Source organism: Haliotis rufescens, unplaced genomic scaffold (assembly GCF_023055435.1).
Source record: "Haliotis rufescens isolate VD_foot unplaced genomic scaffold, xgHalRufe1.0.p SCAF_1, whole genome shotgun sequence".
Lineage (NCBI taxonomy): Eukaryota > Metazoa > Mollusca > Gastropoda > Lepetellida > Haliotidae > Haliotis > Haliotis rufescens.
The window spans coordinates 50,182,375-50,305,267 of record NW_025963779.1 but is presented as its reverse complement, the minus strand read 5'-3'; the positions used below and the strand labels follow the sequence as shown (position 1 = coordinate 50,305,267).

Genomic DNA, 122,893 nt, shown 5'->3' with positions numbered 1-122,893 from the left:
AGCGTAAAACACCACCATTGTCAAGTCGGTATCTAATTCAGCTGATCATGACAGCCTTCTTAATTGATGACATTCACTGCCAATCACATACTTTGGGTGGTTAAAGCGTTCGCTCGTCACGCCGAAGACCCGGGTTCGATTCCCGACATGGGTACAGTGTGTGAAGCCCATTTCTGGTGTCCTCAGCTCCAACTTATGGCGTCCACAAGGAATCTGTTTCGGCAGATATTCGAGACGCGCTGACGTTTTAACTATATATATATATATATATATATATATATATATATATATATATATATTATAAAATTATGTATATCGACTTTATTTGAAATATATTTACTAAAAATATACCTGTGCGGTTTGTTTTGAAGAGTGTGTGTGTGTGTGTGTGTGTGTGTGTGTGTGTGTGTGTGTGTGTGTGTGTGTGTGTGTGTGTGTGTGTGTGTGTGTGTGTGTATATATATAAGCGCAACCTTGTGGCCTTATGTGACATGACAATGAACAGTTATCAATGCCTTTGTACAACAAGTGACTATCGATATATATATATATATATATATATATATATATATATATATATATATATATATATATATAAACTGAACCAAATTAAAAACTTCACAATCCTAAATTTTTTACATTTTGACCAGTTATCATTGTGGGCCCTTATTGTGTATTTAAACAGTAATGGCCACGTATCGTCTTCAGATAACACCCGTTTTTGTGCAGGTGAATCGATCAAAATCATGTGCACAGCACTATAGTGGCAAAAGTGGTTTTTCACGTGCAGCTGGTCACGTGGCCATAATACCGCACGTGTTTTCAGCCATACTTGTTAGCAGTCATTAACAAAAAAAAGAAAAACACAAGAAACAAAAGTCTTTACGGCCATTTGTCATGCAACGCCTTTCAAATGTGCAACGTGAACGTGCCATCGGCATGTTGCAGATGGGAACGTCCGTAGCTGAAGTCGCAAGGACGATGAGTTGTAGTCGACGGACTGTTTATGATTTACAGATTTACATGATCTACAGCAAACGGGTACCACCGCTGATCGCCCCCGGCCAGGTCGACCACGTGTGACGTCACATGCAGAGGATCGTCAAATTGTCTTACGTCACCTCCGTAACCGATTTTTGACGGCTACATCAACCAGAAATGAACTGTTTAGGGGTAGACTGAGTGCGCAAACTGTTCGAAACCGTCTGAGAACTGCTCACCTTCAAGCACGACGGCCATACTGCGGGCCGATTCTGACTCAATTACACAGACGTCAACGTCAATTGTGGGCACAGCGACACTTACGATGGACCTGTGAGGAATTGGAATCAAGTCGTCTTCAGTGATGTATCCCGATTTAATCTTCGATTTGCTGATGGTAGGGCGAGGGTGTGGAGGCGCCGTCATGAACGTTACGCCCAGTGTTGTGTACAGGAAGTTGACAGATTTCGAGGGGGAACTGTCATGGTGTGGGGTGCTTTCTGTGGCAATGCACGTTCCAGGCTTCTTGTCATCCGTGGCAACCTCAACACTGCTGCTTACCGCGACCAGGTACTGGCTCCAGAAATTCTGCCTGTTATGGCAGCACATGGACCCGGTTTGATCTTCCAACACGACAATGCCAGACCCCACACTGCAATTTTGACAAGGAATTTCCTTCAGAATGCGGGAGTCAACGTCTTGGACTGGCCGTCAAGGTCTCCCGACCTCAATCCCATCGAACACGTCTGGGATGCTCTTGGCAGAAGTCTGCACACTCTCCAGAACCAACCACAGAATTTGCAAGATCTTGGCACCATTTTGCAGCAACAATCATGTGTTCACAAGAATCACAAGGTCCATGTGGAGGAGTTGTGTGGCAGTTGTCAACGCACATGGGGGCCATACACGCTACTGAACTTGTGTGCCATCAGATTCTCATGCTTGAGACTTATGATTTAAACTGTTGATGTTATTCCCGAATACCGTAGGTGCTTGGAGAACAAATTCTGGTTACCACCGTTAATTAAAATCCTTCTTTGGACATTAATTATTAAAAATTACCTTCTCTGATACATTTGTCCGTTGTATATCATATATGGGATTACTTTTAAAGATGTGAAGTTTTTAATTTGACTCAGTACATATACTTCATCTTCGAACAATAACTGTAATGACAAAGTGTAGATATACTTCATCTTCCAGCAATACCTGTATGACCCAGTGTAGATATACTTCATCTTCCAACAATACTTGTATGACCCAGTGTAGATATACTTCATCTTCAAACAATACCTGTATGACCCAGTGTAGATATACTTCATCTTCCAGCAATACCTGTATGACCAAGTGTAGATTTACTTCATCTTCCAACAATACCTGTATGACCCAGTGTAGATATACTTCATCTTCCAACAATACCTGTATGACCCAGTGTAGATATACTTCATCTTCCAGCAATACCTGTATGACCCAGTGTAGATATACTTCATCTTCGAGCAATACCTGTATGACCAAGTGTAGATTTACTTTATCTTCCAGCAATACCTGTGAGTTGAGGTGAAATTGGGTGTAACGCCGTGTCCAATATTATTGCACTTATATAGCCCATGCACGTGTATGTGTGTGTGTGGCTGCTTGTACTAGTCCGGACTGATGCCGATTCATAGTGCTAGCTAGAGATACCATGCCGCAGTTTAACATGAATACCCAACTCAGACACAGTATACTGACTCCGAGCCGACCAGTCCTTGTTTAAGCCCCTTAATGCCGAGCGCCAGACAGGGTAACAACAAGTACAATCTTTTAACGTCTTTTTGTATGACGCGGCCGGGGATCGAACCCCGGACCTTCCGCTCTCCGGGCGGACGCTCTACCACAAGACCACCGAGGCGGTCAGCAATACCTGTATGACCAAGTGTAGATATACTTCATCTTCTAGCAATACCTGTATGACCCATTGTAGATATATTTCATCTTCCTAGCAATATCTGTATGACCCAGTGTTTATATACTTCATCTCCCAGCAATACCTGTATGACCCAGTGTACATATACTTCATCTTCCAACAATAACTGTAATGACCAAGTGTAGATATACTTCATCTTCCAACAATACCTGTATGACCCAGTATACATATACTTAATCTTCCAGCAATACCTGTATGGCCCAGTGTAGATATACTTAATCTTCCAGCAATACCTGTATGGCCCAGTGTAGATTTACTTCATCTTCCAGCAATACCTGTATGACCCAGTGTAGATATACTTCATCTTCCAGCAATACCTGTATGGCCCAGTGTAGATATACTTCATCTTCCAGCAATACCTGTATGACCCATTGTAGATATACTTCATCTTCCAGCAATACCTGTATGACCCAGTATACATATACTTAATCTTCCAGCAATACCTGTATGGCCCAGTGTAGATATACTTCATCTTCCAGCAATACCTGTATGACCCAGTGTAGATATACTTCATCTTCCAGCAATACCTGTATGACCCAGTGTAGATTTACTTCATCTTCCAACAATACTTGTATGACCCAGTGTAGATATACTTCATCTTCCAGCAATACCTGTATGACCCATTGTAGATATATTTCATCTTCCAGCAATATCTGTATGACCCAGTGTTTATATACTTCATCTCCCAGCAATACCTGTATGGCCCAGTGTAGATATACTTCATCTTCCAGCAATACCTGTATGACCCATTGTAGATATATTTCATCTTCCAGCAATATCTGTATGACCCAGTGTTTATATACTTCATCTCCCAGCAATACCTGTGTGGCCCAGTGTACATATACTTCATCTTCCAACAATAACTGTGATGACCAAGTGTACATAAACCTCATCTTCCAGATATAACCGTCATCACTCGTTTACGAATAATTAGTGTTATTTAATTATGATATGTGTTTTGTAATATGGACGATATGTTTTTGTAATATACTGAACCGTAAAAGAAACGTCACCATAGATACATATCTGAGACACCTCATTTGTCCAAACACTGTAAACATACTTTCAGACATATTAAAAAGATGAAACTTGGCAAAACATATCACCAAGGTTGGAATTAAAGTGTCAAACGTTCCTAAAGTGACACAAAATACCAGACTCTGAGAAAGTGGCATCACAAGTCAGTATCTAGTGTGTCCGCCATGTGCATTGAAAACTGCCCTATAACGTCGATACATGGAATGGATGAGGCGGTTGATGAAGGCCACAGGCACTATAGCCAACACTCTGAGGAACGTCTGACGCAGTTCAGCTGCAGTTGTCGGCCTTGGTCGGACGTCATTCAGCCGCCTTAGAATCTCGTTCCACAGGTGCACATTGGGACTTAAATCGGGACTGAGGGCAGGCCAATGCATCGTTTTGATGCCATTCTGATGGAGGAAGTCTCTTGATGCAGGATGGGAACGGGCGTTATCATGCTGAAACTCGTGGTTGCGGCGACGTGCCAAATGAGGTATGGCGTGTGGTCTCCAGAGCTGCTGTGACACCATTGCCTCTCCCTGGACCGATGTTCAAGAAGACCATAGGGCCGACCCTCTGTGCAAGACCAATTCCACCCAGGACCATGATGCTGGGACCACCCCACGAGTCTCTCTCAACAACACAAGCATGCGAATAGCGTTCCCCACGGCGTCGCCAGACTTTTTTCGTCGACGCACGGTATCGCTGGTGTGTCCCCGTGGTCTGTCGAGCAGTTTCCGCAACAGAACAAAGCGATCTTGAAGATGCTGTCGCACAATCTAACGATCCTGACGTCGAATGGTGACCCATGGTCTTCCACTACACGGTCTGGTACCGTTGCTGGAGCCTAAGCATGGTCCTTACGTGGACTTGAAAAGCATTGGCTACTTGCCGGGCGGTTTGTCCTGCTTGCAAACGTCCAAGGGCTTTGTGTCGCTGATTTCTTGTCAATCTTGGCATGTGGTAGCAATTCAATAACGAATGAATGTTATCCGATCTGGGTGGATTTTTAGAGGGCAAGAAATGGGGGAACGCATTTGCATTTAAATTTGCACGGAACTCACGTGCATCGGGTTACCATGGCCGTTGCCGTGATGCGTTTGGTGATCGATTTTATTGTCATCTGCATTGTTTTTTTATCATCAAATTTCATTTTTCCGGACAAGGTAATGTTAAATTTCAGAAACTTTGACAAAAATTACCCAGACAACTTTTCATGCAATGTTACTTGGGGTGACGTTTATTTTGCGGTTCAGTATATTTAAACAGAGCCTTTGACCCAAATCGATATTCTTAAGAGGGGCAAATAAAGATAGAGTGAAAGCATTTTCTGAACAGGACGAGCTCTCAGAGTTACGCTGCACAAATACACGTGTCCTTTCGACCTATATCTCGCCTTTTTTCTCCATTTTCGACCCTTTTTTAGAGATTTTATTTACATTGCATTACCTAGATAATTATCCTACCAAGGGTTTGCATCAACAATATCAACAAATTAATAAGAAATCAAAGTCGTTAAAACTCATACGGAATAGAAGAAAGTGGGGGAAAAGTTCAAAATTATGCAGATGTACGTTGTGTACCACTTGAACTCATGAGTAGAAGTATAGTGTTGACAACAGATCCCGTTGAATCGAGAATACGAACCCCAAATCATAGGTTTCAGCCCGCCTGCCTTTGGGAAGCATTTCTGCACAATGAATAGCGGAGCCAAAGATGACTGGGACACCCAACTTTTAAAAAAAATACACATCATGCATTATTGAAAGAGAACAACAAATAGTTCAATTAAAAGTCGTAAGAAATCATAATAGATGACATTGTACAAAAGACCTTTAGGGTGCATTGCTTCGGCTCATTGAAAACATGTTGTCGCCTATATTTTGGACATCTGTATTCGATGGTAAGTTATTAATGCTTTGTAAGTTAAACTGATTATCTTTGCCTTAAATACGTGGTATAAATTGATTATTTGTGTCACTATGTACACGTACATGTAGAAGTGTTTTTTTTCCTTTTCGAAATAGAAATAATTGTCTGACATGTGTAAACTGGTATAAAAGAATCGGTCTCAGGGAAACACGTGTTTTGAGACAATATCGCATCACACAGCCCACAGCCGACAGCCAACATCAACAAAGAGATTTTCTTTGCAGATCATCTGTTATTCTAATGTATTGTGGTTGTCATCGCCGATTCCGTGGAGTAATTCATGAATTCAGTAAATACCAGGGAGCAGATCTAGGTCTTCTGGACACGCGAGGCTGTTTTCCCAATGAAATGTAGGTTGACAGAAACAGTTATTCCAGCTGACCTTTGTTCACCCATATTGACAGGATGATTTCTACAACGGCTGATCATGTTCTTGTATACGAGTTCAACATAGATGTCACTCGTGACTACTGGTGTTTTAATCAAAGCGGCGTATTCATTCAGTCTTATGTCTTTAGCTCTTTAGAAATGCATTCCTACTTGATACTTTTATTTGTTATTTCCAAGACAACGTGTAACTGGCATAACGACCTAATCAGCACTGTGCGACAAGAAAGAATCAAAAGACTAATTAAATTAAAACACACAATATTACAAATAATCTTGAGTGACTCATTATTCTTGGGTAACAGCAAACAGAAATCTTCTTATCACGTATGAAAACCCCCATGCCTCGCCATGTTACTGTTCAATACTTGTACATGTATGGTCAGTATGCGACTACGCCTGGGTACTTCATAAAAGAACACGTGAAGATCCCGGTTAGAATAGATATTCAGCAACCCATGCTTGTCACAAGAGGCGACTAACGTGATCGGGTGGTCAGGCTCGCTGACTTGGTTGATGCATGTTATCGTTTCCCAATTACGTGGATCGATGCTCATGATATCAATCACTGGATTGTCTGGTCCAGACCCGATTATTTACAGACCGCCGTCATATAGCTGAGTGTGGTGTTAAACAAAAAACAAACAAAACTTCATATACATTTTGAATTATTGCGAGACGTGTTTCTATATGTATGATTTCAGTCGATTATTATTGCATACTTTCAAATATGATAGGTAAGCTGTCCATCGATAGAATTTCTATATTAAATGGATTGTCTGATGCAGACTCGGGGGCACGGGGCCCAGTCGTGTGAGGGGCTGCGATTCGCTGTGCAGAGTTGCGTCCCTTTGGCACGCCAGAAACCTATGATTGTGGGGTCGAATCCCGGTTCGCCCCTATTATGTTTCTAGGTTTATCAGCACCATACCCGTGCGCCTGACTTTCACCAAAGTGATAAACGTCTGAGACCTGCCTCACTTCGGGCTTTCCTCAAAAATTAAGCTGACACGCCGTGATATAACTGGAATATTGTTAAAAGCGGCGTTAAACCCGACCAACTCACTGATACAGACTCAATTGTTTTACAGCCCGCATTGGTATGACAGGAGTATTGCTGGTTTCGATTATATTCTTATGGAATTAGTGTGACTGACAGGTAGAGAAGGACACGCTTACCCTTTTTGCAAACACCCGGTGTCAAAACTGTTATCCATCCATTCATATGTAGTTCATCACTATTTTGTCTTTAAAGCCCGACGCGTTGACGATTTTTTATTTGATAGGAGATGTTTCAATTGCTATAATTAGAACCGATTCATGAAACTGAAGATATAATGAAACCATGCAGAAGAAATTGTTCCAACTGTATAATCTTTAACATGAATGTCTGAAAATCACAAATCAACATTTATGATAAATAACCGGATTGTCGCTATCAAAATGACTATGTGCATGCTGTTAGATGCGTAGGCACGTATAGGTTGTTTACCAGATGCGTTGCACTTTCATGTGAAGTCCGGAAACTAAGGTATGTATTAATTGTTATTATCATGTGACAGCTCGACGTTGTTGACTGGCAAAACCAGAAATAGTATTCATGCTAACTACAGCGTTTTAGATTTAAGTGTGAGGAGGCGGGAGAGATCGTAGATGCTTACCACTAGAGGAAAGAAACAAATTATGATATTAAAGGCTTTTCCGATGCAATTCTCTGTTTTAAGCCTATTTCAGTCACAAAAATCCACCACGTAATCAAGTGTTATATATAAAGTTCTATTGTCACGTGTGATACACTCTCATGATTCGCGTACTCGTTAGTTGCATCGTCTTCCAGGGTCAGTTGGGCGATGGGGTGGCCTGTTCGATTCCCCACAGGGATACAATGTATGAAGCCCATTTCTGGTGTCCCCCCGCCGTAATATTAGCGCTTTTAAACCATACTCATTCACTCCAGGGTCAGCAAGATCATCCATAGAAAAATAACTCAAGTTGTTCCTGGATGTCATGGTAATAGGGATGAGAATATTATCCATACAAGTATAGGACATAATTTCAACTGCTTAGTCAACTGCATAGAAACAATGTACAAACCTATCGATCGTAAATGACAGTGTAAGTGTATGACTTCAGTTTATTGGTCGTCATTTGATTCATCATTTGGGGAAGCTGTTCCCAACATAGCAGGAAGAGAATAACTAATACTGTTAATGCAAAGGACATTCAAGTAAAGTTAGTTTTGTTTCTGATATGTAAAATGCTGCACTTCCTCATTAATAACATATATGTGAAATCTGGGCACCAACTGTGTTGTCCTCAATTCTTTATGCACGTGAATCGGAGATTTAATCGCGAATTGGGAAAATCAAAACAAGGACATTTTGACAAGAAATTTAACTTATACTTCAGGTATATCGATGATCTGGTATCTTTCAATAATGGTCAAAAAGCCATATCCACGCCACTGATTTTCCCACCCAAACTAAAAAAAGACCAATGACAACGCCTCGTCTGTTTCACATTTAATCTATGTATGGAAATGTCAAGTGACAAGAAAGTCTCCATAATATTGTATACAAATGGGATGACTTCAACTTTACAAAAGTCAGCTGAGTGATTGAGTACATGTTTACCTCTATCCGACCAGTAACATGGCTGTAGATACCGGAATGGAGTTCACACATGGTGGATTCGCATCCGGACCTTCGTAGTGACAAACCACGATCATACTCCACCGCCTCCTTATGATAAATGACAGCATCAAGCATCAAGGACAGTGAGATATACAACAGAAACACAGACGACGTTTGTGATGATTCCAATGTTGCGATGAAATCAGCCGCCAAAGTGATCTCAGCCCTACGGCTAACGTAACACTTACACTTTATGTTAAATAGACAAAGGGCAACCATAGCTCAACGGTCTCTTTGTACGATATTAACATTTTGTAAAGTACACTCATGACCATACAAAGTGGTTTGCTTTGATTTGACAAATCTTGGTACAAAATTGCAAACAAACAGCTGAATGGATTATATAGATTGACTAGATTTCAAAATTTGCTGTGTTCCTTGGTATTTTTTTAAATGTTACAAAGATAAACAGCTTCAGAAACATATCGTCTGTTCCTTTTGAAAACCCATTAAAAGCTTTGCATTCAATCACAGACCATTGTTAGTTTAAACACAACGGTAAATGGAAGTCTAGTATCATTGCATCTATGCTATGAATTGAAATGAGACATGAATATCGATTTTTCAATATGTTCCGAGTACTTTGTTGATCAAACATGTCACATAGATACATTACTATTGATATTTGAATTCGGAGTGCATCAGGGTGTCCTTGTGATATCTTTACTGTTATTATCCTAATAGTTGATTGACACAGTCTCTTCCTTAAGACAGTACATGCATTAGCATTCGGAAATGGAGACTCCAGTCTTTCGTTGTAGTTTTTTTAGACAGAGCACAAATAATGATAATAATAATAATAATAATAATAATAATAATAATAATAATAATAATAATAATAATTGATTTGTAAAGCGCCTAATATCCATCGACAGTTGCTCACTGGCGCTGTGACAAGGCTAAAAAGTAATGTCTATGTACATATGCCAACAATCAGGAGATCTATTGAAAAGCTGAGGTGAAGAAGTTGGTTTTGAGGAGAGACTTAAACGTTTCCTTAGAAGCAGAGTTTCTCAGATTCAAAGGCAAAGAAGTCCATAACTGTGGACTGCAAAAGGAGAAGGCACGGTCAGACATAGCAGAAGTAGACAGAGGCTGATACCGTGATTAGTGTGCAATGTTTAACATAATATACCGGCTGAACACATTGGTAACAAATTAGTTTGGACAATGCGCGTCAAAGAAAATGGCACACCTGAAACATGGCATGAATGGGCGCCACCACCGAACTGATTTGTTTGATCTTCTTAAACACATAACATTGTCCAGGGGGAAGTGGATTGCATGTAGGAAGTAATGTAGTCCAACTGCTCCAACAGTTGGTAGACTTTGTTGCAATGGAGTTCTGACTATTATCTTTAGTGTATAAATCCATAGCCCCAGCCATTCCTCACTTCTCGATGCCTATTAATGTCCGTTTATTTATAACCTTTTGTGTGTAGCGCAAACGTATATTCCTATATGTGTATGTGTAAGATAGATACGCGATAAATCGCAAAGAACGATGAAGAACGAAGTGTGGTTTATTTCACGATAAAACATTGTTCTATCATGTCGTCATTTCTGGAGATTCGAACATGCGCTCGCACCTTGAAGACGTTGTATATTAGACGGCGTTATATTTTTGAGAGGGGTGTGTCTAGTGAGTTCCTCATAGATGTAGCTGGGTACCGCAGATAAACGCGATGGTCGCATGATCGCATCCGAAAGTGGTGGCGATATCAAAATCGGTATTGGGAGAAACGGTACAGATAATCGACACGAGGATTGTGAGAACATGCAGGAAATACCCATTGAGTATCAAATGGACTTGTTCGACATTGCCGAGGTCGGATTCCATTCAGGGGCTCATCATTATAGCTATTGTATAAAGCACTTGATATAAAAAATAAACGACGAGGGGTACCTGTTTCGTACCAAAGAAACACTGCAGGGAGTATTATTAAACCAAACGACTGCCATTCTTCGTTTATTTCATCATGTTTATATCTCATATAAGAGTGAGTGAGTGAGTTGGGTTTAACGCCGCTTTTAACAGTATTCCAGTTATATCACGGCTTGTCAGCTTAATTTTGGAGGAAAGCCCGAAGTGAGGCAGGTCTCAGACGTTTATCACTTTGGTGAAAGTCAAGCGCACGGGTATGGTGCTGACAAACCTAGAAACATTATTGGGGCGAACCGGGATTCGAACCAATATTTAGGGGTTTCTGGCGTGTCCAAGGGACGCAACTCTGCACGGCGAATCGCGGCCCTTTAGACGACTGGGCCACCCGTGTCCCCTCTGATATAAGAAATAAACGACTCGTGGTCGTTGTATATGGTACAATAATATATTGCATGGAGAATACACCATTAGGGGCACAGTCCCGAGTGGTTTATTTTACCTGCAGTGTTTTGTTGTACGATAATCGTTTGTTTCTTAAATCCAGGGCTACATATTGCTCAGTGATGTAGCCCTGGATTTAATTAATTAGAATAGGTCTTCGGCAACCCATGCTTGCAGTGAAAGGCGACTATCCTTGTTGTAAAAGGCGACAAACGGGATCGGGCGGTCGGGCTCGCTGACTTGGTTGATGCATGTCATCGATCCCAATTACGTGGGTCGATGCTCATGATGTCAATCACTGGATTGTCTGGTCCAGACACGATTATTTACAGATACCTTATATAGCTGGAACATTGCTAACCGACAATGTCTGTAATATACAAGGGTCATTTTGAGGTGCTGTCAACGTTTTGTTACTTTTTAATCAATATATTAATGTTTTGATCACTTGTATCTATGGATACGTTTAGTAAATGCTAGGTTTCATTGTTGATCAAACAGAATGACCTGTTTGATGGTAGGGCCGTGCTTCTAATTATTAACGAATGCTATCATAAAAGGCAATGCTCGTAGGAAACAGAAGGTCATTTTCACACAACGGGCTTTATATATACCGTCAAAACCGCGTTGAGTTGTTTCTACCTTGTGTGTTGATGCCGCTTCTATGACAGCCGAGAGACAATGGTTATCGAACAGTTCAGCGGCAGTTGAACAGCACTTTGAAGTGGTTTTAACGCCTATCCTCAGAGAATAAAGCCAATTCGTTTACCGTACATCAAGTAAATATGCTTCAGCGGATGTTCTTACAAGCAACAATAGAGTCTTCCAGTCTTCGTTTCTTAACAATAAAGTCAATAAATTTTTAATGCGGTGCTGAAAATACGTATTTACAGTGCTATGTCATATGTCTATACATACATATTCACAACACAGACAGTGGAGCGGAGTTCCGTTTCAAGATGGCGAACGTAACAGAGGTGTATGGGAATGACAGTTTCATTTCAAATGTGACAGAATCGACTCCACCTCAGTCCAATTCACCTTGGGACGATGCTACATGGATTCTCACCAGTGCTTTTATCATATTTACTATGCAGTCTGGTAAGTGCTTTTTCGCTTTTAGCTACATACAAACTTTTAATCACAACTGATCAGTTTCACTGAATTAGCATACAGAGAGATGACTAAAAGTTAGATATATGCTACTTTTGTTAGCAGTCAAATGAACGTAATTTGGTGCTGAACGAGAAGGCGTTGCTTGACATAACGAATCATGCTCAAAATAAGCGCCATATCTGTAAAACATGAATCTGGTCGTCATCATTAAATCAGTAGTAGCTGATATTACCAAAACAAGATTTCTTTGTACTTCGCTAATTTATACAGCATTTGGAAAATAACAAAACAATCCGTGTTCCAAGTTTCTCAAGAACAACCGCTGTCAAATACTAAACGATACGTATATGGTCTTGTCACGGAAATACGTATGGCAGGCATATGAATTCACACTGTCACATCGTCTGATTCACCGCTGTAAAAATACCCTACACAATTCTTATTTCGTGGATTTCCGATTAATCTAAGGTGACTTATAAATATGATGTATTGATTGCTAATATTTATGCCAATATCGCAGAAATGTATGCTCCATGTATCGACGTGGCGATGCAAAATCGATTGGTTCACTGTTATCGTTTACGTTGATGAATGAATGTATTTATGCATTGTTGCCTTATAATATGATGTCATGATAATTCAGTAATGTGAGTAGAATGCATATACATGCATAATGTAGAAATGGCATAATCTTCTTTAGATATTTCGTGATACTATTATATGAATGATTTTTACATAACATGAACGGTGTGGTTTGTCTCTTTCTGTTGCCTGATGGCTAAGTCACACGCGAATAAGGTCGTACGTGTCGAGCCCCGGATAAATCGAACTATTTCTCTGATCCCAAATTCGACTGCATTGGATTTAAGGCATTCATTTTGAAAGGACAGCCGAGTGAAACAAAATATAGGTATGGTACTTGGTTGGCATATTAGATCAGGTCATTTAAACACTCGTGATTGCAATATGCCAACTAGATTCTTTATGAACTTCATATTCGATATTTCGTTATTGTCATAACAAGGAAGAATCCATTCTTAATTACCCCGAGACACGGCAGGTTAAAAACACTACAATTTGCTGAACAGACTTTCTCCCCCTAGTTGTGTCAGAATCAGCCGACCATTAGTGAGGATGCCAGATTTGAACTGATCAACCACCATTACCATACCCATGCTCGCAGGTTTCACCTATATGGTCAACGTTTACGAGATGCGCCCCTTTTGGTTTGTTGATTGATTGGTTGTTTAATGCCGCACTCAGCAATATTCGAGCTTTTTGACGGCGGTCTGTAAATAATCGAATCTGGAACAGACAATCAAGTGATTAATATCATGAGCATCGATCCATGCAATCAGGATCGAAGACATGCATCATCAACCAAGTCAGCGAGCCTGACCAGTCGCCTTTTGGACTTCCTTTCTTAAAATAAGCTGATACTTTTAACTGCAAGTAAAATTTGAATAATTGACAATGCTTTTACAATGTTTCGGGAAATAAGATATCAAAGGGGATAAATAAATTGTCTTTCTGTGTCAGTGTAGCCTGTACCTGAGAAAAAAGTCACATTTCTGTTACACGTAAATTATTGTTGTAATCTGAGCCCATTATCGTCTCGTTGCGTTGCTATAGTCTTCAATATATAATTATAATAGTATGTTCATACATAGGTATATATACGTGTCGAACATTTGAAATAGCTCTGAAAGAAATTGTCATATATCCTGAAATAAAACAAATCGCCACAGGGATTATTTCAGAAGCGGTAGCCATTCTGAATGCATTTTAAAACAAAACAACGTCGGTGGTGTGGTTGGAAACCTTTTTGTTTTCGAACATTTACGAACTCAATACCGATGTCGAACTAATTAATGCAGGGTTTTAAAATGATTCACTTGATTAACCTTAATTTGGGTAGTATAGCTGAACATATAATTTGTTGAAACACATTTTTATTTTAGCATTCTGTGTCTGGAGTGATGAAGATGAACTATTCAGTTATGGCCTGATGAGACTCGTACGTGGTACGAGTTGAAAGCGCTAGCCTATTAAAACTGTGTTCAATCTTACTCCACTTACTCCACTTCAATCTTACTCCACTCCAGCTCTTCAGTGTAACTGACAATGACATAGTATAGCTGAACATATAATTTGTTGAAACGCATTTTTATTTTAGCATTCTGTGTCTGGAGTGATGAAGATGAAATATATTTGCATGAATATATATATATATATATATATATATATATATATATATATATATATATATATATATATATATATATATATATATATATATGTAAAATAAAATAATGGTCCACGTTAGTCCATCATCTTCTTTATATCAGTTTCAGACATAGTACTTTCGCTGTCAGCTCTTCAGTGTAACTGACAATGACATATAATATGACGGCATACTTATGATGACGTCATAAATTACAACGTTGACGTCACAATGTATTTACACACTCCAGCGAAACAATGTAGGTTCATGATCCAAATGTACCTTATATAGCGGGAAAACTAAAAAGTTGCCGCTTCCACATGCATCTAAATGTTCACTGAATGGAATCGTGCGGTTGTGTGGCTGCTTTATTTGTGAACGGTGAAGATTCATTCTTCTTTTTAATTTAAGTTCTGTCTTTCCGATATACTTTTCAATGCATCCACTACAAACAATCAAGTAAATAACATTTCTACTATCACAAGTCATATTTTGTTTAACAGTAATTTAGTGTCCTTGTAATTTGGACCGAACAGCCTTCAATTATATTGCTGCAAGATAGGCAACGTCTGTCACCGCACTTAGAAACCTGTGGAGTGATGATAACAGAATCAAATTTAGAATTTGTCCAAAAGAAATTAAGATTTTTGGGTTGTCTTTGGCTGTTGATAATTTTGTATTTGCTCAATATCTTCTCCATTTTAATATTTTGATTAAAAAAAGGCAGGTATCGTTGAACCATGGATAATGTTTTTTCATGATTAGGGTTGAAGGTAGATACTAGAGATAAAGTATTCCCCATATTGTTTTCTTCACTATTGTGATAGTAGAAATGTTATTTCATTGATTGTTATGGCCTGATGGGACTTGTACGTGGTACGAGTTGAAACGCTAGCCAATTAAAACTGTGTTCAATCTTACTCCACTTATTAAATTATTACTATATTGCCCCTGACAGTTAGAACTTTACTGTGCTTTATATATATATATATATATATATAGAGAGAGAGAGAGAGAGAGAGAGAGAGAGAGAAAGAGAGAGAGAGAGAGAGAAAGAGAGAGAGATTAAAACAGTTATTGATCAGCTGTATTTGCATCATCCATAATAAATATGTTTGATCAACTGATCAATTTTGCAGAATGACGTCAACATAACATACATATAGTGTTTGTAAATATGCTAAGGGAATTGTGTAAATAGATACTATCGCGTATGTTTACATTTTAAAACTAAAAGCGATTTGTGAGCACCAATGTATTACCCAACATGGAAGGGTTTTTTACCACTACAGTACAGCATATCTTAAGAGCTGCTGGCACACGCTGTACAGCATACTCATGAATTTTGTTTCAATACAAATTCAATGGGGAAACAGTTGGAGCAAGCGGCTGATCGGCACATGGAGTAAGGCAACGATTATTTATAGTGTTGGCATGAAGAGTTAAACGATTTACACTTACCGTTTTACACTATGTGGTTTGTTCTCGTGAATTCAGTGACAGACAGCTCAATTATTATGTCAGCTAAATTACAATAAATTTGTTCCTGTCTGATAACAAAACATTTGTGGATGTGCACCCATGTCTCCATGCTAGCTTCTCACATATTACGTCGGGGACAAGGGCATAATGCACGAAATGAAGGTCTGTGTGTATCCTGGCCAGTGTAAAGTGTTGGGGTGTTAAGTGTAGTTTTCTATTTATGTTTATGGTGTTTGTAAGCTTTCTTTGTATAACGTCGCATTGAGCATTGTTCCGGCTATATGACGTTGACCTGTAAATAATCAAGTCCAGATCAGACAAAGCAATTACTGTTATCGGAGGAGGATGGCACGCGGTCAATCAGAGCACCTAACCTGATCTAGCTGCACCAAACGACAAGCATAGTTTGCTGGGGACCTATTCTAGCCAAGGATCCCCATGGGGGCAGCTGTTATAAGTATGATTGGATGCTTCTCATGAAATGGACCCCAAGCGATTAATGAGTTCTGCCGTTAGTCAAAGGTGCACACATGCGAACGAATGACCGTAGAGGATACTGGACATTGGATGACCACAAACTCAGAGCCAGAGCTTCATCAAGCATCTCGAGTAACCGGTCGATCGCCGTCGTTCATGATGGTATTTTTACGTAATTTACTCGACAGAGAAACATTCAGTCAATCATAAGATAGAAAATGTTTCAGACTTCGTATATATCACCAATTTGAGTAATGTTGTCATATTAAAAGAGTTGTTTCGGATAATATTTAACTGTAAATTCAATCTTATCGTGCTCTAAAGGATAACAATCCCATACTCAGGATTATATTCATTGGCCAATTCAGCTGAAGTTAATTAATTTAACAGAAAGTTCAAATAGAGATATTTGCAACGTACACCACAAGATTTCAGTAGGACAGAGGAGGCTATATATGGAGGCCAAACATCCCCAGCACATGCAACGCACTTATCCATTGCTTACTTTTTTCATAGGTTTCACGGCTAGAAAAAAAATTTTGCCGTGGTCCTACCGGTCCCCAAACTACCTACAGTAGCCATGTTAAAGATACAAGAAGCTAAATCTCTTAACGTTTCGCCGTTGTGTCCTAGAATTCTCCAAACCACCTACAATTGTCACGTCAAAGATGTATGGTGTCAAGTCTCTGAACGTTTTGTCGTTAGTCCTAGAATTCTCCGAATCACCTACATGTACGTACAATTGCCATGTTAAGGATGCGAGGTACTGAGACAACATTTAGTAGTTGCCCTAGCGTCTCCGGTCCTACTACAATTGTCTCGTTAACGATTCAATGTGATGTATCTCTTTCTTGAATCTCAGTTCGGCAGCGATATCCCACATATGTCGCCATTACAACACGGCTGCGTAGTTTTTTTTACGCCTATGCCATGATAAACTAGCGTGATTTCAGCGATTTTACGCCACACCTGGAAACAATGCTTAACAATGGCATGTGTTTTTTTTTATGTATACACAACAATGAACTGCATCTATTTGGCTTTAATCACTTATCATGAAAACATCGTTATCGCTGTGAAGGTTTTAAAACTTATTAAAAATAAGATACGTGTTATCGATGTATCAGTCAGTCAGTGCGTATACCACGTTCGTAAATAGATTGTGCCTTTCTTATAAACACTAGGCTACAATAACACACCATGGTCGCCTGAACCACAATACTGATTTATTAATGGTCTGGTAAATCGTCAAACAATGCATGTAACCGCAAGGTATTCCCAGCTTAAATCGTGAAGAAAGCACCTGACTACATTGTATCCATCCATCTAAATAATGTAGCTATCAGGATAAGGTCTCTAGATTTAAATGTTGTGGCATAGGGAGTGATTATAGATATAGTAGGAAAACAATTTTGTATGGGATTAAACTCCTGTACAGGAGTCTGTTTATTAAGCAGTCAAGCAGTTTTCTAATAGAGGTAATGTAAAATTTAACCGATATAAACAATATATGGAGAAAGAAAGAGATGTAAAATATATCAAATGCCTGCAGTAAGGTACACATGCTTACCCATTTCGAGAACACCTGGGCCCACTTGCACAAAGCGATCATAGCGCTAAGATGATCATAACTCCCATGCTTTAACATAGGCTTACAATAGTCGCAGCGCTAAGATCGCTTTGTGCAAGTGGGACCTGGTGTTATCACTATTTTACAGTGATTCATTCAAAATATCTTCACAGCTATGTTGCCTCTTTGTGCCAAGTCGAATCTGATTTGGCGGATTGTCGAGAATGGTTGTTCTCTCGCGGTGACTTTTTATATTTTACAGCGGGATTAGCTGTAAAGGAAACAAACTTTATGATTGTCTGTGTCGTGTTCATGTTCACACCTGTATATATTTGATACGTTTCAGTTATTTTACATACACATGCCATGTTTGAACATATTTACACAGAAATTACCAGACACCGGTCAAGTCGCTAAAATAGTTCGTGATAGAGAACCTTCAGGGCAGCTGTGCAATATGCATTTGTCACTTGGATTTGGATTTGTGACACATGATACTGGAGAAAACATCAAATTGCAATTATTTCAGAACTCCTAGTTAGGTTGTGGCATTTGCGAAAGTTTATTGAGAAAAAGTGAATTTTGCCGTTGCTATATAACTTTGAATGGGTTCATTTTAGGGAGCTTGTACTTTTAACCAAGCATACATTTGACACCTCGTTTTGATATATGAACAATTCAGTGACAACCTTTCGCTAATGTTAAAAATGTTTTAGCATATATATATATATATATATATATATATATATATATATATATATATGTACATGCTTACAAACGAACTGTAGAGGAATCATGAATATGCCTCTTTGTGACGTGTGCAATCTGTGGGGCTGGATATATACGCTGACCGTTTCACGAACACCTGTAATTTGATAGTGCTTCATAAACACGTGATACTGTCGGAATCGTGCAATGGGCTGCTTTTAGCAGAGATTTGTTACGATAGTGGAAAAGGCTCTGTCGCTTTTGATTGTAATGTAGTCTGTGGCAGACGAGTGGATCAGGGCAGTACCTTACTCCAAAGGCCCAGGTTCGCTTCCTGACACTGGTTACAATTTAACGCCCATTAGTCATGTCCCCCGCCATGATATACAGGTAACATTCATAAAATCTGCGTAAACCTTAATCAGTCATTGCTGTGCGTTGGACTGGATTGAACTGGTTTTTCTAATTGAAATATATTATAATATCAACTGAGTTGTATTGTAGGTTTTGGGTTGTTGGAGAGCGGAATGGCGAGCAGGAAGAACGAAGTTAACATCATGTTGAAGAATGTTGTGGACGTTGTGTTTGGTGGGATCACCTACTGGTCCATCGGGTACGGCTTGACGTTTGGTGATGATGCAGGGGCAAACGGTTTCACTGGTGTTGGTTACTTCTTTCTCAATCCAGGTGAGCTAATCCCAACAATATAACATAGTTGACACATAAAACGTACAATCTACTCAATCCGTCATCATTTTAACGTTTAAGTCTTTATTGTTAGCTTAAAAGCTCGCTGTTGAGACGTACAGCATCTTGTAAAAGCCAAAATTTAGTTACAGTAAGTACTTACTTTCCTTATTGCTACACACCTTCCTCGATGTGTTCACCGAGATGACAGAATGGTTTTATAATACTGATTTTGTCCTGTATTTGTCATAAATTGTTTGACAGGCATTACTCAGAAGTTGACGGATGACAAGGTAGACACAATTTTATGGATAACAACTTCTTTAATACTTCTTTAATCGACGTTTCGATATAGATCCTTATGCCGTTGTCAAGCAATACTGAATGGGGACATAGTACAGAATATATATAGTAGGTGCAGGATTAACAGTAGATGATTAACAGTAATAACAATTGCATATATGAGTGGGATAATATAGGTAAGTGTTGACAACAAGGGGATAATACCGTCACAACACGATGGACAGAGAACACATGGGTGGAAGCCAATGGGACATGAAGCCATTCGCCTACTATGAACTCATCAAGCAATAATTACTTTTCCTGTTTAATTGGCTTCATGTCCCATTGGCTTCCACATCTGTTCATTGTTCTTCATTCTTTTTTTTTACAGACGGAGAACATATTGGTACCATATACTCCAAATTTGTGTTTCAAGCCTCCTTTGCGACAACAGCAACAACCATCGTATCAGGTTTGTTGTTAAACGCTGCACTCAGCAATATTCCATCTACATCATGGCGGTCGGTCTGGCTCTAATCTGGACCTGCATCCTCCACGTCACTGACGCTGACCACACGGTCTCGTGAGTCGCCTCTTACGACAAGCATGGGTTGCTGAAAACTAATTCTAACCCGGATTGGCGTCCAATTTGGTCGCCTCTTACGACCAGCAGTGGGGTGCGGGGTACACATTCTACCCCGGGTTCCCAATTGGTCGTATCAGGTTATTAGAGATATCTACAAGTTTATATCATTGTAACTGCCATGAAATACAATATTTATAATCTGTGGGTTCTGCATGATTGAGCGTCAAACAATGTAATTGCCAATGCTTAAAATGCTCAATTCTACATGTTAGATTTTGATAGCAACAGACTTAATCTTTAACTTGAAACAAGAATTACATGTAATAATTTGATTACAGGCATCCTTCATTATAATTAGACATGCCATATAATATTATCATTTGCGCCATATTATCAGGTGCGATGGCTGAACGGACCAAACTTATGGCGTACATCGTGTTCTCTCTCTTCAACACGTTCGTGTACTCTTTTCCTGCACACTGGGTGTGGGCTGATGAGGGCTGGTTGAAGAAGCTCTACGTGGTCGATGTTGCTGGAGTAGGACCGGTCCACCTTGTTGGGGGAGTTACCGCCCTCATTGCAGCGGTTATGTTGAAACCCAGAAGAGGTCGATTTGTGAAGGAAAGTAGAATCTACCAGCACATACCATCTTCCAACCCTGTAAATACTCTCTTGGGACTTTTCATGCTTTGGTGGGTATTTGTTCTATATATGTGTCCCTGTTCGATAGTAGATTTCAAAGAAAATATCATTACCAATTATTATTTATGTCATACGTATAAACTGTTGAAAGAAAATGTTAATTAAATGTATTTTATCAAATCGATAACATTATGATAATCATAATTTCTTATTATTGTTCAAAATATTTTTAACCGCCCTTCAATTTTCAGGTGGGGCTGGCTAGGTTTCAACTGTGGAAGCACATTTGGAATAAGCGGAGGCAAATGGAAACTTGCTACAAGGTACGACAACTTTGAATGACAATAACACCGCCACATCTGTATCTTTACAAAATACGTTGCAAAATAGTAATATATTTTATAATAACATTTCTGATTATATTCTTGGAGAGTTAAGGTTATTGTAAGTATAATAGTAATGCAACACATCAATCTGACATCCTGATTTGTTTGTCGTTTAACGGCGAACTCAGCAATATTCTAGTTATATGACGATTGTCTGTAAATGATCGAGTCTGGACCAGACAAGCAGTTATTGACATCATGAGCATCGATATATGCGATTGACATGCATCAACCGGGAGCCCGAGCCTGACCTGGCACATATAATTGACACTCGCTAAACTTGAATATTATGCATTCAACAAAACTATTTAAATTTATTTTCAAGTATGTTTTATTTTATAGAACTTGCCCAATGGGCATACCAACTGGGACACATATCATTATTATGTAGTGTTAAGTTTTGATTGAAAGGTCTAACAATAATAGAATTACATATCACCACCTTTGATGAAGAAATAGTGAATAATGGTGCCGATGGACTTGTTGTCAAAAACTTATCAATTCATAATTAACATTATGACTGTGATTTGTCCAGCAATTATTTATAGGAAATGAAAAAAGTCGTTTTCAGATAATAATTGGCATAAAATTAGTTAAATATCTCGGACAATTTCATTATTTTTTAAAGATTTTACTCTTTATCTATGTTTCCAAATGGAGCTAAATTAGTTTTACCAGTTTTTTCCGTCATTTGTTTCTAGGAAAATACCAGGTTCTTCGACATTAACAAAAACTATCTGGATCTGCAAACTACTGCTAGCGAAACGTACATGAATATATCAAACTACTGTGGATTATTAACAAAAATGAGAATTCCTAGGCTGAATAGGGAACACTATCCATTTCTTAATTATTGTCAGGTGTTGAGAGTGTGTGTTCAAGAACTCGACGTAGAGATCGTTGCTGATGCTATCAACTACATGAAAGGATTTTGCTAGTACAGAGATAGTTAGAGGCCGCCGTTATACACTACAGCTGTAATATAGTGGATTGCAACGGAAAATAACATTCCCTCACTCTAAGAGCTACTTGTAATTTTCTATGTGATTGCAATACATTGTATGTTTTATATTTAAAGAGCGGCAGCAACAACAATTCTCTCCTCGTGTGGCGGTGGAATAACAGCCTTTATAATCAGGTAAAATACACATTTTTCACTTTCAATTCAACATAAATATTTTGTAGCAACATTTTTATATTACAAAATTCACATTTATATTACTTTATTTTAACGTATGAAATATTTGTCCTGTCAGTTATTCTGTTGTTGCTACTGTATATTTCAGCTATGTGTTCCACAAGAGAAAATACATCATTCCCCTAATTGTAAATGGAATTCTTGGCTCTCTCGTATCCGTCAGCGGTATGTATTAATTAATAAAACCTCCATATTAAATTTTATATCACCATGTTACTGTATATATGTACGTTTGGCCGTCCATGTTCCCATCACGTGGATGCATTATGCAGGAATATGTGCAGTGCATGTGCGCTAGAATTTCACAACTTCGCCGACGACATAAGACATACATACACAAAATATAGTTTTTATACAAAACGACTATAAATTCACATTAAGTTTAGTCACCAAGCGTTTTATTTTCGGGAAACTCTCATTAGAGACAATATTTTTTCGGGTATCCACTTATCGCATAAAAGCATTGCTTTCCTGTGGGGCAAACCACTTTACTCCATCCTTTGCACAAGATAATAAGAACTTGTTTTTATCCTTCAGCTTTCTTTGTAATCTGAAAACGATGGATAACTTTTCAATTATCCGCGCCGATCAAGGAAAGTGGTTTTGCATTTAAGTATAAGTGATAAGAATTAATCATGTATATATTGATTCTAAAGTTTACGAAAAACAAACCATTTCCCAATTAACATATGTACATTACTTCGCTACCTCACGAAGATATATAATGTTGTCCTAATTCAGCAATCTGCGCAGTGACAACGACATGGGCAGCCGTAATAATAGGGTCTGTTGGCGCTATTATCGCCGCCTTGAGTGACTTCCTGTTGTTCAAGCTGAAGATTGATGATCCAGTCGGAGCCAGCTCTGTCCACCTCTTTTGTTCTATTTGGGGTCTTCTTTGTTGTGGTATCTTTGCCCAGAAAGATCAGATTCAAGGGGAGTTCAATTTCAACCATGGCCTACTTTGGGTAAGTGGTAAAACGTACGTCTTAACCGTCGACACTTACAAATCTGCATCGTCATAATTTAAAATAAACATGCCTTTAATATTATGCCCGCCACATAACGGCTTGGGGTCACCGAAAGTGGGCTTCTCTTGTTGTAATCATGTGGAGTATCGAACCCGGACCTTCGACGTGATGAACAAAAGCTTTTAACCACTGGTTTGTCCTGCCGCCACTAACAAAATGATGAATGATGCATGATACCACTGCTGCTTATTACTGCAGGCGTATTACTGTAGGCTTGTTACACGCCACACGCGTGTCAAGCGTAGGCAAATATAAATTCAACGAGTAGATAGCCAAATTCTGCTACGTATCCTGTTTAACTGTGTAACATACATGTTTAAAGGAATGCCTATGAGATGCTGACTACCCTGTCAATATGTGCAGAGCGCAACTTTATATTTGATCTCCATCATATAAAGAATACTTAAGCTCTCGTTTAGTACCAATTTTATGAAATGAATGCAAATTTCTGGTGTCTGACCAGATACCAGAACTATTCACGAGTTTCATAAAATTGGTAATGACAGGGGAGCGAATTGTGTACAGTAAACTACGGTTATAACGAACTCATAGGGACTACTAATTTTAGTTCATATAAGCATATATACAGCATAACTACAGCAAATAGTCTAGACTAAAAAGTTCGTTATATCCGTCAGTTCGTTGTAAGCGTGTTCGTTATAACCGTAGTTTACTGTATTTTTATTTAACACTTTCCATTGAAAAGGTTTTTTTTTCACTGTCGCGTGTAAATAGGCAAACAGCATAATCAAATCGAGTTTAACAGAATAATAACACGTCACATTTCCAAATTCTGGAAACCCATTTGTCCAGAAAGTCTACGCGTGTCGGACAAGGATATTTACAAAATTCAAAATGCTGTTTTCATGGGTATATACTAAGGAAAAAAAACTGAGAAAACGTGTTTCGAAAACTCAAAATTTTAAGTTAATTATGTCGCCCGAGAATATTTTCCTTTGCTCAAAACTCATGTTTTTGTTTTGCAAAAACATAAAGGTGTGTCAACAAGTATTATCACACATAATTCAACTAATTCTAACTTAAGTCAACAATTTTTTATAGCGTTATTAAAATATCTCGAAAACAGTTTGGCCGTCGCTTTGGTATTAAACACTGTCACCCGTGTAATATCAGCTTGTTGCAACTTATTGTTATTAAACAGTGGTATTTTCAACGGACTAGTAATAAATAACGATATGTACTATGTGATGACATGATGTTATTATATTTATTCTAACATGAACGCATTTAATGTTTGATATCAGAGTTAACTTTATTATTAATACACACTTACAGTTTATATATACCATTCATCTCTGCCATGACGAGTTGATGATTGGTCAATGCCCAATGCTATCATTGTTCCAGGGTGGAGGATGGTACCTTCTCGGAGTGCAGACTCTGTCTGTCGTAACGATCATCTTGTGGTCAGCAGTGATGTCCGTCATCATCCTCAAGGCCATCGATCTGACTATCGGTCTCAGAGTCTCAACAGAGGAAGAGATTGTTGGTGCCGACTTCTTTGAGCACAACATCATGCCCCCTGATGGGGTAATGCCAATTCTTGCAAAGCACTTCAAGACCAAGCGGTCTTCGAACAAGAATAAGGACGAGAGCAATGACGAACAAGTCGTTGCTGATGAGAAATTATGCTTCTGTTTCATTAAGAAAAAGACCATTGTAGCAATACGACGAAAGAGAGGCACTCGTGATAAGGATGAGGACGAGACGAAAGATGATGACATTCATACGGAGAAGAAAGCGTTGGATATCTTAAGGAAACACGTAAAGAAGGGAGGGAAAGAAGAAGAAGAAGAAGATGTTATCAGTGAAATCACACAAAGTGACACTGCAGCTGGTATGCAATTTACCAACTTTGGTTTTATCAAAGATGAGGAGGAGAAGAAATGTGATGAAACGGACCCAGTTGACGATATAAAAGGTGATTGACAAGGTTTTTTTGGGTGTTTTTACTTTTAACCAAGTGTGCATATCACCATATGGGGCAATATTGTCGGTTGGTGCCCGTTAGTTATAACTTTGTGCTGCCTTTCGTAACACGCCTTAGATGCAACAATAATGCCAAGTGAGTCAGTGCGTTTGGTTTAATGCTTCTTTGAATAGGATTTCAGTTATATCACGTGTGTGTGTGTGTGGCTTCTGTCGGAGCAAAGCCCGAAGGGATACACGTCGAAGGACATCTACACGTTTTCGCAAACCGCAAATCAAGTAAACGACAACCCTCTCTTCTGCAACTGTCGAGGAACACTTACTGCACCTCATGCCTTAACTTCAACAGTGTTTGTTCTGATTGTGTGCAGTATTTCTGATTATAATTTTTCAATTTGACGTTTACACGAGATACGGCTTTTCCATTGGACGAGAGGTTGGTCACAGGACCGCGAAATTGATGTTCATAAGTGTATGAACGACACAATTTGACGTTCAAACGTTTTTCACGAGAGCGTGCTCTTGAAATGACGACGAATAGCACGAATACGTACAGAAGAGTTCATTCTGATCATTTTTACTATACATTGAGAAACGTCAAGGTTTGACTGCACGATCGTTCACGAATATCCTCGCAACGACCCATCCTAGTGAACAAAACGAAGAAATACACAATCCAAACTATGTTAGTATCGCCTCGATCCGTCTCTAGGCTGGCAGTGACTGTCTACAGCTATCTATGACTTTACCTTAGCGTCTGTTTGACTCATCATTAATCACTTTTAAATGATCGGTCAATTGATCAATGTTGACTAAAACATGTAACCGCCATGGGTTCATTAGCAACTTCCGAAATCTCTCCCGTCACGTTTATCGTGTCGGCCATTTTGACGTCTTGTACTTAATGTAAATGTATTAAGACGCGCTCAGTCATTGTGATTGATATACTGAAGTAGTTCTTAACAGACCTTTCTCATCTGATGGTGATATCATTTGAATACATGTGTTGCGTAAGACGTTTCTGAAGAGCAAGTTGTGCCTCCATACGCTCATTTCACCACTATTATGAGGAACTATTTTATCCCGCGATATAGCTGGTTGTTGTATGGCTGTCAGTGTAAACATAAAGTCACACGTACTAAATAAAATTGTGTATAGATCTTGGCCTACATCCTTTGAGGTAAGACATTGTGATAGCAAGCTCCGACGTTCATACAGTTTATTCCTCACTCTATGAAGGTTCATATTCCAATGAACTCACACAAAGTGATCATGAAAGTCAATTATTAAGTATAATGTCACGGGGTTATTGTGGTTTGTACGGTAACTGAATTATTTGCTGCTGACTATACATGGAATATTTATTAACTGAGGCCGTGATAATGCTTCCCTTTTTGCTCCGTGGATCACCGCCGCTTCTCATCCCATGGCATTCATAAATCATTTATAGCTGGACGTACATTATTAAGACTACGTGGTTTTCATTCTGGAGATTATAATAGATATTTACCTTTACTGGCAAACCCTTTGGTGCAATGATCGGTTACAACAGCTTTATCATACCACTCTAAGCTCCGTAATATTAAACCTCTAGATTCATGATTATTTATTGTACATATTTCATATTTCGGAATTTTGTGTTTTAAAGTGTTATTAAGTTTTATGTTCACAGGTTAATACATCAATGAGCTATTTTTGTCATTTGTTTTGTGAAAGATGTTTACAATGTCGGCGAATTAATTCTTTGATTCTAAGAATCGCTTCACAGTCTCAGTTTCAATGTAAACTATTTGCATGATATGCATAGCATACCTTTATGTAATTGTTATCGACGAAATAAAACTTTCCGTCAGATGATGCGTGAATTATTTGACAACATGTCAATAAGCATCCATGTACATTGTATGATACATCGTATAAGACATTTTCAAAGCAATACATCAGCAATGTACCGCTGACCATCAGTCTTTGAAATAATATAACGAGAGCGGAAGGTCGGTGGTTCGAACCCCTGACCGAATCATAAAAAAAGACATAAACATGTGGTACTTGTTGTTATGCTTCCTAGCGCTTGGCATTCAGGTCATACCATAACGACTGAGTCAGTCTACTGTGGCTGAGTTGGGTAGTTATGTTAAACTGCTTCAGTGGACTAGCACTAAAGAACCGGCATAAGTGCGGACTTGTACACGCAGTTATCTTTGTATGGCAACATTTTAATGACATGTAAACTGGCTGGTTATGCAAGTGAGGAAGGTCGTTGTCAAGTTAAGTGACATCATTGACATAAATGCCACTGTTTCATTGGTTATTGATTAATAAGTCCTCGGAGTATGATATCTTTACATATAGAACAATACTAGTTCCACCAATCATGAATAAATGAGAACCTCCACTCAGTACATGTGAACGGTGTGGGCCTAAAGGATGACTTGGTTCCATGTTGCAGATACGGTTAACGTGGAACTGGCATCCGAATACTTTGTTATTCAGAATACTTGCTGTCCAGGGGACATGGATGGCCTTGTTGGGTGGTAGGGTAGCATAGTGGTTAAAGTGTTAAAGGCTCGGGTTCGATTTCCAACATGGGTACAATATGTGAAGCCCATTTCTGGTGTTCACCCCGCCGTGATATTGTTAAAAAAATGTCTAAAAGCGGGGTAAAACCATACTCACTCACGGATGGCCTTGTCATCACCGGTGCCACGCTTCACTGATTCACTGAGTTGCGTCCCTTTGTCGTGCATGAAACTTATAATCATGGGTTCCAATCCCACATTCGCCCTGCTTATGTTTCTACGCTTGCCAGCATCGTATCCATGCATGCTTATTGGTTTCACCAAAGTGGTATACGTCTGCACCACTTCGGGTTATCCTCCCACACCAAGCAGACACGCCGTAATATTACTGACCAAACCATTCAAAGGTAACATTGGTTATTTCTTATTAATCGCAGTTAGTACAAATGCCAATATTATTTTATTCGTAACGATCTGCAATGAGTTATTCCTTGCGTCATGACACAGTATTACAAGGAGAATATTACATTATTATAACCTGCTTCAGTGCTTAAGTGACAAAATCGAAGTTGATAATTACCAAGATCCTGCTACACGACAATACGGTCTGCTTTTTCAAAAGGACAATGACATGGGGCAATGGTGGTACTGAATAGAAGCACCCAATCACAACATTCCGTAAGTGTGTTGTTACACAATAATGTACATTCTGACAATGAATATTGTGTTTGTAAATAGCATTTTAAGTTTCTTGTTAAAGCAAAGAATCCATCTGACATATACGTGTATTCAAAGGCGTATCTTCCATAAATATAATCCATATTAACTGAGCAAATTCCTATTGGGCTCCTTTCACTCTTTCAACGGTATTCAGCTGCAGATTTTTACATTGAAGGCAACCCGCATTAATGGAGGTCAAACCGAGAATCATAATCTGAGCGAATATTGTCATCGATCCCACGATTTTAGGATTCTGGTCAGCTTAACTTTGTACGCTCACAGATGACTCGTTTCTTTTGATGTTATACAATACAATTTTATGATAATAGCATACGTGAGCGTGCGAGGATGACAGCTCCAGTAAATTCGCAAACTGATTTAGAATCCAAAGGCAAATATATACTCCAAATTGGGTCATGTTTTGGTTTTGTCATATTTGTTATTTTTAGAAGTATACATACTTAAAAGTCATCTCTGTTTCTTGACGAGTTAGGGTTGTCGTTTTGGCAAAGGGTAGATCCCCATTTTCTTTTTGAAAAAAATTACTGTATAAAATTAAACTGTAAAGAAAATTTTAAAATATCAAACTCCACTCATTAGTTTGTACCCATCCGTTTATCGCCATATGGATCGGACAGGTTAATTCCCCAAGGATATTTATCACGGAGACATGTATTGATGTAGCTACTCATTAATTCAAAGGATTTTGTTTGTCAATCCAAGTTTGCACTAACATATGTATACAGCGTCTACTAATAGCAGCAAAGGTGTATGCCGACTGTTGTGACCATATGGCCGTCCATCGAAGATCCATGTGGAAAGTAATACAATAAGCAGATAGAGATTGTCCACATGGACGTCATTTACTGTTGCTATATTACCAAACAACGTTCAAACAACGGTCGGGTATCGATTGGAAGAGATACAATGATGGTTGAAATGGATCTTTGTTGTCATGGATTGCCAAAGCATCTTCAGGCTGCAGTGAACGCATCATCTGATCTGCCTTTTGAATTGGTTCTCGGGTTGATAATGCAACCACCTTTTGACTACTGTTAGGAAGGGATGTATATGACAAAGATAGCGAAACCCCTCGACATTTTTTATGTCTAAACACTATTGGAACGTTAAACATTTAGTCCTAGGAACAACGTGGGTATACTAAGAAACAGCTTTAAATGTAATTATTATTCTGTGAACAACAAAATCAAATGTAAAAGAATTATTTATAAAAGAAGTATCTGGTCTCCTGTTATTTTCGTAGAATATTCATGGAAAATCAATCTAGATCGTTTCTGTAACAATAATGACGAACCAAACTGTATATGCGATCTTTCGTAACAGCTTCCTTATCTCGTCATGAACATGATCAGCTACCTTATGTTTTGGCTTGTTAGGAAAAAAAACTGCTATTAGGAAACCAGATTACAATGTATGTTGTGTTTATAAATAATTCGTTAACAATTGATTTCGTCATACACAGAATAATAATTACATTTAAAACTGTTTCAAGGTGCATATCCCTGTTGACTCAGTGTTTTAAAGATCCAAAAATGTTCAGACATGAAATATGTCGAGGGGATTTCGCTATCATTGTCCCTAACAGTATTAAATATGGTGGTTGCATTATCAAGCTGATAAGTCATTGTTACAAAAGAAATGTTCAAAAGACAGATTTGTTGATGCTTTCACAACAGCATAAAGATGCTGAAACAATCCATGACAACAAAGATCCATTTCATCCAGCATTGCGTCTCTTTCAATCGATACCCGGGCATTGTTTGAATCGTGTCGGTAAGCTGCTAAGATAGCAACAGTACGGATTGTGTACATGGCGGCTAGCAATTACGTTATACTGTTAACATCATTTCATACAAAATGAGGATAATACACAAATTGTAAACATGTCCCGGCCATAGTGATTAAACTGAAATTTACCCTTTCTAGTTCAATGTCACACATATTAAGCAAATAAGAGTGAGTGAGTTGGGACTAATGCCGCTTTGAACAGTGTGTAAGTCATTAAACTGTGACACCAAAAGGAAAGATGTTTGAAATCTAGTATTAATATATTTGGATAAATGTCAGTGATGCATCCTTCAGCTGTATCTAAAATTATTGTTACAAAATATACTGAAATCACGTTTCGCAATTAAATCTTCATGTATGTCTAATTTAGCAAATGTTTTAATGAGTGTTCATGCTGTATCTACGTTCCCTGACTTGACATGTCTAAACACTACGTGTGAATACAAACAACCTCAGATGAAATGTCCTTAGATGAAATGTACATGTATTGTGAGATTTAACGTGTTTTTCATCCAAACACGGATCCATTAAATTCGATTTATATAGAAATGTTTATTGACAAGAGGGTTTCAAAGCTGTTGATATAAATATTCCATTCGAAAGTAATGGGCAAGACACCTCATTTTAAGTTAAAACTTTGCCACAATGTAATGACACATTTCGCAACATAGCTACTTGTATGAACAGGAAACACACACAAACAAGAGGGTATGTTGTGGATCGAGTATAATCGGTTATAATTCATGATTGCAACACTGTTCTTGGCACTACAATATATTTAATATAGTCGTTGTTCGAAATGTATATAGGGGAGATTTCGAGAATAACTTTGGAATCCGAGTGTAGTTACTTTGTTAGTCTCGGCTTTGGCGAGGGACTTTCAACATCATGTCAAGAGGTACATATAAACTGTTATTCCGAGTTAGAGTAACGGAGAAAAACTGAGTTTAAAATCAGTGGATGCCTCAGCACGGTGAATCTGTTCTTGGTAACACCGTCACATGAAACCGACTGTGAAATCTTGAACAATGGTTGACGCCATCTTCAATTATTTACGACAATGTGTTGTTATGGCATCACGTTGCTATAGGCCGTTTGCAAACAATGAACCCAATGGAACAATTTGCTTGAATAAGCCAATCCGTATGAAGCAGAAATTGTCATGCCCAGTGAGACTTACTGAAATTGATTACATCGATTTCCTTGGGACCTACATGTAGATATCTTGCAAATCATTTTCCTGCATGATAAATGGCTTTCTGTCTGTCAACACCAACGCCTGAGAAGTACCCGTCTCGATTATCCCTCGAAAAAGATTTCATTGGGCGTAAACGGCAAGATAGCGGTGAAAATTATATATTAAACTTATCACTGAAAATCAGTGATGACACCATGTGTTTGCAAAAAGGATAAGCATATCCTGCCACATCGGCAGCACTCGCGTCATTTGCATGAAAAGATAAGTGCATGTTTGTTGCCTGACTCCGCACAGCAGTGCTCCTGTCATGCGACGGCGGCCTCTTAGCAAGCCAGACAATCAAGCAATGAACCAGAACCCAGCGACGCGACAGCCCTCCCACTGACTCTACAGAAACTAAAATGTTATGTTAATTTTGAATTAAGTGAAACAAGCGCAGAGAACCTGCTGCTTACAAGTAAAAATAAACGTTTAAGAAATATTGTGGTTTTACAGCATTTTGAGGGGGCAGTTTTAATGTCTCGGCACAAACATATTTTTTTTGTTTAACTCAGCATGATTGATAAATGCTACTGAGCTTATGATGCAACATGGGAACTTCAGCAGAAACATCCACCCACTTCAGGTAAATATAAAACGAGAATCAACGGTTTCAATTATCCACCGAAAAAGAATCCAATGTGCCCAGAAGGCCAAACAGCGGTGAAACTTATATGAACGAATCAATGAAAGTCAATTGCACCAGGTGTTCGCGAAAAGAGCAAGCATGTCTACCCTACCTGTAGGAACCGCCCCTCACACAAGCCGCATAGAAAAGTAAGTGTCAGTTTGTTTTCTGTCACCGCACAGCAAAAATCCTGTCAAGGACGGCGGACAATCACGTGATGGACAAGAAACCCAGTCACGCGATTGCGCATTTACTGATTTTGTTGAACTAAAATCGATATGTCAATTTTGAATTTCGTCTGCTGTGTACTGTGTGCAGAGATTCTGCTGCATAGAGACACACCTACCAAAATATCAGTATTGCCCCAGCATTGATCGGCATGTACCACTGTGAAAATTTAATGATGCATTCAATCTACACTGTGCATTCACAGAATACATATACAGCCGCAAACGAAACGTCACCCCAAGTAACATTGCATGAACAGTTGTCATTTAAATATCTTGGTAATCTTTGTCCAAGTTTATAAAATTTAACATTACCTTGTCCGGTATATTTGATGATAAATGACAAAGCAGATGACAATAAAACCGACACCAAGCCCTTGGACGATTGCAAGCTGGACAAACTGCCCGGCAAGTAGCCCATGCATTTCAGGTCCACGTAAGGACCAAATACAGGCTCCAGCAACGGTACCAGACCACCAACACAACAGATGACCGACCATGTAGTGGAAGACCAAGGGTCACCATCCGACGTCAGGATCGTCAGTATCGTCAGATTGTGCGACAGCATCTTCAAGATCGCTTTGTTACTGCTGCGGAATCTGCTCGACAGACCATGGGGACAGACCAGCCACACCTTAGTGCGGACACCGTGACGTCGACGACTGACGAGCAGACACCTCCACTGTCACAGGCCACACCGAAGACCAACTCTGACACCACGTCATCGCCGGGACCGTCTTCAGTAGGCAACACAGCACCAGCATTGGCCCCAACACCAGTGGAGAAGAGTCCTCTTCTCAGACGAGAGCCGTTACTGTATCTCAACAGCGAATGGCAGAGAGAAAGAGTCTGGCGACGCCGTGGGGAACGTTATTCGGATGCTTGTGTTGTTGAGAGAGACTCGTGGGTTGGTCCGAGCATCATAGTGTGGAGTGGAATTAGTCTTGGACAGAGGGTCGGCCCTGTTGTCATCCAGAACATCGGTCCAGGGAGAGGCAATGGTGTCACAGAAGCTTGGGACATTGATCAAGTCTTGAGACCCCACGCATTGCCTCTGTTGGCACGTCGGCGCTACCACGAGTTTCAGCATGATAACGCCCGTGCCAACCCTGCGAGAGCAACAAGAGACTTCCTCCAGCATAATGGCATCAGAACGAGGCTAAATCCCATTGAGCACCTGTTGGACGAGATCCAAAGACGGCTGAATGACGTCCGACCAAGGCCGACAACTGCAGCTGAACTGATCTCTATTGACTATTATTTCTGCTTATCATACAGTTGTGATTTATTTGATTTCTTTCATTGTTTGTGTACGAACTAGCGATGCGGCGTCTGCAATGATTGGAGCGTCTACGGACTGATGGCATGCTGGCAACTGGCAGAAGTCAGCGTGTACTAGCCAATACGTCAATGATTTACGGTCTCTGAATAGCAGATTATGGAACTGGTACCTACAAACCCAAAATGTTGATGAACGACCTCCCAGGTCAACGACAACAGTAGAGGATCGATTAATCTGAAACCAGGTCCTACGAAATCGAGCTCAAACGGCGAATCAAATTGCTGCAAACAGTAATCGGGTTTCTGGAGTTCGAGTTACGGGTCAGACGGTCACTTGTTGTGCCGCCCCTTACAAAATCGTCAAATGGTCAACAGACGTCAATGGTGTACACAACGTCGAAACTGGGGTAATCGTTGCTGGTCAGGTGATGAGTGCCGATTCACTTTGCACTTCCTTGATAGGCGTCATGCCAATGTCATGCCAATGTCAACCTGAGACCTCCTGACAGATTTGGCGTTGGATCGGAGTGACAGAATCCCACTGCTTATTGTGCAAGGAAGGGTCAAGAGGCTGTACCGTCGGGACACATACTAACACACTTTGTTTTCCCGTTTCCAAAGCGTGTGGGTCGACATTGTGAGGTGAGGTGAGGTGTGTGTGTGTGTGTGTGTGTGTGTGTGTGTGTGTGTGTGTGTGTGTGTGTGTGTGTGTGTGTGTGTGTGTGTGTGTGTGTGTGTGTGTGTGTGTGTGTGTGGCTGCTTGTACTAGTCCGGACTGATGACGATTTAGAGTGCTAGCTCACTGAGATACCATGCCGCAGTACCATCTTTTAACGTCTTTTGGAATAACGCGGCCGGGGATCGAACCCCAGACATTCCGCTCTCCTGGCGGACGCTCTACCACTAGACCACGGAGGCGATCCCGGGTCGACGTTGTGTCTTTCAGGTCGGCATCGTTGACGATGATATCATCTACTACAATACTTAAAGACCGGCTGTAATGTGTACCCAATTTGTTTTTTTATTATCACACAACTATTACTAGAAAAAAATATATCTTCCAATTTTGGACATTTTAAGTTATTTCGAGAATCCCATACTTTTTTTAAAGAGTATATTTATTTATGCAAAGACTATTGTATGTAAAAACATTCCTATCACTTCCATTTTATTGTTCGGGTGCAGAATTACTTCAAGAGTTTTATAAGCGACTAATGACGTAACTACCTTTACGACTAATGGTGTACCCATTACCTGTTTCAATCTGCTACTTGCATATGTGAGTATAAATATGTCAGTGACAGTGATGCATAAATGAATATACATATGTATTTGTATACACGACTAACATCGTCATTCCTATCATGGAATCATTTAAAGTATAAAAATATACAAAAAGACATTATGCTCCAGAAGGAACACATGCTAACCGATAAACTCTATGATCTACACCAACAGCGATCGTGGGATGTAATTTGCCTCAGATTAGTGGCATGGCACCGACACAGCATGCTTTGTGTAGCTCGTGCTGATCACCGACTGGCGATCGATCTATCCTCAGCCACTCAGGTAAGAGACATTTGCTCCCTTTAGCTTGGGTTATTCGCTCGGAGGCGTCAATCCGTGCATGTGTTGGCTCTATCAAAATAATGGACACAGGATTCTTCATTGAAGTGGTTTACAACTTGAAGTCAACTATTTTTTATCTTGCCGCTGTTGTAAAGTTTGGGATTACCTTTAATCAGAACAGGTGTGTTAGACATAAGGATCAGTGATGATTTGTGATGAAGTATAAGGATGTAGCTCCTCTGGACAAAACATGTTGACCATCTGTGAATTGAGTATGGATTTATACAGTTTATTGTTATAACAATTATGCGTTTTCAAGTGACATTTCAACACTTTTTTCAATTTAGACAAAGTGTTCGCGTGTTATCCAAGACAGATATAGAAATATTCTTGTTCATATAAAATATATGAATTTGTGGCCTCCGACAGACTGTGACGTTTCTAGTCCAAGTTACAACTGGTGCAACATGGCGACAAATACCAGCTCGCTAGAAATTACGACTATGTCACCATTTCCCGACAACACGTCGTCGATGACCACAGTCCAATCTTCAACAAAGGCTGCAGATGTCCAGAACGCGCCAACTTGGGACGATGCTACATGGATTCTAACAAGTTCCTTCATCATATTTACCATGCAGTCAGGTAGGGTCATTTCGTTACTGCTACGGTATGGGTAAATTGTTTGAAATAGCAATGGATTCACTTCAAAGATACAAGTAGATCTGCATTGTTTGGACTTAACTGTTTGCATGAATTACAAATCTCGCTGCTACTGTAAATTACTTATTCATATGTATAAAACAGATATAGCCTGATACGCTTAAATTTTGTAAATAAAAAGAAATCAATTCAGATGAAATTGTTCGTATCTTACATGTAAGTGTTGTAACATAACATAACATAATTTGTAGGGATATACATTGTATATTGATACGTGTAAGCACTGCTAATATATGATCAGCCAGTCAAGTCAAACATTCAAATTGTCAAAGTATTGATACGGATATTGTTTTGTTTTTATTCTGTCAACTATGAATCTGTGGTTCCTTGAATCGACTGTGTGATCGATATTCCCCAATGGAATTTTCCCCAGCCTTTTCAACGTGCAGGAACTGCACTCATATATAATGGAGAATGTCTTTAGTTCCATGAGGACTTATTCACAGGAACCTATACACAGATAAGTAATGAAGTATTCTGAACATTTGGAAATTATTCGATGCTGATTGGTCGATCAGAGGTTGTCAAATCACAATAAAACTCCACCTGATTGAAACAGCCGATTTTACGGCCGCATCACCGCCGAAGTTAATATTCATAGAATAGTACTTTTTTTAGTCATTGCTGGAAGACATATGTAAATAATTATATCTACAAGAATAGGTTACAAAATTCAAAGTTGTGGTTACTACAATATGCAAAGGATCTGTGGCAATACATTTCGTGCAGAAAACACAATAGAAATCTATAAAGAATATGCTTGAAATTTGGCTCTTTTCTATATACGACTGTGACGTCATATTTTTTGCCTCACAGTTAGATATATGACGTCGTAATGATGACGTGCGGTGTAGAACGAAAGCTTTGCAGAGCTTGATTCGTTTTCTGTAAGGGTGACCACCTCCTGTTAGCCTACCAAGTTGCCGTGCTTATATGCTTTCGATAATTGTCATATGTTCGAGCGAAGTATTATGATGAAACAAACTGCTTGAGCATATACAGCGCCAATTTTTGTTTAAAGGTTGTGTCACGGAGCTGTGCTCCAGGGACCAGGGTGCAAGTAAACAAGAATAAACTAATAATAAGTAACGTGGTAATAGGTTCATAGGTTTATTACTATCAGTTATTGTATCAAAAGAAATATAAATAACCAAAAGCCCAATTTACACTGACAATGATCACTGATTACTAATATTTAAATCAGAGCAAATACACAAGCTGATTATCAGACAGACAGATAGAACTTACTTTTCACTCTGGCCGTGAACCATGACCTACGAGGCTTACAATACATGTAAATAGTGTGTATATACCAGATAGTGGACAGGGTAGACACTGAGTACAATAGTTACAGAAATACAGTGATATTGAAATTACTTGGAGGACTTAAATTGTTTTATTTTACTCTTGCAAAATCTATTGAGATTCTAGATATACAAACTTTTTGGCTCAAGAAAAGAGGTGGAATTTCAGAATATTCGGGATGATGTGTGAAGTATGCTGGCAAATGTCTGATGTTTTCGTGGCTGAAAAAAAGTACAGACCTATATATAGTGGAATTCATCTCCAATATCCCTTTGATTACAGAGTGGACAGCTTCTTTCATACAATGGTACAAGTACAATAGAAGCATTCTACATTTTACATCCATATATTAAGGTATTCCTCAAATGATATATGATATATATATGATATATCTTATAAGATGAGATTTTTGATGAGTTTGTAATTGTATTGTTTCAGACCTGTAAACATTTGTCTTTCAATCGAATCCGCATTGTGACAGCCAAACATCACCAGATACCAGATCTTCTAGTATTTATTTTACATAAGTAACCCATTTATTTTTACAGATAGCAGAATTCACATCATGTAGTGATAATTGAAACACTATATGTGACAACTTCGCAGATTTGGATTGCACTAATGTTTACCAATAACAAAGCACACTTAATTCAACATATACAGATAACGGGAAAGTTTCCCCATGTAACATAGTAAGTGGTGTGCAGTTTTTAACTTTCAACATTTTTGAGAAGCGTGACTGCAGATTTTCGAGTATTGCACTGTTGCCCGTGCTCCATATGTCCTAGCCGTGAAGTAATATTGGTTTACCATACATTCAAATTATAAAAAAAAATTGGCATTGGAATGATAAATTAAGTAAACGACTTTGTTTCAGTACAAAAAACATAGCTTTGTAGCTTTATCAGCAAGTTGTTTCTTACATGTGACGAATTTGTTATTTTTCGATAGTATTATTCCTAGATACTTATATTCGAATTCGTTAGTATTTTCAACACCTGAATTATTTATAGTGAAGACAAATCTTTTATCTATTTTGGATTTACAGAACACTTCAAAGTTATCCAATGTGTTTTGCAGTTCTCTAGAAATAGTGTCTAAAATGACAGTATCGTTGCATACAACAGAACAACAGAATACATTTAAAAGCACACATATATCATTTGGGAGCAAATTAATTGAAATGCCATTACTATTATGATCTTTAAGGTATTGTTCTAAATCATTTATAACAAGTGAGAATAGTACAGGTGACAGGTTTTCACCTTGTTGCACCCCAATTGAGCATGGGAAGAGCTCAGAGTAGTTACTTTTACATAAGATGCGATATTTCTATCCATATTATAAATAACATTGAAACACTTTCCCGACATATTACAGGACAATCGTCGAACGCTTTGCAAAAGTCAATAAAGGCACAAAGTAGTTGTTTCTTCTTTGCTCTTAACAATTCAATAAGGCCGTAAAAGGTAAATATATTGTCTGCAGTTGAGAAATCCTGTTTGTGTTTCACTAAGACCTGGTTTGTTTCGATGAAGTTAGTAAGTTTGTTATTGATTACTGAGGTAAATAATTTTCCGAAAAAGCTAAGTAAAGTAAAAGGGCAATCGTTTACTGGTTGGGAAAGGTCTCCTTTCTTGTACATAGGTATCATGATACCGACAAGCCGGATTCAGGGCAAATGCCACGATTAAAAACAGTAATGAATAATTTATATACACATAGGTTTTTCTAAGGAATGCCCAATGTATTCATTAATTATGCCATCAAGTCCAGGTGATTTGTTACTTTTTAGTTGTTTTACGCAATGTACTATTTCTTCTTGTGTTATTGGACTATTAAAGTAAAAGTTTTCATCCATAATCTTAATAAAAGAAACTCAGGCCCACTAGTGATCATATTTTTCGTAATTTTTCAGATTGCTAATAAAGGCGAATAAGTCTTCCAGTGTCGGCACTTTGCCTGGTTTCGCTCTCTCAACCCCGTACTTCAGAATCTTCCAAAACGATTATATGTTATTAACCCTTAAAGAACTTCGCTGCTTTTCGATTTTGAAATTTTGCAAATTTCAATATTTAAACATACATTTCTTATACGATTTGCTAGCGTTCTTTGCTAGCTGCAAATTATCTGCTGTATTTCTTATTGCAAAAATATGTTTAGCCCGAAAACATTTCCCTCTCAGTATTTTGCAAACATTATCAAACTATGATTTTTTTTTTGGCTTTTAGTCTTGATCTTTGAAGAGTATTTGACATAAGTACGTATACCAAACGTCGGTTCAGCTGTCTTTTCTCAATTGTAAGTTTCTTCATTATAGGTTCAATGTCTGTTGATGAGAAGGCGGCCATCGAATCCAATTCTTCGATTAGTCTCATTACTGGTATTATCTAAAGTCTTCCTATCTAAGGTCTTGATCCATTTCCGGATATGTTTCACATGAAAGTATCCGCCGAGTGAACATTCATTGTAAATTCACAAAGCGAACCATGGATAAAACTCTAATACCTCAAAGTTACTAATATGGGCACAAAATAACAGTTGCAAAACTGTAGTCTACTAGGCTAACGTTCTCACAAGTTACATTATCAACAAACTTATATCCTCCCCAAAGCGACCGTTCAAAATATACATATTGGTTGATTTACAAAAGTCAAGTAGTGTATAACCGTGAGCATTTACCTGGCCACAATCTCAAGAAAATCTTTGGTTGGGTGGTTGGGTATATTATATAGTTCACCAAAGCAACTGTATAACAGTAATAAAATAAGTGAAGCTAAAACAACACTTTGACAAGGTACGGACAAGATGCATAGACCGGTTAACACTCTAATGAGAGAATATCCTCGGCTGGGTTAAATAGCGGGAAATAAACGCAGGGAGCTTATTCCTACAACAAGTCTCTTGGACAATAAATTAGACGGAAATCGCCTGAATATCAAACTAGTTTAACAGACAAAAGACTTTAACTGGACAAGGAAATTTTAAACTTCACGAAGGTACTTGATCTACGGAGTATCTAGACTCACAATCATTAAACAGGGTACTGGACCGAAAGAGTTACTTGATTCCAAATAGTTAAACAGGTACTTGGCCTACACAAGACAATCGCGGGAAGGTTAGTTATCCACGGATTTCCAGATACACTTATGAAAACTGATACGTGTATCTCAATAAAACCAGAGATAGACAGTACTAGATTAACACTGCCCTGTAATTACTTACGAACAAAACCTCAGTTTCGAATGACCACTGCAGTAGACAATGGCGGTCAAGACACATGATTTTATCAAAGGTTTTATACGTGTGCGCAGACGTCAGAGAAAACAACATTTTCTGGTCAGACGTGGGGATAAAATAGCCTTGAGATTTTAGCCAAGTGTGTTTTTCAACATAGGAAAAACACGAAAAGCAAACTAACTGCTAAACCAAGACCGAAGATGTAAATACCAAAATATAGCGCTGAACAGAAGCGGTACCACTACAGATATAATCAGATATGTACGATTACTGAGGTGGCAAAAATGACCATAAATACATAAGAAGTATCTACAAGTACTAGATGATCCCGCTCATGTGTAAAAAGTAACAAAAAAACATTTCCAACACATGAATAAGGTATCAAACATATATGAAATAACATATATCAAATTAATACATGATAAATGTGTGCAATTAGTTGGCTGGAAAATAAAATTTACGGGTTTACTAATTCTCTAACAAGGAATGCAAAGCCACTGGATAAACGACGGCTGCCGGAGAGCTGTTGTTGATGATTCCGCAATTCAAAACACTAGACTCAAACCATGCTGTTTCACTTAATATATTTGCTAACACCAAAGAAAAAGACCCTTATTTAGTCAGATAAACATACTGTGTTTTCAATGTACAGCACCTGTAGATTTTAACCGCGCTTAGCGTTACATTAGGAACCTTACGCTTCGGTTCCAATTGACGTCATATAAAATATGAAACCTCTGTGCGGGAATAAACCTCAATTTCACTTCAAGGGTCGCATCCTTTCGCATGGTTTTCCAAAAGACAAGTTTCTTTTGTAAGCAAGAATTAGGTTGTGTTTAGGTTTCTTTGGTCTGGTTTTACATCAAATTGGTTTTTAAAAGACATTATGTGGGTGAAGTCAAAAGTCTGAAATGCACACTATTTATAGTCGTTCATTCACAACCCAGACATGCTAAGTACGATGCTATTGACAGTCAAACATTACGAAACGGAAAAGAACAGAGGATTTCTTGAATGTTACAAATGGGTTCTCACATTCACATCCGAAGGGTAGGCGTGTAACGGAGGTGGTTTTGAGTCGGCGAGTATGTGTATGCGCGCGTGCGTGCGTGCGTGTGTGTGCTTGTCTTAGTCCGAACTTATATCGGTGTCATAGTGCTAGCCCACTAGAAAACCATGCCGCAGTTCTACATGGATACACAACTCAGATACATTACACAGACTCCTAGCCGGCAAGTCCATTGATTTGTCGCTTTAAAACCGAGTGGGTTTGACGCCCCAAAGAGGTCGACTCGCCGACCTTCCTTCCTCGGGCCTTACGCTCTATCCACTAGACCACGGAGGCCATTTTAAGTATGATTTCAAGTGGAGATGACATGTACCATAGGGACCAGGAGTGGCCCAGGCATTTAAAGAGCTTCGCTTCTCTTTGTAGAGTTGAGTCCTTCAGGTGTGCCGGAAAACGCAGGTTCGAATCCTAGATTCGCCATCATTCTGCTGCTAGGTTTGTCAGCACCATACCCGTACTCTTGGATTTCATCAAAGTGGTGAACGTCGACTACCTGTTTCCCTTCGGACTTTCCTCCCAAATCAAACTAACACGCCTAGATATAAATGACATATTATCAAGCGGCGTTAGATCTAACTCACTGATTCTATTTACATGTTTTGTATACTGTCACAAACGTGTTCTACCAAAAACAGCCAGCGGGCTTACTTCCGTACTCATATCATTTCCACATCCTACTGCATGCCGAACGGAATAGAAAATTTTAATGCAATCTGTGATCGATTTATATTTATAAAAAAATGACGGTATTAATTAAAATGTTGTATACGATCAATTTATATTTACAAAAAATAACAGTATTAAAAATGCACTCATTGATCAATATATACTTCAAAGTAGTTTACTGACGTCATAAGGTGTTGTTATGCGTCAAGCTGCATGTGATTTTGACATCTTTGCTTCACGAACGGGTGCTTCATATCCATAGCTCAAGGAAGATCGGTAACTTAAGGATAATCATGTGCACATTTAAAATTTGCCACATCCACACACTAAAGCATACTGAAAGCACTCTATTGTGACCCAATGCATCAATGTGCACTCGAATGTCATAATTAGCTCCCTGGGGCATATGCACGAATTGGGCCTGACATTGATTTACTTACAGTTGCAGACAACATCCTACACTAATATGGCTCTTGCCTGATAAGGCAATGTGAAGTAATTGGGATGCATGCACTAAAATATTAGTTGTGTCAATTTAAACAACGTTTGACCACTTTGTGTTGTTTCAGGGTTTGGGCTCTTGGAGAGTGGATTTGCCGGATGTAAAAATGAAGTCAACGTCATGGCCAAAAACGTCGCGGATGTTATTTTTGGCGGAATATCCTACTGGATGTTTGGCTATGGATTAAGTTTTGGAACTGACCCAGGAACTAACGCATTTTGTGGAGTTGGGCGTTTCTTTCTAAATCCAGGTACAGTAGTATGCAATTGATCCGCATCCGTACAAAACGTCTTTCAGGGTCAGAAACATGGAGGCTACTTATCCTTATGCGTACATTGCTGTCGTGATATGACCTCCTGTCTATTTGACTGCTCGTCAAGGGTGATAAGAGGGTGTTCAAAGATGCTTCACTGAAAGATCAAAGATACTTTTCGTTACGTCATAATGGACTGATGTCATAACGCTGTTCACATTACCTACCCCATCAACTAACGTATCGTTGGTAATATCATTTTTTATTACTGACGGAATCAAGATGGCGCATCCACATCATTATCAGTCGGTGAAATAGTTTATCTAAACTTGTGGAATAATTGAATATTGTTCCGTGGGAAGACATACAGCAAGATGTCAAGCATCTTTCATACCGCGGGGTTTTCCCCCTGTGTTTGTGCCAAAGCAGCCATAACATTTTCCGTGGCGGGCGTTGGTGCCCTTGGCCTAGAAATTATGGCTGTTTCTGGACACAGGCATGAGCAATGCTTGAAGAGTTTCGCAACCACATGTACACCCGTTGCTCGATGTAGGGCATTTAGCAACATACTGCAGTCGAACGAAACGAACGCAGTTGCTTTTCTTCCACCATGTTCGTCCCACGGCCACGCCATATCACTCCCCAAGCCACTGGTACACGTCGGTTACGGTGTCGTGTAGTGTAACCAACTCCGTAAGTACAGTATACCATGGCTTGCAGTTTCAATCTCCTTGCATTAGCGGTGGAACAAAGTTGCAATTTTTGCGACAAAAAACAAAATAATCACAAAAACCAGCAAAACCGAACGTCGGCTTAAAAGCTTGTTTACAAGTCTTAGCTCGGCGCCGTAATGCACTTGTGGAATGTTTCAAGTCACGTGATTGAACTGAAGCACATTGTTATAAAAGCGTAAATATAAATCCTGTATGGGGTTACGAATAAGCACACACAGAACGGATAATAAAATGTGACTCAGTTAAATCACAAACTACCAATTTTCAAAACGTACTTTGTCTCTTTACGCCGGGGTACAGTCAATCAGGTGGAACAGCCCGTCAGTTTTCAATTGAAGGCACCGCTTATTTGATAATTCGTTTTAAACCCACCTTTAATAAAACACGAGGTTTTGCTGTACCCCATGTGTAGTACCCGTGAAGACCCGGGTTAGAAAAGGTCTTTAGCAACCCATGCTTGTCGTATGAGGAGACTATGCTTGTCGTAAGAGGAGACAAGGCTTGTCGTTAGATGCGACTAACGGGATCGGGTGGATCAGGCACGCTGACTTGGTTGATGCATGTCATCGTATCCCAGTTGCGTAAAATTCAATGCTCATGATATCAATCACTGGATTGTCTGGTCCAGACTCGATTATTTACAGACCGCCGTTACATAGCTGGAATATTGTGGAGTGCGGCGTTAAACAACAAACAAACAAAACCCATTTGTTGTGTATTAAAGTATAGTTTTGCCCATACCAATTTTATTCTGACAGTGCTGTGACATGAGCTAGTCAGATTGCGTTTAAAATTAAATCATGTCTAACCCTATTATGCTGTCATTCCTTCTACCTTTGTGTAGCAAGTGCGTGTTTGCGCTGTTCCTCCTACCCTTGTGCCCCCCTCTGTTCAATACACATCACAACATGATAGTTTCTTAAACAACTTTTTCAAGTGATGAGGAAAAAAACAATAAACAGCAGATATTGTTGGGTACAGGATATTCATTGCCGTTGACATTAAATAGAGTATTTCCGATTTTGAATTATTTTGCAATTTATCGTTCTCATTTGGAGCCAAACGTACTGTAGTTTTATCTAAATAGTTCCCTATCCTGCGATTCGAACCCAAATACGGTTGGCATTTCGCTACTGATTCGAGCTCGCTACCAATTCCGAGGCCTCACGCATAGAAAGAAAACAAATAGAAATTACAATTTAGAAAATAAAATACAATATCTTCATAAAAATTAAATGTGCAATCGAATCTTAATTATTTCAATTTCTATTTATAATTTTCCATGACGCCCTCTACATATTCTGGGTCGTACCATGGATGGACCTCTGTGACAAAACCACAAGCATTGCGAAGACGGTAATAAAATGATCGAGCCACTCCATCATGTTGCCTAAGATACTGTGTTTGTGCCAAAGCTGGGCATCCACTGACAATGTGTTGGACAGTCTCATTAAATTCATTGCATAATCTACATTTCATACTTACATTTTGATGCAAAATCACACATTGACGGTTTCGAGTGGGAAGAGACTGGTCCTGAGAAGCAAACAGAATACCTTATGTGTCACTTTTCAGGCCACCCGACTTCATCCAAGGGAAGGACTCTGCATGGTTGCTGAACTTCTCAACACACTGCACATATACTCGATGCAGTGGTCGTTCAGATAGCCTCTCCTTGAAACACTGAGTCTGGGCCGAGTTGATATGGCACTTCGCTTGGTTGACACCCATGTGTGTACCGTCCAGCAGTACAAAACCATCAACAAAATCACCATTGACATTGAGATTATGTCCCACATCCTTGGCTCGTTTAACAAAACTGTGGAATGCCTTGTTTTCATCATAATTCTTGACATGCTTCACAAGATGAACAGACAACAAAATGTGTACAAAATTGCACAATACAATCTATCATGAAGAGCCTCCACGTTAATCAAACCACACCCTCCCAGTATAGTTGGTAAATATGATAAGAGACTGAGGGAAAAACGAGGGTGGTGGGATCTATTGTCTGACATGATTCTTCGTCTGAGGATGTCAAAACCCTGAATTTCTTGTTTCGTCAATTCAACCACACACAAAAAATACGAAAGGACGGGTACAGCATAAGTATTTATGGCTTTGACTTCAGCTCTGACTTCAGCTCTGATTTTCTTAAGCCTACATTTGTATTCTGCCCGAAGTTTGTCCTTGATATGGGCATTCTGGAGTTTGTCCCTAATCTGCATCCCTAAGTATAGGTCTGACCTTCCACGAGATGGTCAAAAACTCCTTCCCCAGGTAAACAGGATTATTATTATTATTGTTATTGTTGTTGTTGTTGCATGTATTGTTATTGTATTTATAGATGACTCTGTAATGGGCGAGGAGTACTCTCGGTTCGTATTTCAAGCTTCATTTGCTACAACAGCTACAACAATTGTTTCAGGTAAGTGAGAAAATGTTTTTACTTGAATTAAAAATAAACGTCTAAAACCTGCAACATTTCGGGCTTTCCTCCCACATCAAGTTGACACGCCGTGATATAACTGGAATACTGTTCGAAGGGGCGTTCAAACCCAACTCACTCACTCACTGTTTCAGGAGCTATGGCGGAAAGAACCAAATTTACAGCGTACATTATATTTTCCTTTTTCAACACATTTGTGTATTGCTTCCCGGCGCATTGGATGTGGGCGGAGACAGGATTCCTGAAGAATTTAGACGTCGTCGATGTAGCTGGGGACGGGCCTGTTCATGTGGTGGGTGGCACCACGGCCCTAGTGGCGGCTATCATGATCAAACCCAGGGTGGACAGATTCACAAGCCAGAACAACCATCGCATGGGGAACCCAACAAATGCTTTATTAGGAACATTCATGTTATGGTAGGTATATATGTTCGATCTATGCTCTGAGATGAAGCATACAATCTTGTTGAAAACAAAGTTGTGCTGTCTCGAAATTTTTCGAGCTTTTGGACAATCATAATATCAAGTAGGATATAAAGGATAATATATAGTATATGCGTCTACTCATTAACATGAAAAAAATATGTTCATATGCAAACGGAATTACACGCGAGGATTCTGTGTGAGAATATGTCCCCGCGTAGCTCACCATGCTTCTAAGAGGAGACTAAAGAGGAACAAGTGTCACCATGTATGAATTGACTGGTTGTGTTCATCGTGGTTCGACGACTTGGATCTTTACTCGCGCTGTCATCGGATTGCCAGATTCAGACAACAGACCGTCGGGGCTATTGTATGGCTGCGATTCTGCTGATTCTGCTAAATAACTTTACACGCCTTTTGCTAAGCGCAAACGATAGTTTGTGTTCGCCGTGGAAACCCTACTTTCATAATTGTTTAACGCCTAATGAATTATTATTTTCAGGTGGGGATGGCTTGCGTTTAACTGTGGGAGCACATATGGCATAAGTGATGGCAAATGGAAAATCGCTGCCAGGTAACTAACACACAGTTTTAAAGAACAATGTATTCACCTTCCTGTAATCTTTAACTTTATATTACGTGTGTCTTTTTCTTGGTGTTTTGCCAACAAAACATAAAAAACAAGGACTGGTCGTCTCGAAGTGAGTATTATGTATATGAATGGTTATTAATGGTAAACTGCGGTATGGTAACTCACTTGGCAGGCACTATAAAACCGGCATGAATCCAGAACAATACAAGCAGCAACACACTTGCACACACTGCACTATTAAAGTCCAATAATGTTGAACGACGTTAAACCCCAAATCATTTTCAAAATCATTTCACATAACTCCACGTTCACAAATAATTTACCAATAAGATCTTTTTTTTCAGGAGTGCTGCCACTACCCTAATGTCTGCCTCGGGTGGTGGTATAACGGCATTCGTCGCCAGGTAAATTAGTATTTTGTTAGTCTTTGTTAGAGCTATCAGTGCCATAACGACAGTCAATCTTTTGTCTCACAACATGGTATGGTATTCATGACTCCTGGTGAATCTTTATCCAGAATGAATTTCCGAGCTGACTAATAAGTCTAAAACGTGAATCAATAGTTCCACAGCAATCCACCTTTATCGGTTATCTATAGAAGCGTAAACAATATCCTTCTATAATGTTTACTACTGCTCAAATCATTCTATAAAATGTTAAGAAAGGTAATGATTGTTCAGCAACATATTGTTTATAGCAAACAGAAATTCCAACGATTCCAATACAAATGATTCACAAGTGCATGAGAGCAAATTCATTTCTTTCATAATTGAGGCAGTTTCTGTTGGAGAAATATTTGTATAAATTGTCCAAACAATTATTTTCAGTTATATTGTCAACAAGAGGATTTTTGAAATCGGCTACATTGTGAATGGAGTGTTGGGTGCCTTGGTCTCAATAACGGGTGAGTTTTTATTATAACGATTTGTATTCTAGTTTCCTAAAGACGAGCCTTTATTAATTTAATAACGATTCATGTATCCAATTTATGCCTTTTTTTAAGAATATTTACGAAGATATTTCGAAATGTTTAGATTTATTCAATACGGAATTTAATGGCCGACCCACGAGATGTACGTCGTATAGATTAACCATTCATGTGACGCAAGATTTTAAAACTTTAATGAACACGTGAATGTTCAACATTTTCAGACAAATTGTATGTATTGCAATTTCTTTTTAAGAGAAACGACAACGTTTAAATGAAAGTGTTTACATGATTGTCAGGCTAGAACACGTGCAATATCTTTACACGTTGATGAAGATAATCAATAACAACATGACCACAAATTAACACCTTAGAACCTTTGGTTTGAAGAAGTAATACTTTTGATGGCAGCGACAAGACAGTTGTGCACACGTACAAATGTATATGATTAATGATTTGTTGATTCGGGTAAAATCAAATAGGATTGTTTTTATCGTTTGGTGGCTATCACTTCGAGGGGAACATATGGGCATGCACGGGATGCAAGGGTGCGGTGTGACGCTTGTGCACGTGATGGCCGAGGGCATCTGTGGATTTTGACTTTACGCTTGATGTTCGAAGCTGTCATTCCATAAGTCAACACTATTTTACTTGTTTTTCGTATGTATGTGTATGTGTAGGGGGGGGGGGGGGGGGGGGGGGGGTGTATGTAGAAATGGGTGAGGCACTGTTCGTACCGCACATTCACAATCTATACATGTACCTTATTCTTATGTATTGTGATATATATATACATTATATTATGTTCTCTTGGTACTAAACCAATATTATGTATATATATGTTTTCAAAATACCTTGTACTGCAGCTATCTGCGCGGTGACTGGCACATGGGAATCCCTCATCATTGGAGCAATCGGTGCCTTGTTAGCCTGCGCAGCTGACGCTCTCTTACACCGTTTGCACATCGATGACCCAGTGGCAGCATTTCCGGTTCATGGAGTTTGCGGGGCATGGGGATTACTCGCACCTGGATTCTTTGCACACGAGGACACGATAACTATGTCGTTTTCAAAGCGCAACGGTTTAGTCCGGGTAAGAACCTACTTTATGTCATGAACACTAAAATACGAAAATGATAACAGGATAATACCGCAAACATTCTTTTGTTTCTTTTCGGGGCAAAAATGTAAAGAATTTTACTGCGAATACAATTTCTTCAAGATCTATTTCTTTTTCTCGGTTATTTCTTGCATAATTACTATATTTGGGCATCTTCATCGTTTAAGCCAGGTTTATCTACAGTATAAACAAAATTGTAGTAGTTCGCAAATTCATTCGCTGTCAATGTACCATCTGTAATGTCAGCACCTGTGTCTGTAATTGTGCCTTTAAACATCTTGCTAATGTCCTGTTTTCTTGATGGCAGCAGTATTTAACCTTCTTCATGTGATTAATTTTATTTGTGATTGCTATACTTCTTACATTCTTTAATGGTTAACATTCTGTGTTTCGATAATTCTGCTAGTTACTTTTCGTCTATATTTTTGGTATTTTATTCTTAAGGAATCTTCTAAGTCGTTTTAATTTTGTTATTAAGTATGATGAAAAGTATATTGTTCTACGTCTAATTGTGCACCCCAAATAAAGTTTCTAAAAATATAAATTCATTAATGTCAAGTTAAATGTCTAAGTCATTTGTTTCAGCAAGTTGAGTCTATTTTTATCTGAGTATTCATCTTTAGTTTCTTTCAAGATAGAAAGCAATCGTGTTAGCAAAGTGTTAGATTGCGAGTAACTATATCCTCTTTCTTGACTAAGTGTATTTGAATAGATTAATATAATGTAACCGCAGAATGGTCTGATTTATATCCAAGTACAATTTTCCATTCTAGCGTCATATTAGAAATATCCTGAGAAACCAAAAAGAAATCAAGTTTCTGCTTGTCTGGTTTTATCCACCATGTCTCTTTCTTTTTTCCTGATTTAATTCCGACTATACATCCATCAAATTATATTTTTCAATTTTGTGTTAAAGTATCTGGCTTTAGGATTATTAATGTTTCTATAATTCTATCGCAACTTAATGCAGTCAGTGGAAGTACAACTTGACAACATCGGAAACGATGAATGACGGCGATTATTTAAGGAGATCGATGGCATTGGGCGATCTGTTAAGGGAAGTTGCATTGTCTTAGACTTTTTTCTGGTGATATAAGATACCGCGTTCTCAAATGCTACGTGTGGGCTCAGATGTTCAGAATCCGTTTACTGTTCTCAGCACATCTTCACCAATGGACTGACCAAGTACTAGTTTACCGTGTTGTTGATTGGCCTAGGGCTTATTCTAACCGCGGTTTTCTTTACGTTCCACCATTACCAGAAGGTTAATTGGAACATTTACTGACAAAACAAAAGACAACTTACTGGTGGAAAAAATGTTTACACACAACCGTTCTTTCATATAAATATTGACATCGTACATATCGACGGTGCAAAAAATGTAACGTGCGTTTTCAATGTTGTCAAATGTCCAATATTAGGCAATTTCAAAAGATTTTGATCTTTATTGAATATCTTCTCTTACTTTTTCAGGGCGGAGGGTTCTACCTCCTTGGAGTACAACTTTTAGCGCTATTAACACTAGTGGCGTGGTCGGCGTTTATTTCATTTGTGTTCCTGAAGATCATTGATCTCACAGTGGGACTCCGACTGTCCCTAGAGGACGAACTGTTAGGAGCGGACTTCGTGGAACACAATATAGGAAGCAACCGTCAGATGATCGAGGTGAAGGCATCGGATAGGGTAAACAACCAGAACAAGATAGAGCCAACAAAGCTTGAAAATGGTGTCGAAGAGAGGACGAAGGAAAACGACAAACCATACTCATCCCAAATATGTTTGATAAGTTACAGAGCCAACAACGAAATGTGATCATAACCGGGCAAGATAATGTTGACTGACTTCGATAATAAGGAGAAACTCCTAATCAACAAGAGAATTTCCGCTTGGTGCTTGCGTTATCTGATACACATCATGATGATGAGGATGATAAAGCTGTGATTCCAGGAAGTTAAACCTTTCATGCAAACGTTCATATTTGTCCCAAGAGTTATTATTATTACTGTAGGAACAATGCGAAGTCAAATCGAAGCGACACACTCGAAAGTCCAACACTTACCTTGATTAATTCCCAACCACTTTTATGTATGCAACGTGAATGCATTTATAAACATTGTGATATATTGGACGGCTCATGTTAGTTTCAGTCGGTGGAAGAGGATTGACAAGTGGGCTCGGTAGGGACAAAACATAAGAGGTTATTAGGTATTGTTGAGGAATCCTGTATTTGTTTGATCTTAACGTAGAGCCACCCACTGTTACTGAATTCACAAAGCGTCAAATACGTAACCATATATTCAGATTTGGAACACCTACTTTACTATGTGCGTAAACAATATGAAAAAAGTGAATAATCTACCTTCACCAGACGAAAATGCATATTATCTACCTTCACCAGACGAAATGTATAATGTAATATACTGTGCTTCTATATATGTTCACTATATGTAAATAGTCATTGTTATACAATCAACAGTTTTCACGTTCAGTTGTGGCATTGTGACTGTGTGAATGAATGTGTTTAACAATATTCTAACCTTATTTCTGTGGTCTGTAGGTAATCCAGGATGGGCCATAAACAGCCCACTGATGCATTCAGTGTAGAATGACACAATCAGCCACTTCACATTTTGTGCTCACACAATTGTCACCAAAGCCGCCTCTTGGTTTTAGTTTAAACATATCTAAATTACATGAAAAGGATTGGGCACAAGTTATGACTACTTCATTAGATCGCCTTCTCCTATAGATTTACAAGTATGCTTTTTAACAACTCATACATTAATGACAGAAAGGGAAAAGAGAAATAGATAAACTTTGACTCAAACCTTTTTTTTTTCTTTAAATATATATGTACATTCCTAAAGATGTTTTCGATGACGTGATTAGGTAAATCTGCATTGTCAACTAGCATCAAATTAATATTGACATCACAAGTATATTTCACAATTAACGAAAGTGAGTGAATAAAAATCGTTTCCAGGTAATTTTTAAAAAAATAGACATTTCCCAGGGCAGCCACATCGACGGTTTGGATCCTCGTTTAAACTTATCTTAATTAATCATGTTTAATTCACTATCACCATGTCTTAATAATTATTGTGTATGTACAAAGTATAATGAATATTTTTCTGAGACCATATGAGAAACACGATGGGACTGTAGATTTAGCATCTTTGATGTAGTTTTAATGACTGAATCAATATGACATGACCACTTGCCTGATGACGACAAGATAACACCCAGGTATTTGTGTGTTTTACCATTTTTAGTTTTTTCTTCATCCCAAAAAATAATTTGGAGTTCGATGCAGTCCTTTTGTGGAAAACAGAATTCGGTTTTGTTTTGCTGAGATTATAAACATTTAGCCTGTCTGGAGCCCATTCGTTTATTTTGTTTAAATTACCATTCGTAGTAGTTTTAAATTATATGCCCGGGGATGTATCGTCACCACATTGTCTTGTTAAACGGGTCGGTTTATCAGTTATATCATTGATGTACACACAAACACAGGAAAAGGCCTAAAACCGAACAATGTGGTACACTTGAATTTAGGTACCCGTTATCAGTTAAATATTAACATATGACTTTACTTGCTACTGTATGTTTTAAATTTTACTACTTATGCGATCTGAAGCTTTATTCAAAATGAGATAATATATTATATAACTTAGTTGACACGTAGCAATCTTAACAATCCTGTTTTTCACATAGGGATTTACATCTCTTTTCGCAAGCATGGTAAATACATTTTCACATTATAGATATCATTTGTGAGAAGACGTTTCTTAAAATTAAGAATATTAACATGTAAATGTTGAAATGAAATTCATCTTCTACACCGATTTTACATAATAATGGACATATTCTCAGGGAAATATCAATTTTTGCCACCCACCTTCGTTTATTTTTGTCGTAGCCCTGCTCTGAATTAAACTAATATTTTTCGAAGCTTGACGTCAACAATAGCATTTAGGTATTTTTTGGGTGCATGCACGATATTAAGTTTCCTATATAAACTATAACTTAAACTCCCTTCAAGTATCGATCTCCAATTTTGATATAAAAAATAACTATTGTGCGTATCGTTAAAATGTTAGTAACTTATACGGAATTCCAACAGTATGTGACAGCCGAACAAACCCAAATCCATACGAGAAAAGTAAATGTCAGATTTTGGAAGCTGTCCATTATTGCCCATATATAATAACACATTATAAGCTTTTTGTGCATTGACAAAAGTTTTAGCCAATATTTGATGCTGCAGGCAGCTAACTTTATATGAATTGGAAAACGGACGCATTCACTGTCCTTTTTTGCTGTTGTTTATCCTGCAATTTTAAGTAACTTATTCCTTTTCCTTATTTCTCTCCGTAATTCAGAATCAAACCGTGGTTTATCGTTTTGTCGTATTGTAACATACATTTTTTATATTTAAATTTTGAGTAAAGACATTCAATATATTCATCAATATATACCTAAACATTTTTTAAAAGGGTCAGTCCAATTTATTTTATTCAGCTCTTCCATATAACACCATACATCTCCAGTAAATGATGATTCGGTTGATAAATGTGTTTTCATTAATATATACGTGCCTCTATAGACAATAATCAAATCAGTCATTTCAGAATCATCGACAGAAACATCTTCACTTACAGTTATCAAATCTAGTAAAGTACTCGTTGCTTCAGAAATCCACATTGGTTCATTTATCAAATTGCCTACAGTTTTCCTGTCTTACATTACATTAACAAGTCTTTTCAGTTGTCACAAGATTTTGTCACTAATATCTCCGACAATCACTAAATGTAATATGTAATAAAATGTAATATCGAACGCATCATCAATACTGTCGTCTTGGCGATTCCAGGAATAATTCTTATTTTACTCGGCTCTGTATAACGTACACAACACGCAATATTATTGATTTCTTAGGTAGAGATATAGTTTCATCATGAACATTTTCTCATACAGTCATTCTTTTATATCCTAACGTCTCATGTCTCATGCATTTGTACGTTTTCTTGTAGGATCATGTTAGTCTTGCGATCGCATAACATCGTTATTGATTTTATCATCTTGGGAGTTTCAGTGAAACGAACAACATGAAAGTCAAAACAATACTGGAAAAGGTAACTTTTGCGTACACTTCTTGTGTTGAGGTGAAATACAGACACGTAAATCTCATACTGTTAACTTTCATGGTTAAGTGGGCCCGGGTTAAGCTCCACTTCCCCGGCAAGCTGTAGATACAACAACAGCAATAAAACAATGTTTATATCGGCTGCTTGCGTTTGTAATTTACAGCGACATAAAATCAATGCACATGTACATTGTGTGTTATTTATCCAAGAGACTTCTTGACTGAATTTCTGTTACGTATTGAATTGTAGCCTACTTTGCTAGTATGTAATTGTAACCTCACATGCAGAAACTCAATCGCCACAGGGGACATATTTGTAATATGAACTTGCATACACAAGAGCACTGTTTATGTCACAAGGTAAACACAGATCCTACATGAAACCATATTGGAAAGGTTCAAACCTAGGTTATCAAATGAGACAGTGAAAACCTAAGAGGTAAACTCAACTACTCCTACAAATGTTACAATTCTGCAAAGTACGACATTGGAAGACAGAAGAGGAAAGCATAAATAAAAGTGTTTAGAAATTAACGCAGCTTTCCGAACTCTATAAAACTGTGAAAATACAACGAATGAGTAACAAGGCTTCGATGCAGTTTCATATAATGTATAACGACAAATGTGTATCGAATCCTTCAGAGACTTGTAATCTGTGGGCAAAGTGTTATTGTGATTGCCTTTCGAAACATCACGCTTTGATAGTTATTTTGTCGAGAGTTTCAAAAGTTAAGAGCAAGAAATAGAGCAAACCAGAACCATAACAGAGATCCTATAGTGGCTGATGGTGTAGCCGCTGCCGACATGGAAAATATTTCTAAAAAGATCCAGGACCAGATCTTGTTACAAATGAACATATTCGATATGCTGGGATGTACCTGTACAAACATTAAGCCATCAACTTGATAATAAAACGTGCTGTACGCTTGAAACAAACAGATTTGTCACAATCATATACAATATATAAAGACAAAAATATGGACAACTCAGTTCTTACTAGTTCAAGAAGCATCACTCAGACGTCTACTTTTGATAAAGGAATATTCGAAAGGACACCGTTTGACAAGACTGATCATAAACCATACCTGAAATCGATAAATCCTTTTTCCCCACACACACTGCAGTGTAGATAAAGAACAGAACACGCTGCAACAATAGTGATGTACTTAAAGGGGCAATTGCATATTGCACTGAACGGGAGTATTTAAGTTGGATTGCTAGATACTGAAAAAGCCTTTGACAAATCTGGCACAATGGCAATTTGTTTAAACTGTTTAATCTGGGCGTTCATGGTCTAGCATGGTACTTCATCAAACACTCATATCAGGACTTGCCTGTTTGTAATTGCGATACAAGTTCTGTACTCCGTGTCAAACAAGAAGTTGGACATTAATATTGTGGAATCCTCTAAGCGGACGTTCCTTTTGTATATAATAGACCCTATCCACCATCCAGATCATCTGAAACGTGGTCAGGTGTTCGAGCAAGAGTATACCCCAGCTGGACTATTAGCGGAAGACATGTTATTGATAAGCACAATCAAAAATGGACCACAATCACCACTCGATGTTGTAGATAAATATACCTACCAGTGGCAAATAAATGTAGGAAAGACTACCAAACAAACTTCACTGTCTCATCCTGTTTCTTTTCTTCAGCTTAGTAAATATTAGAATTATCCACCAAGTGCTAATAGTAATGGAAACAGTTAACCTGTACATTTATGTGTTGAACATGTACTTAGGTAACGAAGGTCATTGTCTTTTGTACCCCCAAAAAGTACGAGAATCTGTACTTTACTTAGAAAGTGTTATCCCAAATATAACATTTGTTACATGTTATATATACTTCTTCTTTTCTATTTTTCCCACTCCCTTCCCGCACCAAGCTGTTATAAACGTAACCGAGGACGTCACAATACTCATGGGAGCATTGGCGATCAGGGAAAAACAATGGCTGTTCAACCGAGTGGAAAACAGACATTCGCAGACATTCGACTGTTATTGGCACTTGCACCTGAGTGTGACACGCTTAATGAAACAAAACGTCTGGGTATTCCTGATTATTCTTTCACAGGTCGGGCGCTAGTTCATATCAAACGAAGCGTGTCATAACTTGAAGTACGTGTTTGTTTTTCTCTGTACCAGTGCGCCATTTTGTTATACATGTGTTTTCTTTGCTTCAGAGACAACTGGAGACATGAATGTTGCCGTGAATAATGTAAAGCTCTATATCTGTATGCTTTTGTTGTCATGCGTGATGTTTGTCAGTGTAATGATCAGAAGGTGCACACTGCATCTGGTACACACACTAGGGTAATGACAAAAAGTTCATCTCAGTTTATATACATTTGTTATTGATATGTCTACATTCTTATCTATCCTTGTGATAGTAAAATATTTACTTTTCGAAAAATCGATAACACTTAAACTTATATGGTTTAAGTCTTTTGAAGTTTTCGTAGAGCAATCCCAAATAGATACTGTACCGCAGTTTATCATATTATCACACTCAGGCACAGTATACTGACTTCGAGCCGACCAGACCTAGTTTTATCCCATAATACCAACTCAGAGACATCTAGACATTGTTCATTTATATATTGGCTGGATACAGATGGCGACTGGAGCAGTCCATTATCCTACAGGTAGGCTCTTTTGCCCCCTTCTTTTTAGTGGGTATAGTCATAAAGGGAGTGAACCACGTGGACAGGGCATCGAACCACCGCTTTTCCTGGTAGATGGTCAAATAACTAAACCATCGGGCTATAATATCATTCATGTGTGCGTGGGATACTCGCATAAAAACTGATTGACAACTTGACATTTTACTGACGTTTTGAGGCGGTAGGATGACAGTTTTGTCCACTTGCCATTTCAGCTGAGTTGTTCCCCTTTGACCAGAATGTATTCGAAAATCAAACTACGTTTTGAATTTGACGGAAACAATTCTCAATCAGTGCATTGATGCACTTAATTAAAGGGCGCAAAACCATTATATACAGTAAAACAGCAAACGTTGCTATATGTGTCAATATCGATATACCTACACTTATTTCATTATATTTCACAACATTCCCACGGGGCCCCCGGCGAAAGTACGGGGAATTTTGTAACATTTCTGCGTTATGTTTTGGTATGGCTACGCAAAGACGTACATCTATATACGTCTTTGGGCTTCGTAACTATGGAACTAATTAGCTTTATGATATGGCCCCCGGGTGTCTGCACAAGTGTTGTGTGAGATGGTAAGTTGGTTCATATTCCTTAACGTTTAAACGCGGTCTATGGTGTTTATATGTGTTTCGTTATTCATATTTTGATTTTAAACACAATACTACACCATTCCTTGACGTGTAGATTATACATTAACACTTTATTGTCAGTTTTATCGGCCACTATGTTTGTATTGTTTGATTATTGTAATTATTTGCATTTGCAAAGGCTTAGGTGCCGAATGCGTGCTCGACGGAATTAGGAATGAGAATATTAGTGATTATCATGAATGTATAATATTTAGGTATAAGAAATTAGAATGAGAATAATAGTGATTATCATGAATGTATAGTATGTAGGTATAAGAAGTGAGAATGAGAATACTAGTGATTATCATGAATCTATAGAATGCGGGTATAAGAAGTAAGAAAGTGAATAATGGTGATTGTCATGAATGTATTGTATGCAGGTGTAAGAATTAAGAATGTGAATAATAATGATTATCATGAATGTATAGTTTGCATGTATAAGAAGTAAGAATGAGAATACTAGTAATTAACATGAATTTATAGTATGCAGGCATAAGAAGTGAGAATGAGAATACTAGTGATTATCATGGATTTATGGTATGCAGGTATAAGAAATAAGAATTCGAATAATAGTGATTATCATGAATGTATTGTATGTAGGTATAACAAGTAAGAATGCGAATAATAGTGATTATCATGAATGTATGGTATGTAGGTATAACAAGTAAGAATGCGAATAATAGTGATTATCATGAATGTATGGTATGTAGGTATAACAAGTCAGAATGAGAGTAATAGTGATTATCATGAATGCGTAGTATGCAGGTGTAAGAAGTAAGAATGAGAATAATAGTGATTATCATGAATGTATAGTATGTAGGTATAAGAAGTGAGAATGAGAATACTAGTGATTATCATGAATCTATAGAATGCGGGTATAAGAAGTAAGAAAGTGAATAATGGTGATTGTCATGAATGTATAGTTTGCATGTATAAGAAGTAAGAATGAGAATACTAGTTATTAACATGAATTTATAGTATGCAGGTATAAGAAGTGAGAATGAGAATACTAGTGATTATCATGAATTTATGGTATGCAGGTATAAGAAGTAAGAATGCGAATAATAGTGATTTTCATGAATGTATAGTATGTAGGTATAAGAAGTAAGAATGAGAATAATAGTGATTATCATGACTGTATAGTATGCAGGTGCAAGAAGTAAGAATGAGAGTAATAGTGATTATCATGAATGTATAGTATGCAGGTGTAAGAAGTGAGAATGAGAATTATAGTGATTATCATGAATGTATAGTATGCAGGTGTAAGAAGTAAGAATGAGAATACTAGTGATTATCACGAATGTATAGTATGCATGTATAAGAAGTAAGAATGAGAATAATAGTGATTATCACGAATGTATAGTATGCATGTATAAGAAGTAAGAATGAGAATAATAGTGATCATCATGAATGTATAGTATGCACGTGCAAGAAGTAAGAATGAGAATACTAGTGATTATCATGAATTTATAGTATGCAAGTATAAGAAGTGAGAATGAGATACTAGTGATTATCATGAATTTATGGTATGCAGGTATAAGAAGTAAGAATGCGAATAATAGTGATTATCATGAATGTATTGTATGTAGGTATAACAAGTAAGAATGAGAGTTATAGTGATTATCATGAATGCGTAGTATGCAGGTGTAAGAAGAAAGAATGAGAATAATAGTGATTATCATGAATGTATAGTATGTAGGTATAAGAAGTGAGAATGAGAATACTAGTGATTATTATGAATCTATAGAATGCGGGTATAAGAAGTAAGAAAGTGAATAATGGTGATTGTCATGAATGTATTGTATGCAGGTGTAAGAATTAAGAATGTGAAAATAATGATTATCATGAATTTATAGTTTGCATGTATAAGAAGTAAGAATGTGAATTATAGTGATTATCATGAATGTATAGTATGCAGGTATAAGAAGTGAGAATGTGAATAATAGTGCTTCTCATGAATGTAAGGTAATCAGGAGTAAGAAGTAAGAACGAGTATAAGAGTGATTATCATGAATATATAGTATAAGTGGTTCCCGTCAAACATACCGATAGAGAAGATAAATATCTTCAACTTAACCGATCGTCGAGCGCGCCATTAACCAGACCTCATTCCTTGTAATATAGAAATGATTTTTTTCAGCACAATTATAGAAAGAAGTGAAAGGTGTGATGTTACAGTAAGAATTGCTGGATATCATCATCATTTGATGGGGGTAAGAATCACACAAATTATGATTCCGCACAGATGAATCCGTGATAACAGTGAATGTACGTTTAAAATTTGAGTAACAGTGATAAAATACATCAGGAAAAGTTATCCAAAGTTATCCTATACATACTTATAGTATACCCGTGAAGATCCGGGTTAAATAGGTCTTCAGCGACCTATGCTTGCGGTAAGAGCCGACTGACGGGATCGGGTGGTCAGGCTCCTAGCGTTGATCGATCCTCGTGATATCAATCACTGGATTGTCTGGTCTCGACGCGATTATTTACAGATCGTTGGAATATTGTTTTGTGTTGCGGTAAAAACAAACAATGAAACAAATCATTGGCCTGGTCATCACAAGGTGCATCTTTCAAGATTTTGACACTTATTTGTCCTGCATGAATAACAACGTTAAGTCACATGACATAAATAGATTAATAAAAATATCACAGGCTGGGTGTGTAAGATTCAAATGTTGATTCTTAAAATGATTAAGCGATAATTTGTTTGCTTGTTGTGTAGCGTTGTTTGTTAATTTATCAAATTCATTATGGATAATTTCGCTAGTAATAGTGAAATTTACACTGTGCGTTTTCTTACCGACGGGTTTGGGATGGGCGAGGCGGTGTTTCATGGCTGAGGCGGTGTTTCATGAGGCAACAGACATCCCCAGTGTTATCTAATACATGCTTAGAAGGCGCCTTTGGTATGGCCCCATGCATGCTGGAATCTTTAAACGATTATATTGATTGCGAAAAATATACAAGGTTCAAACCAATCATCCTGTCATAAACTTCATGTGACCTCGGGCCATGCATACCCGCATCAAACCAGAATGTGTTTGTTTAATATGGAATATATTCAAGCTTAGTATTTTCCTGTGACAAGTATTTACTTACTTCATTGCGTCAGTCTGGTTTATCAACACCTGCATAACTGCTTGTTGACGCTTGGTGTGGCAGATTGAAATTGAGCATTTTGGAGATTACCAGTTCGACTTTGTTGGTAGACACAACATGTTCTGAGTGACAGAGTATATTCATAGGTAAGTAGAGGGCTATCAACCCGCTTCGTCTAATTTTTTTAAAACTGGTAAACACCCGATCCATTTAGTCGCCTCTTACGAATACGTATTGCGGGTTGCTGGGACACATATTATTACCAGAATCGACATGGGTACGGGACCCACAGATGTCGATAGAGATATCCAATACCACTTTTATTGCTTCTTTCTAATTCTGTTTTCCTTAGCGCCAATGTACAATCGGTTCAGGGCGTGCATCTTCTATCCCCTATGTTTCTATGCGAATATGGCATCTGTATATAATATGCATTTGTTCAAGGGAGATCTGAGATTGAACGAGAGAGTGGAACGATTTCATTGACTTTTCTTAATTCTTGCGCTATTTATCTTCAATTTGATATCACATGTTAATGTATGTTTGTATCGACTTTATTGTATGGTGTTCTTTCGCAATATAAGCTAAGATGAAGACCTGGCGTGGTATATTAGTATCATAGAGCCCCCACATGCGCAACCCAAACACCCAATACTTCATCAAACTTTGATATCATAATTATTTTGACACAGGCGCTATTCTACAGGTATGTCATGTTCACAAATAAACGTTTGTGCTCATTTCGCTGGCTAACCCCAAGACCATAAATTCCAACCTGCAAGTATTAATCTACATATGGAGGTCAATATACTTGCTTTCAATTATAAATTATTCATTTAAAACCAGATATTTTTTTCTTGCAGATATATAATATTTTCTAAAAGTGAAATGTGGAAATAATGAAGGAATAAAGAAGAGATTTTTATTAATCTTATATCTCATGTGACCTAACGTTGTTACTCACACAGGACAAAGCAGTGTCAAAATCTTGTAAAATGCCCCTTGTGATGACCAGGCCAATGATTTGTTTTTTGTTGTTTAACGCCACACTCAGTTATATTCCACCTATATGACAGCGTTCTGTATATATGTGAGTCGGGAACAGATAATCCAGTGTTTGACATCATGAGCATCAATCTAGGCAATAAGGATACAATGACATGCATCAACCAAGTCACCGAGCCTGACCAACCGATCCCGTTAGTCGCCTCTTACGCAAGCATAGTCCCCCCGTACGGCAAGCATGTGATGCTGAAGCCCTATTCTCTTCCCGGGTTTTCATGGGGGCCATGCCGATGAAGACGAATGAGTGAGTTTTCCCTGTTTTGCAATCTTTGTAGCAATATTCCAGTCTTTATTTAAATGTCAGTATCATGAGTAAAGGCATTGTGTTAAGGTCACGTTTGCTTTTGATCCATGCACACTTTCTATATGACATTTGTTGGTTCAAACATCCTATACCTTCTAACTATTCTGTTTTGCACATAATCATGCAGATGTATGCTACACTTACATCATTGGTATTTCCTCATGTCCACTGCATATTTGTATCTTTGATATCAATATTCCATTGCATTAAGCATACGCAGAACCAATATTACACTAAAACATTTGCAGCCATGTGTGTTAAACTTTTATGTGTTTTTAAATTAAGTGCATGTGATTATATTCCTGTGAAAACGAATAAAATCATTGAAAAAGTCCTCATATGATTAAAACCTTAATTGTTGCATCTGTAACTGAATATATTCATCTCAATAAAATCTCGAATCTCTGAGTTCTTTGTATCGAAGCTTACGTGATGGCGAGTATCCCGAATGTTGCGAGGAAATGTGCTTATTTTTCTTGGCTCAAGTAGATACGGGAGATTTGCTTTAAAGCCTCCTCCTCTTATCGTGGGATTAGTAAATCTTAACTGGAAAGAGCTATTTTCTTTACACACTCATTCTGTTCACATACGACCTGCCATTACGACTAAACAGAATCCAGCGGTAATCGCTCTTCGAACAACGATTTTAAATAGCTCTGTTCTTCAGATAGCTGCCAATGCTAAACGGGAAATTTACTTCACAGCGAAAGCTAATTCTGACCATTGCTAATCCAGTCTTGTCCATGCCAAGTGGCCATATTAACCTGCTGCAAACCTGATTTTTTTCAAAACTTATACGTTGTTTGTCGGATGCCTGAAAACATGCTGATTATATAATGGACGCCTACGTATAGTGTGTATTTGCATACGTTGAAAACAATGCACATTCAGAGTTCTCTAAAAATATGTAACGTAGATCTGACCGACCTAATTTTGGTGTAATCCGCAATACGTTTCTTTGATCATTACGGTGTAGAAATGCATTCCTCTTACCCTATTCTTGTCATATGGGTCTACCATGATATAAGAATTATTTTTTATAACTAGCAATCAAAACTCTGGACATTAGAAAGGCAGGTACACATGGTTATATAAATAACTCATTGTGATTAAATATTCCCAAGATTCGTTTTCTGATACAAGTGAAAATGCTTAAAAGTAGTCAAAATGCTTAATTTCTATAATCAATATTATTAGAAATTATGGTGCTAATGGATATTTTTCTCTCAATGTAGTGTGGTTTTGATATATATGTGTTTATCATTACATCTGTTCTGATCAATGATGCCGTTGTGAACAGAGGTTAACACCATAGAGATAACAACAACAAAAAACCTTCCACCATCATGTGAAATCTTTGTAAAAAACTGAGCCCATTGTACGATTCGAAAATACAATGATAGCATGTGTTAATGAATCACTATCAAAAAGTGATGACACCAGGTGTAGGCGAAGAGGTGAGTCAGTTGCAGAATTCCGACTATACCATAAGAACGTGTGGACTAGTGATGCTGACAGAAATTCATACAATTAACCAATTCATCGCGATTATACAAATGTGTGGCTGTTCTTACTGATTCGGACTAATTCCATGCGGCAGGAAGGGTAACAATAAGTACCATATTTTAACAGGTTGTTTCACCAGGCCAAGATCGAACCATTCTATCCACTATACCACGGATGCGGTATGTAAATTCATTAATTGGGAACACAACATCAGAAAGTACTAAGAATTTACTTACTCAATAATCATGTGGGGGTCACGTGTTTCCTAGTCGTATATGGTTCCGCACAACCATTGCATAGAGTTGCGTCACTTATGCAGGCCGGAAACCTGTGATCGTGGGTTCGAATCCCAAATTCGCCTGTGTTCATAGGTATGTAAGCACCAAAATGGTGGACGTTGAATGCATGTAAGTGGTATTTATAACCGTCTAAAACGTGTATCACTTCGGGCTTTCCCCCACCAAAAGCGGGCACTTCCTGATATAACTGTTCAAAGCTGTATTTAAACAAACTCACTCATTCACTGTTATCATCCTTTTACGTTAGTGATCAACGATGCGGTGTGTGATATGCAGACTTTCAGTATTCGTTTGTTCTCTGTTCGGATCAAAATCGCCCCGATTATGATTCTTGGTGTGTGGGTACCATACTTTTATTCGAAGGCTTCACCAATGTGTGAAAGGTTTATACCCTGCACTACTTTGAGCATTCCTCCAACATTAAATTTAAACCTCATAATATACCTGACTCGGGTCAAAACGACCCTAAAGCCAAACTCACTCATCAAGTAAAAAATGTTTCAATCATAAAATGTTTCACATAGGAACAAACCACGGATTCAGTATATTATAAAATTTATTTTGATTACGTGTTGGAAGATATATATATATATATGTATACTTTGTACACTTCAATCCATTTCATTGGAGATCGTAGGATTGGACTGAAAAAATATAGAACATACAACTGATTTTTACATATGTACATATGTCATATATACAGCACATTAAGTTAATCATATGATACACATAAGGACCTTCCCTGCTCTCTGTAATATGTCTCTTTGGTAGCATTGTACAGGTTTGAATATTTTATATTTTACTCTAAATAATCATATTTTGTACACCTTCCACTTTAGTACCTACACCTCGGTGACTGATCAAGTACTCAAATGTAAGTAAGGCAACGTATTTTTGGTAGTTCCTATTTAATTAATAGCTCATAAAATAGTATTTCTTGAAACACAAAACAATGCAATCGACCATTTACATATTGATCATTCTGAGAGGGAAGGCCTTATTGATTATTAAGGCAGAATATATGTATAAGTTTTATCGTCCATATATTCTGGCATTTATATAGAGGAGACGATCACGTTCACGCAGTCGCACATATCACATTCTCACAGGGATGACATCCAAGATGGCGGCACTGTTACCGGAAAGAGTTTGCCCGGGAACTGAAACGAGATTGAGATATGATATGAGACCTGAACTTATAACCTGCTACCTGATTAGACAATGTTTGATCTGATTAAATGGTTTGGTCCGTAAGCATCCTTTCTCGTTGTTACTTTCCAAACCGGTTTTCCAAGCAGATTAAACAGTTCCCTTTGTAGCCTGGAAGATAATTATGATGACAATGTCGTCCTATAAAGTAACTAAAACGTGTCTTATATGATTGCCTATGAAGTAAAGAAACGTTTGATAGCAGATTATTTATTGTAGTTATGAACATTATCGATTGAAAGTGTATCCGACAGGTCTTCAAACTGAACAATTCATGTATAAAACAACGTATTTGTAAATCCTTCTATTTTCCTTTTGAATATTTGAATTATTAAACCTTTTTCTTGAACAACAAAATCATCCCAGAACCTCATGGTCATTATACTTGTTTTGACAATTTGTTTCATCTGTGTTTTCTACGTGTACCATTTATTCACAGTCCGAAACTATGTTTTTCTTCAGGTAATAGTCAATCAACATGAAACATACACTCAACAATAAACATACAAGTACAAACAATAATAACATTGACATTATCGTCAATTATATATTAATGAGGACATGACAATGGCATATCTAGATCGTTCAGAATGTTAATGAATAACATTTACAAACTTTGTGTTTTTGCAGAGATACGTTATCTGCTTTAAAATTGTTAACAATCATGCCTTGCATGCAATTTGTAAAAGTAATTTAGCAACACATTTTCCTTCCATTTTATCATACCTGCTTTCCAGATTTCATCCGTGTTTGATTAATCTATCATGCATTATTTACAGGGCTAATTTGGTCGCTAAACTAGACTAGTAACTAGATGTCAAACTTGTTAAGGATAGGTTTCCATCTGTTTCGTTCCCTGGTGACAAAGGTTTTTATTCAGGCGAAACTAAAGATTATTTTTGAGGATAATCTTCATAGCTGAAAATAAATATTAGCTGCAAACACATAAAATGTGTATATATTAATCACTCAAAACTTCGTCAAAATTAAAAAAACATGTCAAGCTATTGGTCACAGTAATATGATTTTATGGAAAGTTATCAGGATTATTATGAGAGTTTATCAACCAATCCGTAATTTAGAAAAGAGTCTACCAGATCATTAGACGTTATCGTGTTTCTGTCTAGTTAAATGTATAATATTTTTGATGGAATTTCAATGTATCTCCCGGATATTAAAACTTACCAGCCCCACCACTTATAACCACATGGTGGACAGATATTCTGCGGGAAGTCACATTTGCCCGTCTTCTCATTGAAGAAGAACCCTCCTTGAGAATAGGAGCACTGCTTGAATCCCATGAATTTCCTATTGGAACACTCATAGTAGAAACTGCATCCTTTCAGCAATGCAGAATATTTCCCATCTTTTTTGTTTGTACAGGATGGTGTGAGTCCACAAGGCTCTGCTGCGTTTTCCTGCCTATCACATTTACCACTTACGCTACTGAACACTTGATCGGCAGGACAGGTGCCATTCCTGATAAGAATTCCCCTGCTGCATTCAATATAGCTCTTGCAACCTGTGTTGGCATCAGGGAAGAACCCTGACGACTTTGTCTCGCAAGGATTAGGAAGGAGTCCACATGGTCTGGGTACAAGCTCATTTGGAATGATGCACTCCTGTCGGATGGGGTCAAAGGAACCAAAATCACATGTTCTGTATCTGATGAATTTCTTCCTTCTGCATTCAAAGTAGTACGTACATCTACCAAAGGGGTCAGCATGAAAGCCATCATCTCGGTCATAACATTGTGGTTGTTGACCTGTTCCACAAGGAGGTGCAGCAATTTCCAACGATTGGCATTTTAGACTCACTGGATCGAAGACCTTCCCAGCAGGACATTCATCGTAGCCCTCAAATTCTCCGTCTCTACATTCAAAGAAGATTCCACATCTGCCTTGCTCATCTGGATAATAACCATCATCTCTGAAGCTGCAGTCTGGACGAAGTCCACCGTTGCCTTTGGGTACTTCAAAGAGGGACACACAGTCGTGTACCTCTGGGGAGAAGATCGGAGTAGGCACTTGACAGTCGTCCTGAGCAATGTTCCTTTGGTCGTAACATGTGACAAAAGTGGGGGTCCAACGTTTAGTGTGGAAAGGGTAGATACCACTTGGCCTGCCTCTGCACTTTCCATACCGCTGATCACAGGGTATACAGTTGACTCGGTCACATTGGTTGGAGCGATACTCGCCTGCAGATAATAACAAATAGACAATCACATCAAATTATGAATGTAGATATATCATTATAGACAGTCACGCGTTGTTTCAAGGCCATATGTGACATACATCTAAAAATCTTAATATGTCAAATAATAAGGTGTACATATTTTTCACTTTTGAATGAAACTTAGAGATTGAATCGAAACATGACCTCCGAATACTAGTTATTACATACAGAAGGAATGAGTGTAAATTATCATTTCAAATGGGTGGCATTCCATTTCATTCACGTTCAAGTAACTTCTTGAACAATATCATACTATTTTCTGCCATGCAACGTAACTAATTCTAAAGACCAAAATGATATGAAAGAACTTCATTTAACATATTGGAATTATTGAAATACACATAATTCAACTGAAGTGAAACAATTATGTATACATTAGTCTGAAAATGTAATAACAACAATTGTATTATAAATTATATGGTGTCATCAAGGCTTATAATAAAACTGTGATGTTTAATTCGCCAGAGTTTCTGGAGTGTGGTGGTGTCAAATACAAACGTGTTTGAACAGATCATGTTTGTGCACTATGTTCTCTTTTATTGAAATCCTTATCATAGTACACATTGTTGGACCTCGAAGCTATCGCCTTTGCAAATCTTTATCAATAGCAAATACATAACCCATGGAGAATTGGCCGCTTTTTATTAAACGCAGACTGATTCGGAGTCGACATATCCCAGACGATAAAAAGGCGTACCCTCCGACAGATGTAATCTTTGACTATATTATGTCTTTAAAGAAGATCTTTGTGAGGTGTTGACAGAATAATAAATAGAAAGATATTAACACACCTGAATTTGGTATGTGACCTTTCCGGATATTGTGTATTGTGTTAAGGATTACATGTGCTATATTCACTCTGACTTCAAATTGCTTTCGTCTAATTCTTCACGTTCTATACGTATTAGATTTCAAGTTTATCCACTTCATGCCGCTTTAAACCATTTTAAACAACTTCAAGATATCAGTGACTTATTCTTGAGCGTTCTGTGTGTGTTTTTGCCTCAGGTTTTTAAACTTAATCAAATGGTTTTGATACCATCTCCAAGGTACCTGTATTTACCTCTTATTATGAGATTATAAATTGATATAGTTTATGTGTATACACCCTAAACGGAATCTATTTTCATCAAACTTGTATCATTCTGAGACTCGCCCGGCAATGTACCGGCTGACACTTCTCATTACATTTATATGTGTATGTTTGTATGTATCCAAAATACATCAGAATGCATGTTTATACACACAGACACACACGGCCCGGGTTAGAAAAGGTCTTCAGCAACCAATGCTTGCCGTAAAAGGCGACCATGCTTGTCGTAAGAGTCGGCTAACGGGATCGGGTGGTCAGGCTCACTGACTTGGTTGATGCATGTCATCGATCCCATTTGCGTGGATCAAATGCTCATGTTGTCAATCACTGGCTGGAATATTGCTGGAATATTGTTGAGTGCGGCGTTAAACAACAAACACACACACACGTATACATGAGCTAGTAATAGAGATATTAGAGACACCGCCTCTATATTTAAATACGGAGTATATACATAATTACTCAGGGTGACAAAAACTATCCACAAGACTCATCAAGAGAGGCGACTTCTACTTTCAAAGTGGCAGAAAAGAATCTACAAGACAAAAACATTCCTGTTGTCAACTGCCCCTTTATGTCGAACTATATCCCTGCAACTCCAGCCTTTGGTGTCTACATATCAAAACCTTCGAGGTACAACCAAGCATGGTCTTTCTAAGAAGAATTCAAAGAGTGTCAAATGACTTTTACTGAAACGTTCCATGATCAGGGTTACAACATTCAAGTAAACCTCTCGTAAAGGTTTCCCTATTTTGACGTGTACGATGTGTTGCCGTGTCCTTTGTCAGGTGAACAATTGACTTGCTTTTGCTTGTATTTATAACAGATGCCACCTATAGAGAATGAGAAGATCACTTTTTTTCGCGAACACCTGGTATCATCACTATTTTATGGTGATTCATAAATGCATGCTCATGATATAGTCGGTATTGTACAATAGCCTCTGCTTTTAAAAGGTATTTCTTATTCGTTCTTATTTTTGCTTGATTATGGAAAGGGTTTTGTTGCTTTTGTTCTCATGTCATTGCGAACACTTCCCGCATCCACATGGCATAACGGTAATTTAGGTTATATCTAGATAGTAACGCAACACGTCATTTGTTTAACGTCGAGTTTCAAGTTGACGTCGTAGGAAAGCTCAAAGTGACGTAGACGTTAATCAGTTCTATGAAGGCCAAAAGCACCGGGAGGTCCAGGCAGACTAAGGATCATATTGTAGGTAAATTTTAGATTCACATCCACGACAATCGTATTCTGGTAGGCTAGGGTACACCTCTGCAGAGCGTTCTGCTTGTTTTTGTTTTCTTTACACTATAGAAAGTATTCCTGCAGGAATGTTTCGCCTAGTGTGTCCAATGTATTGTTATGTCACATAGCGAGATAAGCAAACATTAAATAATCAGATCAACATTAAATCCTTTCTCGCATAATTTCACTTACAGATTACAATTAGCTAATGAATCGCGATCATATGATGGATCTAAAGTACTATAGTTTGAATGTATCGGTGTATAACGTTTACAGAAAAAAACATCAGGAAATATAGCAAAGGTAAAGTAAAGGTTATAAAATATAAAGCGAATGTATCTATATGGAGGATATGTTTCTTTGGCATAACATCACTTGCAAATTGCAAACATTTAACAGTTGGAAACAGTTTCACCCATCGTGGTCTAACATCTTGGACAATATATGGTATCAACAATATGTATTTTGAAATGAGGATAATGTAAATACCCATTGCTGATGTATTCATATCTGCATTTTCAGCTGATGAAACTGCGAGTGCGGTCAATCATGTTGAACATAAAGTAAGTATTAACTTTATATCTATATTCATTATACATCCAACTGAAAACACGGCAGTCGTCAGTGCCAAGAATGAAAAATCAGCTCAGAACACAAACTAGATAATATTTTATGTCCTCCAGTATTCGAGTCAGCCGTGTTAGTACAATGCGATTTATTACTTCTTTATAATTATAAGGTTATTTCTTGGTAGATAACTATAGGACATTCGAGCGAAACAAGACGTATGGAACCTCACAATAATATTTTTACAAAATCAGAATAACATTCATAACAAATAAAAATATTTGCTTTGATGCATTAGACTTTAAAAATCGAGCCGATGATTGATTATTGGACTTTCAGAGAGTTTTAAAGATTTTGAAATATTGTTGTAATTACCTTTCTAGTAACACTACTCAGTGACGAACCCAACCTGAACGATATATGGTTGCATTACTCCAATTGGACAAATTGAGGCTACACTCATTTGCAAATATGGTTTTCAGGATGTTTGTATTTCTTAAAACATAACGTTCCACATAACGTTCTGGAGCCAAGCGATGTAGGATATAGGATCTTCTGCAAAACGTCAAGGAAACATTGGTAATATACAACTTGGGAACTTTTTGCGTTTCATGCAATCACGTTGTGTTGCTGCATCTTCATTAAAAGGACCTAGTGGTCTAAGGCGCCCCAATTTGCTCAGCAGAGTTGCCAGGAATGCCAGCAACCTGTAATCTTTGGTTCGAATCCAGGTCCGCCTTACTTTTGTTACTAGGCTTGTCAGCACCATACCAGTGTTCGTGGGTTTCACCATATTGGTAAATAGAGGTTATCACGCGAGTGTGTTTTGGGATGGCATATATCCTGTATTAGGAATAAACATTGTATTTAGCGAGTCTTGGCGTGTCATGCCTTCCCAAAACACACAAGCGTGCTAACATTGCATTTTTTCCTGGAATGTGCGCATTATGCGAAAAAGGCAGTGATTTATCGAATAGTGCCAACAGTCAATATAGATAGACTGAAACCTTTTTCTTAGACAGTGGCGTAACTACATACAGTCAAAATAACAATTACCTACACATATTGTTACTACTTCCCTTTCGCGTCAATCCATTCGTTAAGTGCAGAGTCAGATGTACACACAGCGACAAAACAAGGAAACAATTCGGGCATATTTGGGTCAAACCAAAATTTATTATATTTGGGAAAAGTCCCCAAGCTGCAGAGGCTTACAAACACAGATCGCAATGGAAACTGATCTGGCCAGGGTATTGGGCCTATTGTCCTCGCTAAAATGTTCGCAGTTTATATCTCAGCTACGTCCCAGTTAGACACTGATTTTCAGTATCTTTGATAATTGTTTTGATAATGATAAATATTATCCCAATAGTTTCTCCAGATTTCCGATGTTTAATTCTGACTCGATCGCCTACCGCGACGCCATGTTTGTTTGTAAACACTGAAAGTAGTACCTTTCACGTATTAGCAGTTTCATCCGTATATGACCCAAACGGATACCATTTTATCCGCTGACTTTATCCTGTCGACAAACGTGCCCATTATATAATAAACTTCTAAGAAGTGCATCACTTTCTTCTCACATCTAGCTGAGACACCGCGTTATAACTTAAATACTCTTCAAATGTCACCAACTCACTATCACACTATAAAATTGTCTCGGAAGCTACAGTTAAGTCGACTTGGAGTAAATTAGGTCTATACTTTATACAGTTTGACCGATACACCCGTTCGATCGTATACAGAGGATATTATTCTACAATGTATGATACATTTGTATGTAACACGTAACATGTAAAACGTGTTCATACTCAAACTGATTTATCCAGAAACTCTCCTTCCTGTGACCAGTCGTGGTCAACGGCATCATCAAATGTCAACATCGCCACTAAACTAAATCTTGCATGGATCAAACGATTTTTCCGGGACCCAATTTATAAAATTAGCCCCAATTCTTACCCTCTGGGCAATACGTGTGATCACCTGATTTATAACAGAGGACTTATGCCTGTTTCCCCACACCAAGCAGTGACATACCATAACAGAAAAGTATTTAATGTGTGAATAGGAAAATTACATTACAACTTAAAAGAAGAGAAACATATGGACATTTCTCTTTGTATACCCAAGTTTATCTCATTTTACTTGTAATCGGTCGTTAACAAGTTACCAGATGTGGCAAATTAAAGATTGTTTACATGTCCAATAAAAAGGTTTAAAATAACAAATAGGCATTGCGTTGCATATTATCCTTGCTGTAAAATTAAAGTTACACTACTTTCTTGAGAATTGTCAGCATAAACATTAATAAGCATACCTAATTATGCATATGAATTATTTTGTCCATAGCTTGTTCTCCGATGGTCAATAAAGATTCGGCGAAATTCATGATACAAATTAAACTTATTTGTACCCCGTTTCACTTAAAAGGCTACTTATATGTACGTCATTAACAAACTGCGTTGATAACCATGCTCTATTTCCACAATATGTTGTAAATTAAAATCAAAGGGAATGTCGTCTTTTGTGTTGTGAAGAGTTTCGTACAACATACGTGTCAGAAAGCCATGATCGTTGGTTCATATTCCAGATTCACACTGATTATTAATCATGGTGCGTTTTACCAAAGTAGTGTATATTTCAGTCCTGCAGCGTCTTGGGAGTTCCCCTCACACGTCTTTAACTGAAATACTCGCGTTAACTCACTCACTAATCAAAGTGCCTCTTCCAGTATACAATATTTAAATCAAACACCAAAACGTCGGTTCGTGTAAGATCTGCCCGGAGATAGGTTTGTTTGTTTGTTTGTTTTTTAACGCCGCACTCAGCAATATTCCAGCCATATGACGGCTGTCTGTAAATAATCGAGTCTGGACCAGACAATCCAGTCATTGACATCATGAACATCGATCCACGCAACTGGGACCGATGACATGCATCAACCAAGTCAGCCAGTCTGACCACCCGATCCCGTTAGTCGCCTCTTACGACAAGCATAGTCGCCTTTTACGGCAAGTATGGGTTGCTGAAGACCTATTCTAACCCGGATCGTCACGGGTCCCGGAGATAGGTATAACTATACGTAACTTGAAATGATCTTCATATGTTCGAGCCACTCATTTTCAAATCCATACATCGCATTGGCTGAAGTATCGCTATTATTACCAATCCTGTAATGCACTCAAGAATATTAAATAAATATCGTTTAGAAATTGACGAATACGGGGTAAAGTTTATAAAGGTTCATATTAAAAAAACATGATGTTTTCAGAATAGGGATCTCCTGTGGAATTATTCCTTATGTTGTTATTTTTTTCTTGTTGAAACACACAATCGCTTAATTCGTTCAAATTAGGTGCATACTGCCTAAGTGTTGTAAATACTTTCACTATACGTTCCCAAAAGCAACGATTAAGAAATCGTGATCCATCATATGATCATATAAAGAGCAAGCATGTTACATCTTTAGACAAATCGATCTTTCTATCTCTCCGACCGATTCTTTTCTTTATTTTTTGCTTAATTTACAATATCTGCTGGTTTAAACCTACGTACGTAAACTTTCCCTTTCTGACTCTTACTTCGACAGTACAACTAGCTGATTTAGAAATAGACAAACTAAACAATAAATATTGTGTCCATTTCAGCATAAAACATATACCGTTTAGATATGTGATGATGTTTGAGTGTCTTTATGAGTATCTATTTGTTCCATAGCAAATAACACATTTTCTTTGCTTTAAAAGCTGAACATGTCACATACATAGACATTGTGATTAACCCGCTGGATGCCAGAGGGACAAATATGCCCCTCCTCTTTTAACCCTCACTTTGTAGTCGAATAAAACTCAACATACATCACGAACACAAATACACTTCACAGTTTAAAACTCTTTGGGAAAATTCCCTGTTCTGTGATTTCAACTGTCACTTTAAGCAAAGCAAAATTACTGAATATGATCTCTGAAAATTAGGTACATCGTAATGTCGCCATTTTTTACACATTACTAAATCACAATTCATGGCGTTATTTACAGGTGTTGTGACATTTAAATTTCTGATATCTACTCGGAGAAATGAATTTTTAAAATAACACTTTAGTGATCACGGTCATCTGTCTTTTATCAAATCACCAATGATCATTCCAAAACGTTGCCGATAACCCTGGAATCATTAAGAATGTTTTGGAAAATACGCAAACCATGAACGCCGAAGTGAACATTCCGCCATATTGGATAGTGTTTACAAAATCACGTTTGTCGGTTATGAGACGCCTATAAAATCACGTATATTTCAAACCTAGCTTCGATACATACATCCTTGAATTCCTCATACATTTTAGATTCAAATGACAAATAGTCTTTGTCACCAATACAAAGTGTCCAGAAATCCAGCAAAATAAATTAGGTGTGAAAATGGACGGTGTGCTCGGAAAACTGCACTTGATTGAACTGTAGACAAAGCAATTTTACACTGTGTAGCATTTTCTCCTATTTTGAGAGATCCATTCGTCTAATTGACGAATACATTGGCTCAACATTTTCAAAAGATGCATGGGGAGAGATCCATAGTCATATACATTGTTGATACATTACAATGATTTGGTAAAGTCAACAGAAATTGTAACGTTATAACCGTAGTTCGTTGTATACACAGTATATATACAACAAATGGCCGGGGCAAAAAAACAGTTCGTTATATCCATCTGTTCGTTATTAGCGTGCTCGTTATAAACGTTCTTAACTGTAGATACATTGCAATGATTTGGTAAATTCAACAGAAATTGTCAAAATTTCCGTCCTGTGTGACGCCTTGACGCAACATGACGCACAACGACAACGGTATTTAACGGAATTTCTGACAATTTCTCAGGGTTTCAGTGAAAACCATAAAAACAAATAACAGTACACAAGTATGTCCGATTGTTTCTTTTTACTTACATGTCACATATATGTATATACGATCCCTGAATCAACGAAAGTCCCCTCGTAAAATCTCGCTTACAGTTTCAGTGAACACGCCATTTTGTAAAAGTCGGTCACCGGTAGTGATGTCATATTTCAACATTGTTGTACATATTTGATAATTTCTTTGACGTGTAGGTCCTTGAATAAAAGTAAACACGATCATTGTAACCTTGCTGTTTACAGTTTCAGTTATGATGCAGATTTTACATGTCTTTGTACTTTTTTTCACACACTTAATTTCACTATGGATATTTATCAATGTTCAATGTGATATCCTACGTAGATATGGGCAACAAAATGTGTGAACCTTTGATAATCTCCTGTTTGAACATTGTTTGAACATTGTTTACACAACAAGTCTTAGAAGATGAAATGTAAATGTGACTGCAGCGTGTACGTTTTTATTTGGAGTGCAATAGTTAATATTGTAAATTCATATCAACAGGTTAATAGCCGTAACATGTTATTTTAAAACTAAAACTGAATGTGTTACTATTAATGGATAATAGTTTTGTTAAAATATTTGCACTTATTTTAAGGAGAATTGTCTTGGTCTTGGAATTGTTTTTTTATGTCGTTTGATAGACAGAACGGTGATGTCTAACGATCCGCCAGTCACAACCGACTTTGTTATTATTCTGCTAGTTTTGTATTATATAATCAATGGGTTCACCCTTTTTAAAATACTATGATCACATGATATTAAACTCTTTACTTTAGAATTGTAAAAAGTATAAAAAATATAAACGTGCCATGTAGCCCGTTGGTCGAACCTTATACGATTGTCCTGATAATTCTATACCAAAGGAGCTTACTTCGCAACTTTTAATGTATAATTCCGTGGCGAGATGGAGAGAAATAAAATACATAATTATGATCGAATACATGTCCAATATTGGACATTATTTTGTTGTTTTAAAATATTCTTTTGGGGTATTTGATTACGTAAAATTAAGGCCAAAGAAGGTAAACTATCTAATTGTTTATCCATTCAAGACATTATTTACATGGTAAAAGCAGTCATTGTGTCGATAAACGCGTCAAATACCGTCTTACACATTGATATTTTCCATACCATGAACGAAAATTGGTGTAGTAAGCCACTAAAACTATTAGCTTTTTTGTAGAGCATTGTAAGTAATATTACTAAATTAAGTCACCTTTCATGTCTCATATGCGTATATGAGAACGAGAGAGAGAGAGAGAGAGAGAGAGAGAGAGAGAGAGAGAGAGAGAGAGAGAGAGCACAGTAACTCTCAGTACAATATTGTGATAATTTAAACAGTGGAGTAAGTTTGAGCACAGTTTTGATTGGCTTGCGCTTTCCACGTACCACGTTTGAGTCTCACCAGGACATAACCATGACGGTACTCAGCCACTATAACTATTAGCTTTTTGTAGACCTTTATAAATAATATATATTTTACTAAATTCAGTCACCTTTCATGTCTCATATGCGTGTGTTTATCACCCAAAACTGTCTTCGACTAGAGACATCGGTTGTTTGAGATCAAGCAATATCTCTTAGGAGACTTTTTGTCCTAGGAGACATCGCTACAAGTATGGCCTGATGAGACTATCACCGGCAGCCCCCTCAAGAAACATCGCTTATTTAGAAAGCCGTCATTCATACTTCGAATGTCGTATATTTATATACAAGCCGGTGGTTGATCATGAACCGACACAGCACCGTCAGTCCGACACAGACTAATAACGTTAAATTGTCATTAATGTAAGTAATGTTGTCGCATTGGCTGCTTCGAAATTGCTGTAGTGTTTTGAACACGGTTGAAAACTGGTCAAATCGATCTCAAACCAGAAACGACATTTAAGAGCAAATTGTTCCTTTTTCTACATCTGACGTCAAAGTTGGTACACAAAGTGTCTCTTTCTGGAATATTTACTTAGTGATGGTCGATCCCCCACGGTGCGCCATTAGCTAAACATGAGATCACGTTGTCAGCGTTTTACATGCAAGTACACACATGTTCAACCTGCTGAAATTGATTGTACCCCTTGAAGTATTTGGAAAAAGTCGTAAACATGGACATATTTTACTTTTTCAAAATTACCTTTGTACCATGTATTGTTAACTTTTGCTTTCCGCTACGTATGGCACTGTCCTCAGTATCAGTTATAGTTATATATTATCAGTATTTCAGTGTACACTGATATCTATATAACGCACCTTTGAAGCAAATATATCCCATATTCGGTTTTAAGTCATACAGTTCCGTTTTCATTCTCTTCTTTTTCTCTGGCGTTGACATTTTACATTATGTTAGTAGGAACTATTCAGTTGTTTGTTTCGGGACATTATCATGATACTGTTAGATGAAAAACCTACTGGTAAAATTATTGTTGCCAATACTATACATAATAAGAGAACTGTGTATGTCTATAGAGACATACAACCTGTTATCGCATAAGCATTAATTAGTTTTGTGTACGTAATATGCAAATAAGGGTATACAACACATTTCATAGACATCGGGCTGTTTACTGACAGCTGTCACATTGACAAACATTGTCGTATTCCTGAGGCTATTTGTTGGCTTGTTTTGCACCATACCGGTCGACAATAATCCGAAATTCAGTGACAACCAAGGGGTAACCTATTTATCGACAACGACCGTGATTTGGTGATTTGGTACTTGTATATGTTGTATTTCATTTCATTCAAACATATAAACAAAACCCAGCTCATAAATACCGGTCTTGAAAGTGTCAACGTTAGACTAGTCTTGTATGTATAGGTGCACTGTGATTTATGCAAAGAGACGACGCCCTAAGAATAGATTCCAGCATAAAGGCAAGTGCCCCTAAATGATAATGACTTTTGGTTTAGATTAATGTATTATTACAAGAAGCTGTCTGTCACTAATAATGGTTTTTTTCAGCATAGGGAACGACCTTTTGATATTCATGGGAAAGTCACATGATGGTCACCGCTATTTTGCCCTTTACCCCAAATGGTATATGTTTCGGAAGATAATTAAGACTGATTGTGTGCTGGCGTTGATGTAATATATTTGGAACTGTTGTTCTCTTGCTGGCTGTGCCCATTCGGGGAAGATCCCCTTACGTTTCCCTGTTACATGTTGACACTTCTTAAGAGATTCGGGTCTTATTTTGATCACGTATATGAATGCTGTTTAGTAGTTTCAGCAGGTTGTGAATTATATTTTGTGGCTGCTCTCATTTGAGACTCGATATTGTATGAACAATAAAAGCAATTAGTGTGTTGTGAGACTCAACGGTTACAAGCAATAAATATGGATGCTGGGTGTCTGATTTGGTTTATGTAACTGTATAGTGAACAGGAGACATATTTTAAGAGCTAATTTCTGCATGGTCACATGTATTTGACTTGTTTACAGCATAACTCTTTTCATAGGTTATACATAAATAGGAATTGTCAACGTAGGAGAATAACCAGTAGATTATTCGCCGAAACAGATTCCATTTGGCGTAAAGGGTATAAAACATGTCCTGGCATGGATTATGTTATATCATCAATGAGAGTAACACTGACACATATATCCCCAACAAGTATAGTTTGTCTCAATACACGATGCTTTTCATATATTTCCATCAACTAACACACCAATTTCATTTCAATAAAATCCTAATTAACTTTCTGTCTTATTTGTGTACGCACAGAAGTATGTATCTTGAATATCTTACAATTCCCTTGAATTTCACACAATTCCCCATTCAGATCTTTACGTACTGTGTAAAACGTGTTATTATTCAGTTAATTTAGTATGAAGAAAAGATGGTGAAGCGGACAAGTTACTTTTGTTACGTTATCTGAAATTAAAGAACGATGTATTTGCAGCGTTTCTGCAATAAAAGGTCAATATAAATTGTTGCGGGAAGAAACATAACGCGATGTTAACTTCTTTTCTTTTCAACGTGCTTCAAACGTTAAATTAGCTTAGAACACGTGACACAACTGTCGATTTGCATTGCTCATTGTTAAACACGAAGATTAGAAAAACAAGAAATGGTAAACTACTCCGAGTCAGTCTTCATTTGGCGTTATCATAAGAAACAATGATTGAACAGATTTGTGAGAGGTGGTAAAAAGAATCCAGCACGGTGATACAAATGAAGTTTACATTTCGTGTCGCAGTGCTAAAGATCTGTGGAATCATTAAACATTTGCACCTCTGTTTGAGCCATTAATTCACTCTCCCAATATTCCGCGAGCAACAAGCGGCGCATGGCTGTACTCCTTGACCTTTGAGAAAAAAACGGACGCTCGCTGTTTAGAGTCGCGAAGTGCACTGAATATTTCGCACAGGCTAGTGATTGGCGGTTATCATGAATTACTGCTGAATATGCTTATTATGGAATGAAAGCTAATGTAGACATTCTGAGGATGGATATGTTACTCATAATACAATACGGTCTTGGGGCATGAAACACTGTGCGCCTCAGAATACATGTACGTGTCATTAAGTGTTGATATCATGCTACGAAACGACAAGTCATTAATATATCATGTGGTGTATGTTAGGAACGTCTTGACGACCTGTTGAAACTATTTGATGCAGAAAACATTGGACAATGCGTATAAACATACAGACGATACAGCACATTATGCCAACACAACATGTGTGTGTTTTGTGCATACTGGTTTCAAAACGATAAAGAAATTATAACAAAATATTTATGATAATAATGTGTATTTTAATCCACAGCCTTCTGTTTTTATTGTTTGAACACGTTGGACCTCGCATATTTTGCCTACTGTTATAGATATTGCGTTATAATCTATTCACGGCTATTGTCATATTTGAAGTGCTTGAGATCAGCATCTAATATACTTAAGCAGTTTCAAGTACAGCTCGACCTTGTAAATTGATATATTCTTTGATATTTGTTGCATTGATTTTTAAAAAATGGTAAAAATGAGTTCACCTTTAATTGAATTATCAGGTTTACATGGACAATGTATTAAAAAAATCTGCATTTTTGCTGATATGTTCCTATTAATCTAGCGTCATTTGAATTTGCCTAAGAATGAGAGACGGTTGCAACAACATGAACATTAAGTGTATATTGACCTCTTGAGGACCAGGGTAAGAATAGTATTCTATTGCTTGTCGTAAGACTAAATTGGATTAGATCGCTAGGTCAAGTGACTTGTCCATCCTACCCCGGAGTGGAACGTTGCTCATACTTTCAATTATTTGTTTGTCTAGTATGACATCGGTCATTTACAGGCCGTCGTGATTTTCAAAACGTCTCGTATACCTCCCGAAGGAGCGTAAAAGGCAAACTAGTATTGTAAATTATGTAGATGGAACACTTAAAATCATTGATGACAGGGGAAAGCATGTACTGCTCTACCTGAAGCATCTACCACTCACAAACTGTTTTTCGATGTTAGTAATGAGGTGTGAAAACCTAATGTAAAGGTCAGAGCATGGGGTAGTATCATGTTTCAAGCGATATGTCATACTCAATAAATTCCTCTAAATATCTACCATCAAATGTCCTAACAAGGCTTGATTGAAAAGGTTAGTTGTACGCGAAATGAGTCTTTCCGTGAAGTTTGAATAAAATGCACATGCTCTACAGTACCTAATTCTCAATTGAGAAATGTAGACTCCAGAAGCTAGAGCTGATAGTACTTTGTTCGACATGAAGTTGCAAAATAAGATTGGAAAATTTTGTTCGACATGAAGTTGCAAAATAAGATTGGAAAATTTTCTATGCGCCGATGACGGAAGATTTTTGTTTAAGTTGTCTCTTTGATTTACAATTCTGGTGGATAGATCAGGTGAAGATCTGTATATCTAAAACTGAACTTGAACCTTTGGGCATCGTGCCATTTCTTTTATTTAACTAAAGTAGTCACACATTAGAGAAACTTATTTACTGGGGAATGGACACAGTTTGCTTCCCGTTTGGGGACACGTACTACATGTCCAAATGTTCTATGTCAAAGATATTTACAATCAGGAAATTGAAATAGCTGGAAACTTGCTGTCATACAAACAAACAATGCATTGTCTTTAGAGGACCCAGTGAATATGTAAGGTTTGAAAGACTCGGTTAGTTGTCGGAATTGTAAGCTGCATGGAGACGTCATTCGCAATTACTTAATCTTGAATTAAAACAAGATACTTGCGAGTTCGCCGGATATATTGCTAGCCAGAAGAGACAGATCGTCTGATTCCTGCCACATAGGGTAAGAAAATCTGTACATATATATCTAATATTAAAGGATAAATCAGGTTTTGACACAATACGTAATATTGCAATGGTAGGAAAAAATGAATTAACAATGTTGAAATTTTGCTATAAACCAACTTGTTATGTTGTTCGCTGTTGTTATGCATGTTGATTGGCCATGAAGCCCATCGATAGAGTCAACTCCAATGACACCATATTGTCCTGTAATTTAACTGATTGTGCAAATTCCAAATACCTCGAAGAACATGTTTTTGGAAGGTTCATAATTTCAATCATGTGAACAAACTTTAAAGCTATACATATGTGTACATACATCTACTGGATGCCATGCATGGTATGAATATTATATTTCTTCTCCTAAACGAAGCCCTCTGTCACAGTGTGTAAATTCATTTCAAATGATTCGACAAAAGAATTCATTCCTTCGTGGCAAATGAAACGTCCTAACTACAGGTTAATATGAGAACCTCTTTTGTGAAGCAATATTGCACAGTTGTGCATTTCTGCTCCACAACATCTTACAACCGGATGTCAGGAGGGTATGTTGATATCTGTCTAACCAGATACTGTACCCTCGTGCGTGTTGTAGGTCAAATGAGTTAGTCAGAATATAGGGTCTTCTCAACAATTCAGAACTTTTATTTCTTTTGTTATCATATATCCAATCAATGCACCTTGACAGTAACACTTCAATGATAGCGTGAACTGTATAGAGGAATACATTATCTCACATCCTTTGTGATGGCAGGAGTCAATCCGGTTAAAGAAGTTTAAAGCACTGTCTGTAGACGATGTGCGGATATTGGCACAGAAAGACTCTCGCGAGTCATGTTTGCTGAAACGAGCTACCTACCAAGGTACAACACAGACACACACGAGTACAGTGTGCAACAAAGAAGGCGTCCAAATATACGTAAAGACAGTGGCTTTTAGGACAATACCTGTCGTTCTTGATTAAGTGCCACCGATAACAAGATAGAGCCGTCGACAGAGAAACAATTTCAAAGCTAGTTTACACGTACTGTCTACAACTAAAGGCAATACGTCCAACAGAGACCAAATAGAAAAGGGGCGCCGAAATACGGAAACAACATTCAACTCTTTCACTCGATAATTGCAAATATTTTGTAATGTTGTGAACGACAAACATTCAGAACAGCGTATGACAAGGAACATTATGGTTAACAACTTCTTTATTATACCTACACAAAGTTTCATGGCTACTCCTTTCACCTCCATCAGGTGAAGGAGCAAAACGTAGCCCTGAAACGTTGTGTATGTTTCATAAAGCTATCCATACTATTTCTTGTCATATGTATATCCAACCTGTAAGTACTCATAGAGAGTCTCATTCGGTACTTTGTGTTTCAAGTCATACAGCATACTCAAAAATGGGATTATGTTTTTGAGGGGAACACAATATATACAAACTGAATGGTCAGTTATTTCAGATCTAGATTAAAAGGAATATTAATTTTATTGTCTTATTCTATGTGAGTGAGGTAGTCAATGTTGTTTAACGTCACAATCAGGACTATTCGAGTACACATCAGTTTGTATATAATCAAGTACGGAATACACATAATGGCTTAAAGCATGAGCAACGAACCAGGCTGTCGGGGTACTATCACACACAACATGGCCCTCGATCATCACTCTATTCAGCTTTTACAACAGACGTAACCTGGTGACTTTTTTTACCCGGAGGTTACACAAAGTGACAAAGTTTATGCACCTATTTAAAACAAATCATACAATACTAACCTCATCACTTTTGAAGACGCCATATTTCGGAATAATGATTTTCAAAATTAACTGGTCGCTGTCTCATATTGTTTAAATGCAAAGGCTGACAAACATGTTAAAGAATGTAATGTTGTATTTTATAAGTGTTATGTTTTGTTTGCTTGTTTGACTTGTTTGCTTGTTTGCCACTCTCAGCTCTCAATATTTCAGCTATTTTACGGCGGCCTGTAAGTAATCGAGTCTGGGCCAGACTGGTTGATATTATGAGGTACGTCCCACATCGGTGGGGTATAATGGCAAGCAATTAAACAATTCTCCAAGCCTGACCACCAGATCTGACCACCAGATGTTATCGCCTCGTAGGACAAGCATGTGTTGCTAAGGAACTATTGTAAACCCATATCCGAAAATGGTTGGGATATGTTAACATTAAGTAAAATTATTAGCATAATGAAACATTATTAATATGTTTAACAGGTGAGTGTGAGAAAATATTTCTAGAAATTTAATTGAACATGGGCCTTGTTTGTGTCAGTCAATCTATTTTCTTTGTATAAAAATTGGAAATCGAGTTTTTCATTCCATATGTGTATAAAAACAGACGTATTTCTGCACTGACGTTTTCATCAGTGTACTGTGATCGCTATAAATAGCGAATCTCACCAAGTGTCTTCTGCAATCAATAGCTCAAAATTAAGACTCAATAGAACAAAAAAAGTCGATAAAAAGTCGATAAAAAAAACTCCGAGGTTAATGCACGTGTTAAAATACCAAAGCAGTATTTATTTATTTAAACTGATCATTTCAGTTCAAATATCCCGACCAGCAGTACGGCAGTGAATGAAGGGTCATTATAAAGGAATACACGCCAGCTTCAAACTTTGAAAGAAAAACAAGAAGTTCTCTAGCTGAACTGGAATGAGTTTGAATTTACTGCAGCTTTTAAAAGTATTTCAGTTGTGCGAAGAACCCCTACCAGTAAGTTAAATTGATATTAATGTTCTTTATATTGATTACAGTTAACTCAGAGATATAAATGTATCAAATATTTTAATGAAAATTACAACTAACTTCGCATTTTGATTTTGATGCCCTGAGCAAACGATTTCATTCATGCAGGTTCCCGTAAAAAGTTTCTCTTAAATTAATTTTTAAAATCATTTATAGGAGATTTCGAAGCTAAACAAGAATATTTTCTTGTCTTTTAAGTTTATGAACAACTAAAATCGTTTTTTTCTTATTTGAGTAACCATAGACGTTAAGTCTTCTCAAGTGAATATATTTCTGATTTTAACATAAATCTATTATCAAATAAAATAGTAGCATACTGTATTTAAACATACTAACAAGTAATACCATTTAATTATTCACCCAATATTACGTTTGTGAGGGGCCATACCAAACACAATTTTATTCAGCCCATATCCTTTTGAACCATATGCTTTCTTCGTATTCAGGCTGAAATCCTTCTTTATTAAAATTTCATTTGTAATGTAGTGTTTGTCTAAATTGCCTCTAATGCAATGGTAATTTATTTTTATTGTACTGACGACATCAAGTCTAGGTTTAAATAAATGAAAATGTTAACACCATAGGCTGCTCACCAACTTTGTGTGTATTTCTTTCATAAAATCTCCTTGCAGTGATCGATCAAATTTTGCAAGTGTTCACACAAGAAAAGTAAAATGTCTATGTAGATTAGCACTGATTTCTCTTCGTAATGCTCCAATAATCTGTAAACATGACGTTATGCTGCTGATTCATGTTGTTTCACAAATACGCCGTATATCACCAATGGAACACTCAAGACGACATGATGCGGGTTAAGAACGACATGGTGTTGTTAACAAATAACCAATTACATTCTTCATTTCAGGCTGAGAAAACATTCTCTTTCCAGTACGTGAAAGTTCTTCATTGTTTAAAGAGTTAATGGACAGAACAGGTTTACTGGATGAGGTTAATTTATCAATGTTAGGTTAACAGTAGTTTTCAAGTAATGTTTGAACTATGTGGAATGATCTCTTTCCAAGATCATGCGACATTTGATACATTGATTGTGAAGAAAAATAACATCAGGTCATTAAGACAATGCTATATTCTGTATCTCTTTTTTGTAACCTGACATGTCAACCACAATTTTAAACATTTATCAGTATGATGCAAGTTTGCAACAACTTCTGCAAAGTACTTGTTTCGACAATAGAAATGGATTATATGTATATTAGACAAGTGCACAAGCACATACACATCTGAAAATATTCAGGCAATTTCAGGACGATAGTATCTGTGAATATTACAATGCGAATTCCACTAGATTCTGCATTTCCTTTTACTGAAGAGAGACAGGGCTTGAGGTAACAAAATATATATCCAAGACTTCCGCAAAACGTTTGATACACTTACTGCTGAGTATGCCCTTTAACATTTGATTCATATATCTCAACCTTTACAATTTCTTCGAAAAATGGAATAAGAAGGCTTGTTTGGCCAATTATCAATAGATTAGCAACTTTTAAACTTTTAAACACCCCTGTTTCAATTGTAATGTGATTATCGATTATGAAAAATAAGCTGTAAGCACTCAGGTCAGTTAACCTTAAAACAGGTTTTCGAAAAACATGTGAGGTGAGGTGAAATGGGGTTTAACGGCCAAGATTACTGCACTTATATAGCGACGTGTGTCTTGTGTGTGTGGCTGCTTGTACTAGTCCGAAATGATGCCGATTTGTAGTTCTAACCCACTGAGATACCATGCCGCAATTTAACATGAATACCCCACTCAGACAGTATACCGACTCCGATGGTAACAACAAGTACCATCTTTTAAAAACCTTTTGGTAACGCCGGACCTTCCGTTCTCCGGGCGGAAACTCTACCACTAGACCACGGAGGCGGTCACAAAAACATGTACACAGATAAGTACAATCTTACAGACATTATATGCAAAGTCTGATTTATGTCAATTCAAAGTCAGAAAAATTAGCGTCATTTATAGCTCGGATTATCGGATCACAGATGAACTTATTAATACGCAGAAGGATTACTCACAGCGTATACAAACACAACAACATGTAATGATAAAACGTTACATGTGGTTATCAAACGAAATATGTGAGGTTTATTTTGAAGGCCTCATATTGACCTCGTGATGACCAGATTAAGTTCCACATCGTTGTACTAAGTAATAGTTGATAGGCCTTTGTGAGCCACTGTGAGATATCCGTGAGACCTCTGGCAGGTTAGGATGGGGAAAACCCATGATATGTGGTGTCAAATAATAAATATCTTTTCGTGATGTTCCCATCACATTTATATTTGGCAAACACTCGCGACAAGCAATCAATGTGTCGTATCCAGTGACTTCATTTTCCTGGTTACATTTTCAGACTTACATATTGTACAGTTTTTGCTAAACCTGTACTCTTCATACAAATTATGTCTTTAGTCGAGTAAAGAAAATATCTCGCACACATGATGGGAGAATATAGAAAATGGGTATAACGTTATACGTATAAACCTCGCATACACTCGTAATAACCAAATTACCCCTTGCGATTTACTGGTCAAAACAGGTACTGGTTGTAATTATCAAAATACCCCGTGCGATTTCCGGGTCAAAATCGTGCCTGATTGTAATAAATAAAATATCCCACGAGATATATGGGTCAGAATAGTTACTGGATGTAATAAATAAAATACCCCGTGTGATTTCTGGGTCAGTATAGTTACTGGTTGTAAGAGCCGACTGATGTGAGGATCGCTGGTTACCAAGTGGGACCTTCTGAGATTGTATGTCATCGTACCCCGATGGTGTGGATCGCTGCTTAGGTAACATGCTTAGGTAACATGTAAATCAAAACACACAGAGACAAGAAGCTTCAACTGCAACCAAAATACTGTTCTTTCATATGGTCTTAATTCGCATGATAAGACGTTCTCAGAGCATTTAACCCCTCATTGAACAATACTGTGTGCAATCTGACGCTATCTTTAACAAATCATTATATTATTATGAATATTATCGTTTCTATGGACCATGAATTTAAGCAATACGGTCATATGGGAGTTCCAATTTTCATAATGATTGCTTTGGATTTGCTCCGCTTTGAACCTTATTTCAGGTTACTTCGTGTGAGTTTTTATGTCGGGGAAAAAAGTTATTCCGATCGTTAACGTTAACTGATTTGGTGAAACCAACGAACAACGGTATGGTCCCGCCTAACCAAGGCTCATAATGAGGGCGGATCTCTTTTTCGTAGCCTCGATAAGGGGATTCTGGCTCGCCTAAGGGACACAACTCCGTACACGAAAGTAAATCATACTGGCATCCTATCAACATATACTGACGGTTATTTGTTATACATGTAGAGATTTTTTTGCTGTTATATCTTCACAAAGATTATCCGGTCTTAAGTGATTCTCGCAAAATGTTAAACTCTATTTACACATTATTCCAAAGGAGAACTAACAAACACCTGTCATATACACATGAGTCATATACTTCAAATATCATTGTTATGCCTCGAGTATTGCGTAAAGTCAGACTCACTACCAAATCAGAGGACCGTTTGTTATTTATTTAATACACGTTGTGCACGGGATCGCGAATGGTGACGACAGTTTCTATATCGTCTATTCTCATGCTTCTAAAAGTTCAAGCGCGGTCTAATTCGTCAACTCCGTGTACCAGTCCACGATATAATACAATATAGAGGTACTTATCAGACAAGAACTGAACTACAGCCCATCATGCGATGAATTCCCTCCTTAGATTTTCATATACTACTCAAAAGAAGCTAAACAACGATAGATTTTGTCATATGACTATAGTTACTCTGTCTTGACTTGACAGATTAACTAGAGTCAAATGAAAAAGTCGAGTTATCTGTTACTACTTCTTTTGAGTAGTACGTCATACTCTCTTTCGTCAACCAGGTCCCATGACCATGACCAAACGTGTTTTGCTACATGTCGTTGTTGTTGCGTACCTTGGTATCGCAAAAGCATATAAGATGACTTATTGAAAAAGGATTAAGAACTGAGATGGTCATGTAATGTCAGTCCTAATGGATGTCAACGTCTATATTCTTTCAAAGTGATGTTTCGGAACTGTTTCTAGTACCATGGGAAACAAACTAGTACATGTGTTAGAACCTTTATCAAGCAAGCCTACCTGCATATAATATACGGGCATTTCGAAACGTCTCATTGAAAGAAAGAATGTTGAATCCAAACGTCCATTAGCATTAACACCACAACTTCTGAAATGCCATTTACAAAATAACACTACATGTGCAATACCTTTTGGAAGCGTGTAAGTGTTGGACTTATCCCTTCTATGTTTACTTTTTGACTAATTTCGTCTGGCACTACGTTTCTGATTACGAATATTTTAAGAGCCCGTTTATTTCTGACTACAAGTCTGAGTTTGAGAACTGCTTGTCATAAATGACCTATTCCGCAAAAGAATACTATTATTATTCTCTCGACTTGGTAGGGCAAACTCAACAGTAGTCACTTTGTCATCATCGCCTGGTGGTTGATATCGGTAAATAAAAGTGACAATGCCCTTTGCATTATCATAAGAACGTCCATTGTAGGATTCCGACTATATCATAAGCATGTGTTTTGTTTTTTATGAGTAACTATCGAACAGTGTTCGCGAAAAAGTTTGCGTACCCTGTCTCATTGGTGGCACCCGTCACTAACACAAGTTTACACCTGAACAAACACGGGAATATATGATACAAACCAAAACAGGAAATTGCATCGGACACTGGTTGTTGATGCTTCCAATGTTGAAATGTTGTCATATACGTGTGTACCTTTATAAGCCGTTCCTTATATAAGGCATTGGATCCTTGAAAGTTGTGAAATGTGGACACCAAATGATGAACCTGCTGAAATATTATACAACACAAAGGGGAAGTTGACCATTGGAAAGTTTTTGTCTTGTGGAGGTTTCCCTGTCAGTCTGAATATTTTAGATAGATCTGAATATAAAACAGGTGAGGGGGTTTACTGGTCTTATATGTTTTGTAACCGTGGGTACATCAGTGGGAATTTGCTATTTGGTCATTATTAAACGGTGTCATATTATCAATACAGCTGAAGCTTAAATTAAACATCCCCGTGTTTTGCCGATCCCAGCATAGTGCCCTTTTTATTTGCATAATGAACAGATCAGCAAGAAGGGGAGTACAATTGATGCTCATGGGGATGCCTTCTTCTAGCCTCAATGTCCTGTCCCCTAATTCCACATGGATGTTATCTATAAGGAAGTCAAACATGTTTTCTCTCAGTAAACTTCAGATGACATTAGCTTTCATCTTTGAAACATTGTCCTGAAACTTTGAAGATGGAGATGTAACTATAACTATGGTCACCACGTTTAGTGACAAGTTCCCTCATTAATCAAGGAAAAGACATTTTCCTTGTTAGTCGTGAGGGATAGTGATCTGCAGAGTTGAGAAAATCACATGTTTTGACAGAATTGAACTTGTTCTTTTCTCAGAGGTGCTTGTTGAACTATTTAACTATTTGTCCAGTGTCATCACATGAAATTAAAATGCATTTGACGCATCTATTCTGTGTATAGTGTGTGTTTTTCCTTAGACAGGAATTCATGAATATATTTATTGTTCATCTTAGACTTAATCAGTATGCGAGATACACATGGATATCCATGTTAATATTTGGTCACATCAATGTGGCTGATGTCATCTTCATAATATCTTTCACGCGTATTGGTTGTTGGTGTTCTTCAGAGCCAGCCGCTGTTGATATACCTGATATACGAGTGCAGATAGACATTCAACGATGTTTTTCTGTTGTGAGTTTAAAATGCAGGTCTCAGAAAGGCATTAAAAATTGGTAGTTAATGGGGGACTCAAGATCTTCGCTTGTCACCGACTGAATTCTTTCTACACATTTCGAGGCTAGTTCAAGGAAACCAATTAACAAGGAAATACTTCAGCAATGTCGGTTTTAAAGAACCTTCGTACCATTTTGTATACAATTGCAAGATCTTGCTCCTTACTTTGGTCTATGTTTGGAGGAACGACGCTTATTAACTTAAATTTCAAAACAGGCCGTTAAATACGTTTTGTTAAGTTCTAAAATCCTCGACTTTGGTGGCTTTAGAATATATGGTGTTTTAACTCCTTCTGAAGATTTGTATCCCTTCGCAACCTGGATTCGCTAGTTATAATATGCATTTCATGATTCGATTTATACCGTATTTGGGGGGCTTGAATTGGCAATGTTTTATATCCGGAATCAAACTGTGGTATAGTATGCTGTTTTTCAATCGCATTTTTACAACATATTCAAAATGTAATACTCGCTAAGTACAACTTAACATGCACTGATCAAAAAGAAATGTCCCCAAAACATGTTTAACAAAGAAGATATTTGTACAAACTTCTGTTAGATATTTGTATTAAAATTTTAATTTAAAGGTTATTATTGTTTACACTGGTATGCGTACCTACACGTAGTAGCGTTAGATTTGAAAGCGAGCTTGGACCACTATTAGGCCTATTTGCGCCCAAAGTTACTATGATTCATTGTGTAGCGTTGTGTCCCTTAGCTGCCTCGTTTCGATGTTCGATTATTTGATTCCCCTCTCCTCCCCTCCCCAACACCCATTCATTATCCTCGGTTTGTCAGCACATAAACACACATATCAGTCAAACAAATACCAACATGAGGCGATCACTCCCTTTTCAATAGGATGCAAACGTTAACTCGAAGTTCAACTCAGATGGCATAATTATTATTGGGCATAGTCCCCCCCCCCCCCCCCCCCCCCCCCCCCCCCCCCCCCCGCCACCCCCGGGCAAAGTATGCTGAGGGTTTATAGATCAGAGGTATAATGGCAACTTAATTAATAAATAATTACTTTTTTACAATATATGGCAAGTTTCGTCATCAAGGTATGATTTTATAGCTGGATAAGTTTATACATTGATAAACATAAGGGTATGTATCTAATGGAATTAAATTATGTACATTTAAATGTCCTGACTTTTACATAAAATGCATTCCCTTTCCGCTGAGACCGTATTGTTCCATCTTCCAAACTGGAAAATATTGATAAGATGTTCGAAAGAACAAAGATATGTACCGTTTTTGGGGAAGTAAATTAAATATTTTTCAAATGCAAAGCTATTCTCCATGACTTAATAGAATCTCGCTTCCCCTAAATTTTAAATATCAGAGTTTCTTGTTTGTAAAATAAACAGACGTCAGCGCCAGAGAATAATGTGTGTGTGTGTGTGTGTGTGTGTGTGTGTGTGCGTGCGTGCGTGCGTGCGTGCGTGCGTGCGTGCGTGCTTGTACTAGTCCGGACTGATGCCTATTTATAGTGCAAGCCTACTGAGATACCATACCGCAGTTTAACATGAATACCCTTAGGTAGACACAATATACTGACTCCGAGCCGACCTGTCCTTCATTTTGCCCCTTGATGCCGAGCGCCAGTCAGAGTAACAACAAGTACCATCTTTTAACGTCTTTTGGTATGACGCAGCAGGGGATCGGACTCCGGACCTTCCGCTCACCAGGTGGACGCTCTACCACTAGGCCACGGAGGCGGTTCATGCCCAGTGCATCTTGTATTGACCTTGACTAGGTGATCTCTTAAGGTAACTTTGCATCTCATATATGTTATTTGAGAGACGATAGTAGTGTTTACTCTTCACAACTTCATAATAAAACATGTTTGTGTATTGGGGTAAGTGAACACAATGAGGTCGCATAATTGTTTACGTACATGTGTATATATGCTTAATGTATGGTCCGTACAGTCATTTATGTCTTTGAATACATTTTAAAGTTTGAAAAAGGCGATTGTTAAACGAGATTTCCACGACGTGTTTCGTCAACACATGTTGAAGTAATATGGATCAAATGGATGACGAAATACACACCTCACCGGGTCTTGTCACCTGGGAGATAAATATAAGATGAGTAAAATGTTATAATAGTAAATGTTACAATGACACTGTGACCATGAACCGCAGCAACCATTTCAAATTTTAAAGTATTATCATGAAATGTAACTTCAATTTGCAACGATAATGGTTTTTTCTGCATGTTAGTTTTATACATTAAATCTACAGTTTATGAAAGATTTCTATAATCATAAATGGTACGATTGTCGACTATATTTCTCGAGTTACCTAAGGGTGTGACAATATGCAGTCGACTAATACGAGCTCTTTAGGCTGCTAGATTAGATGGCTAGTTAGATTACACTGTACAGTGCTTCCTTTGTACAGTTTGCTTATCAACTCAGAGCCGTGCTTTTCGTTCTTTGTGTTCTGCTTCATGATCAAATAGTAATAAATGTGTTACCATATGTTAAATGGGTTTAGGGGCTTCCTGATTGCCACTCTGTGAGCTACTGACAAAACGATATAATTGTGTATTCCGATTCTGTCGTCGTATTTCTCTTCCTCTTGTATTATCACCTCCTTTCTCGTTCCTACGGCTGCTTCACGTGTCTGTGTTTAATTCTAAATTCAGAGATTAGATTTTCCTTAACAATGAATAATCTAGTTATGCTTTCTTTTATATTTCTAATATCGTGTTTTTAAACATCAATCAAACTATTTGAATTCTGTAATATCACTTTCAATATATACAGTGTTCCCTGTTGCTGGTTTTGGCAGGATACACTTCTAGGTTCACCAGCACTATACTCAACGGTTTGACACGCCTTGATATACCTGATTTAACTAACGCACTAACGATAATTATTGCCAACTACCCATTTAAATAGAATACTATATGTTAATTTAGAATGTCCCACTTTAAATGCATTTTAATGCCTCAAGGGAATGTACAAAAAGAGAAACATCAATTGCTAGAAAAATGGTAAATTTACCTTTCAAACTGGCTTGGGTGAGATCAAGCGATATATATAGGTTACCATGACATCACAATCAAATGCCATTATTAATTTCTTTGTCACTTACTGTTTCCAAGCTCAAAAAGTTGGAAGAATGATTTTGGATGGTCAATAAAATCTCACACTGTCTTTTGATATCAAATATATTGAAAATTTAAAACCTCTATCGACTTGTATTGGTGTATTTGATTTGTATCGTCACGAGTTGACAAGATTACGTACAGGTATGTCCAAGTTAGCTGTGGAACAAGGACGCAGCACTTGTATCGTATGTCATTTACATTTGCTGAAGGATCAGCTTCAGTTTCTTATGATTTGTCCTGTATTAGAGGTCTTAGAGAACATTATCTCCCTGTGTACTATATCGAACGACATTCTGTAAGTTCTTTGTTCAACCTTCTCAAAGAAAGTCTATAAATGAAAGTTCCAATTAGTTCCAAAAGGTCCAGTTCTATAAGGTCCTAAATGTGAAACAACAACACCTGTCTAAACAGGATATTTGAATAAATAATGTGCTTTCCTCTGTGAAAGCAATCAATATATAAACATTAAACAGCCGGGTTAGAATTGGTTTGCAGCATCCCTTGCCTGTTATAAGAGGCATCTAACGGAATCGAATGGTCAAACTCGCTGATTATTTTTATGTATGTCACCGTATCCCAGTTGTTAAGATCGATCTTCATAATGTCAATGACTGAACTGTCTGGTCCAGATTTGATTATTTAGAGACTGCCGTCATATAGGCGAATGGAATTTGGCGCATAATAAATAGACTTACACATATGATATTTCTAAAGACTATGCCATTGGCAACATATTCGACGTGTTTAAGGAGATTTACATTTAACTATTATAGTATGAAAAAGTGCGGAAGCACAAGGGAAATGTAAATTTTTCCGATTTAACATCACGAAACTTTTAAAGGCATACTTCTAAGTGCATAAGATAAGCTTTGGCATTGTATAAAATACTAAGCATTTGTTTTTACATTATGATAACTGATTTTGATTGTAAAGGGTTTAAACAGATACACAGATTAAATGCAATAACTGCGGAGATTATTGTGGTCAGGAGAAAGTTGTATTACACTTGCGAAGTTGATTCGGCGCCTGTAGAATGTCGTCCCGTACACCGGAGAAACGACTCATTCTAACAGGCTAAATACACCTACAATACTGTTTAAAACGTTAAACCACATGTTTTGACAGAATTGAACTTGTGAAGCCATTTAAGATATGTAGCAGTATACAACGATGTCATTCAACTATGGTTAATGCTGCAATATTACAAGTGTACATTATGACACTGATACTAGTCCAGAACCTGCGGGGTCTTATATTGCTTACAGCGGTTACCTTATGACGTATAATTATACTGATTTGGAGTTCAACAATGCTCGTCGCCTCTCATGGGTGTTTCACAAACTTAATTATAAGCGATACCTCCGCTGAAGTAGGTCTTTACAGAGGTCACAATGACCTGATATTCGCTGAAATGGCAGGGCATTTCGTTTTCAAATCCGAACTCGCTCACGGTTCGGCCACTGGGGCATGGAGGAAACGTTTCGAAGTCAGACTTTGTAAATGTTAGAAAGTATTATTTGGAGTATACAAAACAATATGTTTGGTTTTGGTTCTTGGTAGTTGACTACAAACTAAAACGCCTGTTCGCATCAAGATGATGTCATAAAAAAGTAAATTGTCTTTCATATTTTGAAAGACCGAGAAACATGCAAACTTGACTAGGTCCAATATTTCATTTTGCTAGATAAATTTGACGTGCTGTCTCTTTTTATTCTGGCATATTTTATTGTTATTTGTCTGAGGTAATTAAATAATCCCTCCTCGGTTTTCACTTGCCCGACCCCGGCAACCCTCAATCCCAACTAAAAAGTTCCATGGATCTATAAAAGTAAACAATACAGTGGTATACAAATTGTACTCACTCGAAATGTATAACAGATGACGTGTTACTGATGCACATAATGTATGCACAACTTGAATAAAAATTTGTTTGAAGCTTTTTTAACTGCTCCTTTTTGTTGGTCATGTAATACTTCAGCATTGATGACTTAAATTTTAGAAATAAATATCATTCTAAGTTGTGGCACGGCAACTGTAGGCCTAGTGATTGACCTGCATATTGTATACATAAGAAAACGAAACTGCAATCCTGTACGTGTAGTGACAATCAAAAAGGGATTTTCTAAGAATATGTCAGATGTAGATTATATCTGATTCAGATGAGTTGAGTTCATATTACATCACATATGGACTATAAAAACGCTGAGGTCAACAATTAAGCACCAGACATATGGAGTGCTTCAAACAAGATGAATATGTAATAATTATACATTCTACATATTTCATAATATTACAAACGTTCTGAAAAAACGTATGTGAAAAGGTTGCCTGTAACTTGTACATGTCGACACATGTTAACCTGTAAAAGTAATTTTGATTTAATCATTTATAAAAGCATCTTTGTCACCCCATCACCTATCAACCATGCAGTATCTACTCAAAGGTAAGTACTGTTTATTGTGACATCATTTTCGGTCAAATGATACGTGTATGTATTTTCGAATAACATGTTTTTGAATAAAGAACATTTATAATTTCTCTGTAGGTTTGTACAGATGCTTGCTTAGTTTTTATTTAGGCAATTCATGCGGATTTCGATCCTTTTTTAGCATGAGCTCCGTGATTTATATGTTTACAGATGTACGTGTATGTTATAGGTTATAGATTTCTTTGTACGCAATCTTCCCGTCACTCTTTTTAACTATTGATATAAACTATACACTTTCCGGGCACTGACGATAGTCTTCTGACGTTATGTAATGACAGAGGGCACTTGCGGTCCTGTCGTTTAAGGCACCACAGGTCGCTGTGCATGGTTAGGGCCCAATTCTAAGACTTACATCACTTTGGTCTTTCCACACTCACCAAGCTGACACGCATATTGTAACTGAAATACTGTTCAAAGCGGCCCTTTACCAAAGTCCCTCCCTCCCTCACGACACATGCAGTATGTGCAGTTGCATGTGCGCTCGGATTAACCTTCAACTGATGTCATCATCACATCACACATTTCCCCCAATGAATGTCGGAGTCATTTTACCAATCTGCAAGAATCTGGTTACATGCGGTTACAGTATTTAATATAGACATCATGCTGTGCTTAAAAAACATCACTTCCTCATTTCAAAATCGGATATGATATAATAATCTTCAAGACAAGTTATACAAATATGTCCCGTATTGGACGTTTATTGGTTTACGAGTTTACATTTCACAATCTTAAATAGTATTGTTCTGTGTTATACATATATGTTGTACTATACATGCCTTTGCATGTGTTTGGGGCGTATGTCATCGATAGGGAAGGATACGCACACCTTTTCATGAACTCCTCGTATTATCATTAAATGATAGGATTTCATAAACACATGTTTATGATATGATCGTACTCGTACAATGGACTTTTATTTACTTTAGAACTACTTCAAGGAATCACTTACGTTTGAAAGTTCATTATCATGATAAACTGTGTTTTGGCATAAGGGGATATGAGTGACAGAGTTGTTCGCAATTTGACAGGGTTCTGTGATCGTGGGTTCAAATCGTAGATTCGCACTGATTATGACCTCTGGTCTGTCCACACTATACCCAGGCTCACTGGTTTACAAAGTGTTAATGTTTTCGTCCTGTGTAACTTTTATCTCAGATCTCTTCCCACATCAAACTATCACACAGTGATAAAACTGAAAAAAACGTTCAACGAGGCTTAAAGTAGAACAAACTCACTCACTTTTGACATACCGATAAATAACGATTTTTAAGATATCTTATCGCCATGAATGAAACGATTGTTATGATATCCAAATCACTTTATTGGACGTCAATTGCTTTTATTTCAAAATAGATATTACGTGCCATGTTCACACCTTAGCAAATGTCAATGCCTTATAATGCAGGGGGGGGCACGGGTGGCCCAGTCGTCTAAGGCGCCGCAATTCGCTGTGCAGAGTTGCGTCCCTTGGGCACGCCAGAAACCTATGATTGTGGGTTCGAATCCCGGTTCGCCCCGATTATGTTTCTAGGTTTGTCAGCACCATACCCGTGCTCGTGGGTTTCACCGAAGTGGTAAACGTCTGAGACCTGCATCACTTCGGGCTTTCCTCCCACAATAAGCTGACACGCCGTGATATAACTGGAATACTGTTAAAAGCGGCGTTAACCCCAACTCACTCACTCACTATAATGCAGGGTAAATCATTATGAGTGGCAGCAAGAATAGGAAGTTTTGTTGGGAAAATACATGTACAACTATAAACAGATTAAATTAGCTTAAGTAGTTGATATTTATTTATCCCCAGTTCTTGAACATGTCTCAATAAATAGAAATTGTTTCATATTTGTCAATAAGAGGTTAAGGTTTTATGCTAATCTATATCTGCAGAAAAATAGGACTAAAATGTCTGCAATTCTGACATATTTCTTTTCAGAAGTGTATTCTTGTATGTAGTTGTAGCAGGTAATATTTTCCCTGACTATAGTTAAGGCATGAGGGCATCATCAGCATTATACAATCAATTGTATGGTTTTGCATTTAATAATTCATAATGTACATTACTTTGGACCGAATTTAGTTTATTTTTAAGGCACGGACTTAGAACACCGTTCAAAATTGCGACATTGTTGTTTTCTGAGATTGAAAGGTTCTAGTCCGGGAAGACTTATGAAACAACAATGACTGAATAGAAGTGACTTTAGATTTTCGTTTCTTGCCCTTCTTTTGACTATTGGTAGAGTTCATTTTGGTTCACACAATTGGGTTAAAATGTGAATCATTCGTGTAAATTTGCCCGTTTCATGTCATCCATGTCAAGAGGTTTATTAATAATTATGTCAAAGGTGCTTTCTGAATTGTTAATGAATAGTTGTAATTATAAGGTTTCAATTTTCAAACAATAAAGTAACAGTAAACAATTATTTGATGCCCCCCTTACTAGGTTTAATAACGAAAGTGGAATGCAGATACTAGTATATAGGTCCTAAATAGATATATAAATAAATCTTTTAATCTTGGAAACTGTTTCCATGTTTGGTAAAGAACACATTTTGATAAATGATCTGGATAAACTTTGGAGATAAGCCTAACATGTTGTCAAATTTGAGGTGTCTTACTGTAGATTAGAGACATCATATCTTAATTCGGAATTTTTTATTTTTATTTTTTTCAAAGAGTAGGTTTATCTCCGTTCTACCACGACGACAAGAGCGCTTACACATGGGCAAATAGGCAAGCTATCTTCGAACGTACCGACAATTGCTCACATGTAGTGACATATAGTGACAAATAAAAAAAAATATTACTCAAGATCAAAATTTATTGCTTATATGCTTGACCAGTTCAAAATTATGGTTACACTATACAAAGTTTTTCAGAAGAGTTGATGTAATAAACCTTCATAGATATATATTTAATTTCATCACAACTTGATGCATATTTGCACTGCTTGGGACCAACAAAGTTTTTAAGTCAATACGACATCTTTCGTGTTGTATTAGTGACAAAAACGCTGGATAATTTATCTCTCAAATAACCTATGAAATCATAGTATTTTAGTTATTTTGAACTTGTATTTGTGTACCAGTTGGTTTGAAATAATACCCCACTAGCAGTAGAGAGAGACTGAGAGACGGCTTATTTGTCCAACCGATTATTGTTTGACCCTCACACAGAGGTGGTCAGTGTTCCTTTCACTTTTGTGTCTGTTCTGAAACAGACGTCATCCTGTTTGATAACAAGTTGTTCTGATATCGAACGTATACAATTCTTATTTTATGCAGCGATGGGTAGGATAACAATAGATCAATGTTTTTCTACGCAAGGCTTTTGTGTCAAAGGGCATGCTAATTTTTAGGTATCGAATGGAATTAGATACCTAACTTTAATCTGTTCTTCACTGTATTCGATTCCCGACATGGGTACAATGTGTGAAGCCCATTTCTGGTGTCCCCCGCCGTGATATTGCTGGAATATTGCTAAAAGCGGCGTAAAACCATACTCACTCACTCTTCACTGTAATGGTAGACTTACGTTGAAAGAGCGTCTAGGTATCAAGCCTCGAAAGGTTAGTTCATATTTGGAAAGACTTCAATGAAAGTTTGTAGCATAATATTTATTACTTAAATGTTAAACTGTTTCATTAACATCCAACTGTTATATTTGTATTCTTTTGTGAAGGTTTTAAATCTATATCCATATCACATACAGTAAACCTTATTGAGTTTCGCAAATGTCAGTGTGTTTTGTAAACAATGAACCCATTGACTGAGAACCATTTCTTAGTATACAAAAACCTCGTCGTCACATTGCCTATCACTTTCCGAATATAATGCCTACCATAAACTATAGATCATTTATGTTTAGTGTAAACTTTTTAATTTGAACCAAAAATATATTTCCCATATGTTTTGCGCTATCAAACTTATATTTTTGTCATGATATAGTTGTATTATTTTGTACACTGCATTCTACATGTAATGAGTTCATTAGTTCATATGAAGTAAATGTTTATATTATCTTTGTACGATTTCTCACTTTAACTATTCCCATCAGCGGTCCATCCAACAGTTCCTATCAGTTTGACATTCATTGCTACTACCACCTACTAGTATTCATCTCGAATAACATTTGAGAATATTACAAACAGAGACAAAATGTGGGTGAGTTGCTTTTTTCGACGTATATATATAATACGGGGCGTTGCAATGCGTTTCCAGTGGTGTAGACAAGTCAAATAAGTATGTAATCATGTACTCGATTAGAAATATCCGTTTCGCCGTGATTTTAAGTAGCATTGTAAAACTGACTAACATAGTCGTTTACTTAAACCCTTCAGGAAATTAGACACCGATACGTTTCTCTGTCGCCAAACATTGCAGCACACCACCTACATTTAGTTTGCATTATATCTCCGCCGGGATTCAATTGTGAAGGTGGTAAATATTGAACTAAGGTTTACAAATACGTTAACCATAGAAATGACCGACTGTAAATTCTGTGTTTTTAAAGTATTTTCAAAAGGCTAGAGCTTCAGAGTGACATCGAAGACTTATTGAATGTGTGATTAGCACAAACGAGAAACACGCTTATTCTGCATGATGTAATGCTCGAGTGCTGGCTTGCACACCGGATGTTTACACTCAAAACATAAACAGGCTGATTGATTTTGATGTGCCACAAAGAAGAAATTGTGAAACGTTTCCCTGGTTTTTTTTCTATCCTTGTGCTTTATTGCAAGGAAATATGCATGAAGTCACATATCAATCATTCTACAAGAAGAAACAAATTCCTACAATTTCAGTTGTGTTTTATGATTTAGAGATTGTTTTTTTTTAGGAACATTTAACACAAACGTCTGATTGACAAACTGGTGAGTAAATCATAACATATTTTAGAGTTAAAGGAGTTATACATGCATTTATATAACGCTAGTTTGTCGTTAAGGACAATGCTGGGAAAGCTGTATCATTTGTTGACGGCAAACGTTTTAACCGATACTCACATGGATCGACAGGCTCGAACTTGTATCCGCACCCGACATTGATGAATTCTCTACATCTGTTGATATTGACGTCAAAGAGTTGTGGGTAACGACATTCGGCAACAAAGGGTTCACCATGCCTCCATTTAGGGATGAGAGCTGTCTCCGTGCAGTTGAAGTACCAGTGGCAGTTCTTGGGGTGGGGAATCAGCTTGCCGTGGTTTGTTCTGCAGGGGTGTCCTGAAAGATAATAATGCCTTTGTGAACGTGAAAGTCTCTGCATTCTTTAATGGATTCATCATCGTGAAAATGGGAACGGAATTTGCCTTATTTCGGAAGATGTAAGGAACTGTATATTTATTCTTAAATTAATCCTTTCACAATAGTGATCCATTTGTTGTAACATCAGTATGACTGATTCTACGACACCCTCAGATGTACAAGATGTACAGATGTACACATGGGATATATACAGGTGTGCATAAGGGGTATATACAAGATCAACAAATGTACATATGGGACATATACAATATATTTTATGTGTACAAATGGGAGAAAAACAAAACAAACAAACACATAACTATCAAACTACATGGCATTAACACAGACATTCGTGGATGCTCTTCTGTAAGTCTTCCCTGTCATTTTATTCGTGATTGTTTTGTGCGATGCTTACTTGGTCAGCGTAGATTAGTGCTTTTCTTAATTTCGTGACATCATCTATAGAGGAGGTGTCAACCGCCGACGTGGACGGACAAACGAACCATGACTATGGATAATGGTTTTATTATATGCTTATTCTTTTCTCAAACACCCGTTGTCATCACTGATTTTAAGTAAGTTTCACCAATATTCACCGCTGTCCTTTTTGTATTTAGAACATAGTATACACTGACGTCCCCAACAGTAATAGCTGAATAAGCGGACTTTTGGGATTGGCTGCTCAGGATACCTATCCGTACCTAGACATATAATGGCTAATGCAAATGGCTCGTCAGCAATATATGTCATTTTTTTATCATTTGTAAACAATGCCTTTAATAGCTTTTCAAATATATGTAGACACTCGCAAAGTCTATATTTAGGTACATTTGCCATAATGACGCGGCGTTTTATCATCAATGACGATACAAGAGACGTTACGTAATACTATTTGTCATTCATATTTGTTATTGTTCATTAATACAATCAACCTAAATCTATCTATCTATCTATCTATCTATCTAGCTATCTAGCTATCTATCTAGCTATCTATCTAGCTATCTATCTAGCTATCTATCTATTTATCTATCAACCTGACTCCGTTTGGTTTAATTGGAGTGACTGAGGCTGAAACTAGTTATAACCAACCACAAGGTTTCACACATATGACAAACCCACTATAAATTCTGAAAGGTTTTCGATTATTATAATGGGAAAATTAGAATCATATGTGTTCACGTACAGGTATGATTAGTTCAGCAAATTAGAATAGCCACGTATACTTTTTTACTGAAGTTCAGATTGAATATATCATCTATTTTAATGCTTGTTTTGATCAAATACCTTCATATGTTGAAGGGGAAGAACGTCAAGTTCAGCACATAGTGTGTTGCTGAATGTACATGACGTGCATACACTGTTTATTCATGAAGCACCTGTTAGGCGTTTTCGATTGATTGTTTTAATTATATTATACATGTAGATGTGTTATTCATATTTAAAAGTGAAGTAGCTTACTTACAAGGAACATCAAGGATACACGCTGAAATATTGTTCGAAGTGCTCTTTAACCCAAGTCTCACAAACAATACGTCCTAACTTTATAACCATGATGTTATAGCATGCCGTTAGTGTGTTTTTGAAGGGTGCCACCGGTGGGGATGGATACGCTCCCCCTTTCTCGAAAACCTGGTTTCATCATCATTACTTCAATCTTAGAAACTGAACACCAGATTATATGTTGTATGGTGAATTGGGGAGATTTCCAATAAGCATAATCATATATAAGAGAATGATTTCGTTTTGGCACAAACATATAAGTAATAATCGACCTGTTACAATTTTTTTCTACCCTAATACTGAAATACATAAATTCTATACATAATACTAATAACAATAGAAACAACTGGATGCAGTCCATTAAGAGCTTATTAAACAGGGGTGGTATTTCTGTAGTTTTTAATCAACCGGATTCTGTAAGTCACGGCTGGTTAGCCTCAAAAATTGAAAACATTTTAAAAGATCAATTTATTCAAAAATGGAAAATGGATTTAACTACAAGGTCCAATACTTGCAACTTTAGAATTTACAAAACTAATTTCAAATTTGAACAATATCTTCTCTTATCACCAGAAACCACGCAAATATAGCAAATGTAAGGTTTGTACCTCCCCAGCCATAGCCGACGAGTTCCATTACCTCTTTGGATGTGAATATTTTTACCAGCACAGAAAAACATTAATTGATAATAGATATCTATGATATGTACGATGGTATGTATGGTATGTTATGATATGATAATGGTATATGAAATAATACTATATAGTATGATCTTATAATAATGATACAATATGATATGATGTTATAGAATATGTTGTATGATATAACAAGTTGTGATATGGTAAAATAGAAATTATGAAATTACAGTGTATGGTATTGTACTGTATGTGTGAAATTATGTGACTGCGTTGAGATGCGAGGTGGAATGACGTGAGGTGATTTGGTGAGATATGTACATAAATTGTATAAAATTGTATATTCTTCAAATTGTACTGTAGGCCTGTGGCCTCTTCAGTATGTGAAAATAAAGAATGAATAGATATCTAAACTGGTCAAACATTATTTCCTTTAAGCTTTTGATGTCAACTATGAGAACTTACAATCTTAAAAAAATATCTAAATTTATAAAAATAATACTCTCTGTACTGAGGTAAACCACTGTTGCCATTTGATCACATTGTATATATGTATGTTATTATGATGCTCGTATACCACCGGCTGGTGGTTTGAGTTAATAAAGAAATTGAATTGAATTGAATTGATAATGCTTCATAAACACATGCTTATGATATGTATTCGTAATCGTAAAATGGACTATGGTGATGGATATTTGCTTATATTTATAGATCCAAGGTGACGTAGGCTGCAACATACATGCATCACTCAAACAGTTGATATCAAAGTCCTGTTATAAAGTCAATATTCAACTTTCACGTCAAATGTCAAGGCAATATATAACAAATAATGTTTGAATTCCAATTAATATACTCACTCTGTAAATTCACAAAATAGAACGTCTATGACACACACTCTACAATATATATATGTAAACAGTTTAGATAGTTATTAGTTAATGTAATCAAAATATAGATTTTGAGTTATATTATTCCGTAAGCGTTATGTTTTACCAATAAGGTGTTATTTAATTTAGCTTTCCTTGAAAATTACATAACCATGGTTGTTTGAATATATTCTTATCTTAATCGGTATATACATGAAAGATTACACAGATTATTATGTTGGTGACGTATCCCCTTCTGGTGGAGGGATACCTGTCGCAGTGTTTCTCTACAGTAGAGGAATGGCATATTGCTCATTGGGGACACAACCATGTCATTAGTGGACAACACCTGGGTAATGTCACAGTGCTAGCAAGTTTGATTTCTGTCATGTTGTGTATGTCTGTTTACTGTACTTAAACCATGTATATCAATCTGGCAGTTATCGATTATACAATTGAAAAATACAAACTGTAACAACTAAACTGACTAGACCAGACCATGGTGTATACTCTCCCGCCAGCTGAATCAAAGGGGAACTCATTTCATGACATATGCTTCGGTCCGGTAGTTGCAAATTTGATATTTCGGAGGAAAATTCTCTTTGCGTTCCCGGGACCAGAAAGGACTCGAACATGGTTCATTGACACGGGATTTGGCACTCACGGTACCAGGCAAATAAAACGAAAACAAAGGAGTACCGCTCATCAATTTCATTACCGTATTAATGCATTTAAATCAATGACTGTTTAAAATGTACATGTTCATATTAATGTTCAGTCTTGATTATTGTTTAATTAATGCATTTTAAGTTAAAATGTATAAAGGTTTACAAATGTACATATTCATAATAATCAATCAATGTTCCATCAAATGGTCTCTCGAATTATGATGGAGTGAAAGATACACCCTCTGACGACTGTGGTTAGTGGAAACACGCTCCGGACGACATTGTGGGCAGACAACTCGAAATCATGTTCAACAACCTTACATGTGAAGTCTAAGTTCAGGTCATGTGCCTTCTCACGCAAATATTCGAATTCCCGCACATATGTAGCTTCTGTTTTATTTGGTAGGAGTGGATACACTAACATTGATCTTCTAAAACAAGCCCTTTATCTGCAACTGCAAACTGTAAACACAGTCAATAACTCTTTAAAAGATTTTATCTTCTTTAGCTTTATATGTAAATACAATAACATCGTGAGTAGACACATCAGCTACAACTGCAAAAACAGTCAATAACTCGTTTATATAATAAAGTGTATTTCTTCTAATGTATTTCGGTATGCCTCGTTTATATAATTAAACGGTACGCTTTCGCGGTTCAGCGCCCTCACGGGTAATCCGTCAATTCGGTACTCCCGGTACCAACAGCAGAATCTCCCAATTTATGAGTTTGGCACTATCGGGACTATCTGAAATTCAGATTTGGCTTCCCGGCCCATAACCCCACAAACACCTGGTATCATCACTGTTTGATAGTAATTCATAAACACGTGGTTATGATATAGTTATATATATGATACAGTCTGGATTAGAATTGTCTTATGAATATGTGATTTATCGTAGAGAAAGGAAAGGAAAAAGCACAATTTAGCTACGAATATGTTTAAACATATACGATAATAACTTCTTTATTGCCAAACAGATTTGCAGAAATCTGACCTTAAAATACAACGGATATCATTTGTTTTTGGTGTAAAGGCATACACACGACCCTTTTTCGGGTTAAAACTTTGGTAAAAATATGAATGATTGAAAAAAAAAAAAAAAAAAATTTTTAAATTGTTGGATGTGATAATGTCATTATTCCATCATATGAGTGCTTACTCTAATCATCTGCCAATAGTTGTTAAATAGTTCACTTGTCAGTATAATTAATGCCTTACACCAATCACCTGTAAATAGGTGTTAAATAGTTGACTTGTCTTACTCTAATCATCTGCCAATAGCTGTTAAAATAACTAACCTGTCAGTATAAACTAAATGTCTTACTGAAATAATCTGTCAATACTTGTTAAATATTTCATTTGTCCGTATAATGACTACATTTTCCATTACTCATGTATCAACAATGTGCTGATTTAGAATCATAGTGTCGCGATTGTGGTTGAAATTACTTTTCTGATATATTTCTCTTATCTTATATTATATTGTAATGTTGTAATTCACCAAAATTAAAGATCACAGAAAAGCTAAAAATGTATACTTGTTTACAGTAAGAGAAACTCATACAACAACAAGAGAAGCAAATTACTTTGGTTGAATTCCCATGTCCCAAAGATAAATTTATTGTGTGAGTGTGTGCCACGTTGGGGCCAACACCTGACGTCATCACTGATATCAGTGATCCATTCATATCACTTTCTCCGCTAGTTTGAAATCGGTATAGTCGGATAATCTCTTGCGCTGACGATATATATTGAATCAATTTTTATACTACTCTCTACGTGATGCTATTTTTCGTGACAAATACAAATTGATTGAGGCCACCAAATATCTACCTGTGATTTTATACGGTATTTCACTTGCTTGGATAGTCTGCTTCAATTATCAAAATGTTTTACCAAACCTTCAAGTACCGAAAATCTTATCCTGCTGGTGTATCGAAGGTACGATTTTCACGAAGGATTTATCACGTACATAAAAACTAAAGCTCGTAAATCCTGGTTGTTCATCACCACGTGGGACGTAAAGGAAATGTGCCACGTTGTTTCGTCTACACATAGACATGGGCCCTGGAATTTGTATAACCGCGATGACGTGTTTGCATTACTTTTTGTCATGAGCGGGTTTCGAAAAAAGTGTTTGTTCTTCAGCTGAACTACCGTGTGACGATAGCGTTTTTTCCTGATTCAGGAGACAACCCTAACGTGTCTTACAATCAAACATGATTCAGGGCAATCTAAATTTTGATGTAACAACTCAGATAATTGCACAAAGCCCAACTGATAGTCATCGAATAAAAGGTGGTACTGCAAACGTAAAAACAAGTACACAGGCGTAGATTGTTGAGGGGTTATTTATATTAACGAATCGACCCATCTATATGTCTGTACATGTGTTCTGAGCTCAATATGACTGCTTGGGATACAACATTCTTTATCATCGAATTTTGATAAGTGGTTCAAAGTTTTCTGGTGTGACAAAAAAAACTTGGATGGTAAACAAAGGTAGTTTCTCTGACTTGTTCTTCAAAGGTTTGAATGTCATCGTTTATCCTCAGTGCTTAACGACGCTGATTAGCATGTAAACATATTAGGATCAAAGGGATCAACTTAGATTCCGAGGTATTTACATTGTCGAAATGTTAATTGGTTACACGTTCTTTACTGTCGAAGATTGTTACCGTATAGGATCACATAAGGCTTTCAGGATTATCAGTTAATGTTAAACAGGCCTGGCTAGAGCTATCAAACAACCACATGACTTATGCTATGTTTTATCTCAAACTTATTCTGTTTTAGTTTGGTATTGCATAATTCATCGTTACCTTAGTGCATGCAAATGGTTATGCTAGTTCGAATGTTAAAGTACTTGCTCATATTCTGTTTTCGAGCCACATACCAGAAATAACAGCAAACAAAACTCAAAATAGACTATTCTAAAGTTAAAATAATAATTCATAACATGCTGATATGTGGGGAACTGGGATCTCTTAATCAATAGATCAATATGCATTTAATTATTACCTTTCCACCAATAATATAAGTTCAAATAAATGCATGATTGTTCAATCACAGTAAATACAATATAATGAGGTTGTCAAATATATTGCCCTAGTTTGTGTAAATATTTCTCTGGTTTGACATCTCGATTGGGGTTAAGAGAGCGCGACGATATCATAATAACACATTGTTGTAGTGTAAGTAAACAGCAAGACCAGTATTGACATAGCGCCTTATGATTCATGATTAACTATTTACATTCATATCTGTAACAATGGTTCATGTACACAACTAATAACGCTGAGGATTTTGTGGAATGGTGTAATCTTGTGTGGCCCGAATACTTGAAGGAAATATAGGTGTGACGCTTTGTAAAGCCCTTGATGGATGGTCAACAAACTGGTTTCAAGTGATCACTGGACAAGTCCAGTTAGAGGCTTAACCGCATATAGTTCTAATGGCTGAAGTCAAAGAGTCAATGACCATTGTTGAACATAGAATTTAAGGATCACTTACTGTATCAGAACAATGCATTTTCTCCCACGGAACATTACTACGCCCATGTAAGTTACACATGGAATTTTATTTTTGTAAACTGGGTAGCTTTGATAATGGGAGTGTACTGTTCTTTACAAACTGTGGATACTGAAGTAAGTCCACTGTTTGACATTTGCTAATAACGGATGTGTCGCTAGTTGAAACCCACAAGAAGCTGAAATTACCAAATGAATCAGAATTAAAAATCAAATCTACTGACACATGGCTTATAATATAGATACGAGGGCTGGTCAATAAGTTCTAAGCCTAACAACAAACCCAGCAAATGTAACAGAGTTTTAATTTTATTGTTCAACATAATTTCTATGCTTTTCAATACATTTCTCATATCGATAGTGAAGCTTTTCAATTCCAGTCAGGAAAAAGTTTTCTGAAGCCACCCTGAAAAGCTTTGAGGTCATCGTTGTCGTCATAACGATCTTGAAGACTTGAAATTCTTTGGGGCCGGAGAAGTGGAATCGTGCCATTCCATGGATTGAGGTTATTACTCGGGATCATTATGGTAGAGCTATGTTTCATCATCCGTTACTAATCTCTATTTTCATTTGACGAAATCCTTCTCAATTTGCACCAAATTTTCTCTGGAAATGTCAGTTCTTTTTAATCTCAAGTTTAGAATTTAAAAACTTTGGCACCCAAAGAGTATTCATCTGTAAATGTTCATGGATTATAGTTTCTTGGATCCATGGTTTAGACCTGTGTCTTCCTCAAGTTCGGCAATGGTACTACGTCTATCTGACAGTATAAGTCTTTCTATCCCCTTGATTGAATCTTCATTGATGGTAGTTGAGGGACGTCAAGACCTAAGGTCATCATCAAGGCTTGTTCTCCCAGCCTTAAACATAGCTGCCCAACGTTTAACAGTGGAATAGCTAAGGCACTTATCCCCATACACTTGTGACATGCGGTCATGAATTTCTTGGGCAGTACTTTTCTCTAAAGTCAAAAACTTGATGACCGCCCGGTACTCGTACTTTTCCCTTTCTGTGTCCATTTGGACCCCTTTCACATTCAACTGGCTGTCACTAAGATCCAAACGGCCTCAAAAGACCAAATACACTTGCAATTTACTACTCAAACAATGTACTACGTTGCCTAGTCCACTTTGTTATGGCCAATAGTTTAAAGTCAGTGTTAGAACTAAAACCGTTCCATTGCTGTTTGTGACACACATCCTAATATGTTTGAGTAACTCGTCACATCCAAAAACAGATGTCATTTCTTCACGTCAGTATCAAATAGAATCAAAATGAGAAGGTCTTGTTTTTCATATTTATCAAATCCAAACAATGTTTCTGAGTAACCATAGAATGGAAGTTCTGTGTTTTAGTGTATTCTTTTATCGAAGATCAAACAATTTTAACACTGGTTTCGCAAACGAAAACTGTAGGAGATCACGCTAGTCTTACATCTGCGGAAACTGATTACATTCGGCGTAAAAGGCAATAATAGTGATGAAAACTATAAGAATTGATCACTGAAAATTGGTGATGCTGCCTAGTGATGTTCTGCTCTACCGGTAGCATCCGCCACTCACACAACTTCCCCAGAAAAGTAAGTGTTTGTTCCCAAACGCCGCAATAGCAATACTCCTGACGACGGCTACCAGTAAACAGTCGAGTCTGGATCAGACAATTCAGTGAACTGTTTCACGAGGAATGATTCACAACATCGGTGTACGACACAACGCCGTGCGCCACGCTGTTTACCCATTATACCATAAATGCCAAGAGGTTGAATGCTTGCAACTCTTAATTCATGAACTTACAAGGAAAGTATGCCATACTTAAGCCGCAACTTGCACAGCAAATGTACCATGCTTAGATCAGGTAGTTACGTGCAAGCTAAACAGTGTCTAAAGTATTACGTCCATGGAAGGCGTGTAATCCTGTACTCAGACAGATTGGAATGCCATGAAGAAATTATATACCTGTATTTACCGTGCTGGTAAACGATGGTTAACTAATGTACACTGGATGTACATAGCATGTTTAACATACATGCATATACGTGTGTGGCAAAATATAACTGGAATGTATACTGAAATGAACAAGGGGAACTTCGTAAAATGATATGCTATCACGGGTTCCCAGCCTTGTCTACCAAAAATGCGCTGGAAACAATGCATACAAAAATATTTGATTCCAACATGTGTTGAATTTGTATGCGCGCTATTTCAAATGTACTGAACTCAATTCCCTATATTTTTCATTGTTCCTTTAATCGTTTCCATCAGTATATTCAAAACATAACCAAATGGTTTACGATAAATATACGATGATTCACACGAAAGGTATTAAAACACGTACATGTATTATCATGGTAGGTATTGTAGGATTAAACAATATTATTATAAAGAGTGTTTGGTTTGACTACATGCTTCACAAAAAAGCAAATGGCTACACTATGTCTTCGTACAATTTCTTCATGTTTTAATTATTGCGGCACTCACACAGATATCAGTTTTGTCAGGTGACTCGATGAGATAAACATGTTATTTGACAAGAAAGCTAACTATCTTCTATGTACATGAGGTTGAACGCAGGCTAAAATTATCATAAATGTGCCTTAGGTATGTAGGTTTAGGAGAAACAATTGAGTGAGTAAGTGAGTATGGTTTTACACCGCTTTTAGTAATATTCCAGCAATATCACGGTGGGGGACACCAGAAATGGGCTTCACCTATTGTACCCATGTCGGGAATCGAACCCGGGTCTTCGGCGTGACGATCGAACGCTTTTACCACCAGGCTACCCAACCGCCCCAGAAACTGAAATCGTCAAGTTCTAAATTAAGACTTGAAGTATTTTTAACCGTGATAATCTACACTCTATTAATATGATAACTAATATCATAACTTTCTATAACACTTTGTTATATGCATGTAAGTGATGCTTAATAATGGAATTGATAGCAGAAAATGTTGCCTTCTTTCTCTATTTGTGTCGCTCCGTCTAAATCAAACTTTCAATCCCCAAATATGATTGTGGAACATTCCACATTCTTCAAGAATTTGACACCAGCCGTCATCTAGCGCCTGGCCATTTTTAAAAGTCTCCTTTGAAAAGTTTGGTTTATTTTTGCAACAAAACTACGCAAGCAATTTATTGATATCGTCCAAATACTGAGAATATTTATCTTTTCATGAGGAAACTGCTAGCTTAGGGGCGAAGGTATGCCCCTTGACCTTGATCAAAGTTATTCAAACAAGCAGGACGAGATTGATATCTTCTTAGTTGCTCACTTAAATCCTAATCCATAGGAATACCTTAAATCTGTGCGATGAGCTGTTTGTCGTGAAATTCCCCACTCTCGGGAAACTGAACGAATCAGGCTTGAAGATAGACACGTGAGTTTGGCATTGATCACACGGGGTAAATGATAATACGAGCACCCAAACATTAGCCGTGGTCAGTGTTTAACCCGCGATGTGTGGACTGAAACTGCTAAATGACTGAGCCAAGACGTTGTGTAAAGTCCAACAACAACTAGATTGATTGGTCAATGGATGATGTTGACAATGAGAGAAAGACGGGTTCAACTTAATCAATCTCATTGCTCCACAGGAAGTTCAAATCTCATCCAAATATTTGATGTTTTCATTAATCAATCAAACTAGTTGACCCCACAGTTAAATATTTAGGCAATTCATTATGACGTGTCATAATAAATATGGTTAATAAACATTAAACATTCATCCATTGGGACTAGGTTTTCTTCATTACTGATTTTACAAACCTACTCATGATTGTGTTGTATGCCGTAAACAATAATGCAATTACAACCAGAACATCAGAACATGATATTCGTCAATTAACATGTCTAAGGTTTTCATTTAGGTTTTCATTTAGGTTTTCATTTAGGTTTTCTAGTTGGTGAGTTTGGTGAAACGCCGCTTTCAACAGTCGTGTAGGTTGTTTTATTTTCTTTCTTTTCTTTGTGTGTGTGTATGGGGGGGGGGGGGCGAGACAGTGTAGGTAAAACTCATGATATAATGCTGACAAACCAGGGATCATATCAGAATGGGTGATTTATAGGATTTGAACCCCACGATCAGAGGATCTTAGCACGCACGTCTGTACAGCGTGGCCAACCATGTGTCCTTCAAGATGGAAACAGTGAGTGGATAGGTGTGTGGACATTATTTCCGTCGTATCGCGGTGCGTCAGCTCAGTGTGGGAGAAACGTCCACATTGACATATGTCTTCGACACTTACCACTTTGGTCGAACCAACGTGTTCGGCTATGGTACCGACAAACAATAAACCATTGTCAGGGCAAATCCGGAACACGGACCAACGATTCTGGCACTCTTAAAGGATAGATGGAAACGTATATAAAATAATAATTAATAGATCCATGTGTTGTTGTTTTCGATATCGAAGGGATCGATTGTTGTTTATTGGAGTAAGTATTGGGAAGTTTTTAATAAGCATGATTTAGGGATGAAAATAGTGTCATGTATTCGTTCTTGAAAGGAATAGTATAATAATAAATGTTATACGTTCTCACTGTGGTCAATATAAACATGAAAATTCGAGGTTGCTTATATTGTTTCAGAGTCTTTCTTGACGAACTTCGAAGTGTAACTATCGTCATTTATGTCATTATGTACTGATGAGTATTGTTGATTTTTTTACACGTTTACAAAGGTGTTCTCGCTAACCTGTAAAGACAAATAAACATTGCAAATTTCATGCATCTCTCAACTTCTTTCTACCTTTTTGCAAGTGTTTACAATCACTACGATTGCATAATGTTTCCTTCAACACATACGCATGCAATTCGGCTTCTTAAAATAAATATTGTATTTACACAACTATTTCACATGAAAACCCTTTTGTATTACCGGATATGGAGATTAAAACATGGATGACAAATATTCATCATAAAGAAAACAAGATATGATTCAGCCACTACTAGGATGCAAAAATACAGTTTTGGCAAGAACATCACCCCTATTGGTGCTTGAGCCCAGCAGATATTTCAGCAGAAATGATAACATTCAAATTATAAAAATCAGAAATGTTTCAAGATCAGATAAAAAGTTCCTCATCCTATGATGGTATCTTATTGTTTGCTTCTTAGCGACTGCTGGCATCTTCTCTCTCTTCAAAGAAGCTCCAAGCTGAAGCAGTAGCTGTTGACTCTGGCCCCCGATAGCGTGTTGGCACATACATGAGCACTATTTCTAGTAACGTGATACATTCTTTATAGATTCATTCTGGATTAAGTACTCGCTATTAGAAAACATAAACATTTTCATAATGCCTCGATCTGTACAATAATTTCAATCCTTTGGCCTTGAAAATAACAGGTAAAATTGTTTAGGCGTCCTGTAGTTTATTATGGAACATGTGTCACTTTATATGGTATTTCTATCGCCAACTCAACTACGTTTTAAATATAGACATTGGAAAATACATTAAATTTGTGAAAATAGCACTTAACATTTCATTTAGTATATTTGGTGCATTGATTATCATGTCACATATGCTGTAAAACTACAAATTTCTGGTTTCGGTTTTCAGTAAAGATGTTTTATACTTCCTAATAAATATGGTTTTGCTTCATCTATTCTGGTTCCTTTTATATTGTTTAAAGACAGTATCACTTTTGTGCTGTTAAGTCTTTTAATATGTAAAAGCATTACTATCGTTCCTGATATCTAGCACTGAAATCGACATTCTATAACAAAATAATCACTAAAAAGAAAAACCTTAAACATTCTACATTATAACTTTTACCATTAAACTTACATGGTTCACAGTTTTAAAGATATTCTTTGGTTTCCGAAATAGGTTGTTGCCACTTACTTTCGTAACGCTCTTTGTAAATGCACGGCTAAATGCACTGGGTATTCCATTACAATGAAACTCCAATGTTGGCGTCGTTTCTTATATTTCGTATGAAAGAAATGTTTCCGAGTGAAAACTTAAGTCAGAGTGATATACTCCAAATTATCGACATTTCACTCTCAGTCTGTGTGTGTACAATTTACACATGTTTGTCCGTTCATCTGTTTATAATTATGATTTATTCATGTTGATAATAGCAATCACCGTACAATTACGTCTGTTACAAATGACATTGTCATTTCGTATGCGTAGAACCATAACTGTCGGTCACGTATCTTACGAAGGTTAATCTCAATGCCACTCAATGGAAAATGCAGTTTTGCAGCAGTATTTCAAAACGTTTCATTGAATATGACATGATATTCATTTTTGTGTTTATTTTTATTTGTGCACCAAACAGAATGTATGAACTCATATAAAGGACACATTAATCGTGAATCATATGGGGTGATGTGGTGACTTTAACAAGACAAACAGCTTTTAAATTGTGCTAGAAAAGAAGGATCATAAAAAGGCGCCCTGTATCAGCCATATCGATGCTCTGCTCATGTTAGAGTTGTCGGGTTAATCCACTCTGCCGAGGGGCATCCTCATTGGCTGAAGGGAATATGCGACCTTGAATCAAAATCCCTCACACTTGGCAGATTTTCAAGGAAGGTAGTGGTTAGGTATTGATTCAAGTTCTTCAAAAAAACATCCGCCTTGTGAGACTCTCCTTTTAGACAAATCCCACAGACGTTACACATAATATAGCTTCGCAGATCAGCAAATCTCATCTTTATCTACTTCACATTTTGGAGATTTTGTGTAAATGAATAACTAGTAAACGCATTACGTTGATCTCACAATCATCTTTAGTAAAATATTAATGCGCTGTGTTAACATCTGCAAGTTTTGAATTATTTTTTCTTTAATTCTATATTCTTACTAAGTCCCTACAGCTATTCCTGTGAACATTTTACTTTCCGAATTTCACATTCTTAATAAGACCCAAAAGCGATTCTTGTGAACAACATATGGTTCCCTCTGCTCTTCTTCGTCGCCGTATGTCACGCACGGTAAACATATTAGAGCGACAACATTTGCAGTATACCTTACTGTAAGTATTGACACAGGCATTCGGTCCCGATCACACACGTTAGGCCATGTGACTAAAATATCATATCACGTGTGTTTATAAGAAATAAACGTACAAGAAGGGACCATATCATTTGCTCAAATGTACACATGTTGATGTTATGAACACTCTGACAGGCATTGCGTCTGCAAACAAAGAGGGTTCCTTTCGATTGCAAACTCTGTTTGATTTTGTATGATGCCAGCTACTTTGTTTGGTTGATAAACATATGTCAATTAATTACAAACATGCATAGTTTAGAAAGACACATTAATGTTTATCAAATGAATCATCAATTTGACATTGTTGAACTTTTTATATGGCTCGTTAGGTACATTAACACAGAGTAGACGTGCTTTGGTTTACTCAGATAAAAAACAACATGATATTTTAAGAAATGCAGCGCTCATAGTGTAAGTTAAAAACATGCACCGAATGAGTACACATGTACGATTTCTTGTGTTGTAAGTTATTTTAACTTCAACTGATATTTAAGTTTTATTACTTAATTCGTTTTTTAGTGCTGAAATATTGATATCGAGATGACGATGTTTGCAGCAAGTTCGAACGATCGGAATGCATATTCGCTATTCAAAGCGTGGGGATTCCAGAAGAGAATAAGAGCCCATTAGGTTATGTTTGTTGTATGAGACGACTAAATGGACCGAGTGATCAGAATAAATATGTGCATCTTCCTGGCCTTACGGCGTGGGGCGTTGTTCGTAATATCATTGGTTTATCTTGTCCAGACTCAATTATGTACAGGCAACTGTGTTATAGCAGGGATTACATTTACTGTGGCATAAAATAAGAAACGCACACAAACTATTTTATATCCTGATGCCAAAAGCAAAAGTACTGCTTGTAAAGTTTCTGTTATAGCTTTACTGGCACAGTGAACACAGTGAAAACATATTGTTCAGGTAACACACTGCAAGTCAACTGTTTGAAATTCAGGTTCGAATATGTTCCCAGCAAACCATACTTGTCATACCAGGCGGCTATTTGATCGGGTGGTCAACCTCGGTGACCTTTCTAATTGCATGTCGTCCTACCCAAACTCATGATGACAGTCTCTGGTTTGCCTGTTTCAGATTTGATTATTAACAGACTGATGTAACATAGCTTTAATATATTGCTGACTGCTGCGTTAAACAGCAAACAAACAAAACCAAAATATTAAAATCAGAAAGAATAAATAACAAACAAGGGGAAGAATGAGAACTTAGCCTAAAACTGGCATAGACATAACTACCATACTATCATAATGTGTGTTTCTCAAAGGAGTAGGAGCATGGCAGTCTCTTGAGAGATTGAGGATATATCCGTTTTTCAAATGCCAATTCTTTCGAAAAATATGCGTACTTAAGTTCGAAAGTTATAAATGTATCGAAGTTTACAGGTTTCATTTTTTTACATTATTAATATAAAGAAGTTTTGTAAAACATTGGGATACAAATAGCAGATTGCATCATGTCAGAAATACTCTGGCTCTCATCTTTGACATAATATATGCCTTATCGCAAATTATGAAACTAATACTAAACGTTAAAATGTTTTTCACTCAGATCTAGTCAATTTCGCAAGCATATTGACCTGACATTTTTTTAAAGCGGAGTTTGTAAATTCGACCCCAACGGTATTTAAAAGATAAACAGATGCGCCCCTCGAAAATGTGCTAACATTAGAGATTCTCTGTCACTTATCCATTATTATTTAACTAATGTAATATTTTTTATTAATCTATCGCAAGGAAATATTAATCGATGATTGTCCGTTTGTCTTTATAGTTTTCGTTTTAAGAATGAACTCGTTTAATGCAGACAGAGTCTCTTTCTAACGTACAGCTAGTATATTCAAGGTAAGGTGATCGCCAATCAGAATGTTACCAATACTGGAGATGACTTGCAAGACGGGAGGAGTTATATTTCCCAACTCGAAGATATGCTTGATTCTATTTTGAAATGGCGTCTATTGGTGACAACATCTATATCATGAACTTTTTTATGTTTTTTGTTTTTGGTTGTTTTTGTATATCACGACAGCCTGTACATAATCGTACATAGTCTGGGAAAGACAAACAATTGGTTGATATTATGTGCAACGTCTCACTCAGTTGAATACACACAATCAGTCAAGTGAGCGAGTGTAACCACCGATCAATTGTAAGCGACATTTATGACATGGATAGGTAATTGGGGACCAGGTAGGTCCCGCGGGTACACTGAATAAGCATAACATTTAAAAGCATATTTAACTTCTCACAGCAAAAGGAAGTTGTTAATAGAAAGCATCTCTTGCTTCTGAATATCCCAGGTAAGTGTCAATGAAGTCAATAGATCTATTAAATATTTGAAAATGATTCCTACCTTTTAACAGCTTCTCCAGTTTGCTTGCTTTGTGTTTGTCTCCTTGTTTTGGGGTGGTTCTGAGCCATGCACGTGTGTTTTTCACGGTTGGTAGTGTTGTCGGAGTTCTGGCTATTGTAGTGTAGCGTCTACGTGGGGATTTCCTGGTCGGCCATGGAGTAAATGGGGTACGTTTAGTAGGAGGGTGGGTGATGGTAGTTCTCTTCGTCGTTGTCATCCTTGGTGTTGTAGGTGGAGTTGTGGGTCTCAGTGAACGGGCAGTCGTTGGTCTGTACCATCGTCGGGTCGATCGGGGTCGCTGCGGTTTCATTGTTCTTCCCCTAGGGCGAACGATTTTCCTTGTTGGTAATGGAGCGTTAGTGGTATATAGAATCATTCTGGGGGTTGTTGGTCTGGGTGTGAATGGTGATCCTCTGCTTCTTGGTTTATTTGGTCTTCTTGTGTTTGATTTCGTTGTAAACAGCTTTGGCGTAGATGTTGGCTTGAAGCGTCTTCTAATAGGACTTGGGGTAAATGGGGATGTTTTTCTGGGACGTTTTGTAGCCCTTTCGGGTTTCTTAGTGATCGTCGGCATGGTAACAGTAAATTGTACGGCTCCTGTCACGGTATAACCGGGTGTCACGTGTTTGTTGGTCTTCTTGGGCATATCAGGAATGTTATACTGAGTTACATAACTTTCTGTGGTTTTAGCACGCATTGTAACGGATTTCGATTCCTTGGTTGTCACATCAGTTGGCTGAGTACGTATCACTATTGTATCAGATTTCTTTGGCGCTGGTTGGTATTTCGGGCCATTGCAGTCGTCCCATCGAGAACCCTCCGGAACGCAGTTTTTAGCAGTATTACCCCAAATTTGACCAATAGGACATCTAGGCATGCCTAATGGCTGCCCGTAGTGACAAATGTAGTAGATAGAGCAATCGTTAGGATCTCTTACCCAGCGTATGGCATCCGTTCCTGGACAGGGGTACTCGGCACGTTTGGCATCAACAGTGCAGTAACATATGAACATGACAATCAGAGTCCACAGTGTCCTGTTAGAGAACTCCACAACCCCAGCACACCTCATCTTTCCAGCAAAATTGAAATCCAAATTTCAGTTCTTGGACACAACACCAGTTTACTATATCCAACTGATATTTAATCTTTGGTGAACGCAAGTCGGTTTTAGTCCAAGACGTAAGTCCAGTGGAGAGACTCAAGTGAAAACAGTTTCTGAGTATGATGATGCTCTTCCAAAACCGAAGTAGTGTTAGTAGGGGAAGAAGCACGTGGGTGCTCTCACGACGGCAGTTGTGCTTATGGTATGTTTCTGGTGAGCAACTGCTTTAAGAGGGCCCGTGAGCCCCTCACGCATTGATTGGTTGTCTTCCTGTGCGGTGTACACACTCTGTTTGCAGCACGTTACGACCCGATGTGTTGACGAAGTATCGACCACAAGGGAAAGCTTGCTTTCAAATGCCGCTTGTCTCTCAATAGTGCTTTAATCGGTAAATAAATACATGTGATCCGAAGCCAAACATACCTTTTTGCAAGCGCGGCAATCCTGACACACGGGACAGTAAAGTAAAGGATATAATTACTGAGGCTGCAAATCTAATTTCTAGCTGGAGCTTAGAACAGTAGCAATGGTGATCAAGATTAAATCTGAGGATTAAAATTTAAAAACTAAGGTTACCGAGCTATAAAAATATAATGGTTGCATGAGTGTTGGGGCGATTAGGAAGAAATCTATATTTGGCACATAGCCTAAATGTTCATAGGATCTGGTAGGCAGAGGATTCAGTCACTGGTTTAAGACAGGCTATCTGGACATAAATCCCCAAGGTCCTACTGTCCGACTTGCACGAAAACGTGATAAACACAGGGGATTTTTATAAACTTTTGCTTTCCACTGACCTTGTACAATTGAAGAATTTATCAGTGGATTATATATTACATGCGACCTCAGAAATAGTGATTTCCAGCACACGAGGGGTACAGTGATCAGTGCTATCAAAGTTATATTTTTAAGACCTGCACGTGTTGGACAGATATCATGAAGTAATTATATGTACGTTATATATTAGCGAGCAATATCAAGATAAAAAAGTCCTTGTGTACTTATAAAAGTTATTTATCGGATCATTTTAATGATACCGTTGAACTTGCTTCTTTATTCCTAATTATATTTTTGGTTTAGTTTATACTATAATTTAATGCTTCATTTATTCCGCTTACCAACTACATTGCAGGAACAAATGATATGAAATCCAACCACACATTTGTATTGCATCATTCAATGACATATAATCATCCGTCAAAAGAACATATTGGGAAACCAATCTGAAGAATTAATAATCAATTTGTTGTAGCCTAGTCATTCATTTCTGGTAGTCTGTAACTATTTTTCGTTGTAGTACTGTTCCAACTTTTTAAATTGATTGACATAAGTAAATGACTCTTAAATACACCAAACTTTGCAAAATGGCATGTTGTTTTTTATCGCACAAGACTTGAGCCAATAGAGATGGAATAGATGATTCTGGGAAATACTTTCTGTTTGTGACTGTCTCACGTTTAGTCAGTAAGGAGTAGGTATGACGGTACTGCTTTGTTGGTGTTACGTAACAGAAAAACGTGACAGAACAATGACTCACAGAGACAGCCAAAGGTGTTGCTCAACAAGTCAAGAATTACTACCATGTTCCAGGACATTTGGTTGTTTCTTAAGTAGTGTCGTCTTACTGCATGCCATGAATGCTGGAAACGTGGCGTTGTCGACACGTTCCTCCTGCCCATATCCCAGAGCTCATGCAGAATATTTACAGTGTTCTAATGAGAGTGGTGCTATAAATACGAGTTATTATATATAAACAAAAAAACATTTCCTCACTGCTTCAACACGTACACAGCGAGAACAACATATTTCTCTTCCATCATGTTTCTATTGTTTGTATTGAGCCTATAGCAAATTATTATCAGTGTCATATCATACTAGGGTGTTCATCCCGAATGTCGCTGTCTGTATATATGATTGTCTTAGATGAAGACGTATAACATGGACAGGAAATGAAGAACAACACTGACGTGGCCACCCTGTTCCCATGCTCTACCTAGTTCTAAAAGCCTTTTTCCTGTAAAAAAAGGTGTATCTACGATAAGGAATTCAAAGAATTGACAATACTGGTTCTAATTTAAATGAAGATTTCACAAGCTGTGGCATTCCAACAATCCTCATGTTTGTTCAGAAACTTTTTCTCAATAGCCAACAGTTGGCTATGGCTTGAAAATCTTTTTTGTTTGTTGTTGAAGGATACATATCCGTTTCTTACAGACAAGAAAAGAAACAACCACGTAAGGTTCCTTGTGACGTTTCCTTTTCCCCACAGTGGGAGAATTAACAGATAATGAACATGTTTCAAGTTTGGAGAATTATCTGAATAAATATTTTGTACAAATCAATATACGTAAGTATATATCATATTGCATTATGTAGACAGGTCATACCTTCATAGAGTAAACAGCTTGTTGGAATTAGTTTGTATGGGTCATAATTAGCATCATGTATTGTTATAGCTATTGTCACACATTACACCTTTGCTGCATGTCCGCGCCGCCGTGTTGTTCATGTTGCTCTTACTGTCAAATAATATTTAAACGCAACCTATATGCAGGCTTTTTTCAACAATTCTTAAAATCTTTAAAAAGAATGTCCTTCCTTCTGACATTTTTAGAATTTTAGATTGAATATGTTTGTTTGTTACCTTGGGAATATTTCAATTGTCTTAGCGAACAACAAACTATATTAACACTATACCATAAATGATGGTTGTGTCAGATCTTGCCATTAAAAAAATTATGTTTGACGATCTAATCTTCTGTGTTATGGCCGGTATTTTCCTACAAGATGTTTCCACACATATGTATGCCCTTTTAAAATTTTCGACGAATTACCATTTCTATTTTCTAGTATCCATGTATGATAATGACCTTTTTGTGTCACACTCTTGCTACGGTTGGGATATTCTACCCATACAACGCTTTAAAGACGATGATTTAATATTTTTTCAAATCCCTCACTAGCCTAAACAATAACATATCCCCATGCGCCTTCAAACTACTTGGCAAAGAGATAGAAGCTTAACTTTGAGGAAGCCACTTTTCGATACAAGCTTATTTGCCTCATTGCCATGCTTTTTTTGCTGTTTGTCATCCCCCATTCCTTTTCCCATCACTCACCCCCGGGACTGGTCTGTGTAAACAGACTGATTAGCTCGCGAATTTGAAGACCTCAGCGTACCCCCCCTCATTGAAAGTTTCTCTTCCGATTAATTGTAGCTTACCGTGTCATCAGTGGGGTCCTGCTCACTGATCTACGTAGGTGAAGTGACAGTCATCCTCGAGACACGGCGCAACACAAAGACCTGTACATGGAAAGCATCTTGAAAGTTCGCTTATTCCATACGTCAATGTTTAATTGGTGCAGTATATGTAATTTCAGCCATGTAGGTAATTCGTGAACAGCAGCACATAACAAATCCTACTGTTTTATAGAAGCTAGATTGGATAAGAACGTATGTTCGACCTCCCACATGAACTATTCTCACTTTAGAAAACTATTGACTATACCTGTTTATTCCTATTTTTTTCGTATTTAAAAAAGACCTTTAACGTAATAATTCGATATCCTAACGTTTGTAAAAACGCCTCCCAGGAAGAATTTCATTTTCTGAGTGCTGACTTAAACGTATGACGGATTATTGTTTTATTGGTAACTACATACAACGCCGCTAATGTTTGTCCATGTTGCAAACTATGTTTCGATTATCCTTATGGGGAAATCGTTATTCTGGATTCCAACGTGTCTTAATGCATTTTTCTTTACGGTTGTAATAGAATAATTGTAATCCACGGGTTAACAAAAGGCAAATCGTGTTTGCTTCATCTTTGAACAAG

The 122,893-nt window shown here is 37.4% G+C and overlaps 3 protein-coding genes and 1 long non-coding RNA gene across 4 annotated transcripts; 3 read left to right on the top strand and 1 right to left on the bottom strand.

Annotated features, from left to right (window-relative positions):
- Positions 1-12,228: 12,228 nt before the first annotated feature.
- Positions 12,229-27,496, top strand: LOC124131376 (putative ammonium transporter 3). Its single transcript, XM_046494616.2, has 9 exons — positions 12,229-12,406; positions 19,387-19,569; positions 20,243-20,323; positions 20,835-21,129; positions 21,331-21,402; positions 22,544-22,603; positions 22,752-22,828; positions 23,405-23,631; positions 25,063-27,496. Exons 1-9 carry the CDS (start codon positions 12,265-12,267, stop codon positions 25,642-25,644), a joined length of 1,719 nt encoding a protein of 572 aa, XP_046350572.2. The 5' UTR covers positions 12,229-12,264; the 3' UTR covers positions 25,645-27,496.
- An 8,176-nt stretch (positions 27,497-35,672) lies between these two features.
- LOC124131377 (putative ammonium transporter 3) lies at positions 35,673-54,920 on the top strand. The gene is made up of 9 exons (XM_046494617.2): positions 35,673-36,279; positions 43,207-43,389; positions 46,474-46,554; positions 46,710-46,992; positions 47,501-47,572; positions 47,935-47,994; positions 48,418-48,494; positions 49,385-49,611; positions 51,112-54,920. The coding sequence occupies exons 1-9, from the start codon at positions 36,042-36,044 to the stop codon at positions 51,448-51,450; spliced, it is 1,560 nt and encodes a 519-aa protein (XP_046350573.1). The 5' UTR covers positions 35,673-36,041; the 3' UTR covers positions 51,451-54,920.
- A 3,079-nt stretch (positions 54,921-57,999) lies between these two features.
- On the top strand, positions 58,000-70,721 carry LOC125381141. Its single transcript, XR_007221701.1, has 3 exons — positions 58,000-58,031; positions 60,229-60,301; positions 70,678-70,721. It is a non-coding gene; the product is annotated as an uncharacterized LOC125381141 (long non-coding RNA).
- On the bottom strand, positions 64,915-119,242 carry LOC124131378. The gene is made up of 4 exons (XM_046494618.2): positions 117,956-119,242; positions 101,144-101,362; positions 66,765-67,776; positions 64,915-65,530 (listed from the first exon to the last, which is right to left on the bottom strand). The coding sequence occupies exons 1-4, from the start codon at positions 119,022-119,024 to the stop codon at positions 65,506-65,508; spliced, it is 2,325 nt and encodes a 774-aa protein (XP_046350574.2). The 5' UTR covers positions 119,025-119,242; the 3' UTR covers positions 64,915-65,505.
- Positions 119,243-122,893: the final 3,651 nt, after the last annotated feature.

What these genes read in the sequence shown, in the direction of transcription:
- LOC124131377 (XM_046494617.2), top strand. Translation starts at nt 36,042, where the DNA reads ATGAATTTGTGGCCTCCGACAGACTGTGACGTTTCTAGTCCAAGTTAC. An exon ending in AGCTACAACAATTGTTTCAG is followed by an intron (nt 46,555 to 46,709) that starts GTAAGTGAGAAA and finishes TCACTGTTTCAG; the next exon opens with GAGCTATGGCGGAAAGAACC. An exon ending in TGCCTTGGTCTCAATAACGG is followed by an intron (nt 48,495 to 49,384) that starts GTGAGTTTTTAT and finishes CTTGTACTGCAG; the next exon opens with CTATCTGCGCGGTGACTGGC.
- LOC124131376 (XM_046494616.2), top strand. Translation starts at nt 12,265, where the DNA reads ATGGCGAACGTAACAGAGGTGTATGGGAATGACAGTTTCATTTCAAAT. An exon ending in ATAACAGCCTTTATAATCAG is followed by an intron (nt 22,604 to 22,751) that starts GTAAAATACACA and finishes TGTATATTTCAG; the next exon opens with CTATGTGTTCCACAAGAGAA. An exon ending in CTCTCTCGTATCCGTCAGCG is followed by an intron (nt 22,829 to 23,404) that starts GTATGTATTAAT and finishes GTCCTAATTCAG; the next exon opens with CAATCTGCGCAGTGACAACG.
- LOC124131378 (XM_046494618.2), bottom strand. Translation starts at nt 119,024, where the DNA reads ATGAGGTGTGCTGGGGTTGTGGAGTTCTCTAACAGGACACTGTGGACT. An exon ending in ACTGGAGAAGCTGTTAAAAG is followed by an intron (nt 101,363 to 117,955) that starts GTAGGAATCATT and finishes ATTATCTTTCAG; the next exon opens with GACACCCCTGCAGAACAAAC. An exon ending in GTTCGAGCCTGTCGATCCAT is followed by an intron (nt 67,777 to 101,143) that starts GTGAGTATCGGT and finishes TATTATCTGCAG; the next exon opens with GCGAGTATCGCTCCAACCAA.